Source organism: Trachurus japonicus, chromosome 3 (genome assembly GCF_045865225.1).
Source record: "Trachurus japonicus isolate A0001 chromosome 3, Traja_1.0".
Taxonomy (NCBI): Eukaryota; Metazoa; Chordata; class Actinopteri; order Carangiformes; family Carangidae; genus Trachurus; species Trachurus japonicus.
Genome location: NC_140909.1, coordinates 13,960,887 through 14,105,065, shown reverse-complemented (window position 1 = coordinate 14,105,065; position 144,179 = coordinate 13,960,887). Strand labels below are relative to the sequence as shown.

The 144,179-nt window shown below is 42.5% G+C and overlaps 3 protein-coding genes and 1 long non-coding RNA gene across 21 annotated transcripts in view; 1 reads left to right on the top strand and 3 right to left on the bottom strand.

Annotated features, from left to right (window-relative positions):
* LOC146989730 (uncharacterized) overlaps positions 1–976 on the bottom strand; it is a 2,538-nt gene extending 1,562 nt beyond the window's left edge. The window contains exon 1 of the long non-coding RNA XR_015035626.1: positions 551–976. This is a non-coding gene — a long non-coding RNA (uncharacterized LOC146989730). The remainder of the gene's footprint in view (positions 1–550) is intronic.
* A 36,845-nt stretch (positions 977–37,821) lies between these two features.
* Positions 37,822–51,727, bottom strand: immp1l (inner mitochondrial membrane peptidase subunit 1). The gene is made up of 6 exons (XM_085763241.1): positions 51,642–51,727; positions 44,406–44,516; positions 44,219–44,307; positions 43,830–43,956; positions 38,548–38,658; positions 37,822–37,976 (listed from the first exon to the last, which is right to left on the bottom strand). The coding sequence occupies exons 2-6, from the start codon at positions 44,508–44,510 to the stop codon at positions 37,890–37,892; spliced, it is 519 nt and encodes a 172-aa protein (XP_085619367.1). The 5' UTR covers positions 44,511–44,516; positions 51,642–51,727; the 3' UTR covers positions 37,822–37,889.
* Positions 51,728–51,810: 83 nt separating this feature from the next.
* On the top strand, positions 51,811–103,133 carry elp4 (elongator acetyltransferase complex subunit 4). Of its 2 annotated transcripts, XM_085763232.1 has the most exons (11): positions 51,933–52,004; positions 53,260–53,295; positions 55,588–56,056; positions 57,205–57,326; positions 58,770–58,904; positions 60,306–60,442; positions 63,312–63,396; positions 66,086–66,274; positions 70,258–70,366; positions 72,670–72,776; positions 102,295–103,133. In XM_085763232.1, the coding sequence occupies exons 3-11, from the start codon at positions 56,026–56,028 to the stop codon at positions 102,421–102,423; spliced, it is 1,044 nt and encodes a 347-aa protein (XP_085619358.1). In that variant the 5' UTR covers positions 51,933–52,004; positions 53,260–53,295; positions 55,588–56,025; the 3' UTR covers positions 102,424–103,133. The 2 variants fall into 2 exon arrangements, with proteins under 2 accessions (XP_085619347.1, XP_085619358.1); XM_085763221.1 differs by lacking the exon at positions 55,588–56,056 and having other exon boundaries at positions 51,811–52,004.
* Positions 103,134–106,071: 2,938 nt separating this feature from the next.
* pax6b (paired box 6b) lies at positions 106,072–141,134 on the bottom strand. 17 transcript variants are annotated; one of them, XM_085763160.1, is made up of 15 exons: positions 141,098–141,134; positions 138,946–139,432; positions 122,111–122,303; positions 119,315–119,388; positions 119,005–119,058; positions 115,330–115,460; positions 114,942–114,977; positions 114,641–114,856; positions 114,098–114,263; positions 110,416–110,574; positions 110,094–110,176; positions 109,829–109,979; positions 109,008–109,120; positions 108,596–108,737; positions 106,072–107,851 (listed from the first exon to the last, which is right to left on the bottom strand). In XM_085763160.1, the coding sequence occupies exons 5-15, from the start codon at positions 119,015–119,017 to the stop codon at positions 107,766–107,768; spliced, it is 1,296 nt and encodes a 431-aa protein (XP_085619286.1). In that variant the 5' UTR covers positions 119,018–119,058; positions 119,315–119,388; positions 122,111–122,303; positions 138,946–139,432; positions 141,098–141,134; the 3' UTR covers positions 106,072–107,765. The 17 variants fall into 17 exon arrangements, with proteins under 17 accessions (XP_085619286.1, XP_085619313.1, XP_085619197.1 ...); XM_085763187.1 differs by lacking the exon at positions 114,942–114,977; XM_085763071.1 differs by lacking the exons at positions 119,315–119,388; positions 141,098–141,134 and adding an exon at positions 118,036–118,059.
* Positions 141,135–144,179: the final 3,045 nt, after the last annotated feature.

Genomic DNA, 144,179 nt, shown 5'->3' with positions numbered 1-144,179 from the left:
TGTGTTTACATGCACACATTTGGGTGTGTGAAATGCCAGTGAGCATATAGGTTCTGCTTCACTGAGCTCGGCTGGCTACTGGAGCACAATTGGGGGTCTTCCTGTGCAAAAGAGGTCAAAACACACACACACACACACACATGTGGAGAGGGACAAACACAAATAAGGAAGTTTGGCTGAATACTCAAGACTCCGATAATCAAACAGTATGTAAATGAGCAAGTTCCTTCTTCTATGCAGAGACTATTCCCACATGAGCGTCCAGGTTAGAATAAAGCACACTGTGGATGCTATTGAAATTCATATCACTTACATATTACAGCATTGTTGCATTAGTTTGTATATTTCTTGACATTTAAATTCAAGCCACCTGAGTTCACCAGTTCTAAAATTATGTAAGTCTGGATGCAATATGTTCTTTTTTCCTCTCCCCGCTGATCTTAATTACTGTAGGTCTGATCTCAGGGCAGCGGGGTTTTACATGGGTTAATAAAGTTGCTGCTAGAAGAAGGTCAAGTTGGAGTGGTAGACAGAGAGAGGACAGGAATACCCAGGGCTGAAGACATGAAGGGGTAACTGCAGGCAGGGGGCCCGGTCTCCATCTTCTTAATTACAAGGAGCTTCCGGTGTCGACCCTGAGGACGAACACAAGCCAATACCGTGCGTGTCGCTCGATACGTGCTCTATTACATGCTTCGTGCAGCTCAGACTCCTTGAGGGAATAACAGGCCTCAGGCTGGTTCAAAAGGAAAACTCATCACTAAGGAGTCTGCCAACAGTAGCCATATATATTATATGCCTCTATGTCTCCTGCCATGAAAGTGTGTGTGGGGTTCAATGTGACCATGTGCCTGTTTTCACTCGTCTAGTGTGTAAACAAATGTTTTGTCCCAGTTAACTAGGTCCCAGTCGGAATAAACCTATTTGGCACTGGCCCGCTGAAGCTGGTGTGCATGTGTTTGGGTTGTAGCAATATATATATACAGTATATCTATGTGGGAATATGTGTGCGTTGTGAATGTGGCAGCTAGGGGATAGCATGCTGCTGCTGCTGCTGCTGCTGCTGCTGCTGCTGCTGACACTGGGCCTGTCTGCCTGGTGTGCCCCTTTCTGCACCAGTAGAGCTGGCACTGCCTCCTGCCTCTGCCCAGCCGATTCACTGTGCGCCAGCTGGGCGCTACCAGGAGAGGCCCTGCAGAGAGAGGAGGCAGGTCAGCCGTGACAGAGGGACAGAGAGACAGAGAGAGGTGGAGTAAAGTGCCGAGGTTTAGATACAATAAAGGAATACAGACATGGTCACAAAGGCAACTTCTAAGGGACTCGACTCAAAGGAAAGAAAAATTGTGTGAAAGTTAAAAAAACGGGGGGAAGCACTCTCAAGAAAACCCAATGATATAAAGTTCTGATTTTTACAACATCAGCTGGTATCATCATGAGGACCACATCAGTTTTTGCAGGCTATTTTTTTGCACTCATTGTTTTCTCTGACCTTTCATATCCCAAAGTAGTGATAGTGCTGTATTGCAGATGTAGTCGTCCCAGCTGAGGCTCTTTAAAACATTTATGATATCATTTGTTATTTCTAAAGTGTCTGCACTGTGACTGTTACTGTTTTGGGTGAAATCCCAGATTAAACTGCAGAACATTTATATACATCCAGGTTGTTTTGTTTTGATTATTTCTGCTACCAACTCTCATCACCTCGAAAACTCATCCATATTCAAATGATAATAAATGATAATATACTTAATTTAATACTATACCACAAACAAAATTAATTAATCAAATGTAAAGAAATTTGGAGTAAAGGTTTCAATAATGAGTTTTTCTAAAACATTATTTGAAGACAATGTTAACAATGTAAAACTGTAATGTTCACATATATAAAGTATGCTTCTAATAATGGACTAAGCTGCCTTTCTAAGTGTATCTATCTAACTAAATCACATTGTACATGGAGGCTGCGGGTAAATGAGCATAAACTGTGCTGAATTAGCTCCCTGCTAAAAATGTCTTGTACTGTGGGAAAACAACTCTCCCCCTTTTAACAGGTTTATTCCACTTCTATTATTCAATTAGACCAATTTCACGTCACCGCTCCTGTTTGCATATTTGCCGTCTCCTTGCAGCCTGCAGCGAGGTGGGACAAATGAGTTGTCATCTTTTTAACAGCTGATGTAAACCACTGCCTCTCAAGGACTCCCCGGTTTGCAAAGATGTTAAGATTTGAATTTTTTAAACTGAAGCCATGAAGAAATTATGAAAGCTACTGCTTCATTCTGGCATTTTCAAATTATTAAAAAAACAAAATAACAAAAAAACCATGAGCATGTGTGAACATCTCGAGAGGAGTCAGGCACTGTTTCTCTTGGTTTGCTCATCCATGTGTAAATAACACTTTTTTTTTTTAAATGTACAGTGATTAGGGGAATTAGAGACCTGCTTAAGGAAATCACGGTGTGCTCAGCCACCAAGAAGTAAGGTTGCAACGTACAATGTCAGACATCGACTCGGCTCGGCTATGTGACTTTTTCACATGGTGAGAGATGCACACTGCTGCTCGGAGGAAGAGAGCAAGACCCTTTCTTGCGTCTTTCTTACCAGCTTCTTCAATTTTATTAATTATTTCATTTTCAATAATCAATTAAACAAATGTCAAAAAAGTCCTGATAAATTCAGTAGAGACTAAAGTCTTACAGATGACAACTTGCATGTGCTTTTGTAAAGAGGAGCAAGCGAAGCTCCATTTGTTTATCAAAGGTTTTGACCAAAGGCTGCAAGATGCAGTTCAGTCACACAACAAGCTCCTCCAGGATGGTGAGCCCAGCAGTCACACATTCTTCTGCTCTCCCTGGAATCTCAGCCGGTGCAACACAAACATACTTCACTGAATTAGTGTAGTGTGTACTGTACTCCAATCACGCAAGGACCCCCACAGTCAAAATGAAAATGTTTGCAATAGAGCCACATACAGTTTTGTGAGATTAGCAAATTACTCATAACTACATGAATATTATACTTCTCAATCATGAGAGTGTAGTTCCCACTGGTTAAATCATTTTCACATTTATTACATTTAGATAAGAACTTTAGAAAAGATTTGACAGACATTTATTTGACTAAATTTAAATTTTAAAAAAAGAGTTTCATATGAGTAATTATCCTTTTTACAGTTTTTCAAAGTTCCTTCCTTGTGTCAGGTGTCATCCACAATGCAAATTAGAGTATAATTTCCTATGTGATTGTGAGTACTGTATACTGCTACTGCCACTCAACTGTTTCATGGGTCAAGTAACGAAATGACTTAAAAGTGGAAGAAGATACTGTTTGTTAAAGTTTGCAACAAGTATCAAAGAGGGATGAAAGAGGGAAAGTGATCAGGAGGAGAGTGTAGTTTAATGACCCCTGTCAGGATTTAGACACCAGCGCTTCTGTCCCTCTCGTCAGTTTGCAAACTAATGAGTTCAACGAGGTGACAAACGACAGCAGAGGCATGTTGAAGGTCTGTGACCCTTTCACTTGAGTCTTTAAGTCTTAATCTGTGAAATTTGCAGAGGACTCAAAAGACCGAAATCCTGCTGAGCTTCTGCATAACACAGCACAAAGCAGAGTCCGCAAGACAGTGACAGAACAAAGAATAAATGATTCTCTGGATTTAAAGAATAAATGTCTTGCACAAACTAAGTGTAAGGAGGAGACACTTTGGACTGAGAAAAGAAAAGAGACAACAAGGAAAGAACAACATACAATATATATATATATATATATATACACACATATATATACACATATTTACTACATACACACACACACATATGACTTAAAGGATAACAGCTGGTCCCTTACACCTCTGTCACATCTGCATTTCATCCATCCTGTGGCTTAAAGCTCCACTGTGCTGGCTTTGACATGACGGAGCCATAGGGCCGTCCCTTCAGCAACAGAATCAATGGAGAAGTCATTACACCAGTAAGAGCAAAGGCCCCTAACCACCTCACCTCCTCTCTCCTTCCACCCTCACCCTCCTGCCCCACCACAGACTCTCTGTGTGAACACCCCGGCCCAGCCCGCGCCTTCCTCCCAACGCAGCCTCTCTCCCGCCCCCTTCTCCGCGGGCCCTGGGTCTCTGGCTGGGGCAGGCTGGCACAGCTGCGCCGGGAGCCGTGCTGTCACAAGCGGTTAGGGTGACAGCCACTCACACTTCATAATGTCCCTCTCACAGGTCACCGAGCGACAAGCTGGGTCACCTCGCTCCAGCAGGCAGCCCCAGGGGAAGCAGAGTGCCCCCCCAACACCACCACCACCACCGCCGCCGCCGCTGCCGCCACTACCGCCACTACCGCCACTACCTCGCCCATCCCTCCCTCACCCACCACCTCTCCATCAAGCCCCCCCACCACCACCACCACCACTACCTCCACCTCCACCACCACATCCGTCCTATTGCCCAGGAAAATAGAGATTTTTCCGGGCTACAAGAAGCTCTCAACGCCAGAGACTACACCAGGGTCACAACAAGGGTGGGCACGCCACTGTTAGCCCCTCTGATACAGATGAGGCTGGCAGTGAGGCTTGGAGTCAGCATGAGCTGCTTAGCTGCTAATTGTAGACCTCAGAGGAATATGGAGATGCCCTGCTACTGTTGATACTGCTGGCCTTTAGGAAACGATGTGGACTGCAACAAAAACACAATCACAGTCTCAATGCGGCTACAATAAGACTAAATTGCATCACATGTAATGAAAAGTTGTCTTATTTAGACATTGCAGGAACAGTTGTTTGTGTGTTGTTGTATTTTTTAGGATCTTTTCTAAATATTTGAGTAAAGACTTTCTGATTCTGATTTCTAAACCGCAATACTTGATAATGGATTTGACTTTCTTGTCGTGCTCCATATGGGTGAAGGGATGCTAAGAAGTTGGTAATGGCCATCAGAGAACACCATATGTTCCTGATGTCTGCCATCCAACTGTCATTAATGTGCATTACCTCTGCTCTCAGCCTCATTGTGAAGTCTAATCTGATAGCAATACAAGGCTGAACAGACAACATTAAGATCCACATTAATGGGCTCACACTGTCTTTCTAATTGGTTTGCCACTTTCAACTAATGCACAGCTTTCAGGTCATCACTATTAAAACTGTCTAGCTGGATACGTCACTTGAATTAAGTGGCTGGCCCTTAATGATTCTTACAATATCAAATCAACTTTTAATGAACTAGTTACTTGTCTTTGGAAGATGTGAACAGAGATTTAGATGTAAGAGCTGAGAGAGGTGTATGCATGACAACGGGACGCAGAACCCCGGGAACAACAACTGTACGCAACGTGTTGTTCACGAAAATGTTTTCCTTCTTTACGCACTAACAAACGGCAAGTTAAGCATGTGAATTCGGGGGCCAGATAAGCTAATTGGATGCAATGCCTGCAGTTGGCTTCAGCTGTGAGTGAGAGGCCTCATACCTAATTCCCGTTATTCAAACAGTCACACCCTGAGAGCGGTTAATTCACTGAAGGTGCGCACACACCCACTGAACAATGTGTAGCAATTAATTTCGCTCTCCCTCCCACATCTGGCGCTTCGGTGTGACCCTGCCTCTGCTGTGCCGTGTCGCTCAGGCTAGGCAAGCCTCCGCAATTTCACACGTAAAGGACCCCAATGAAACGTGAAAAGAATATGTGGCATTGTTAAATTGCATTAAAGAGTTTAAAACAGTAGATCTGCCCCCTCCTCCTCCCACTCCCACTCCCCCACTCACAAGAAACAAAAGCAGTAACTGAACTCAAATGCTCGCTGATGAGATGTGACATCATGTAATATGTACTCCGGATGCATTTTCACAAAGGGGGGAATTTCATCGTGAGGGCCCTCGATCCACTCGTGACAAACACCTCTGGAAAGAGAGATGAACTTCACGCCACTGTGTGTCACGCCACAGGGACTGTTGGACCTCGCCAGATCATGCACCAATATGTCTCCATTTGTTTTGAATTTACTATGTTTGAGTGCTGAAAAGTTAAAAAAAGAAAAAAGAAAATAAGCCAGGAGAGCAACTGCTAAATTTATAGACCAAGTGCAATTTTTTTTATCACTTACAAGACAGAAAGCTGCTTATCAAACAAATACACACAATATACAAATGTGGGTGTTTGCTGTGTTTTACATTTTGGATTGATGGACAAAACTTCAGCGCCCTGCGGAGCAAAACAGTGACATGATTTCATGAGTGGTTCTTCTCTGTGCATGTACACGAGGACACCAGGGATCTCATGAGAGGAAATGCACCAAGTTGATGCCATATTCTGAAAATGTGAAGATGAAGACGTTTTTACTGTCCAATAGGCACCAAAGGTGCTGTAGGTGTCAGAGGTGAGATGAGGGCTATAGGGCATTATCACAAACACTAAGCTGGAAAAAAAAAACAGCAACAGTAATCAATAACATCAATATGCAAACTAGAAGCAGCAAGTGCAAGTGCGGCGACTCGTATCCCACAACTTGGAGAGAAAAATATGTCAGTCTGGCTAGAAAGAGAGAAATTTTGTGTTTGATGTAAGGGAAAATCCTGAAGGACAACCAGAAGCCAACCGTACAAACGGTATCACTGTGTATTTCAAATGCAAGTAGCAAACACCTCAAACTTAATCTAAGCAGCTAAAAGACAGACAGAAGTACCATGCATCAAATTTAGCATTAAGGGGGAACTATGCAAGTCCAGTCACTTTTCCTCTGTTTTGCTAAACCTCCTCCTGGCCATGTGCATTTGTTTACAACGAAGCCGGTGAGACATAACGTTATGATGTTATGACATGTATATTTGCGTTGTCTTATCTGTCATAAACAAGCGATTACGGGTTACGTTTGTGTTGCGGTGCTGCAGAGATGAGAGCTGGGACACCGGGGCGGCATCGAGTATGCCTTTGTGTTAGGGCAGAGGAAAGGAAACACACCTGCAAGGAGCAATGTCATCAAATGCACAGAGAGAACACACATAGACAATGTAAACCCACCCGACACCTGTAAAAGTGTCTAAGACTGAGTGTGGGTTGCTTCAATCATTAATTGTGTGTTTTTAAAGCTTATTTCAGGGTTTTTTTCTTTGTTACTTAATTTCTGTTTCATTTGTTACTTGATAACAATTACAGGAGGACGCATGCTACAGTATACACACTCGTTTCACAAGCGTGGCGGTTGATAATGGTAAAGCAACAAAGTTAAACACCTTTAACTTGGGGCTAGGAGTTGGACTGCAATGGGCATTTTGAAGTGAGTGTTTAATTCAAAAAACAAAATCATGGAAACAATATTCAAGACCCACAAATGCAAACATAACCTTCTAGCCAGCACAGGCCCCCTCAGTAACAGACAGCTCAAGTGCAGATTTTTTAAACTGCATTTGCTTTTCTTATTTCCTGCTTTGCCTCTGCCCTGAACACACCATCTCCTCCTCTACTCCCCCACTGCACCACCTCTGTCTCTGTGCCACTGTGCCAGTCACCCTGCTCTAGGGCTCTGGAGATATTTCAAACATATCTGAGAAATCAATCTTACAGCAAACTGAAGGAAAACATCGAATGTCATTGAGCAATAAGTATGAAGCCTGTCAGAGGTGGAGCTGAGAGCTGGGCCTGCGGCAAGTTAGGCCTGCCAGTGTCCCATTGAGAGGCCTCGTCAGCTGGGCCCCCTGCTTCACACATGCACGTACACACACACAAGCAAGCATGCATGTGCGCACACACACAGTTTGTTGAGAGAAAATTAGAGTATAGTTTAAGCTGTTATAGCATTTTCAGTTTACACTGCTCCCACCTCCTCTGTTTACTCTCCTATATATATTACCTATAGGCTACATACCGACCCGAATTATGTATAGATTTCTCATACATATGCTATTCCCCCCTCATTTTTAAAATGAATTACATTCAAAAATAAACTTGCAGGGCATTTTTTAAAGGTTATACAGTAAACGTAAAGGCTAAATATGAAAAAATACAGACAGGTGATGGGTTGTACAGCATTTCAGTTCAGGCTGCAGTTAACAATTATTGCCATTAATGGTCAATGTGCTATTTCTTTTCTAGATTCATTAATTAATTTTTAATGATATAACATTTACCATTACAGAACACTATGAAACCAGCAAATATTAACATAAAAGAAGCTGGAACCTTAATTATTTAATTAACTGTTAATGAACTATTTGATTAATAAATTACTGCTTTTTGAATTAGGGCCATTCCAACTTTACCGAATGTTATTGTCTAATCAATTTAACAGGCAGTAAGTACTAAATTCTTTGTACAAATTATTGCCGTATTGCAAACATCATCAACAAAACTTAATGAAATTAAATTAGTAACATTTGTTTTTCATATGTACAGTATTGTCCTAAGAAAAAAATAGTGGAATATAGTTGATTAAATGTAATTTTGCACACAAAAAATAGATACAGTACAGGTGCAATACTGACACAGCTACTGCTGTGAAAACATCTATTACTGACATGATACAGATTTCAGCCATGTTGCTGAGCCTCTGATGAATATGGATGTCCTCCAGTGCATGGGTCAGTGTTATCCTTTACATCTAGCCAAGGCACACAGGCAGTTACAGAGAGACAGAAATGGAAAACATAAGAGAGGAAGATGGATTTCAGCAGGCAGGAGGGGAAAAGGGCAAGAGAAAGGGAGAGACCGGGCCAGGACAGACAAGTGAAGGGAAGCAGAAGTTGATGAAACAAGATGTCACCATTGATGGGTCATTACACCCAAGTAAGCATGGGACACTAGCTGTGCTTACACTGACCCCCCCCTCTTCTCTCTTTTGTGCTCCTCTCTGACAAGGAACTACAAAATGTGCTATTGCCGTATAGTTTCTCACTATTACTTTTGAGGCTCTTTGGCAATTATCCACACGGTACAATAAACCACTACAGTTGAGTGTCGCAGTCCTCCTAATTGGCCCTCTTATATCCACATACACGTGTTTACATCTCCAGGTCAATTGAATTAGGTCTTATAATGAGCCTGGGTGCTGAATATCTAACACGGTGGAGCACATTGGGGCATAAACCGGCACAAATCAGGTGAATCCAGTTAAGAGTGTTTACACTTAACAGCACATGCATCCAGTTCCAGTATTTGTTTCATAGTGCCTTTTACTGCACCCATCCTGTTGCTCATTATCATGACTCCGAGTCTGCATGAAGATCAGAGCAACGGCATCCATGATGCCACATCAACGGGTCGAGGACATGAGATCAAAAAGCGACACTAATCTACAAATCCCTAGTGTGAGAGTTTAATAGTAAAGCTCAACCATTATTGTTGGTTTTAAAGCTTACTCATTATTTAGTGACTGTGCACACAATGTCCATATCACACAGCCACTGACCACATCTCAGAGATGGCCCAATTAGGACTTGGAGATGGAGAAAGATGAGATGTTAATGTTAGGAGGAACTTTTTATGCTATTATTCAAAAATGTGTCCGGACTCGAGTGTGTGAAGGATGAATTGGTGTGAATGTGCCAGTGATTTAGAGCAATAACGAAAGGTTTGCTTCCGTTGATGAACAGGAGAGGCCGTGGAAGTGCTGTGATGTGAATATGACAGAGTAGGATAACAATTTGATGGTCCTAAGGCTGTTCAGTGGCAGGGAACAGAGAGGTCATCGTTTAAGTAACAGCACTGGAACAGATAGAGAGTCGCTCGACTGTGAAATGTAAGGTTTTATGTGTGTTCACTGTCCCACATCAGTTGATCAGCTACGATTATTATTTTATACTATAAAATAAACAGAGTATTGACTAGTACAAAAGTTAATTTAAAGCTTTTATTTACTTACTTACCTATGCAATTAGTTTGCTGACTGCATCATGTCAAAAATGTGTCAATAGTAGATTCAGATCCATTATAATCTCTAGGCTAAGTGTTTGTGTGTTTTCTGTATTATACACGAGCCAACAAGCATTATTTTGACCACAAGTGCATGCAAATCCAAAAATTTCTCTCTCGCCACCTCAATCAATAAAATAAAAAATGCCAAACTAATGAAGTCAGTGTCAGATAAGAGTTTGAGTTTTTCACACATGAAGAATGGCGGGGCCCAGAGGGACCTCACATCAGTCGTGTGTGCCTTTAGACTAGTGAGTGGAACTAAAACCTGGCCCGTGAACCAACACGCCTTAGCTCCATTGGGACACACATAAGCGACAATAACAACCAAATTAACCATGCACATTGCAGGCGTCAGCGTGTTGAACTGATATTGGTGAGCCGTGGGCTCAGTCAGCGGCCCCGGGTCCACTCTGGTCCACTGATTCGAGGGACTACGACGACCCATCATACAGCCAGGATTCTGTACTGTGAAATTAGACTGGGGTGTGAAAGTGGAAAAACCAAATAAGCATGAGGTTGAAACTCTGTATCACGCTCTCTCGCCTGTCTCACTCACGCGCCGCCACGCTGTCAAACACTGTCAGGAAAATTGTCCACAATCAGAAGTGTCTCGGGTCCTCTGTTGTGACTAATTCGCCATCTTTGGCTCTTGCGTGTTGCAATACTGTCTCCTATAACTCTTAACCTGAATTATTAATCCGTGCACATATCACATATCAACCAAGATATACTTGGAGGGGAATGATTCAGTAGTTGAAAAAGCAACAACAAAACAGACACATAGTTATTTTCTAACTTTTTTGTCACCATTTTCTGTTACTTCAGAGCAACAAAGGTCAAAAGAGAGCAGCTACTGAAACAAGTAACAACCTCCTGCAGCAGTAGTGTAAGATTTAACTTTATAACATCCTCTATTTAACTATGCAGTGATTTTCTCTTCATAACTGTGAGTTACTCTTACACTAACTTCAACAAATTACAACTGAGGATCCCTTCACTATATGTGCTTCTTTTCTTTTTTTTATGTCCAACAGAAATCCTGCCTCTTGACCCTCACCAGGCTGCTGCCTTCATGCTGGCAGCTCTAATAGCATCCTATCCACAGAGACCACACTAGCACTGCTTGATCCACACAGTTCGTATACAAGCACCCGCCATACACAACTCTCCACTGAGACCGAGTTGAAACCTGACTGTTGGGCCTAATAACAGAGACAACTGATTTCTGTGCTCCCCATCTCAGGCAGCATGCAGATCATACCAGATGCATGGAAGTGATATTTGCACAGGCATGCAGAGGTCACAGCCAGGTAAATTAATGAGCAAATCTCACAGAGAGAGAGAGAGAGAGAGAGAGAGAGAGAGAGAGAGAGAGAGAGAGAGAGAGAGAGAGAGAGAGAGACACTCCCTGTTACCTGAGTCGGGTGGGAACTCCAGTTTTAGTATCCATGATGCCATCTACTCACAAACAAACACACACATACACACACAGAGTCAACAGTCAGTCAACATGGGCTGGCAGGGAGCTGGTCTGCAGCACTCTCACCACACCAGGCCTAGTTATACTCTCCGTGTTTGAGGTACACTGATTACTGATATTACGCACACACACACACACACACACACACACGCACTCTACCTTCACTGCAGGGTATGTGTAAACTCACCATGCAGAAGCAGGTCGCTGCATTAAACACAAGCATATGCTAGCAAGGAGTCTTACTATGATCTTGCACACAGCACTCCAGTAGACTGGGCTTCAGCAGCACGCTACACTAGTCCGTATTCCACTGCGTTGCTTTGTGGGCAAGAAGAGCAGCAGGCTAATGCTAATGCTGAAGCACTGCCACAGCCTGTCAAGTGCAGGGCCTTCTGCTAGCAGGATGCTAGGCTAGGCTAAAGCATATCAAGGCCTCCTGCAGTCACTGGTGTGAGAGCCCATTTTCACAGTTCACACCCGACCTGCTAATGGCTCATCATTCATTCACGCTCTCTGTTGATTGTGCAGGCAGGGGGTTGGCCAATCGTACAGTTCGCTAATGTACCGTACATAGTGAGGATAATCGGTGAGAGCAATAAGCATACTAATGTTCTGTTGGCCATGAAAACTGTAGTCTGGTAATCTGTGGGAATACTTGAGAGCAGAGCGGGAGCGGGACCGTCCACCGAGTTGAGCTTTTGGGGGGGCTGGAGCTGCAGGTTCAGACCACTAAGTTAGACACTAGACACTCACATCAAGACAAAGTTTAACCATTCAGTCAGTGTGAAGCAGTTAAGTGGAGTCTAGGGATGCACTTGCACTGGATTGAAAAGTGAACATTTCCACAGTCACTGGCAATTCAGATGAAAGAGAAAGAACAATAATGATTTAAAGGTCAAGAAAACTTTTTTTTTTTTAAAGACTGTGAAAAAGAACATTTCCTTTGAATATTCCACAGGACTTGCAGGAAGTTAGATTCTTTTGGAGAATCCTATTGGACTTTTTGGACTCATGAACTTACATGTTAGAAAATAAGCATAGTAAAAACATTTTTAAAAGCCTAGAAAAATTCCTCATGATCAATAAAATATCTATCTATCTATCTATCTATCTATCTATCTATCTTGGAGGTTAAGCTATAGGCTAATTTGAAGGTTAAAGGTCACACTTTTGTCTGTAAGACAACCAGAAGATAAAATTCTAGCGTGACATTTCCATCACACAGTTTTGTCCAGCCAAGTAGGCTACCGGTAGGCATTTATTGCTGTAATGTGCAGGTAGGCTACAAGCAGTTTATTATGTGTGTACCTATTATGTGTATGACACACACGCAAAGTGAAAAGAAGAACAACATTGTAACGCTTGTTGCAATCACAAATTATCTTTTATGTTGTCATGTCAGTGTCAGTTCGTTAAAGGCCCAGCAGTCACAAATACATTGTCTCTCAGCATCTCTCTCTCCTCTGCACTGTGTCAGGCGAATGAACAACCACGGCGGGAAGAGAGTGCTGATGTTTTTAATTCAAACACTACAGATTAGCATAACTTAAAGCGGAAGTGATGAGTGAAATCAGCTAACGTAGTGTAGTGAAAACTCACAGACTCTCTCCTCTCTATGGAGCAGATTAGTTTGAGTCATATCATCTCAATTATGTAGGCCCAAAGTTACACAGTTCACACTGAACAGAGTCACATTTTGGGGATCTTCTTCACTTCACATCTATTTTTGTCTCATATTAATTGTTTTCATGAACTAAACCTCATCTGTGTCATCACTACGATTATGTTTCCGAGGTGAGGTATTTAATTGGAGTGTAATTTCTCTGATACAGAGGGTTTTTTTTTTGACCTGTCAAATGTCTTTATTGCAAATTAGTTACTCAGATTTTTGCATAGTTTGAAGAACGAAGCTCTTTCTACTGTGACAGACACTGGGTCTAATCTATGATAGTTAGTAAACTGATTATGTTACTAATTAGTGAACAGAGGAACTAAGTCTAAAGGAAGCGAGAACCCTCACAAATAAAACCCTTTATATATTAAGGCAGCTCGCCTCAGGCGGTATGGGGCGGTTAACAGTAAAAAGCACATTTCGCTCCCTGTAATTAACGTCAGTATATACAGAGACATACTGCTCACATTATACAGAGTTCTCTCGCTCTCACTGTATTTAGAAATTGTAATTGACATTAAGCCTGTATCAGTTTAGCATTTTCTGTGTCAGTAAAGAGCTGTGAGGCGTGCTGATGTGAAACATGTTGCATCTGCCTCCCTCACAGGTTTTTCACAGTGAATTAGGAGAACCTTGTAGAAACAGTCTTTGAGATCACACCGCATTTTCTGTGCGACTTCACATCCTTACCCTGTGGATGAGTTTGACTTTGCTACCCTGTCCATCTGGATATCCCAGCTCATCCCAGAAAGTCCAGTTCTGCCAAACATGACAAACTTCCTCAACAAGATTGGATTATAGCACGAGAGAGGGAGTGTGCAGCCACGGCCTCAGACTTAAATACTCTCCAGGCTAAAAAGGGAGTGATAGAGTTAGTGCCAAGGAAGCATAATTAATGTTCTTAATTGGGCCTTTCCTTACAGTGGCGACTGATAGTCCACTCATAGCCAGCCATGGCTTCGGGGGCCACTGCCATCCACTGTTAATGGCGTGTGTCCTGTGCTTGTCTGATCTCATACAGTTGCCGGCCTTTTGTAGCAAGAATACGTCTCTGACAACATCCAGCTGTGGTCATACTACCAGACACAAACATCATCGATGTGCTGGAGAGCAGCGCTTTGCTTCTGATTAGATAGATCATATTCTTCATTCTTCTCAAGCATCACAGTCCCATTATGTCTTAAGATGATCTATTTGAATGAAGAACGGAGCTGGAACAAGTCCCCTCTGTGTCTCCTCTGATTGAGCCTTTGTCCACTACAAGATGGATTTAACCTCCTGAACCTGCTCTCCCCCAGAGGTCTTACTTACAAGCACTCTCCTCCTCCTCTCTGACCCATGCCTTAGTGACACTGGATGGGCAACGGGGTGTAAATCCATTGCTCTTACAGACCCCTGCCACAGTTAAGTCAGGTGTGACACAAATGCCTGGTTGGCAGAGAAAATATACAGTATATCCATTTGCACTCACAGAGCGCATGGACAAAGTGGTGCAAAGATTTGTTTTGATGTGTCAAGCATTGTAAGGGTTTAAAGATTAAATAAATTTAACTCGGGGCATTCTGGTTTCCCTAGTGGAGAAGCTTAACTGAATATCCCTGGTTTGATTCCAGCTATAGAGCTTTGTAACATTTCATACCATGCTCTTTCCATGTGTTGCCTTTCTGCAACAATACTGTAATTTATCCACTAAGGATATAATAACAAACTAAAATGTATGATTTATACAAGATAAATTCCACAGAAAGTTACCATACCTTTTTAACTTTCAACTGTCTACTTGGAAACAATTGATTTATACACACAGGGAGACACTTTGTTTTACGTCATAGCACAGTACACATGTAGTGGATAAGTCTGGATAAGCTCTTGGAAAATCACAAAGAACAGCAAGAAATATGAAATGAAGGAAAAAGAATGAAGTCGACTGAATAGTTCACTGGACCATTTCTTTTGGGAAGCATCATACCAGCAGGGGTCAGTAGTGCACTGCTATCAAAGGCTGTTATCGCCAGCTGAAGGGGCTTCCTCTAACAAACCAGCTGCACCAAGCTTATACATAGGCTGCTCTAATTATTTAGGATAATTATTAAGAATAAATTAAATATCAAAATCCCACATATTTGATTTAATCTAAATCCTGTGGACAGTGGTACTATGTGTTGACCAAAAATGAGTTGGAATGTTGCAAAACAAATAAGAAACAAATAATTAAAAATAATTATTTTCATGCTTACAGTTCCCATTAAAAATGTGGATGAGGGTCAGTAGCTCATGGACGACCGTGGAGTGGAGGGCTCTTATTTTTAAATCATAATGAACTCAGGTTACACATCACTGATGCACAAAGGTAGAGACAGACGTTACCTTGTAATTGTTAAATTTAATCAGTATTTATAATATTCACCTCAGTGATTTCAGATATCTCATGACATTGTGGCCTAAATTTAAATTCACTTTACTTCTATGTCTAATTAGAGACCATTAGAGTCGATGTCTAACTTCCTTTTTCTTTTTTGCTCTGTGTGTCTGTGCAGTTTGCAGAGTGACAATAAAGAGAGAAAATGTTATAGATAGATAAAACTGAGGTAATGAACTTTAGATGATCCTTTCCTAAGTAAATAAAGAGCATATAACTGCATCTACACATAATCAGTGTGTTGACATGCTATGTTTCTTGGCCTCTGTGGTCAGAGGGATGGGGTGGCAGCTTAGTGTCCAACACGGGGAGAGACTGACACACTTTCTCTCTGTGTTTTCACCCTCAGGCAGAGAGCTAATTAAGGAGAGACTCTGGTTTTATTTACTGTCAGCTCCTGGCCCCGGGTGTGTGTGTTAGTGTGTGCGTGTGTGTGTGAGAGAGAGAGAGAGAGAGAGAGAGCTGGACTGATTTTTTCCTATCTGAGACCGTTCTCAGTCACACCAGTTTAGCTGGGCCTTGCCATTTTGCCTACATTCAGCCAGCGGCACTATGATTGTGGTAATGCTGACCGTTATCCATTAGCTAAAGCTTCTCTTAGAAGGGTATCTCCAGTCCACGGCCATGCAGGGAGGTGCTGGGCACGGAAGCCACTGCTGCAGGGACAAGTGTAATTACTATGTCCTCAATATGATACAGATATCACAAATATATCATGGATGTGATAGAGAGCTTCTCTGTGCATCAGGGGAATCCCACTAGGACCTGAGAGTAATCATTACATCATCTTATATCATAATTCACAAATATGCAGTACATGATATAAGGTGCATTTTATAAATATTTAAAATAATCTTCTTTTAAAAATCCATCTTCTCTTCACAAGCCACACTTTGTTTTTAATTATTAAACCATATTTAATATCCACTCCTCTTTGTCTGTATCACATTATGTATCATTTATACTTTTACCATAATTGGGGAAATTGGTGAGTTAAAATGTCCTTATCAGCCTCATCAGTAGACCTCTTGAAGTGTGCCTAATATGATTTTAAGTCAGCGCATGTCTAAAGTACTTTATCGTCATGAGCACATATTTTTAGAATATGTTGTATTTTCGATTCAGATTTTTCAACTGTCCTTAATACACTTTAAAGCCATTGCATATTTCATATTATCATGAGTGCACATGAGTCAACTATCAGCTCCTTTGGGATACAGTAATGACAAAAGAATGGCAGACATGTTATGGATCTAATACTGACAACAAAATTAACTTAAATCCCCCTTGACTCAAGGATGTTTGGCTTATTCTCAGTGGATGTCCGAGCATCACTGTGAAGAATTATAAATGTGCAGGGGTTGGCACTAAGACTGTTGAAGGGGAAAAGCAACTCTGGGCTCACCTTAACTTTATTAAGTTTACAGAAAAGCAGAAAAAAGCTCAGAGTTTATGAGTAGGAGTTTGTTAAATTGAAATAGTTAAATTGGAAGCTAATCGTGATCCATAATGACCTGAAGACTATTCTGAAAATGGATTTTAAAGTGAAGTAGAGAACATGAGCAGAGGCAGGAGAGAAGGATTTGAGAAGCTGTAATGGATTTAATTTAGTTAATATTTTTTGTAGAAAAACTACATCAAATGCAAAATATTACAAAATAGAAAGTTTTTTTAAACATGGTGGGTGACTTCTGATAACTCTAAGGGTAAGACTCTGATCAACGTTGGCCTCCTGCAGGCCAAAGGAGGATGGTTGCTCTGTCTTGGGGAGAGACTGAAGTATCCTCTACACAATCTTGGATTAGAGAGATGGCAATGTGTGTTACATTAGACAAGCTAACCTATGTAATTAGGAGTAAAGTACAAGAATTTGAGAGGTGTGGGTACCCTTAATGGACTTTCTAAATAATAATGTAATATAAATTATATCTATCTGTAGGGCAATTGAGTGTGACAATTTTATTTTATTTATTTATTATTGTTATCATTATTTTATGTGTGTATGTATATATGTGTATATATATTTATACTTGTGTGGTATGTGGTGATGTGTTTTGTATGTTCTTATTGAAAATCAATAAAAAAAATTAAAAAAAACATTGTTCAAAAAAACATGGTGGGTGACTTAAATTGTCAGATCATCTTCCCTAGGTGGGTTTTATTCTCACATTCAACTAGAATCTGATGCAGTTGTCATTGCAATGTTCGTAAAACCTGTGATGTTCTTATAAGCAGCTGCCATTCTCTTGAACCTGGCCTTAATATGCCGCCGCCACTCCTGACAAATACCCACTGTCTGTGTTGACTGTAGATGGTCATTTGTAGTTAAGCTGGCAGTGGACATCCTCCCAACATCCACTGATGTTGATCAAACAGAACCTGCAGTCCCCCACTGGCCCCAAGCTGATTCAAACAGTACCTCAGCAGGACGCTCTTTACAGGGTTCCACTACAGCTCCATTTGTTGGTGACAGCGCTGCTGTAGAGGTGACACACCACAGTGACAGGGGCAGCCCCCTCCCTACTCCACCCTCTCCACCACCATCCACTCACCCAGCGGTGGTGCCCCAGTGAGCCCTGTACCTCGCCCACGTCAGTCAATAAACCGCAGGCGGCCCCACACACGTATACACACACACACACACACACACACACAGGTCATCGACAACCTGGAAACATTGAGGGGAATGACATGACGGAGAGGGAAAGTAAGTGAAAGAAAGGAAGTGATAGATAGATGGATGGAAGGAGGAAGTGTTTCACTGGTGTCTGAGCGGCGAGCGCAGTGAGGAGAACTCTCATTATGTGCTGTTGTGTCTGACAGCGACGGTGCTGTAGCTGTTATAGGGAGTTGATGACCCAAGTGACCCGGAAAGCAAGGCGTGGCCCACACAGCTGTGGTCACCGTGGTGATCTCACACAGTGTAATTAATGCACACAATCAGAGGTGTCTGTGTGTGTGTGTGTGTGTGTGTGTGTGTGTGTGTGTGTGTGTGTGTGTGTGTGTGTGTGTGTGTGTGTGTGTGTGTGTGTGTGTGTGTCTGTGTGTGACTGAACACGCATGCAGGGGTTTGCCTGCTTATTACAACCAAACAGTGAGTTACAATCTGACAACAGAGAGCTCTGGGTAATTTCCCATCATGCCTCATCAGGAACAGCGGGGGGCCAAGAGCCTCGCCACATCAGCTCACACTCGGACCTGGGTAGAAAATTACCATCATTAAACAGCAATGTGTGAGAGAGAGAAAGAGGGAGCCAAAAAAAAGAGAGCCCATGATAGACAATGGGATAGTCGGAGACAGGGAGGATGGAAGATAGATACTTGATACAAAATAAATCACATGAAAGAGGAGAAGGAGATTGGCACAGTCGGACTACAGTAAATGCCAAAATCATGATGCGATATGGATCAGGGAAAACTGCAGGTCTCAGTATGTGTAGTCCTCAAAAGACAAATCTATAATACATCCCCAGACAGAACAGAGCTTTACCAGTTTTCTTGTCTCTCTTTCTCTCCCTCTCATTAGTGAGTAGCTGTGATTGTATTGGATTGAACAGTGACTCTGTATCGATCTGGGCAGCCCTCTGAGGACTAATGTAATCAGTGCCCTCTGCCGTGCAGACAGAGAGGCAGGTGGTGGAGGGTGAGATTAGCCATGAGACAGGTGGGAGAATAGGCAGGAGTCAACCACTGTGATCAAATATATTTACAGTTTGTACGTGGCAATTCGCAAGGTGGGGACGTGAAGGACAACGGCCGCTTTCCCCATGAAAATATGAAGAAAATTCACATTCTTTTCATTTTTGTGAGAGGTTAAAACAGAGTGAAAGCACTGCTTGAAGCAAACAGAGGCAGTCTCATGCTTGTAAATTTCAATCATTGTTTTCATGACTGAAAAGCTCACAATGTGATAGATAAAAGCTCTGCAGCAAGGCAGGCAGGGCTCTGAGCTGAATCCCAGTTTGTGATGTCACATCTCAAGTCTGCTTTAAGTGACGGTGATGAATAAATATGTGAGAGGGATCTATGAGGGGACATTAAAAAGTGGTGTACTACTTAAAGATATATCTGTAAAATCACAACCACACTGTCAGCTGAAACGAGTTCTGGTTGTTCTGGGAGGGACACAATGTTTCCTGACAGTCTACAGTCCCACAGCTCCCTGGCCGTCTTGACAGCTCTACTAACGCCCATGGCTCTTCTTAACTCCCTCTGTCTTCCTATCTTTTTCTCAGCCCAGTGCTGAAAGTGTTTACCCTCCTATCCTCCGCCATTACCTTCAGTGTCCCTGCACATATGTCTGCAGCTTGCTGTTACCACCTTGACTCCCTCTTGCTGTTTCCCCCCCTGCTTTCCAATCGCACAGTGCTCTTTTATTTCCCTCCTCTGTCTCTCTTCTCTTCCTATAGTTGAAAATCGCAAAAACTAAAAAAAAAAAAAATGCATCACTCGATCACTTGAGTGAGTGCTCACCTGGTTGCTCTGCTGGCTAGAGATGAGAGGAAGGAAGAGATAAAAAACAAAACAAATGAGATGGAAAATAAACAGAGAGAAGAGAGAGACCCAGGAGGAGAGGTGGACATATGCAGAACAGAATTTATGTTTTGTTGAGGAGCATGTCGTACTTCACCCAGCACCCCCAGCCCTTCCATAACACATACTGTATCTTAACTAAAAGCACACACATACACAATCACAGACCCACACATTCCCCATGTAAAGGCCTACACAGATGCGCTCTTGGTGAGGAGGAGAGAGAGAGAGAGAGAGAGGGAGTCGTTGCATGGATGACCCAGTTGGGCTTGTGCCAGTTCTGAAAGAGCCTGGAGCCAAAGTGTAGACCACACACACACGCACACATGCGCGCACGCACACACACACACACACACACACACACACACACACACCATCTGGTCCCGTGCCTTTTAATAACTGAAACAAGGCACAAGATGTAGGCAGCATGGTGCATGGTTTCCCATCAGCCTGGCAGCAAGAGAGCAGTAAGTAACAATAGCAACAATAGCCCTGAGAGCAGTAAATACGTGGAGCATTACAGGTGTAGATGGAAACACATGGCAGTGGGTAAGGCGGCGGATGAGGCCTTTGTTTGCAGAAAATTGGAGAATTTGTTGAAGGAGCGTGCAGGGCTTTGTGGGCTTCAAAACGCAGGATGTTCAGAAAGATGCAGCCATACCCATCATAAATTCTTTCTCCTCCTTTGCTCTCTCTCCCTCTCTTTTCTTCCTCTCTGTCTTTCTCCCCTGCTGCGTACAGGAGTCAGTCTGACTTTTGATCCTGACATCTGCGTCTTGCAGGAATGTCTGTGTGCTCTCTCTGCCCTCTGATGTAGCTCCAGGAACTAATGGAATGTGAAAGAGACAGACGGGCTTCTCGTCTGAAAAACACTGCCCTCTCCGTGTGCGTTTATGTGTGTCCATGTGTGTGTGTTTGAGTTGAGAGGGCATTCTTGCTCCCACACATATCTACTGTCTGCTTAAATCCAGACTTTGCCATAGCATCATCCCACTCAAATAAAAGAAGAAAAAAAAAAGAAATGAAAAAGGGTGAGACGGGGGAGAAAAGCAGATGATAAACGAGTTGAACACCTCAATTCATGTTTTCGCACATGGCAATATGGAGCGTGGTTTTAGATCAGCTAACCTTTGAGCTGTAGTGTACGGGTTAATCCCACAACTCTTTCACTTTCTCTCCCTCTCTCACTCTCCCTCATTCTGCGGAGAGAGTCTGAAGGTCTAAAAGGGTGTTTACAATTCACTAATCTGACTTCAAAACCAGCTTAACTCTGGGAGACATCAAAGGTGCGCGCGTGATGGCCCCACTGATCCCAGTAAGGGGGGGATGTATGATAGACTGGAAACCTAGTGAGACGGGGTGGGGGGAGAAAAAGGAACAAGAGGAAACTAGATATTTCTGAGATCTTGTGATGACTGTCTCTCTTGATCCCCCCCCCCCCCCCAAAAAAAGTGTTCCAGACTTATGATAAGGCTTATAAATTAAAAACACTTCATCAGGCTGATTGGCTTTGGCTTTCAATCATTCCAACAAAACAATCAATAGAATGACATTAGTTCATTAAAAAAAAAGTGACTGTAAGCTTTGTGGTTCACCTTTCAAAGTCAAGCTTTAAATTGTTTGTAGTCCAATAATGAACGCATCCATCTGGGTTCATCATCTCTATCAAAATCACTCATTATGAAAGGGCAGCTAAAATATTAGCCTCCTGCTTTCCATAAACATATTCATTAAGAATTGATAGCCAGGTTTTCAAATACAGTTCCAGGAAGTGGACAGGGAAGTCTTTGTCCTGGTGAGGCTAACTAATGATGAACAGCTCATTTAAAAAAGAGTTGCATGAATATCCGCACAGGAGAAAATGCAGGCAAGGTAAAATTAGCCAGTAATAAATGAACATCGTGGAGATACATCTGGCATTAATTGTCATCCAAAGGTCACGGTTCATTAAATTACCATTAAAGAGTTTGACAAAATATATTTGGTGCTCACTGAAGTATGCTGGCTTTGTGAAGTAAAATGTATAAATAACTGTAATAACTATAGCTGTGTTTCTAAGACCTATTAATATAAGATGGAGAGGAGAAGCCCATTCTGCAGGAACATTATCAAGGGATTCGCACTATTAACAGATGTATTTTTCCTCCTCTTTGAACACGTAGAAATAATGCAAATTATAATAAATTGTCATGTAATGAATAGTCGGGCCCAAAATGAGGACAGTATGATTTGATGGAGATGAACTGATCGCAGTCCTATTAGTGTATGTGTGCTGAATACATCTCAATGCAAAGTTCTTTTGTGATTTCAAGTTTGTCCCACATTTCTATTGAGCTATCAGGGACGGACATGCGAAACTGCCCCGAGCAAACATCTGCTCGCACATGTACACATATGTATAAACATACACAGGCTGACATACATGCCCACGCTGGACCCGTTAGAGGCCAGACACTTAGACAAAAAAAAAAGAGGGGGGTGAGGGGTTTTAAAAAATGCAACAAAGAGTGTACAGTATTTGATTAAGATAAGAAGGAATAAAAAAGAGAGAGGAAAGAGAAAGAGAGAGAATATGTGTGTGCATGTATGTGTGTGTGTGTGTGTGTGTGTTAGGGAGAGAGGCAGCGCAACATGAGACAGAGAGACTCGGGTGGACAGACACTGATTCCCCCAGGTGCATGTTGGGTAAGTCTTCAATAATGTGGAGTGACAAGGAACAGAAGGAGCCGATTTCTCCTCATGTCATATCCTCTTTCTCTTCTCGCTTCCTGCTTCTTGTCAACAGGACTTTAAACTGGTGTTTGTTAAATTGGATGTCAGGGTCAACAGAGGACTTTGTTACATCGAATGCTTGTCTGTTTGTGTGCATGTGTTAGCCTGCGTGTGCATGAATGTGTGTGCGTGTTCAATGCCATCGTTTAAATGTGGTAACATGTTGTCTCTTGGTATTAGACGGTCTGGGTCAGACAATGAAACCCTGCTGAAATACCTTTACTTGAGAAATTCCCAAACCAAACTTTGATATGTGAAACTGCAATATAACACCACGTGCAATTCAATTACAGAAGCCTCCATCACTCTGATTCACTGAGTTCACAACCACAGCAGAATCCCCACTGTATTGGATGGCAAAGCCCCGGAGCCTCCGCTGATCAGCCATGACACTGTAGCAGGTCTATCCTGCCTTTCCAGGAAGCCTCAGATGAGTAGGAAGCCCCTGGACATCTCTGCTAATCACTCATCCCTAAACAAGCACTTTCTAAATGACCTTAGAGAGAAAGAAACAAGAGACAGACAAACCACGCAGCCAAACAAGGCCCCCAGGCCTCTAACCAATTTAAATCCCAATTAGATTTTTCAGATGGTCTCAAGAGGTGAGTGTGTGTCCGTGTATGTTTCTGTGTATGTGTGTGTGTGTGTGTGTGTGTGTGCACTGTAAGACAACCAGCTCCTCTGTATAAACAACAAAGGTCATTCCCTGTCTGAGTCGGTGTATGTTATTGTTCCGATTAGTGTGTGTGATTTTGTTTTGACTGTTATTGTTACAATCATGGAAGCAGCTGACCTTTGACTGTAAAAAATAGGGGATCAAATTATTGTCATTGTCAGAGGATTTCCAAAATTTCTCATCTTGCTATAGAAAGTCAGTGCCGAAAAACAAAAAAGTGTACTTAATGACGATATCTAGAAATATGTATAGGTCTGATGTTACATGCACACACACACAAACATGTTATCTACTGTGGATCTCCACATCTGCGGTCAGGATATTACCTAAATGCAAATGACATTCAGAATAAATAGCTACGCCACATTTGCTGTGATACACAGTGTCAAGCAAGGTTGCATAAAATAATATGAGGTAAAAGAGGCAAACTCATCAGCTTTTCTTTCCGTCCGCGCTCCCTTGTTTACATTCTGCCTGCCGAAACACTTCACAGCCTTCGGCTCCCATCACAGAAGAGATGAAATTGGTTTCAGTTTTGCAGAATTTTATCTCTCTAAATATACAGAAAAAGAGGATGATTCAAATCACAAGCTGCATATATTGTGGAGTCGGTTTTACATACTGCATTTCCCTTTATCGAGGGAGTTACTTGTATTAAAAGACACATCAAATATAATGGAAACGGGAAATGCAGATTTCTGAATTTGCTGTTCAGTGTGGTTTGTGTAATATTTCATGTTCTGCATTGATGAAAGCAAATGTCCACATTGCAAACAGCAACACATTCAGTTGTTTATGATGTTTTCATGTTGCTCATGGTAACAGCTGCTGGAAAAATCCAATGGCCTATTAATACCTTCAGACACATAAACAAAAGTGCACACATACACTGACAAACACACACCAGATGGCCACTCCCCCCCCTCACCTCTCACATTAGTGTCCCCGTGGCAACAGGTCAAAACAGGTCCCACCTGAACGGGGCATTTGTGGTTCACAGGTGAGCCCTCTCTCTTCCTCTGCTTCGTCTTTTCTTTATAGTCATGTCCCGCGTCTCTGCCTCTCTGACAGAAAATGAGAGCAGGTCAGCATGTGCTGAGGTACTTCTGCAGGCCAGATGGGATTCAATAGAGATGACATTCAGTGGATGACCCACCTGATGTAACCACAATGCAGCCAGAGATGCCTCCTTCTTTCCTTTTGATAACCACAACAGAGAGGTGAACACATGTATGTACACCAGTGCACATATGCATATAGCATTAATACTGTGGAAAGGAAGCAGCTTGTGTATTTAGCAGAGCACTGGCCTTTTGTCAACAACTGTGAACCAAATGAACAAGGTTTCAGAAAGAAAAAAAAAAAGTGCACTCCTGCCTGGCTCCTCCCCACGCCTCTAGGTGGCAGTATTGTCATTTCAACCTCTTACATCAGTCTGCCTGTGCTTCAGCTTTCACAACTCCACACACGCGCGCACACACACACACACACAAACTCAACTTCTCCTCCACAGTACAATACTATGCCACTAAAAGCTGATCATCTCCCCTTCACTCTTTCAAGGCTGCACAAAATATTCACCACTACATCAAATATTCCATCTCCCAGAAGTTGCCACAGAGCCATTCTGTGAGCATTTGATCCTGCATAAAAGCTGATGTTGTTTCATTTCTTTAGAAAAAAAAAATCTCTATTTACACAAAATCCACAACTTAACATCCACCCAACTGCACATTTACAGACTTTTTTGTTTTGTTTTGTTTTACCATAGTTAAACAGATTTATTACCAATTAGTGTTTGAACAAATCACGCAGCTTTCAATTCAATTTAAATGTAAAAATATTCTTCCATTTCTCAACTGGACACAGTATTTACTGTATGTGACACAAAGATTAAAAGATGAAGTCACCACTGTGCTGTAGGCAATAAAAGCAGCAGCATCACAACAGTGAAGTCATGTACATTGGTAGCCTATATTTGTGTCAGGCGTTAGCGCCATGTATGGACAGCTCTCTGTCTCTCTCTGTCTCTCTCTCTCTCTCATGTGTATGGAGGAAGGTGTTATGGTTTGGGGTTGGTGGGAGCATTGCGTGCAGAGCAGCGCTTGTTCCAACACTGAGAGTCAGCTAGAAAGAGAGGCAATAACAGCCGCATGATGTGTACAAGCGAGCAACACACAATTAGACTCATTATTGTATCCTGGAGATGAGAGAAGTGCAACGTGGGCACTCCCCTGCTGTGACTTGGCACCCCTTGGAGACAGTGAATCATGTACACATGTACACATTTCTCACAACAATACACAAGAAGCATTTCAGATAGCCTGCCCCATTCATACACTCTCCATCCAACCGTGCACACAGTTTACATTTGTCAGTCATCATCGGCAAATGGCATTTAAGCATCTGGCCAACTTACCTATTCACACAGATACAGGGTTCTTAACTGCAGGCCACATTCCCATCCTGTGTTGTGAGCAGCATATCCTGCATCAGTCTGGAACACTCTTGGTTTAAATTCTCCAAAAGGATCTCTCTCCATGTTTACAGGCCTTAGTAACATGGACATGGTTGACAGTGTAGTATATACAAAGAAACTGCCGCTTAAACTGACAGTCACTTTAAATACTGTAGTTTGGGTATTTATACACACAGGCTGCATGACACCTCCTTGTGCCCCTGGTTTTCCCTCCTTCCTTGGCTGCAGGATCGTGGGTGCACCTGGACTCCCCAGCAGAGTGCTGGTCTGACAGCTAACACTGCACTATGTCACGGTGTGCACTGATTGTCTTATCTGCCCATTTATCACAGTTGAATTGGAACCAGCCTTGCCTGAAACCTGCTTTCAGACTTTGTTCGGGTGACTTGGGATGCATGATGCTGCAATTGTTGCGCTTTCAGAAATGGGGGTTCCATTGCAAATGTATTCGAGGTTATTTTAACATACCAAGATCCTTCGTGTGTTTCATGATTGTATTTCACTGGCCTGAGATAATAATGACAATTAGCCTGCCACTAAGACATGGTGGGAAACTGTTATACACATTAGGCTGCTTGCACAATGTCTCATGCTCCTGCTGTTTTCAGCAAACTGACACAAAATAACTTCCTGAAAAGTGTAAGTTTCTCCCACTTCAAATGGGATGATTGTAAAGCCTAAAAAATGCATCAGTGTGCGAGAAGTGGCTGGCTCCACAAGGCTGTCCACACAAGCTGTTTGCACACAAACCAGCACTGATGTCTTCTGTCAGCCCTCATTTTGGTAAACACTGATGTCTACATGAAGAAACGGAGTGACAGGTGCATGATTGAGGTACTTAAAAGCAGACACTCTCAGCGACTCTCCTCCTCTCTCCTGATCTCCCAGGGTTACTGTGATTCTGCTCATGCATTTCTCTTTTAACATTATATGCAACAGCTCTCTTTCATCTCCTGCCATGTTTTTTTCCCCCGGTCCCATTTAATTGAGGTAATGCACCTTTTTCAAGCTTTAGCGTTAATTGTAAGACGGTTATAACAGTTCATAATAGTCACCTCAATATCATTCACAGAGGCAGAATTTCCTTCTTCATTAAAAAGAAGAGTATTGCTTCTTAGGAAACTGGGATAAACTTGTTTGATTCTGTTAGGCAGGCACTGGCTTCACAAGGACTTTGCCACCTTTTCAAAGACTTTGCTTTACGAACAGGTCCGCTTAAGCGAGATCTGTAAAAGATAAACATTAAATATGCATCCAGATCTTCTGCTTGGGCGAGTGGACTGAATCTGTATGAATGGCTAATGTGTTGCTGTGACGGCAAGCAACTAGATTGATCACTCATTACGATATCTGCTCCATTGGCCATTAACACCCGCAAGGAGACTAACCATGGGCCCCATCACACACCAGGGTTAAATTGAGAGTGAAGAAGTGAAGTGTGCCTGTGCCTGTGTGTGTGTGTGTGTGTGTGTGGCAGGGGGACGTAGGAAGATTTGCTGTTGCATGATCCAAATATGGTCAGCTATAGGCTGGGAGCCGCAATGACAGCGTAGGTGAGTGGGTTCAGGTGTCCTGGCATACATAAGAAGTACAATACATCTCTATAGGGACACTGTTGCCTGTATTTATCACACTCACTAACCACATTTGGCCACAATGCTGCAGATAAAAGCGTAACCATCTACCCAGATGGCTCTTCAATGGAGGAAAATCATATGTGTACTAATATTAGACATGGACTTCAAACTGCAGGCGTCTGTGCTCACATGTGGCTTGCCTGAGACTTTCCCTCCTGACGGCCTGCTCACTGCTGATCCAAGAGTAAAGAAAGAACAACACATGTAAATTCAAGAGCAAATGAAGAGGCCGTCCACACCCACCGCTGCAGGGATGTTGTCAGAGGAACAAAATTTAATAAATCTGTCCATGACACCTACACACGCACTTTTTCTCTCTCTCCCTGTCTCTTGTGTTTTCTCTTTCCCTCGATCACACACACCTGCCTAAGAGAAGGATTTACGTGTATTACGCACAGTACATTGAACATGCCAATCACCCAACAGTGCAGCTGTCTGTGTGTTGTCTGCGAGCTGTCTGCATTCCTTTAGAAATTAACCGTGCACCTCAAATACTCTTAGACACGCAGCTTTAAATGCTAAAGTGGGGACAAATGTCGTGACAAGCTGTTCCATCAGTAACATGTCAGAATCACTCAAATACTTTTTAATTACCATAACTGAATGACTAATGCTCAGCATTTTTTCAATAATATATTTATAGTTCGATGATTAATTCAGTACACACATGAACACTGAGCTGCTCTGCAATAGTGAAGTCTCACACCCTCTAACCACACTTTAATTCCAAGATTAATTTCAAGATGTCAGACCTTGTAGTGACAGACAGCTGATGTAATTTATGTCTACGAACTTCAGTTAACAGTGAGGGCTCTCAAAAATCTACAGGTAGAGAAAATGGAACAGACACTTAGAACTCAAAGCCCAACATATTTGTCACATCTATGCGTCCTCTTCAAAATATCAAATACTTATAAAGAAGGGAGCACGATTTAGATGGATCCTTCTTCCACAGACCCCACATCACAGACAAGATCCTCAAATGGACCAGCTTGAAGCCAGTCTATTGAAGGGCCAGTAGTTGCTCTGAGGTGATGTGTTTTTTACGGAGATGTCGGGGATGCTGGTGTTGACATGAAGCCTGTTTACTCCACTGTGCTCCCTCTGTAAAGATTCTGTCCACAGGGACCTCATACGGGGTGAGGGGACCCCTATTCATCTCCTCCCAAATAGGATAGCATCCTCCAGGGGAGAGGGGTGACATAGCCGCTGCCAAGGCGATGGGGAAATCCTTCTGCTGATAATAGCAGTCGACGGGGGGAACAACCTCAGCAGGCACCAGGCCAGACAACTGCCAATCAAAGTACCTCTCCTCTTTTTCCACTTTTGGTTTCTACTGCCCCTCCTCTCTATGTATCTCTCTTTCCTCCTCCATCCTGCCTCCTCTCCTCCGTGAAAGCTGGAGAGTGCACACTTGATGTTCAGACAAGGAATGGTCGGGGCATCGATGGAGACAAACACCAATTATAAATGTGTACTTGTGGATAATAAGGCATTTTAATGGGTCAGCTAATTATGTATTGCAGGGACAACAACTAAGCTGAAGTAGAAAACAAACCTCGAAACGCTCCATCCAACTATTTTTCATCTCTTCTTAGTGCGTTAGATAATAAATAACAATCAACAATTGTGGATCCCTTTTACCTAATTACTAATTACCACAATGATAATTACACAACTGTGCAATGGCATGAAACAAATTGTTATGAGAATAAAGTGCAGTCCCCTCTCAATTTGTTTAATTTGTAACTTTGAGTCTAAATCATCCATCCATCAACGCTAAAAAACAAAAACAAAATAAGCTGCCTGGAAGAAAGCAGAAGAAGAAGAAGAAGAAGAAGAAGAAGAAGAAGAAGGAATTAATAGAAAACTCTGGGACTTATGTTCAGAACAAACTGAAACACCCCTGCAGCCACAAAGTCGGATCACAGTCTCAGAAAAACAACAACTCCTGGTCAGAGACATAATGTTCCTGAAATTATGGTGCCACCGTTTTCATTCATTCCATTAAAAAAAAGCAAATTTATTTCTCTTTGTTCAAAGTACAATTTAAACACATTATCTTATCTGTGTTGTTTTATAGTTTTATCACATGGACCCTAAATTATATTTCAGCTTTGTAACTGTTTTGTTGTCTCTTCATTGTGTTTGTGTTTTTATTCTGTATTACAGAGAAAGGATTTTCTTCTTGTTGTCTCTGAATTTAAACATAAAACTATGTTGACTAATACATTCAATTATCTTACATGGGATCAGTTGAAAGGTTTGATAATCACTGTCATATATTTTGTGATTATGAAATAACAAAACAGAATCACTCTATCACTGCCTCTTTTCTCTTAAATCCCTTGTAGTCTCCTATTGGGAGTATTCTTGCTGAAAAGCTTCATTCTGCTGATTTAATGCTGAATTTACTGCAACATTGAGGCCGTTAAGGTGTGAGAGTGATGTAACAAAATGAAAATGAGTTAGAGTTTTTGTATAGTAGAGTGTGATAGTTTAATTCCCCTGACTGATGACAACTTGATATAAAGTCACTTACTGATGTGTGTGCTATACTCTAATATGTAAAATAGAAATAATACTTTATTCAGCCCTGAAACTGTTATATTTGGCAGCACTGTAACACAAACCTTCTGACTTATTTCACATCCAATGTGAATGTGTCTCAACAACGGACAAAAACCCTGACGTATTGATAAAAGCAGAACTGTCACCATGGGCCTGTTGAAGTGGGAGAGGTAACGCCATGCTTTTGCTCCAAGCCCTCTATTAATGAGACATCACTCCATCAGAGATGGCCTGTTATGACAACTACCAGGGGCATTTGTGTGCAGTGTGTGTGTGTGTGTATTTGGACCATCATGTGCCAAAACAAACACTGTATGAAGCAAATTTCTAGGATTTTTTTTACAGACTTATTGTGAAGGGCATGAAACAAGATAATAATAATTATATCTTTTATGACAGATACAAATATCATCAGAAAGACTGAATGTACTGTTGACTCCTATCACCCCAAGAGAAACATTTGAAAAACATAGGGCTCCTACTCTTCGTCTGTACACAGGCCTGGGAGGAATAACAGCATTAACACATAACATAAAATTATTTTGGTAACGTGGGGATTAATAATTACACTTGCGTGAGTTGCTATAACTGTGCATTACCGGATGAATCAGTCTTATTTAGGTGGACCGTTTAAAGCAAGACTTTTACATTTACAAGTCACTGCGTGTGTATGTGTGTGTCTTACCAGCTGTATGTATATCAGGTATTTGCGTGTCTAAGAGTGGTATGGTATAAAAAGAAACCCCACGACTCATAAAATATATAACACAGCCCATCTTGCAGATTTTCCGATTGGAAACATTGGCACACATACACACACACACTCGACACGCACCCCACACGCTAGTATGCTATCATATCCTTAAGCTGAACCTTTAGGAAATAGTCCTACATCATGTCTGTTGAATCTGTTCTCTCTGTGACATGACATGGCTCATTCATCCCTGTGCTAAGACCCATTATTGACACTATTATTGCATGTGATACAGAACCTTGAAGCCAATGAAAAAAAAACCTCACATATATTATACACTATAGTATTTTTTCAGTTGTCTTCAATACAAATTCAGTCAAATTAGTTTTACTGTACAAACCTATTTGTTTAGGATTTTCATTTTGACATAAAAACCATTTGCTCAAAATATGTTTTTGTATTTTATTCCACTGTTAGTTTTATCTTCTCTGAATGTGACTTTGACTTAGGTGCTTGCTCAGGAAGTCAGTGACTTGTTTACTTGTTTCTCTACAGTATGTAGGACTGTGAAATGTCAATACCACAATATTTAGTTTGAGCAATGAATACACATTGTAGCGACTGGAGCCGGTGGTCGCTATGACTACTACAGTTACAAACGCAAGGACTTGTGGGGGTTTGAGTTTTATGATGTTCTAAAATCAGCTGATATACATGTTGATGGCTTTGGTAGTATTACTCTGACTGCAATGTCTGTCTCAAAAATCAGTTTAAGCCTGGTGGATGCTGGACGCTTTTTGACAAAGTCTCCTTTACATCTCTCACTCTCTCTCTTTCCCCCTCCCTCTCTCTCTCTCTCTGTCCGAAGTTCAGAGGCTGGACCGTTTGCTCTCTCACAGCATTTCAAGCTGACATGACCGAGGACTCATTTCACGAGCCTAGCAAAGTGCCTGGCATCAACAGAACCAACACATCACCCCCTCTTACACAATGGATTCCCCCCGAACTCACCAAACTCCCATAATGACCAAGTCCTTCAATCCATGGCTGTGGTTGATGTTTGGCTTGCACTGTTGCTGATATTGCCCCCTCCTCCTGCTCTCTCCTTTCAAGTCCACCCATTTGACAAAGTGAAAACAGCAACAAAAACACAAACAAAAACCTCCCCCAAGCACAAGCACGCACAGCCAAACCTGACAGTCTAATTAGTTTTAAAAGTAATTGCTCGAAATGATTAGTTGAGTTGGGCCACTTTCCCCTGTGACCTCTGAATTGGAAATATAATTGCGGCGGACAGTAATTGGCTAGCCATAGACTGTTGGTTATTGTAGTCTGTTGTGGCCGGCTGCATCATTACCAAGGCTTGGACGCGGTTCAGCTTTTGAACTACAGTGACTGAAGAGGAACACAAACACACACGCACGCAATGCTCTGCTTCTCCATGCCAGCTCTCCATCACCACTCGGGCCCATCATGCCCCGCTCTGAGGATCTAAGTTGTTTTCCATCCTGACCTCTCTTTCATTCTCTCCTCCCTTTCTTTGCCCCTGCCTTCCCGTACCTTAGGGGCAAATAGGCTGCTCGTCGACAGAAAGAGGCGCTGCGAGCTCTAAGAGAGAGCGGAGAGTCTTCCACCTATAGTCATAGAAAGTGGGGGCAGCATAGAAAATGACTGAAAAGAAGCAAGAGACATGAAGCACTTAGACGGTGGGAGTGTTGGGGAATTTCCTGAAACCAATCAATCCAAATCAATCAAGATACAACAGCATAAAAAGATAGAAGCTCCATCAATCAATCAGATCTGAGCTTTCATTTACATCCACATAATATGTAAAAATCCATTCCCCTTCATGTGTGGGAAAAACTGTGAGCACATCTACATGTGTGCATGTGTGTCACTGTCTGTGTTTGTGTGTGTGTCTTTGTGTATGCTCTCTCTGTTATTGCCTGGATCAGTCTGTGTCTGTTTATGTTTGTTGTGCAGAGTTTCCTTTGCTAAATTGTCTGGAAGCCGAACAGCCCCCATCAGTAAACCAGGCAGAAAGGGCGACGTATCCCGCTACAGGATCCAGGACATGCCAGGGGGACCACACACACACACACACGCACACAGAGGCACGTAAACACACACACTCACACAATGTGTACCTTATTCTCTTTGACTCACAAGAGCATACTGACTTAGCTGACTAATTGACAGACCATCAAAGGGAAAGACGCACACACACACACACACACACACACACACTCACTTCAGATGTTTTTCGGCGATGCAGCCATGAGAGGTTCGATCACGCTAACGACACAATTCGTGACGATCTTGAGACGAGGATTGTCTCATTAACTTGAGGTGACAAACAAGTTGACAAAACAAACTGAGGAGATGAGGCAAACTCCACACACACACACACACACACACACACACACACACACTCCTGCTCTATATCAAGTACAGAAAACACGTGTGTATCTGCCAATTACTATCTCCCTCTCTCTATTAAGCAAACAGGGGGGGATATAGGTCAGGCCTGTCAGACTAAGGCCTCCGTCATCCCCCCTTCCCTCCCCACCCTCCCCCTTTCTGCATCACTCCTTGCCTGAGGACAGAGGTCCCATAGCTTTCCATTAGGACCCTCATTGAGTGTACTGTATGTACAGCAGAGGCCCCACACCACATACATACACACAATCCCACCCACCCACCCACACCATTAGAGGGAAGAAGCACTAATAGTGTTGACTGCCGTTTGGAGGGGAGGGGGGCACCAAGCCAAGGCCAAAGGCAAGTTAATGTTGCTGTGAAACCCTCAGCCTCACTGTCCTATCGACTCTTCATTCACACACTATATTAACACAAGCAGACACAATCCAAGAGTTACTTTGGGTGTTTGGAAGTTTGTAGTCTTACTTCTTTAATGAAATCTAAAAATTTGACTTCTAAACAGTCTTTGTGTTGTTGTGTGTGTGTGTTTTTTTTTCCTCCATTGCTCTTTGATAAGTGGACTGTGGGTATTGACAGCCTGGTGTGTGTGATCATCACAACAAACTGACAGTAGGGAGCTCGATAGCCGTCCTACACAGCCTCCAATACCATCTGTCTAGTATAGATCTCTGGAGGTTGACGCCTGTTGGCTTGGGAGATGTACACACCACAAGCCTCAAGGGCTGGCAGAACAGAGTTGGAGGAGGTGTATCTGCCCCAATTGAAGCTGTTCAGTCATCTTCACACACAGAACAGGCGCTGGTAGAGGATCCCCACTCTTTCTCATGCTCTCTTTCTCTGTCTTCCTCCCTCCCTGTCTCCCTCTCCCTCTCTTTCGCATAGACACAGAGAAAAGCAGGAGTGATCAAACAGGACTGTGATGTCTTAATTAAGAAGTACTAACAGGCTTGATTAAAAGGAGGGAATGAAAGGATCCGTCAATGAAAGGAGCAATTCCCTGATCAGCTAACGGCAACACAAGTGGATGGGAGAGGAGGGCGAGTGAAGGAAAAAAGTGAAAGAAGAAAACAGGATGCAACAACAGAAAAGAAATATGCAAAGAGAGAAGGAGAGGAACCGAAGCGTGGCTGATTTCGCGCAGTGTGATTGATATGGCTTCAACTTAGTTGAAGTATCTGATGAGCAAAAGTTCAGTGTGATAAAGGCAACACAGGTTTTCATTAGTGACCTCCTGTGTAGTGGTGTTTTGTCCTAAGGAGGGAGATATTTTTGTTTGCAGACAGCACTAAGAGAGACATTTGGCTGTCAGAGTAATGCTGCAGCATCTGACCTAAGTTTACTTTTGGGTCACGTTCTCTACCATGGATATGAAAATAAACAAACCAGGCCATTACCAGTGACGGGCGGTTCTCTCACTCTCTTTACCCATACTTCCCGTGCTCCTGTTTCACGTGTCTCTGCACTTTTAAAGGATTCAATTAACCTGAAATGAACCAAGGAATCAAGCAAACAGATATTGTCTGTCTTCTTGTCTCTGCGATGTGTTCAGCTATTCCACATTCCCGTTCCTTCTTGTTCTGTCAACTTTCTCCTCCTGCAACAGTTTTAGGAAACATATAGCAATTGCAAATAATAATAATAGTAATAATAACCACTGTTGGGGTTCTTAGCGAACATATGAAACAAGCCCAAGACAATAGTCACTGTTCATTAACTTCATAATAAGCGCTCCATCAGGGTAATTTGCTGTGCTAATTTTGTCACTTCGTGCAATGGGATGATTACAGTAGTTTAAAGAAACCCTTGTCTTTAAAGGCTCATGCACACAATGTGGCAGAGCAGCAACAAAAGAATTAATTTGTAATGATTGGCTTGATTTGGCCACCAAGAAGGCTCAGTCATGAATGTAGCAACAGAAGCTATATTCAGAAACAAAATCATTCTGAAGTGCCAAATGTGAAAAAGTCTTGTGCAAATTAATTAATTAAAATTAGAATCAAAAGAAATATACCGATATAAATCGAATGTAATGATTCTGTTGCAAAAACTGTATATATGAATAAAGTTTCTTATTTTTTAAGGCTCTGGGGGGAGTTGATGAATTCCCTGAAGAGATGTCACTTTATTCAGTGTCTGGAGCTGAGGACTACCAGTCTGAGTTTATCAGAAACTCTACATGTTGCTCTTTATCCCTGAGGCTGAAAGCTCATGGCTACATTATCGACTAGCATACACCTGGGTTACTTTGCTGCATTAACTGTGACTTTCCAAACACAAACAAACCTACAATATTTCACCTGAAATGATACAGAAAACTGAGCCCGTCATACCAGCACTCACTCATATTTAATACTTGACTTTTGGACGCCAGAAATTGAGCACGACAAATAGGCTACATGCAGCTATATTCCACAGCAACATGACGACAACACACCTCTCTTTTGCTCTGCCCTCCCTCTTCTCTTTACAGAAGCAGCAGACGCACCTCGGCCCTGTTGACAGCCCACAGCCTGTCTCTGTGCTGCTGCATAGCTCAGCACAGCTGTCTGTTGTCCGTTTCTTCTGATCTCGATCTCTTCCTGCCTCACTTCCAGCCTTGTGCCCACTCAGCATGATAGTGATATACACCTCTGCCCCGTCATCTCTTTGAAACTCTGGTCTCCTGGCACAACTCAAACTATGACAACTAAGCGGCACTTCAAGTAAAATGAGGCTCAACTCAACTGTAGGCACCGGATCAGTCTAATTTAAACGGCAGTCTTTAAATAAAAATTCACCTCAGTCAGGACAGTAACAGGGATTCATATACCAGTACACCTAATGTGGTGTGAATCCACAATCTTAAGTATGTTAACATTACTAACCTTTGTTTTAATCATGTACACACAGTAAATGTTTCCAACCACCAGGCCTAGAGTTACATTAGTAAACAGTCAGAGCTCCCTCTATGGGGCAGTATCTTTAAAGGAGCATGCTAAGATTACTTGTCAGCATTTCAGCTGAACACTGGCACCATGTTGACACGCAGCAGATGAATATTAAACCTTGAGAAACAAAGATGTGCTTCAAGCAAGACCCTGCAGAAAAATCTTCCACACACACATGCACATGCACACACACACACTTACGCAGTCTTGAGCGTCCCTCCCAGCAGGCACAGTCACACTCAGGCAGATAATTTAGTGTCACAGGGAGCCTTGTCTGTGACCCTCTGGCCCCCTCCAGACAGAGGAAGCAGCTGGACAGGGACCCACGGCTGCCTAGAACTCACTTCCCCTGGGGAACTCTAAGGAGAAGAGTCCCTCTCTGCCTTGGAGAATGACCAGCTGAGCTTCCACTGCTCAGTATGTGTATATGTGCTGACGTCTCTGTGTCCAGAAAGGTCTGAACAGGAGGAACATGCCTTGGAAAACATAAGAGAGGTTTCTGTGAGTGTCAGCGGGAACATGACAAAAAATATGAAATCACAACTAGTTTAGTTTCTGCCTCTGGTCAGATTTCTGTTAAATTCCCACTTTCATGACATCACTACACTCTGCTCAGGGTCATCTTTCCTGTGTGAGCGCTTGGGTTTTGAATTTCATCTGCTGTTCAGAGGTGGAAATTGCATCACTTGAGGCTGACTTATATTTGCACCCGTCTTTTACTTTTTTTAAAATTCTGGATTGAATCTTTTTAGGTATTACAAACGATGACATGTGACTAATGCTCGCTTTTCATCCGTCCACATTACTACGACTTAACTTCCCCTCTTGAGTCTTTGTCATGCACACACACTCCTGTAACAACCCTGTTAGAAACCTTGTTAAATGTATACCACGTTTGGACTCTCTCTCTCACACGCACACACACACTGACACACACACACACACACACACACACACACACATACACATACACACAATGCATTCAGTGGTGAGCATGGCCCTTAGTAAGTGCTTATTAATATTGTATGGTTAAATGGGAAATGTTGACATTTTTTCAATTGCCCTGGCAGCATGATGAAATATTGAACATTGAGAGAGCCTTTGTTTTGCCATATTACTAAGAAAGCATAAACAGGAAATTAATAACATCTTAAGGGAACGAGACATGTTTTGCTGAGGTCATAGTTTGTAGATGTAGACGTATCACTGTTTTAAGTAGCCTACATGTACAATCATCCCATAAATACCGGTATGTGGTTTAGGTGCATTTCAGAACCCATTAAATTGAACAGTAAATTCAGCTACAAGTCGCTATCCCAATGCACTTTATGTACTGTTAGTGTTAGATATAATTTGATCTTTAATTCTGATTTGAAAATTATTTGTTTGTGTTATTACTGAATGAGCGCAATCCCCAAAGTACACCTTACATCTCATCTTCCTTCTGCATGCTCTCTGCCATTAGCAGTTCCACAGAGACACAGCTTTGCTCGCTCCTCACGCATTGCTGTTCCTACAGCACTTCATAGCCACAGTCAGCACACGGTGAGCTTCAAATAACAGGACACTGTCAGTTGTGGAAGGATAAAATGATGATGTCACAGGCCTGTATAACTGAAAAGTGTTTTATTCCAAAATGACGGGAAGAAAAGTTGCGTACAATATAAACAAAGTGTGTACATGAGTCAATCTGAGTCTGAGTCACTCTGAGTTTTTATGATCCGTCTGGTGGGGCTTTCACCGAGGGTCCCAAAACTATGCAGTGGCCAGAGCTGTGTATATGGAGAAAGGGCACAAAGAAACAATGGGTTAAAACAGAGATGAAACTGATGGCATGACGAGAAAAAAAACAAACACTCCCAACCATTATGTACAACACATTATCTCACTTCTTGGACACATTTGCTAATATGGCTTTTAATGATGCATTTGACTTCCTAGAAGATCTTGTTATTTCATCAGCTGTCGTAATAGGGCCTCCAGTGGAGTGTCGCCGTCCAATCAGATGGGCAGAAGGTTGGCTGACCTGTTTCCAGGGTCGTGGTTGCTATGACATCCCGTGACATGACAACACAGCAGAATGGAAAGCTAGACAATATGTTGTCCAGGCTTTGGTCAATCAGACACACTTGCTTTGAACTTCCAACTGACTCACATCTCTGCACTGTGCTTATAATGGCCATACTGGACTGATTAAAAAAAACAAAAAAACAACAACAAATGGCTTGGCCACCTAACAGTCGGAAATCCCTTCATGAGAGACGTCATCAAAACTACTGTCCTGATTTTCTAAATACTGATTTGAATACTTGAAAGCACATATACAGCACACCTCCCCGTTACCTTTAAGCAAACACGCCCTCGGATGAGGGCATAGGGAACTGGGCCATAACTCCTCGAGTCAGATGAATTCCTAAGGTTATCCCCTTCTAGCCATACATGGCCTTTTGGAACCTAAAAAACATCACCAAACACAAACAGGGGGGGGAAATGATTAAGATATAGTAGACTGCTTTACCACAAAACAAAGGAATCAAAGAGAAAGTGACACTGCAGAGATTGCAGCACTACTAGAACGTAACTTTCAGTGAGTTGATCTATTATGCAGTGAGAATGTACCTTAACCCCACCCCCTACTCCCAACGAGCTGCCTCAGCCATACCTCCCTCCTCAGCCTATCTTAACGTCAACCTGCCTGTCCCTCTTTAACCCCACACCGTCTTAGGAGAAGGGTCATGGGTAACGGGCAGGGTCGGGAGGGATTTAGAAGAACTTCAAACGGGGTCATTAGGCTGTTGGCTGAGATCTGCGCCCCTCTTACCCAGGGAGGGCAAAGCTAGAGAGGGGCCTGAGATAGCTGGGCAGAGAGAGAGAGAGAGAGAGAGAGAGAGAGAGAGAGAGAGGGAAAGAGGGAGAAAAAGAGGGCTAAGCTGCGGCTAACAGCAGTGTCCAAGGGTCTCCACCGCGGTCCGACCTGCCAGTGGGGCAGTCATCCAAGCGGGCTCTAATTCACAGTGACACCAATTATGATTAATCTCATCACTTTAGAAGAGTAGGCTTGTCAAGGCCCTAATTAAGTGCGCTGTCCCCCCTATATGTGCAGACAGGATCAACAACACATTATATTGTCATAATGGGCATCACAATCCGCGAGTCTATTTTTGTGTTGCCTAACTTTTTAACGGCAAAAGTCCTATGGAGGAAAGAGAATAACATGAATAAAGAAACAGAATATTGTCCACACTGACTGAGGTGACGTCACATCTTCGCCTCGGCTCGTTCTCCTTATTCCCATCACCCGGCTCTCTGATTAGAGTTTTCAGTCCTACTGTGGGACGCTGCGTTTCATTTCATATTCGATAATTGAGACAGATGATGTGACATAATCATGAGCCAGTGACATGTTGACCTAACATGAGGTAAACAACTCACTAAATAACGACGACACAAATGAATATCATTAAAGGAGTCATCTGAGAACCATATGTCAGCATGCTGGATTCCCACCATTACACCTCATTAACATGGTAACATATGCTGGCTCCCAAGCACAGGAAAAGGAAACACCACCGTTTGTCATCTGTCAAACCAGAATCCTGTTTCTCCTCATCTTCCCTTAAAAAAGAATCATATTATCATCCTAAAGACATAGAGGCTTAATTAAGAAATTTCAGGTGTTAGTCCAGAATATTCAAAAAACACTTAATTTCCTGAATATAGGATGCTTTTTTACAGCCACTGACATCATGAGCTCTGTCACAATCCAGTCTGAGTGGAATCAATCGAGAAGTCAATCAATCCAATCAGCAATTGAAAAGGTGGGACTTTAAAATAAACAGAAGAACCCAATCAAAAAAAACAAGACTACTTTTCAAGACTAAAATGAGAAGATGAAGGTGTCTGAAACCTGAATTGTTTAAGATAAAAGCGTATGGAAACCCTGCAAGTCACAGGTGTGTGAGCAAGCAAAAAAAACCAAAAAAAAACACAGTAAGTTCAAGCAAACCTCTGAATAATAACGATTATGATTATGATTATGATTACGATTACGAAAACATTATTATCCACTAAGTGGAAATTCCTCTTTGGTTTCACCATAGACATGTCTCACAACAACAGAACACATAGTGACACAATAAAAAACATTTCAAGGATAGAAAAATATAAAATAGCCTAACTGTACTTCACACATCACCCATTCAAGTACATAATTTCATAAAAGCACACCACAGTACGAATCAAGTTTACAATTGTAGGTCTAAGACCTGCCTTATTCAGAGAACCTGCTGTGCAGGGAAACCCTCCGCAAAGGAAAAAACAGGAGTAAACAGGGTAATAAGACCGCATTCTGGTCTTATTTATTGCGTTGACAGCGTCTGGGACAGAGGACTAACCACAGCTGTGTAACCAGGTAAACCACCACTCTTGGAAACTTGTTTTTGCTGTTTAAGAGGTTTCTTTGTGGTGAGTAAATACCTAAGCATTTCATTACTTCAGCACGTGAACAGTATTTACATAGGCCTAGTCTTTACAACGTCTCATTTTGACAGTGCGACAGATAATGTTTCCAACCACACACACCTCTGAAGATCCACGTAGGCCCTACACACAAGTTGTAGTATCTCGATATGGAGTTACTTTAATCTGCCCTGCCGGCAGCATCTCCTCTGATGAATGGCAGAGATCCTGTGGATGTGTGGGCTGGGTCAACGCAAGGCATTGTGTACCTGTCAGAGATGTGTCAAGATGAGCTGAAACCAGAGCTCTCCTCACTGCGGAGGTGTGTTGTTTAACAGCCACACTATTACAGTGCTCATTATGTTAACATGATTGAGGTGGTGAATTATGTTCGGCTTAAATACATGCAGGCTTATAGGATTCATCTTTTACCACACTGCTCTGTCCATATTAACAGCAAAAACATCTCTCTTTCTGTCGCTTTCTCCCTCCCGCTTTGCTATAATATTAGGGATCAAGTGTCATTGTTTTGACACAATAGCTCAGACACAGAAATGATTCCTAAAAGGTGACAGGGCAATTAGTCTTCTGTTGGATCTCTGAGGGTAGATAGGACCTGTCTGTCTGTCAGAACAAAAAAGGAGGTGTTGACAGGCTCTAACACTGCCTTCCAAAATTCATCTTTACAGGTCCACCCCTATTGCCTCACACCATCCTAATAGTCACACAAAAACACATACATTCTCTTGGAGGGATAGTGGGGTGGGGTGGGGTGGTGGGGTGTCCCTAAGGGAACCCAAACATTTATGTGAACAGCGGGTATTTTCTCAGTTATCTAAAATGCTGTTACATAAAGCCAGGGATTTTGCCCTGGGGTGCAAAGAAATTAGCACAAATTAAAAAGAATGCTTTGTGACAATCAGCTTTGTGAAGACTAGCTCAACAGTTATTTCAAGCTCGCACCTTCTTTATCTGTGAAGATGATGACTGGAACAGCTTAGAGAGGCAAGAAAATCCAATATTTCGATCCCAAGTTCACTTCAACATGGAGCCAATTGTCCCTCTCTCAGTTGTCTTCACACCCTATTCATAAACACATCAATATATGCACAATAAACCTGAATGAAACACATTTGTTACACTAGCAATTGGAAGCATACTGTGCACATTTTTAGCTTTTAGCTTTGCACTGAGTTTGGAAACAATCATTCAGTCTGTTAAAAAGAATGGAACAAAGTGTTGTTGTAACCACTTACAAAAATACATGGCTGAATTGAACACATTATCAATGTCAGGAATCCCTACTTGACAAATTAAGTCTTATTTTAAAAAAAAACAAAAAAAAAACAATAAACAAAAACTGAGATGATTAACCAATTAATCAATTAGTTGTCTGACAGAAAATTAATCAGTAACAAATTTTGATAATTAACTGAGAGTGCCTTTTGTTTAATCAAGCAGTTTTGTTTTTGTTTTTTTCTTGCCAGTGTGCTTTGGATATTTTTGTGTATGGGTGTGTTGGTGAGATAAAACAGGAATCACACTGTCAAAGTCAGACCATAAAAATCAGCCAGGCTGAAGACTGAACTGCTGATTCACAAATCTCCATCCTTATCACCGATGAAATAGATCTGACATTGGATACCACACAGGTCTTTTTAAACTCAGAGGGGGCCCAGGGCCGCTTGGCAGTGCCTGACTCCGTGTTACTCACAGCAAATTGAAAAGAGGGAGATACGCTAAAACCACTTTTGTACAAAGTTGTAAACGTGTTTATTTCTGCTGTAAAGTTGGGTATTTTTACATGTCTGTGGGATTAACTTGCATTTGGAGACAGCATCAAGCTGCCATTCAAGTATCTGCAGTTATTGGTACTAATGTGATGGTTTGACTTTGCAGCACTGGTTTGATGGGGACACAGATCCCCATCAATCCGACTGAGAGTAACTGACTGTAGGAAACTTATGAAAGATTTACTGGAAGAAGTGAGAGGAACACAATAGTGCATGCCACCAATATGTCACCATGGATCGACTGGGATATAAATAAATTAAAGAAAAGGAGTGTCAAAAACAAACGGGAAGTCAATAAGCTTTATCCTACACGCCGATACATAGCAGCTCTCCGCCTAGTGGCCAGTTTAGAAATGACTTGTGCTGACTCCAGAATCTGTGATTACATCCTGGGATCAAGCAATAGCAATGCAACAACATCACCTATTACAAGTTCAGTCCTCTGTATGTGGAGGTGAAGCTAACAGAATAGGAAACCTCTTTATTTCCCATTTCATTTGTTGAATGACACTTACAGTCTTGGCCCTATACTATGTTTCACTGAACCCATTCAACAGTCTGCCCGCAGTCTATAAAATACACAATAAATTCAAAAACATGCAACATAAACGCAAACTCTGGGTTGCAGACATATGTACACACTCTTTCTCTTTCCCCCTGTCTTTCTCTCTCTCTCTCTCTCTCACACACACACGCACACACACACCTCCGCCCACCCATCAGTCTGTCCATTCGGCTGGCACTAACTCTAACAGGCTTCAGAGAGATTGCAGGCCTGAGCTGTGGGCGTTGGGGAGAGTAGTAATAGAAAAGCAATGACAGTGGTTTCAGCGGCAGAACCCCTGCTCACTCTCTGGTTTTATCACTGTTCTGAGGAAATATAGGTGTTGTCAAAAGCTGATATTTTGACCAATGACACAAAATGGATGTGTGCGGTCTAAAATGTAAACAACTGTGATGGTCTATATAGACTGTGGTACAAACACAAAGAAAACCAAAGACAAACGGTGAAAGAGTTTTGCATTATGCATAGAGATTCTGTTTGTCATTTTAGGGTGAGACAAACTATCAAGTCTTTTGCTGTAAACGCATTATTCATTCATACTTTATTTCACTATGTCTTTCTAACCTATTTTCTTCCATAGAGTCTCTGTGAGTTACAGTTGTAGGAATCAAAACACTAGAACTGCCAACGGGAACTTTACTTGGTAAAAAAAAAAAAAGAAAGGTAATCACAGGTAGATAGGCTACACATGTTGCCCAGTTGGAATAATTTTTCTTCTTTCTTCTCATGAAATGATTGTGACAACTGAAAAGCATTAGGACATTCATAAAATATGATGGGTAGACTATGTATGATGTAAACATACTTACATATTGGTGGACCTTGAACAAATCTGCTGGCGAACTTGTGCAGACTTTGTCTCCCTCCAACCCAATTACTCTTTTACAGATGTTCATATTTGGGTCAAATGGACTCTTTGCAATGACTACATCACCCCTGAAAATAAAGTATAAACAAGAGCATTTAACTCACTCACAGAAAATGCAAAATATCTTGAATTATCAAAAATGCATTGTGTTTGTAGGAAATTGCTGACATCCTTTACTTGTTTGAAAAAAGACAAAGTAAAGAATTCAATAACAAACCATATATAATCAAAAATATAAATTATAAAATGTTACACATACAGTATATATCATATATTCCAACATTGTTAGCGTATTCTCATTTTACAATGAATCCACTGACTGGTACTCACTTTTGTATTTTGCAAAGATGACGACTCATCCGTTCAGAGAAGACAATATCATAGTTAACAATGGTAGGTTCCATGGATGGACCAGAGCACTGAAGAAAACAATTCACAAAAAAATCTCAATCATATTAAAAAAACAAACAAAAAAAACCCAGTTATTAATTAATTCTGTAATAACACTAATACCAACCACCACAAATTCTCCAATGTATTCAAAGGCACAATGTGCAATGCAGCCATATTGGACTGTGTAGCCCACAAACCCCAACGTCTTCCCCAGCGCTCGGCGGAACATCTCCACCTACAGCAGAAAACACAAACCAAAAGGTATGGCATCATTAAAATGTATATTGCTATTATAAATGTTTTAGTCATACAGTGGTGAGGAAATGATTTGGTGTCTGATACATTTCTGGTAGGCTTACGTCCTTCACAGGATTTCTAAAAACAAAAGCTGTTTGGGGTTTAATTTTTAAAGGTGTGGACAAGGTTGTCACAGTTGGCCTACTGCTAAAATGGCACATTCCCTGGTGTTTCATTCTCAGAGGCTGAGCAGCCAGTTCACACCAGAAAACTGCCCTGAACTTTGATCCAGTGTAGGATGGACCAATCAACACCTTGTGCTGAGGTGATGGACAAACACAGAAGCTGTGACACATCCAGCCAAGCAGCTCCACGCCGTCTGCAGCGAGGCCCTGACACTGTGCTGCCTCCACTACCACCACAATCATTAGAACAGTTATCAACTTCTGTCAGCACCATAGAAACACAAAGACAACCCAGCGCCCAACCTCCCGCCCTGCAAACACTCTGTCACACACACACACAAGGACTATCCATGTGTCTTCTGAGCAAACATCCCAGCTACACTCAGGTTATTGACTTTTACTCAACCTGCAACCTGTTGGATGGACCGAAGAAAGTAAGTCAATCTTTACACACAGTCACTCAGTGCGTACGCAGGTGCACACACACACACACACACACGCAAACAGAGCTGTATGTTTAGAAAAGAATACACACAACTTGGCTTAGAGGTTAGTCAGTACTTCAAACATTTTTGGTTCAGAGCGCTGTCCTGCCAGTCCACCACAGGGTAAAGAAATCTTTTTCTCTGTCTCCCCCCCATTCCTTCTGTCTCTTTCCCTATTTCTCTCTCCATGTCTTCTCTCCCTCCCAGGGTATTATTAACCAAAGCAAGCAGAGCGGAAACCAAAGCCCCAAATCCTCAGAGCTCTGGGAATGACTTCCCAAAGATGGACATGGATTAGACCCCCAATTTCTCCCTTGCCCCCTCCTTTCTCCCTTGGTCCCCAACAGACCGGGTGTCAGGTGGCTCTCCCAAGCCCTGCCAAAGGTGTTACCCCTAATCCCATTACCCCCCTCCACTCTTCTCACACACACACACCCACACACACACACAAACAGACACACAATGCTCTCTCATTCATGCCAACTATATTCCACCTATTAAACCCCTCTATCTATTCTTTCATCCCTAGCATGGTTTGTCTCTTTGCCCCATTCGACATCCTCTCTGATCCAAAAAAGACCAACTCTATCCTTTCGCCTCCCTGTGTGCTGCTACTCCGCTCTTCCCTCTGTTCCATGATCACCCCTGACAACCTTCATGTTTTTTTTTGCTGCCACTGCGAATGACAGCGCTTGAGCAGGTGAAGGGGGACGTAGTATATATACTCTCAGCACAGCGCCCAAATGAAAGTGCCCCCTTTCCCGTTGCAGCCTGCTCCGGTCTCTTGTTCTGCTGCACGGGAACTACAAACTCAATCCTCCCTCAGCTGGTACAGTAACACCTCTGGCCCTATAATACCTCTGTTGGGAAGCAAGTGGTCTAAAGGTTAATGCGAATCTCAGGTCGGTACTATGGCAATATATTCTATTTGCCGTGCTCTCCACCAGCAACTCTGTCAGTGCGTTACTGTAATGCACTCTCAGACATGATCTCACATGTGCTCTTCCTTCTGCTAGGCTGGGGATCAGGAATCTTTGCTAGCACTCATTCGCAAAGCACAGTGGACAGCCTCCCATACAGCTGCCCTCATATCTCTGTTTCAGCCCCCCCACCCACCCACCCACCCCCCATTCCAGTGCGCATTCATCATAGGTAGGGATTAAGGGACTTTGCATAACAAGATCACACGGCCAGTGACTGATATCAAGAGAGTCCATATGCAGCCGCCTGGTTTTCTGAGGCACCCTCTGTCATTGATAGTGTGTCTGTGTGTGTGCATGTGGTGTGAATGTGCACAGACAATAGCATTACCTATGTGTTTCATAAAAAAAGGGCATATGTGTGCTGCAGTGACTCTCCCCTGGGATCCAGAATGAGGTGGACATCCACAGAGACCTCTGATTGGATCTCTATTACCTCTAATTCTCCCGACCAAAGAGTCAGGCAACCCACACAATCTCTTGGCCCTAATACCCAGCACATGTGTGTGTGTTGGGGGTTACCACCAGCATTAATTGAATGCTGTATTACAGCTGTAAATTAACACAAAGTCCCCTCAGTTAATCCAGGATTACACGCTAAACATGTTCATGGGAAAACAAAGAAAGTCAGAGTAGCCCTTTCTGCAGAACCATCTGTGGCCACCAGCCTCCTGTGGTCACAGCGCAGGGCTACAGTGGCGAAAAGAGGGGATTTCAAATGGATAGCTGCCGATGGGAACACCTCATTGTGTGTTTAACTCTACGATCCTCTTACTGGAGGGAGCTCCTCCCACACAGAGCAGAGCAATCACAACTAAATGAATGAAAAGAAAACAAACATTTTTTTTCCTCTTTTCTTTTTTTTTCTTCTCTTTTTCAAATATCAAGTATGAGCTTAAAGTGCAGCCGTACTGGAGATGCGTATCATCGTGTCCACCCAGCTGTCAAAAGCGTTTTTGAGTGAACAATCTGCGACCCTGTAACAATAAAACGTGAAGGAGGTGTAATTCTGTCCTCTGCACTGACATAAATGAAGAGGCTTCCTGAACATCGCAATGACTGACACGAGAAAGCACTGAGAAGCATTTGGCAAATTGTTATTGTTCTTTCATAGAAGTAAAAGTCTTGTCTCTTCAGGGTAAAAACAATGAAACGACCTTGGCAGTATTCTTAGAGTCAAGTTGTCTTATAATTAAAGACTGATGGCAAATACATCAACTCAATGACATTTCTTAAAGGTTGCTGTTTAAAGGTAACGACTGCATCATTAAGATCACTGATTCAATGAAAAATATTTCACCAAAATTGAAATACTGCACACAGTCTCACAGTCAAATGAATACAAATAATAAAGCAAAGTAAACATGGCAATCCAAGCTGATACCTAACTAAATAGACATTATTGAAGCCATAAGGAAATAGTCAAAAAGGAGTTACTGCCACTGTCCTCAAGGGATTTGAACCTGCCATTGGCTGAGTAGTGTTAATTGATATACATGGCCAGTCTATTAGAACCACAAAGAGAATTTCAATCCAAACAGCACACAAGGGCCTTGCAGTGGACTCCTTACACCAACTAAATTAGGAAAACATGGGCTGAGAGAGAGCTAGGCAACAGGGGGGCTAAGAGGCTTACAAGTCCCCTGTCAGATATTCTTCTTCTCCCTAAGGATCCCAGATGGAAGGGAGTCTGGAGGAGCAGGCAGCACCAGAGAGGGGACGAATCCCACCTCTGATGTCTTCCTCTGAGCAGCAGAAGGCAGAGAAGGGTGGGGCATTATTCCTGTTGCGCAGAGCTTGATTTGATCTTAATGTGAGCTATAAAGAGGAGGAGGTTTGGCAACCAGGGGGGGTCTGTTTCAACTATCAGTGCAATCAGAGATAATCCTGCTGATTTAGACACAGACACCTGGCTGGATGGAGAGTGACAGATGCAAAAGTCTCAGTCACAGAGTCCTACGTCCAGCCCCCATCTCTTCTATAAGTCTGCCTTATATCAGGGGCTTAATTGAAGAGACTGATCTCCATATTGCTCTTTTCATTGTTGCTAACGGCAACACAGCCGTGAAACAGCTGAGCAAGGTTACTATTTGAGGGGCTGAAGGTTTAAACCTACAATCAATGGGTCAGCCAATGCAAATAATAGCCAAGTGATATGAATACAACTGCTATGAATTGAAAGGAAGTGTGGGTTGACACAGTCCCCAGCCAATTATACTGAATGGAAAAAACAGCGACTAAGTCTTATTGTATTGACCACAAGCGAATGCGTGTTGCCGGCCCGGTGCTGAAAGAACTGAGAGATCTTATCTGGTGTTGTATCATATTCACAAAGGAGTTGGTGTTCTGCCCTGACCAGCTCACGACAAAGCCTGATATTCACCTCAGCAGAAAAGCAGACGTACGATTTTTAAGAATGTGATTTCCTTCAATTCTGAATGAGCACGCTTTTTGTAATGATCACAGTCTATTTTCTCCTATACCATAGGTCAAGATAAATATAGCTTGTTGTATTTAATCTGCAAAAAATCGCAGGAAACCCAAATAAAGCTATTCAAACAATATTAAACGATGAATCAGGGGGAAAAAGTCAAATCCTTGGACAAAATTAGCTGTGTACAAAACCCATCCTCTGCTTATTGTGCTTATATTACTTTCCTTTCAACACTAAGAAAACAAATACAGTGCACGTGATGATAATCTTGCCTCCTCCAGACACAAGTGGTCAACTGCCTCGCACAGTTCTTCCCCGATGGCAGAATTAGACTGAAGGAACCAAAACAGTCTGACCAGGAAAGATCTGACATGTTATGACTGCTGCCATTATATAGCTCAATCAGATATACAGCGAGTGAAAGAACTGACAAAAACACTGCAAGAAAAACACACATGAACAGATGACATGTTGAAAATGGAGAAAATTATGTTATTTTTGTACAATTAGGCTGCTGTGTTTACACTGCTACACACTGTATTGTGCTACAGAACAGAGCCCAAGGGTTCAATTGGGATTTACAAGCATAAGGTATCAGGTGACTGGCACTGTGCCGGGGAGTTTCCACATCAATGTATGGGCATCCTGCACATTACATTGCTGAACTAGGCTCTCCTCCTCCTGAGATGCAGGTCAGACAGTGCATCTTATTTGTCTCATATAGGCTTTCTTCAATGCCCAGTGTTGTCAGTCATGATATATTCCCTTGGTCTCCTGTCAGCACATATAAATCTCAACAGTGCTGTCAAAACAGCAGGACTGCCTCTGCTAAGAGCATTTGTAAAGTGAGCAGTTGGGCGATTGCTTCCTCTGGAGCCTAACAGTATCCTGTGATCTTGTGCTGCCTCTGGCCTCTCTCTGCCACACAAAGCTTTTTTCACAGCCGTCTTAAGGATTACACTGATCACTCATCAGTCTACCAGTATTAATAGTGGACATTACACGATACACAAGAAACTGACCTTTCCCTAACCAGTAGTTTAACTACTAAAACATTCAGACCTCTCGAATATGTACGTCAACAGGACTTTTGCATTTGCAGAGATTTTGACTCGTCAAAACACTTTTAATGTGACATTTAAGTGTCCCATCATGTGACAGTGAGCCATCATCCACAATACAAAGACGCCGTAACCGCAGCAGCTTAATGGAATTCATCCATCATGAATTTTATTATTAACACCTGTGCTTCTCCTTGCGTGACATGTCAATGTAGAAAGTGAAAAAGGTCCATTAACTGCAGAGCCCAGTGCTACATTACATTTCACATTTTAGTCCTGGATTTTATGTAGGAGCTCTTTTAGTTTTGGTTAATGTTGGAGACTTCAGTCTGAAGAGAGGCAATTGCAGTGTGCTCAGTTATTTTGAAGTGATTCTGCTGTTAAAATGCAGTGTAATAGAGTGTTGTAAAATAGACTATAAGTGTATTTGAATGTCAGTTTGATATTAAAGATAGTTTCAAAAAAAGATTTGCTCGATATAAAGTGTGAATTCTGCTGAGCTAAAAAAAAATATCAAAAAATTATATAAAAATATCATTAGGCCTACTGCCCTTATACGTATCTTAATGATAGTAAAATAAAATAAAAACATATAGCCTACAGTAAAAAATAAATGTACATGCGTATATTGAGCCTCAAATGTTCAGGTTTACCTCTATGTTTCAGTAAATCTTTGTATTTCAAATTAAGACAATACTCTTATAGACTCACTCAGCTGGATTGGTGTACAGGAAGGTATTAACAGGAACAGTCTGTGTTGGTATTATCAGCTTTAAGAGTTGTGCTCATTGGTCTGTGACCATTACTAAAAACATTAAAGTGTGAGTGACATTCAGAAGAAGCTTATGCTCAACACGTCTATCTGCCCGCAGCTATCCTTGAGCTGCAGTGGTTGCTCTCTGTATGCCTCTAATGCTCTGCACATTCCTCCCTCACCTTTACACCTGCTGAGCCCTGTGACTGGGGAAGTGGTGCACAGGGATCTGCAGTGACACTCACTGTCAGCTTAAAATGACTACAGTGCTTTATAGACTTGGGGCAATATCCAAAATGTAATAGGCTACCTCAATACAGTCCAACAGTGATGCCACCAAACAACAGTTGAGAGTTTTATTTGTCATATTCCAGGGTGACAATGTACAGTAAGGAAAACAATGAAACTATACTTAACTATGGAGTAAGACAACTTCCAAAAAGATGTGTCCATGATTCTAACCATTCGTATTCGTAATGATACTGTATAATAAAAATAGCACATTAAAATCTCAAAATATTTAAAATCATCAAGGTCAATTCATTACATAGTACGTTCAACCATAACCCAATGACATAAGTTAGAAGATAGAGTATTGGTTAAGTCTTTAGGTTATACTTGTTATAGGTTCTTGCAGCAGTTCTTTGTTTATAGATAGACTGCAGCCAACAAATGTAGGCTAGATATAGCCTACATAGACTAAGTGAATCCTAAAACATAAAACAAATAGGCTATTCCTAAAATAACAGTTCAGTTTATGGTAGTTACAGTTGCTTATTACAAATAGGAGTGAGATGCTGTACACGGCTGCTTGTTACACAACAGTTCCAATCAGTTATTGAAAATCCAGTGACACATACAGGATTTTACACTATGGACCAATTTAGTTGAGGTTGTTGCTTGTTGTTCATATAGGCTACTACTATGTTCTCAGACAACTACTACAGTAGCCTACACTAGAATAGAAAAGAATAAAAATATTGAGCATACAGCTTGATTTATCGTGTTATTCAAGTAGCATAGAGATAATTTTGTCAGATAATATTATGTTATGTTATGCAATGAAATAACAAGGTCAGAGCCGCAGCAGAATGATTCACAACAAGTCTTAGTTTTTTTTAATAGCTTCTGGTTTACACCACACACAGACAGTTATACGTTTCACGTACAAAGCACAGAAACACGACATATAACAGCAGCTTATAGCGGCGAAGCTGTACTCACCTATGAATGTCTGCTTCAGTGCTCCGACCATGCAATTCACACACCAAATTGAACTTCCCCTTTGAAAGCCTCCGTAAGCCGCGCCGTAACAATCTGCGCCCTGATTGGTCGAGCCCTAACAAAGTCTCTCCTGATTGGACGACACGTTCCAAAACATTCCCCGGCGTCACCACATTGCTAGCAGTATGGCAGCCCCCGTGAGCGGTGTGGGTAAACTCTCATCTGAGCGTCCAGCGTTCAATACGACGAGTTTTCAGAAGAGAACGAGGGGGAAGTTAATCTCCATACCTGGCACCAGACCCTCGGTTCAAAACGGACAGCTCTTAGTTTCCACCGGTGTCACCTCACTGGACTTTCTGCTCGGTCAGTCTTGCTGTTGAGGTTTAACGGTAGCGCTAGCTACACAGCTAACTGTACAATGTGTAATGTACCATGAGCTAAATACACTGAAAATTAGTGTGGAGTCTATTGGTGTAATTACTTTCTCCCAAGGCGAATCTATTAACCATACAGGAGAGCAGATTATACCACTGCCAGGGCTGGGAAAAACTGAAAGTAAATATTAGCATCATTGACATCCTTCAGATTTCAGGCACACTCATCACATTATATTAACGCTTCATTTTGATATTGCGTGTCTGTTCATGTTTAATGTTAATGTTCATGCAGCAGCAGCCTTTAAAAATATCACTTATTAGAACTGGCACAAAATTCAATTTTATTGACACCTAAAGACCCCTTTCCTCCAGTTGTTATAACATTGCATTTAAATGATTAATAACATTGTCTATGAAATATTTGGTATGCTATGGGCACAAACAAGAGCATGATGAAAGTAGGCACTGGACATTTTATAATGTATAAATGCACCAATATCCTGTCTTAGCAGAGTATTTTTGATGTGAGATATTAATGTTACCCTTTACAATGCAGAAACCATTGTTACATGCTGACCCTCATATATTTTCATACACAGTTACTCATACTTAGTCTCGCTCGCCAGACCCTGCTCCAGAGAAGAAGGTTCTAAAACAATAAACTATGGCATCATTTAATCCTAAATACATATAGAATCACTGGTTGGGTTACTTAGACAGTGATTTTTTTGTTACTACTCTCTTCTTGCTATGCACAGACAAGTAGATAAAGAGAAAAAAAAAATTTGACTGAAGACTTATCTGATTCGTGTTTTTTTTCTCTATATTATGATTGTGTTGTATGGTGTATCCCAGTAAATGTATAGGTGTGGCCACTGCTGAGTTGTCATTTTTCACGTTTTCTCATCTTTAACATCTTTTTATGTTAAAAACCACTTTATTCTCATCAGACATATCCAGTCCTCTTAGGCATACAGGACATAGGTCTGGACAGAATCCTAGAACATTGTGGATTAAATAAAACAACAATAACTACAATAGTCTGTGTTTAAATTAGATTTGATAAGGCAGAATAATTAACTTTTGGTCAGAAATAACCAGCTGCACAGCAGTGGAGTTGAGAAGAGAGACTCAAGGATGAAGCAGTTGGATAAAGCAAGTCTTCAAGTGGTTTACAATGATTCAGAGCAAGTCCGTAACATGTGATTGATCTTATTATTTTTTCTTTTCTCCACAAACAGGTGGTGGGTTAGCAGTTGGAACAGTACTTCTCGTAGGTGAGCTCCCCACTTTTCAAATCAACTATGATTTAAAGGTCCTTTGGTAGGTATCATTATACCAGGTATCATTATTTCAATGGAAGAAGAGTCGTAGATGATGAACCACTGTCAGTGCATTGGTGTTTATAAAGATAGATCAAATGTAATATTAGACGCTTGAAACTGGGTAGGGGCAAATAATATGTCGCTCTTTTCTGAAACAATATAGCTTTCAGCTTCTCAGTCAATGCAAATGCATACACTAGATTTTAAATGACACTGGATTAATTTATCAGAGAAATGTAGCTTTAGCTTACTATTCACACATTCTTGTATGGCCAAAAATCGAATATATTCCCAACACTAGACTGAGTATCACTTTGGTGTGGCTCAGCTAATACCATCTGTCTGTGCTTAGGCTCTTAGCTTTTTCTTTCCTTGCTTAGCACATTACTGTCTATGGCAAATAGACTGATGACCTGAAGGTCGCTAGTTAGAATCCCAGGTGTTCACACTCCTACTGTGATACTTAATTAATATGCTCATCTGCAGATGTGTTATCGAAGTTTTTGGAATTACATTCAAAGCAAGTGGGTTTTCTAGGGACATAAATGTCTTCCACTGTATTATTATTATTATTATCATTCATCATAGGCTAGGCTATATGCACTGGTAGACAGTAAGGTTAAGGTAGTCTTGTTTCCCCTTGAAGCTGTAATTTGTGTGTAGCCAAGGCCTATACCAACTGATGATATTGCTTTGCCCTTTAATTCATCCCCCCAATCGATGCAGGAGTCAGTGATTACACACTAATGCGTTCTTCCCTTCCATTTTGTGAATCAATGTACGGTTGGTTTCATCTGGTAATGAGAGACACAGTAAAGGTGAAATGCGTGTGTGCGCTCTCTTCTGTTTGTCTCTGAAAGAGTGGTGTGTGTGTGCTGGTGTGTGTGTGTGCGTATGCGAGCGCACTTTGTGCTGTCTGTGTGTCTGTTTTGTTATGTGGGTGGGTGGGATTGGGGGAGTTTGGAGTGTGTGTTTGTTTGTGTTTGTTTCAGGCAGTCGTCTCCTACAGTCTGCCCCTTTAGCCGTGATGGCCTGTTTGTGAGACACACATAAAATTATCAGACTGGTCGTTGTCTGCCTTTGAAGTGTCTTGAGCTGTCCATCCTGATTTGTCAACCAGAGGGGGATCAGCCCAGTATGGCTTCTGTCTGAAGATCTCTCATCTCTTGTGTTTTTGTTAGGAACAAAGCTTCCCAGCTCTTATTATGTTGACCATGTATGGTTTCTTTCCATTCGTTAGTTTAAGAGAATGCATTTTTCTTTCAGTGCACCCATAATAGTTACAACTAAAGGTGGACTAATTGTTTTACATTTTAATATTTCACAGATTTGAGGTGTACTTTGAATTGAGTAAGAAATATGAGTTTTGAGCACAGTTTTAATGGTGATGTGGAAGACGAACAAGTATTTTTGAAGTTCTCCCTATAATTATTTCACTGACAAATTCGAACTGGAAAATTAGAGGATAAAACATATTTAACCTTAAGTAAAACTACAAGATATAATACAGTGGAAGTATACATTCAGGGTACATGCAAAATAATTTCAATATGCAATTAAAAAGTACATTAATGTGATACATATTTTCAAACACAGCCATATAGGTAGATTATATTAAGTTGTGTACCAGTTACTTGTGTTGTGATCAGATACTGCCCTACTGTTGGGGAAGTGCTGTAGGCTGTAAAGTAGCAAAAATGCACAAACAAGTAAAAACACAATAAGACGACTAAAGAGTTGGCACTATTAAGAACAGAGTTATAGTGTAAAGTAAGAAAAGCCGTAACTGTAAAATAAGTTTATTGGAGATTTTTCTTCAGCTGTAGAAGAGCTTTTGAAATGCAAAGTCACACACATGTGAGAGAGGTGATATTATACACCTAATAGAGACCAACGGAGCTCCAAAGAGGCAAAGATATTGGTCTACAAATAACAGGCACCTCGGCAAATACAAAATAATATAAGGTACAGCATGTAGTCACTCAAGTGAAAGGCTCAGAGATATGACAGACATATGCTGTAAATGGGGGTTAACAAATGTCGCTAGTTGACAGTTAAACTGATAAAGCCACCCTTTTTTTAAATCAGTGTTTATTATATAAATTATTTTGATTATGTGATTATTTGTTTACCTGCTGTACGGCCACTGAGCTGCTCAGTATAAAGATTAGTACCTCATAGACCAAAGACTCATACGAGGGAGAAAACACTCTGACCTAGATATTTTGCCTCCTCCCCCTGCAGCTTTAGCAGATATGATTCAGGACTCCTGCACTCCCACTCCTCTGTTTAGAGGCAAATGAAACGGAGGTGTTTCCCCACTTTGCTGAACCCACCTCGGAATAAACAAAACAAAACAAAACAAAAAACGGAGAGGAAAATCATCACGTGACTGTCCAGAGTGACTGATCTATCTCAAAGATATGACCGTCCCCCACCCCCTGTTGCTCCTATACCCCGACACCTCCTGCCCCCTCCCCTTACCCCCCGCCTCAACAGCCTAATGACTCCTGGAGGTTCCATTTGTAAGGCTCCCATAGAAACACAACCACAATAGGCCCCATCTTGAGAGGGCCCATCTGGGAGTCTTTGTGGGGCCTGCTGAAAGCCACAAAGGCCTGCTGACCTAGAAACCCATCAATAAGAGAACAGGGAGCCCCACCGACAACAAATTGAAGAGCCATGGAATTTCCTGGCCATCCTAAGTCCGTAGGTGAGGACATAGACTGGGAACGTGGGAGGGGGAAATTCTCCGCATGTTCGAGGATGACACGTCAGGATGTCATTCCCAAGCTGTCAGCTGTATGCCCATTACCTTAAACTGTCACTGCTGCCTTTGTCCTTGTGCCCACTGTTTGTCATTGTGTGGAGAGGCCTATGAAATCTTTACAAAATGGTGATTGTGACAGGAAGCAGCAGTAGCATGCTGGGTAGAGTTATGTGCCCTGCTCGGGGGGGTGTCATGGTGATGATGCAGGCTTTTTTTTGTGGATTTTAGGGTGTGGTGGCTGCTTTGTGTGCACTGAGAAAAGGCTACCTTTGGGGAATTATGTTCGATGTTTACAATTAGCTGCCAGTCTGTCCAATGCCTGAGACACCCCTGTAGATGAGGCTGTAATGTCATCACTCCGTCCTGAAAACCACTCTCTTCACTCATCCGTCTGATAACTTTTATATGCCTTTTACCTACTTTTATGATCATAAATACACCTGATGTTACTGACACAGGTAGAGAACAATGAAAGGATGCCATTGCCAACAGAGTTCGCACAAAATACAGATGTTAAAGTGAGCTAAATGTAAGAAAGCAGTTTGAGGACAGGCACGAATCTTATCCTGCTTCTGCCTCCTCCTGTCGTTTGTCCAGACAGCAGGGGTACCTTTGCGTTCAAGGGCACAGGGGAGTGCTTGAGACAGGTGTCTCCCTCTCACCTCCATAGCTGGTTGGGGAAATGATAGGTGTATGTAGACAAGAGTACAGTTACGACCCTAACAAGGAAGCTGAAGATGTCATCTCCATTTTGATAGTCGGATCACACGGGAACACCTATGTTTCTGTGCCATGTCAAATGCTGTTCATCCCTTACTACAAAAAGGTAGCCTGAGTGCAGTCCTTATATCAATTACAGTCAGCAGCTGTGATGTGGTCAGAAAGTGCTGGATCTGTCTGTGGTGTCTGAATGAACGGTCAGAAGGTGACAAGATCTACTGATAGACTTTAGGTTGGTATATCTTTTATAGGGAGAATTTGTTTACCTGCATCATTATGGCACTGAATGACAGCTTCTGTGTCTGTTTATTTTTGCATTTACATTCAAACACTAACCGCTGTTTTCTTTTGTTCCTTGTTTTTTTTTTTAGAGGAGGACCGTTATGATAGCTACTCTCGTATGATCTTGAAGTACTTCCTGGCAGAAGGAGTGGTGTGTCGACATGAACTTTTTGTGGCGGCGGCTCAAGATAACCCTGATGACATCCTACAGGTATGAGAGGAGGTGTCATCTATTCCCTAAAATCTTAGGCAGGAATTCTGTTATAATCTAAGGTATGTTTTTTTTTCATCCTACAAGTCTTGACAAACCATCCACAAAGGAGCCAAGATGGCCTCAATGTGTCTAGTGCAGCACCAACCCTATACAATTGCTCTACCGTCAAAAAGACATAAGTGAAAACTCTTGTTTACTCCTTTGTCTTTAAAATATCTTGGAAAAGATCATCCTACTTTTCAAGGTAGTTTTTTGTCACAGTATATTAATCACCTACCACTGTACAGTATTCGGCCCGGTTCACACTGACTGATCGGACCATGATGTGGGCGTCCAGGTCTGCCAGAGATGTATCGGGGTCAGTGAGGGTATCTGAAAAGGTCGAGGGTGGCATGGTTGTCGCATTGTTGAAACGTTTCCCGACGCATCACTCTGTGAAGAGGGCTGTAGCCCCAGAAGCTGACTGCCACCCAGCATACAGGAGGGAGGGCCTCTCTCCCACTGATTGATAGTGGGAGGGGTCACAGCCTCACCCTCTCTTTACATATCAAAGGCTTATTAAGAGACGGGGGCTCCCAATGGGGATATATCACATCATTTAGTGTTTTCACAGCTACATTCACAGTATGCTAATCTTCCGATGCTAAGGTTGTACTTAATGCATTACAATAACATGCACAGGAGAAACCAGCTTACTTGCAGAAATCAAGTTAAAGCAGGAAATTGGAGGAGGCGTTCACATGCACCACAACAGCTCTCAGACTTTAAAATTCGTGTTTACTTCCTTCAGCTAATCAATCAGATTTCCCACTCAATTCTGCCATGTTTCGAACCAAAGGCTGGAAGGATTCTTTTGTTATGTTTTGTTAGACACTTGTAGAAACTCTCGGTGCTGGTTGCACAATGAAAAAAACAGGCTCCCTAATTAGAGAGTTTTTTGAGTCTCAGTTTTACAAATAGTTTACAGTTCTGTTTAGAAACTCTGATTTACTCGTTTCAGTTTTAGTCTCATCGGATGTAATTATTTTTGATACAGGGACGCACCACTTCAAGTATCATTTATGCCTTTGTACTGATGCCACAACAATTCATTTCCTGTTTCAGCTCTTTGTCATGCATGTGTGCTCTTGTAAAAAAAAAACTCCATTAGAAACTCAGTTAAGTTTAAACATGGACACATAATCAAGATTTTCTAGGAAACATCTCTTGTGTTAATTGTTTTGCCACAATCAAGAAACCAAGGTTTGGTTTCATTTACATGATTTTTAGGAAAAGACAAAGCCAACATTAGAGTGCACCTAAAAGGATGGGCAAGGCTGTCTTGCAAAGCTATGACAGCTTCAATGGTGAAATTATACAACAATTAAAAAAAAAATAGATGTCTGTCAGTTAAATTGAGCATATTTTGACATCTTGTGTTTACTTAATGTTTATGTGCAGGAACTCCCGGCTCCCATCTTGGACGATGTCGCCATCCACAAGCCGGCAGAGCAGCCCAGACTATCTTGTGAACCTCAGGACAGTTTGGATGCAATGAAGATTGCTTGGCGTTATCAGAATCTTCCAAAAGTACAGGTAATCAGCTGATTAGATATTGTCCGTCGCTTATTATAATATCAGTGTATTTTAATTTTAATATATGTCAGGATATCAAATCAAGCACACGTCTTTCCTAATGATGGTATGAGAAAGAACAGCACTGGCTCTCTGGTTATAGTGGTTTGGCAATTGTCTCCACTGCTCCACTAAATCCATCAGCTTCTAAACTCCTTTGTGGAGTGAATAAGGCCTCAGCCTCTCCTTTCAGAGCTAGACCAGATTACTCACACTTAGCTGGCAATAGGTAGGCTTTTCACTGGACCCCAACCCACATATACACACATACACACACGCGTGCACCCCTGCTTAGCCTGGGAAACAAGAGTACTTTGCAGCTTCTGCATTGACATGTCTGCTCGCTCAACCCTATGACCCAGACCTGCTCCTCTGTCTTTCCCCAAATCCCTGCCTTTCCCCCTGCTAGGGTCGGCAGCTCTACACTCTTTCTTCCGCTTTGAGGAGAGGTGACCCTCCCCTTCTACTTCTCTGCAGTCTCCCCCCTTCGGTCTATAATCCATATCGCTATGTGGATTAACAGCACACAGTGTGTCCCTGGGGATCCTCTCCCTCTTTCTCTCTCCCTGGAAACTTCTTTATATCTGTCTCCTTTCCTCACCTCTCCCCCTTCCTCTGTAAAATCGTCTTTACAAACCACTAGTAAGCCCCGCCAGAGGATTTGCATCTCAAATTCACCCCCAGAGTCAACGCTTACTTTCCCCTTACACACACCTCTCCTGGCACAGCCCACTGTGTCGCTCTCTCGATGAAGACATCAGATCAAAGGTGAGGCCGTCAGGGCGAGGATGGAACGCTAAGCGGGTTGCCAGGCTCACAAAGAGAAGATGAGCCCCTGACCCCCCTGCCCTGCTGACCCCCTCGTCCCGCCAGGAGAGGGACACACCGGGGGCCCTAATCCAGATTAGGAGTAGATTAAGGGCCCCTCTAACAATGGAATCCCTGGTTTCACTGAGAGAGAAGAGCTAAAACTCTCTCTTTCAGCTGCAGGAAAACATCCGCCTTCCCCTGCGTCCCTGACACGTTTGCTTTCACAGTCAGAAGTGGACATTTATGTGAAGAAATGATTAAGAGCGTGGTCGTAGTGGTTATTTAACTTCTCTTCTGTAGAAATGTTGAGGAATGACCCATAAACAATGCAATTGCATTACCATAGTATTGTGGAGCACACTCATTTAACATGTTAGAAACACAAATAAGATTATTTTTCTCATGAATTGCTCCGTTGTTATTCGAAATAAGTTAAATGCACACACACCGGAAGCAGGCAGTTGTGTCAAATCTAATTTAAACTCTACTATCATGAAAGGGCTTTCGTCTACATCCTCTTTACCAGTGTGTTTCACTTGTTGACCTCTTCAGAGCGCCCTGGCATCCTCCTCCCGGTTCGGGCACTACTATGACGTGTCCAAGACGATGGAGCCAGAAATTCGCCAGGCAGCCAAGTGCCACCGCTTCTACCTTCCTGAACATCCCACCCAGTCATCACCCACACACAGGTAAAACGACAAGACATCATCCACAGAACGCTTGGAAACCAATGAGACACCATCCGCAGAACACTGGCACACAAACACGACATCATCCACAAAACACAGTTACACAAATAAGACATCATCCACAGAACACTGGTAAGCAAACATGGCATCGTTCACAGAATACAGGTGAGCCAACAATGCAGACAGACAACATAATTTAAAGAGCACATGCTATACAAGCCTTGTGACCAGCATTTGCGTTAGAAAAAAAGTTGACCTTCCCCCCAATACACAGTTGTAAGAACTGAATAAACTATGGAGCTGCAACAATATTGTTTTCATTATTAATTCATATTTTCTCTTTTCTTTTTTCTTTTACCCATAAAATGTCCAAACATTGCAAAAAAAATACCCAGCACAGGAGAACCAAGTCACATTATTTAAATGTTCAGTCCAAGAACTAGAAGTGACTTACTGTGATTTAATATAGCAAATACTCACATTTAAGATGAAGCAAGGTTATTTAATTATTATTTATTTATATTTACTTATTAATTATTTTTCTATCAGTATCCTAACTAATCGATTAATACATACATTGAAGATCTGTGTGACCATGATTCATTGAATTACTTCAAAATATAAAAATGTAAAAAGCTGTCATCATGCCATATTTTCATTTAACATTTGCCATACCTGCTCCAGAGCTTCAGGCGTTCTCATATTCATATTCATGTGGAATATTGGATTTTAACAAAATTATTTGTATGAATGTAACACTGTGAATCATTTTAGTATTACTGTCCTTTAAACAACAGATACAAGTCATTTAAAATCAGGCGGGTCACATCCCAATTCTGAACAGTGTCCCAATGGCCTAAGTCATTCACCCTTTGAGGTTACATACACAATTCAAGGTTGTGTACGTCTATTCAAATAAAAGCCTTATTTGCTCAGCGTTTGTTTGATTTCTCCTGTGTTGAGTGTACTTAGGGTTCAGAGGTCATGCAGGCTCTTTACTCAGAGAGTGCTGCTGAGCACACAAGGGCACACGAAGGCACACTCGCACACACTGGGTAAATACAGCAATCTGGAGCGCAGAGGATGTGGAGGGGGCTTTATACAATCCCTTTCCTTTATTTCAGCAAACAGAGGCTCTTTAATGGAGCACCCATGCAAACACATTAAATGTTGTGGATATTCACTTAAAAATATACATTTTTACAAGTGTGCACCATGAAGTGTGCAACATTCACTATTTTGCTGAGTATCACAGTTCACAAATTGATGATTTTTATTAATATACTACAAATAAAATAACAAAATATCTTCTCCATGGATGTTTGGTGTTTTGTGGCCGTCTAGTGAGTAAGAGTGACAGTGTTGTGCCGATGTGGCATCTGAATAGGTCATAGACCTCACAGACATTTTGACAGCTGGAAACTACACCTGCACTGCACCATTGTGCCCCCAGCCCCGCCTCAAGACTCACACACACACACACACACACACACACACACACACACACACACACACACACAGCACATTACAAACGCACATGTACCCCACAAACTCCTAAGCAGGCTACTCCCCCTTGCACGTGTCCACAGCCCCATGTTGATACCCTGGCTGTTAAATTGCTCCGTTTCACTTGAAGGCATAATTGGCACAAATTGCTCTCTAGGTGATACAGATCCTGTTGTTTAAGACCAAGCATCCTCCTTCTCTCCTCCTTTCTTCCGTCGCTGAAAGAGGAACGCCGAGATAAAGAAGCCTCCCTGTGTATGATCCTAATTAGCCAACACACTAGCCCCTGTAGCTAAGCACCTAGACCTTTTTAGTACCTGAATAAGGGGTGCTCTGTAGGGGTAGCTAAAAAACACAATGCTGTTGTATACAATAACTGCCAACCAAAGGCAGCCTTCTGCTCAACTACTTGTCAAACCATCCCAGCCCCCCTACCTCAGATAAGGGGCATGGGCAGAGAGGCCAAGGAGGGTAGGTGTCCCTCTTTCACCAAACCAGCTCTATCATTAGCCTCAGCGGGGTCAGGAGGCACCATTGTTGGGTTGAATAACTGAAATAGAGTACATGGATATACTTGGCGCAAGTGTAATCAACACAAGTGTGTATAACTGTTCTTTATGCAGGGCTAGTGGCGTGTGACCAATCTATGTGTATCAGATTTGTAGCCTGCAGGTCGAATTGACAACTGACATAGCAGCCCACTGTGACTCACTGCAGAGTGGTCATTACAATGGTCGGGCATTCTTAAGTGGAGGGTCCTGTGTAAAAAGATGGGGGTTAACATTCCTATTGGCCATCCTATAGGCGCATGGTGGGCTCAACAGCAGAGCCTCCGTCGACTGTTGCTGCTGAACGTTGCTCCGATGGCACTGTGAGGCCTTTGTCAGTGGTGCACATCTTACCCCTGATTAAACACCAAAATGCTGCTCCCTGTTAATTTCAGATATCAGCCCATTAATCCCCCGCGCCACCCCCCCTCCTTCTCACTTATCATCTTTGTTGTGTGTATGTTTGTGCATACGCACATCTCATCTGTCTGTCTATCTGTCTGTCTGTCTCGGCACAATCAGTTCCTCAGGGAGCTGACAGAGAACCAGTCATGTTGTAATTTAATCAACCAAATAAATTAATTGGATCTCTTGATATGGATCATCTGTCTGCTTCAGTGGCTCCAGAAAAGCACAGTCAGGAGGAACATGCTGCAGTCATAGAGGATTAAGCTACTGAGATGATAGGCTTGGCCCAATTTTATCAAAATGGTTTCATTTACAGTTTACACCCCTGATGTAACCCTCCTGTGCTCTCTTTCTGGTTGTCTTCTTCACAATGTCCCCCCCTTTCCTCTGTCCTGTGCTCTCTGCAGCCCAATGCTCGAGTCCTACTCTTCGTTGTTGAAGTCACTTCAAGAGGTCGTACACAGAGAGGGCTTTGAAGTAGCAGCCCCCATGGTAAGAAGTAGAATTCAATCACTGTATTGCATTTGCTTTTTGCCTTAATTGAGAAGTTTTTTTTGCAACTATGATTGTAGTTGCATTGCCAATTATTAACAAATAGTCATTATAACATAAATCTGTGTGTATGGATTTGTGGCAAAACAGCAACTGAGTGATGAGTGAGTGGTTTTGTCCACTTTAGGCCACCACACCCTTCATGTTAAATTTTATAATCTCTCATCCAATAGAGTCGAAGTGGAGTGTTACAAGTGTTCTGTTTATTTAATTTATTCTATATCAGTAACAAAATGTTCTTATCAGCTCAACCCAATGTACTATTTGTCAATCAAACTTCCTCTCAACATGAAGGGATTTGTTTGTGGTTTTGACAAAAAAAAATCTGCTGAACTGAAGCAGGCATGTTGTAAGCTGCTGCTTGCTGTGATGCAACACAAAACACAGTGTTCTTCATTCACTAAGTGTCGTTAAGGGTGAACTCATTGACATGCTGCCTAGAGCCTCACTTAGTACACTTAGCCCAAACATATATAATATGTAAATTTTAGCTATAATGTGTGATATACATCAAAGGAGCTTTAAAAAAAAAAAAAAAACAGGGTTGATACTAGACTTTATCTACATCTGTGACCTGACACAATCACAGCTTCTCTCAAGCCTGTTTACCTCTCTGTCACCTGCTTGGGTTTGGCCTCACCTGTGTGTGTCCCAGCTGTGTGTGTCTTGCCTCTGACATATATCTTCTTAATAATCATCAGTCGTTTACAGTATGCCAGCAACATCCATGGCCCCGTCTGTCTCTTCTTGGCTTTTCCTATTTATGTTTTCCACAGGACCAAGTGTACTTCTGTTAACACTGCGGTATGCCTGCATATATGTGTGTACATTGGTGTGTGTGTTCACCTACATTCGGTGACCCCTCTGCTCGTCACCTGGAGCCACCTCTCCCCCTGTCACTCACACACAGGATTTACCTCCAGTACCCCCTACCCTCCCTCCCCAAGCGCTGTCACTCACACACCAGATTAACTGCTGACATCATTAAAGCAGTGTGGCCGCCTGACATGCTGTTGGCACAGTCCAGGAATGCAGACCGGCACAGAGCGACATGGGCACTGGCACAAGAATGCTCAGTATGGGTGATTGTCAGTGTGTGCGCGTTTATTTGTTAATCTGCCATCAAGGATCGTTAACAAGATGCTGATGGTACATAAATATGAAATGTGTTAGGTAAATAACAGACAAGACGAGCGAGGATTCGTCTTTCCCGAGCACACTTGTCTTTTGAGATGAGTGAGACAGAAGTGGCAGCAGGACAGTGAGCCTCCGCTGAGACTGGCTGGTGATTAGGTTGTGGTCCCAGGCTGGCTGTAGTCTATATGGCTGGCCTCTGGTCCTTGGCTTAAGTCTACTGGCACCGTTCCCTTCTTTTTCTATAGGCTAAAACTATAGGAGTTAAGTTTGGCCTCTTTTCCTGATGTTGCCACAGCAACAGTCATGTTACCACAGTTCCCCCCTGCTGGGATGCACACATAAAAAAAAAACAGATTTCTAATTTGGTTACTGTATATAGGCAAAGTCTGCCAAACAAAGAAAAGTCAAAAATGACACACACACACACACATGGACTGCGGTAATATTCAAGTAGCCTATACTAAGGTATAGTAATGCAGCACTGATGATGTACTGTATGTAGAGGAGGATGAACCTGGAGTGTGTGTTGTGAGAGTCCTCCCTCGGGAAACTATGAGCCAACTGTGAAAAACTCCCAGAAACAATGGGGTTTATTTTTCTTAGATGCTTGTGATTCTGATTCAGATCCAAACGAAGCTTAGGTCATACTGTTGGGAGAGGAAGCGATGGGGAGTTGGGCGGAGGAGATTTTGGGAGGGTCGAGATAATGGAGGGGGAGGGATAAAGGAGCATGGAGAAGAAAAAAAAAGGGAGAAGTGAGCAGATTTTAGGCCAAGCTTTGTTAATCACTCTTGGCTCTCACCTCAGTAAACAGGAGCCATCCCGAAGAAAAACCCAAATAAAAGGCAATTGTACTAAAGGTTAAAAACCTCTCACAGTTTGGACAGGCTCCTCCATTCTCTGTGTTTCAGTGATATATATCCCACCACTGTTTGGCCACTTTCTCTCTGTCTTCATGAGAGTGGGTTACCGTTGATCTCTTGTGGTGGGGTGGGGTGGTGGGGTGGTGGGGGGTTTCAAGGGAAGGCACTCCACCCTTACCCAGGCCCCCTTGGCTGCAGAGCATCGCTGTGGTGCCAAGAATGTGTTGGGGTTTCTGGGTGGCAGCCATATTGGAAGCCTGTCTGACAGGTCCATTGTGCGTGTGTCAGATGGCCTCTGTGATTGGGCAGTTGTGTCCAGTCACGTTTGGGCACTGTGTTCCGATCGTCTGTGCTGGTGAGCAGACTGTCCAGTCGCTCTCCCCCAGAGTTTGAGAATACGACCCAAGACAGCAGCACCTTTTTCTGAAACACTTCAAATAGCTGTTTTCTTTTCATCTTCAAACGCCCTCTCCGAACTTTAAGTTTTAAGTTTAATCAAACTGTTATTGCATTAGTTTGATGTTGTGGCTCTGCTTCAGGAGAACACTGCTCATGTCCAAGACTCTTTAACACATTTTAAGTTTTCCTCAATCCCCCCCTCCCCCCTGCTCTTGTTTTTTTTCTTGTAGTCAAAGTCACGCAACATCCTGCGCATTGGGCTTCACTCTCTTGGCTCAGCTCTTTGGGGTGATGACCTGAGTTGCCATGACAACCCTAGACACCGCCACGCCCTCACTACCTTTCTCTACGGACTGCGCGCTCTGCTGAGGTCATCGCTGTCAGTGGCGGTGGTTACTGTACCTTCGCATCTCATCCAGGTAAGGCGTCTGACACGTGATAACGACTCGACGGAGTTTGTGAGCATCAGCAATCTCTCAGAATACAGTTTATCTGATCGGTGACAGCCGGCCGGCTTAATACACATAATGATGTGCACGGCTCCTGTGCACTTACCTTGAGGGGTAGATAAAGCGCTAAACTTGAATTGAGCTGAATTTGCCAGTGATGGTCACTTGAGATTTCTTTGCACGTGAGTTCATTTTTCATCCTTGTAGTTTTTGCGTGGCCTTGTTCATTATTGGGGCACGAAGATCGAAGTCTTTTGTGGCGGGGCCTCCTCTTGACCCTGTGGTTCAGTGTCACCCTGGTCTGGCTCCGGCCCGCGAGGGGCCTCTTCCTCCACGCATCACTCCCCCAACAGACCCAGTCGAGTGCACACTTCATTCAAAGGGCTCTAAATCTATGTTTGTTTATTTGGACTTTAATTACTTGAAAGCTGTACACAATGAGAGTGTGTGTCTGTGTGTGCATTATATTCTCTTACAAAACTCCCTCCTTGCAGTCATGTGTGTGTGTGTGTGTGTGTGTGTGTGTGTGTGTGTGTGGGTGAGGGTGAGGGTGAATGTGAGGGTGGTTCGGAGGGGTGGGGGTGGGGGGTACGAGTCCGCGTGCATGCGTCTGTGTCCAGTCTGGCCTCTCAGTGTGAAGGTGGAGTCATCTGCTGAGGCATATGGCAAACCACAGCCCTCCCCCCAAACACTCAACCATAGAGGCACACTCACCAGAAAAGCCATCTGAGACTTTCGACTAAAATGTTTTATCTCGGGCCGCGCTTCAAACACACCCACTTCCTCATAGTCCTCGTTCTCGGGAGCATCGAAGCTGCGAGTTTTCTGCGATGCCTTTTTATACAAAGATATAGGTCGATGCTTAACTTTCAGAACAGCTGTGTTGTCACAACATGCTCTGGCTCCAGGCCTATATGCTGAGTGCACAGCGGCCTTGGCCTAGTCAAAAAAGGTAAAGTGGCTAACTAGCAGATGTCAGCTGTGGTGGGAGCGGTCCCCCTGTCCCTCTCTGGCCTGGGTTCCAAACCCTTAATCTGTCTCCTCCCCCTTCTCCACCCTGGGGAGAGAAGTGAATGAGCGGGGGAAGAGGAGGAGAGGGGGGAAACTTTGGATTGAATCAGGTGTTGGGTAACTAAGCCAACATGGAGGTAATGAGAGGCTGTTAAGATGGCCATCTATGAAATGATTAGTAACACTGTGAATCTCACTTGATGATGTTGTCATGAGAAAAGCGATCATCTGAGGTTGTCGGCGTGTGAAAGCTGCTCGATTTAAGTTAGTGACATCGTCATGTTTGGTGTGTTAATTCAATTGAAAGGTTAGCAGAGCATCTCTCTGCCTCTGCTTGGCTAGTAGCTTAGTTAACAGTGTGGCCTTTGGAAGACTGTCTAGACTAGTAGCAGTGGGCTAGCTGGCTGAGACCACACTGGACTTTTATATTCATTATTGAGCAGCTTGGGAAGCTGAGCAACTCGCTGAAAGCCTCCTCACAGCAGCCCAGTGCCACAGTCCATCTGAAACATTAATTAGGCTTGTCCTAGCCCGGGCCACCTCCATCATACTATCTCCCGCTACCACACCCATCCACACGAGTAAACACACAAACACGAAAACGCACAGTCCTCCATAAAATGCATCCATGTACACCTCACCTGCTGCTCAGACTAAGTGGTGTCCTGACCTATGCAAATATTTTGACTCAGTGTTTGGACTGGTCAAGCACAGCTGTTTAGTGCCACAGCCCTGTGTGGTGGTGGTGGGGCTGTATACTATATACTTCACATCAGTATTCACTTGATCTATTTTGGTTACATTTGGTCATTCAAAGTTTACTCTTAAATCCCTCTACATTGTTAAGTTTAGCTAAAGATTTCCTTATGGTAATGAAAAAGCAGTACCTGAAGTCTGATTGTTTATGTTTATAAGTTTACTGAGCAATACAGCAACATCATCCTATACTGTATAGTAGTGTGTGAGTCTATAGCTTCTACAGGAAACACATACATCGTATTTATTGCCAATTTGTATGATTTTATTTTTAAGTTTTTGGAATTCTGTAATTCATTTCATGCAGTTATCATTTGTGTAGTAATATTGCTGTTTCTTATGTTACTCAATGAGTTTTAAATGTGCATTTTCAACATTAATTTTCAAATTTTGTCCAATTTTTAATTGTATTTTTTGAAATATACATATGTCAGATCGATGATATAATATAACATGTGATAGATTAATTAGATAATAATAATTATAATCATAATGTAATGTGATTTTTACATCTTTAATGGGGTGTACTGTCTATTCTTGCATATGAATTCACATGTTAGGGAAAAAGCACTGTTAATATTTGTAAGCTTGGGAGGGATGCAGATTTATTTTGTCTCATACTGTGTATAGATTCCCTGCCTCCCTGAGCGATGTATTGAATTTTGCGTTGAACTGGGCGGATTGTCTAAGTGTAGAATAACACATCTGCAGCCTAATGTTTGAACACATGTGTGTACACAGTGACATGTCTGATGAACCAGTACACCGCTGAGCCAAACAACTGCGGGAAAAATGAAATGGGGTTAATCAGTAACTGGGTGAGCCCTGTCAAGTCATGAGCTACCCACTTGCCTAGTCAGGGTAAGATAAATGCTGGGCCCTCCCTTTGACATGTCAGTGGTCGTCAGCTGAGGCTCAGGGTGTTCACGGGATTTACACTGATGGAATCTGAGCTAATTGAGCCGGCATTGACTTTCCGTACAGAACTGGACCGTCTCTTGTTTCAGGCCCTTATCAAGTATGAATACATGTGCAGAAAAACAAAAAAAAACAAGCTCTGGTGTAAGGTGAGCTTTTCCCTGATCACCTCCTTGAACTTGAAAGGAGCTGTGGAGCCATGTGCATGTCTTCCTGACCTCATTCTGCCCTGCTGCCACAACACTGAATAGCCCTGTGTGGACACTCTGGACGCCTCTGTCTTTGAAACTTTTCCTCTTTTCCACGGAGCCATATCTGTTTATCTGTTAGTACACAAAGGGGGAGTTATTATGACTAGAACAGACTGGCACAGATAAAGTTTTAAATGGCTGTTTCTCACACAGACACTACCGGCAATATTGTACCATTGATGTTTTTGAATAATTTGTCATATTCAAACTCTTACACTGGCTTTAATTGCTCCTTGTGAGTGACCTCAGGTACCCTGTAAGTGCCGGTGGTACTGACTGGTGGTATATGCCTACTTTAAAAGTAGGACAAAAATGAAAAGGAAGAAAGAGTGGGGAAAAGACATGAAGGCATGAAAACTGCATTAGGCGGTGGCAGCCAACACAGAGAGAAGGATGTGAATGATTCAAGAGGCAAAAGGATTAATAATGCAGGACTCCCTCTCTCCCTCCATCCCAGTGTCCCTCCTTCTCCCTCCCCTCCACTCCCTTTGCCCTCTGCCTCCATCCTTTTGTATATTTCTCATTCATTCTCCACATCCACTGTATTCACCCCTGATTTATCCTCCCTCTTTGTCAAGTCACTGACCTAACCAGTAGGGGGAGCTCTCATCATCAAGCCTCTCTTGCTTCTCCCACTTCTCAGTCCTCCCCTGCTGTGTGTGCAGGTTTGAGCGTCTGCACCAAGTACAACAGTTTGAGTGTGTTGCTCATTGACTGTTCCCCATGCCTCTTTTTGCAGATGGGTGCTCGATGTAAGGTGTGTGTCCACGTGTCTCCCCCCAACATCACCTGTGTCACCTCTGTCAGTGCTCTTTCTCCTCCATACCTCATCACCCTCACCTAAGCCATGGGCAGAAATGACCTGGCCGTGGGAAATGATGACCTAATTTAATTGCAACACTGATGGCCCGTCAGGAGGCTTTTAATTACCTGCTCATGTTTCTCTCTCTCTCCCTCTCTCTCTCTCTCCATCTCTCTCTCCCTCACCCTCTCCCCCTCTCTCCCTTGATCCTACAGGACAGAGCTCTAATGGGCAGCATTACCAGGCTATGTGACAATGCCATAGCACTGGAATCATTCAAAGGCTCTGAGAGAGAGACCAACCCACTCTACAAAGATTACCATGGTAAGAACACACACACTCGCTTATCTTTCTGTCTCTTTTCCATCAAATACGCACACACACACACACACACACACGCGTGTGCGCACATACACACACACACAGGCAGTGCATTAAGGCTGGGGCTGGGCTGTGGATGGAGGCAGGGCAGCCCCCTTGCAGGCCAGGCTGTCAGTGCGTGTTAGTGTGCTGCTGCTCAATCAGACGTGCTCCTCAGTAGACAGGCCGGGGGGGATTCAGCTGCCACGCTGTACCCCCTCTCCCTCGCACCCTCACCTCCCCACCATCCCTGCCTCTCTCTCCCCCCCACCCCCCCTCCAGCAGAGCCTCTCTCCCTCTCGCCTCGCCCCCTCTCCATCCCTAGTCCCATCCCTTGTCCCATACCCCTGAGGCTCTGGAGCAGAGCAGACCAACACTGGGGAATCGATATTCTCACCATCACTCTCTCTTCCTCTCTGCCTCTATCTCTCTGTCCCTCGCTCAATGTCTCCATGGCCAGCATGCTCTGCTAATAAATGGAGGGCAAGGCTTTCAGTAGGGGAAGAGGACACTGGTTAAGGGACAAATGGAGAGAAGGGGATGAAGAAAAGAGGAAAGCAGGGCACTGTTGTTTGCCTCCCTCTACTCTCCCAGTCCTCACCGTCACTTTTTCTGTTCAGTTTTATCATTTCTTCCTCCTCCCTCTTGTTTCCTTCTTTTCTATCACTCTATCACACTCTCCACGCATAAAGGTCAGTTTAAGCGAGTGGGGTATTTTTAGCTGTGCCTCTCGAACTCTCCCACTCACTCTTGCACTATTCCTCTCATTTCCCCACTCCCTCCCCTCCATGGGTTAGACAGCCCTGGTTGTGACAGATGAAGAGATGAGGAGTAAAAACACTCAATGGCAGGTTTTGGTTTCATCCAACAGAATGTTTTATTTAGATAACATGTCCCATAGTGATCGCATTCCTCTGCATTGAAAAGCAAGGTGGCTTGTAAACATATGCGTGTTTTAGCGAATAATTTGGTTTTTATTGTATGAATGAATTACAAAAATGTCCTTTGGAATTCGCAATTAATGTCATTTGAATGTGTTGTTCAAAATATATTTGCCCTGTGTTTAACCAGCCAGTGAAATTCTGGTTGGGTTATGAAATACATTTATGTGTATGACTGTTTTGATGTGTGTTCATGAGTGCAAACGCATCTGGTACGAGTGTGAGAGAGCGTGCGGATGCGCGTGCGTGCGTGTTTGCGGCACAGTTCAGGGCTGCTCAAAGCATGCTGGGAAGCCTGTCACTGCAAATCAGGCAAGGGGAAATCACCCAAGTGCACAGAGGAGAGAACCCACCATCCCCCACTTTCTCTGTCTGTCTCCCTTTCTCCATTACTCCCTCGATCTCTTCTTTTCTCTCTCTCACGCTCATTTATACCACTCCACTTCTCCAGTATTTTTCCAGTTTTATGAAAATGTAACTTTATGGTCAAAGGAAAATCTGAAACAAAGTATTCTGGGGACCCTAAAGCAAAGGCCCCCATTTCTATTTGTCCCCTGTCCTTCATTGTTCTAATGTGTCTCTAATAGTTGGAAATTTTCCTTAACAGTCACCCATGCTCCAGCAAATAGGGAAAAAATAAGAGAATAGGACTTAAGATATAGACATTTTCATAGACTGTAAGTGTGATGTTTGATGCAAACACTGTCATCTGTAAATACCAGTTTGTTAACTCCTTTGTCCTAATTTTATTACTAAACCAACTTTCTAGTCACTCATGTAGATGAGTTTCCTTCAAATCACAATTTTCACAAATGCACTTTATAATGGTGGATCTCTGAAAGCTTTCTTTTAAGACGCTAACTGTGAAACTTGCTTCAAGGGAAAACATGTTTCTGTAGACAAAGAAAAAAATGGCTACCTTTAGTTACCATAAAACTTATTTGAAGGTTTTATCATTCATAACTTTTTGCAGTTACTACAGTTAAACAGAAATATCTTGTTGCATTTAAAACTAATTAAGCCATCTGTTTAATGTGTTTAACAAAACAGTTCATTAGTATATGAAATCAGAGTGAGATAATAGGTTTACTGAGTAAAAAACTAATTTCCCCCAGGGGACAATAAATAAAATGAACTGAACAAAAAAATTCTTAGTTGTATTAAGTTGTGATTCATGGCACACTCTGCATGTGTGCCATGAAATCTGGGAGAGGAATACAGCTCTTACATATTTTACAATTCACACTCAGCAAAAAGTTATTTGTCATTTATTTGTTGTATTTGTAAGAACTTCCAGCTTCAGTCTGCCCTCTCTGTCCTTCACAGGCCTGCTACATGTACGCCAGGTACCTCACTTGAACTGTCTGGCGAGTCAGCTCCCTGACCACAAGGACCTGGCCTTTAAGCTCAAGAGAAAACAGTTCAGCATTGAGGTAGGTTGTCTGGGTCACTTAGCATCCCCAGGGTTTACTCTATAAACAAAACATAGGTGTTCACTGGTCCACCCCTGTTGTTGTATTTTAAGTGCTGTTTGTCAGTTATATATTTTTGTTTTGTTGCCCCAATTCTACTTCTCTAATGTATTTTTGAAGCTTGCCATGTAACCATTAACCTAAAACAAGAGCTGAATTTAGGCGCAGCAATTATTTATTAAGAAAGCCATTACATTTGTTCCATTCATCTTGTTCATAGCGGTGTTGAAATTAAGTGCTGATGATAGTCTCTCACGTAAGCCAAGTTCTGTCAACCTGCGTTACCTTTTATCTGTTATTGGGTGGCAAAATCAAAGGTGAAGCTATTGATTATACACTGTTGCTGCCACACTTTCTCCAGGAGGCAACCGAGTGTGAAAGATTTCTATCTATATGCTTGAATATGCAATGGAAAAAATACTGGTGGCAGCTAAGTTGAAAGTTAGTTCTGGTATTCTACAGTATTTTGAAGTATTTTGAAATAACTAGTGATGACAGATCACAGCCATTTACTATGCTGGACAGAAAGTAAGCAGCTGCAATAAGCCGCAGTATCTCTCAAATCAACAACACAATGCACATTAGATGCTGCCCATTCTTTCTAGAGAGAGACTTTATTGTCTTTGCATATTTCTATGCAACGAAATTAGGTTTGGCATCAATATACACTACTTACTACTACTACTACAGCATCACAAAATTCTAGCAGCTCATTCACTTCCTAGCCTGGAACAGCAGTGACCTGTTGGAACAGATACGCAGCAGGTGTATTTTAAACTGTCTATAAGCTAATTTGTATCTGCATTCAGTCATTTCCAAATTATTTTCTGAGATGCCTTGGAGTGAGGTTTGAAGACTTAATCTGTTGGTGTTTTATTGTTTTCTTTAGAGATGATTGTTAATTTTTTTATTTAGATTTTTTTGCATCATAGCTTGAAATCTGATGATAGGCGTGACCTTTTTAGACTCATGTAGAATAGAGGCCTTTACACTTCTTCATCCATTTTTGATTTATGATTATTCAGCCTCTTCCTGTCAAAGATACTTCCATTTTGCATGTGTCACATGATTACTCTCACTCTGAGCAATCAATCTGTCACTGAACTACCACTCTAGAGACAAATTAAGGGGCCCTCCTCTTAGCTCAGGCTCATGATTGGTCCTCATTACATTATCATTACCTTATCACACCCTCTGGTCCTTGGCTCTTAGTGAGTTCTATTGTCTCAGGCAGGAGGTGAAAGGGACAAGAGGAATGCCAACCCCCACCATACCTCACCACATTCGACGGTCATCCCCTTCTCATTTTCTGCCAGCCCTGCACCATCCCTCTCACTCTTTCTCCTGTCTGCATCGCCTCCACCTACCCCCTTTCTCTGACCCCCCAAATAGGCCACTCCAGTATAGATTTATAAGGTCCATAAAAGTCAAGGTGGTTATCCTCAATGGTCTTTTAATTAGGCCTCTGTATTGAGCAGGCCAGGGGGGCACAGCCTACAGAATCCTTGAAGCCCTTAGCGGCCTGGATACCATGTCATATATCCAGGCAGCACACTGTTAAGACCAGGCTTTGTCTGTCTTCCTTGTTTAAAGAGCTTTACTGGAGTTTTTTTTTGTTGAATGCGGTCCATGCTCCTGTGATGCCCTCAGAACATAGCATGATAAGAAAATTTCACAATTTTGATTGTTGACACAAGAGAGCAATAATATGAAATGTCAATCACGCTCCTTGGTCGTGACACATGGGTTATGTAGCAGGGAGTTTCCCAGAGAACATTGTATCATGTCATCAGTTATGCACTAAATCAATCAAAACATATATTAGTCATTATTCATTTTAATGCACTATTATGTTCTCATGTTGTCTTCTCTGGGACTGCAATTGGCTGTCATTAAGGGTTAAATCACCCGAGATGGAGATGTCACAAAGGTATGAGTGCATTGTTGGCGTCACCCATAGCTGCAGAGCCATAGCTGCAGAGCCATAGCTGCAGAGCCATAGCTGGGTTTTTAGATCACATACAGGACCACCGTTGTGCTCCGACTATGTGACTCATCGTATACCGTGTTTGACCTGTTGGTCAACTGCCTCGGTGGGCCTTTGATTGACAAATGACACGCTGATTGGAGTCTAAGCCCAGTGTCTGACATGTGACAGCCCACACCATCCCTGCTAATCACCTCATTTACTCAAGCTACAGGACTCCTCTGCCTGAAGCCACATAATACAACACTCTCTGACTGAGTTTGTTCTGCAGTGCTCAGTCTGGCCTCCTTCGCACATCCATCACGGTGGAGGTAAAGCACTTCTCCTGCTGCTATATTCTTCTCAACTTTTGACTCCTTTTTAACGTTTGAAAAGCAGGAAATTTACCCTCTCTTTGCATATCATCTATCTGGATTAATTTGTGATACGATGATTGTTAATGACAGGTGATTGACAGCACTAGGTGCTCACCAGCTGGGTCAGGCAGCTACATGTCATCCCAACTGCACATGGAGTCATGTTGACGACTAATTTCTTAACTGCTGTTTGACTCACACCTCGATCACCTAGCACACCAGGAACGCGGAAAAATACTTGTTTGGCATCGCGCAGATTGCAGCTTTTGTTTCTCATGAATGTAGTTAATTGTAATAATATTTTTTTTCATAATTTGATCATTTTTTGATATTACTTCCCAACCTGAAACTCACCACCATTATCAAGGCTCTGACGGCTCCTTGATAAGGTTGCCATGGTATCGGTTTGACATTTCCGAGAGTTCAAGCTGCGGTTGATGAGCAGTTATTAGCCATGAGGCCCGAGGCCAGAGTTAACCCATGGCCCTGTCTGAGCAGGTAGGGGGAGTGTTAGGTGTTTAGACAAGATTAACACATACTCATAGACACATACACAAACAATTTTCGCTCCCACACATGAAGATATTTACATTCGTGAGCACATACTGATTGAGAAACGCAAGCACGCACCACCTGTGACATAAACTTTCTTAAACATGCATATGTGTGGGAATTTTTTCCCTCTCACTCATATTAAGCCGACACCAGGCTTCTGTGAGTAGTTTCACAATTCGAGATGCTTTGAGGATGAAGTTCTGAAGAATGCAGATGGTACGCAATTACATTGTCCTTACCTCTGTCTGACCCTTTAAACTGACAGGCAATGTGCCTGTGGGGTGCTGGGGTGCTGGAGGCAGGTCACAGGGTCAAATACAGTATAAGACGGGGATTTGTGTCAAATTAGTCTTGTCTTAGAGGAGCTTTTTGGAGGTGTTTGTTGCACTGACAAACTATGTCACCGTGGCTCTGAAGTCTGAGGAGGCAAAACTTTGTAGCCTTTGAGAACTTTCAGTTCTATGTTAAAGCAGAAGTAGGCGGAATGTTTGTGTTAATATAAGTCTTAAATAGTTATATCTTCCGACGGCAGTCACTTATATAGAGTGTTTGGTCCGAAACACGGGTCTGTCAGTCACTCTGCTCTGCTGTAAGCCGAGGAGAAAACTTTCCTTGTATCCTGCAACCTTTATCCAATGAGGAGAGAGAACGGCATAAAGGGGCGGTCCTCTCTGTGTGTGCACGCCAAGGGATGCGCGTGCATGTGGTGCGGGGACTGCTAACTCCATCGGCTGACAGAAAGTTGGCCAAAACAACCAGATCGCTTACTTCTGCTTTAATGTTTTTTTGTTTGGTTTTGGTTTTTGGTATTTTGAAGTCAGTATAGTCAAGTCAAGAAGTTTATTATCACAATACTGCTTCACAATACACATAAATAGATTTTTTTTAAAAACAAACAGTAAATAAATAACAATACTAAAACCTATCTAAAAGGTTTAAAAGGAAGTTAAAGGAGTCCAGACCAGCTTACAAGGCCGCAACGAGAGTTCATAAGAAAGATGGAAGAGAGGAGGATTGCATATAATGATGTTTCCAGGGTTACTGCAGTTCACAGTTTCTGACAGTAAATCCAGTTCACACCAGCATCTGAGCTGGAATCACAAACTTCTGTATATCTGGCTTCACATTGAATAAGACAAACCAACCTTAGCCTCCTCCTTCATTCATCACAAAGAGGCACAGCAGGGTCCAAACACAGAGGGCACTGGCCAAAAAAAAAGTTGGATCATCTGGCAAAACCATTCAACCTGGCTGAAACACAGTGCAGTGTAGCTCATCCGTCAATACACTGTGGTAGCCTTTCAAATACATGAACATTCCCAGTAGATCACTCATTAACGAGAACAGCTCTCGTGGTGTTTATCCTGCAGTCACTGCAAGGAAAGATGAATAATTGCTGCAGTGACTTTGCCATTGTGAATTGTAAAAACGGCTTTTGTTCACTGCGTTGTTTTGGCGTGTGATTGACAATGAGACTCATGGATATGTCAGTCAAGCTACACTTCCTGGATTGAATTTTATCGACTCAGGCTTCCACTCAGGCAGCCCAGTGCCACAAAAAGCAAACAAACATGGCTGCTTTGTGTTTCTTTATTAGATACAGTGTTAGACTGACTATACAATGCATTTTTGTGAGCCTCACATTAAAAACTCTGCAACTTGTGTCCAATGACCTTCCATCTCACATAACATGAACTTGGCGTTAGGCAATTGAGTAAACCCTCTAGTTGAGAGGAGGGGAAGCAAATAGGGAGTAGAACAAGGGAATAAAGATGACAATTGTGCGGAGTAGAAGAAGTCTTTAGGAGAAGAGGAAGGCAAACCGAAAGAGTCCGAGGGAGGTGTATGGAGTAGGTTAATGTTTCTTGGCATGTCCTCAAAACGTCTTTAAGACAACGCCTGTGTCTGCCCCCTGTTGAAGCCTGTGGGTGCCGAGGGAAGGGTGTTAATGGACCTATGTGAGGAACAGAGCGAAGGCTTGGAGAGGAGGGGGGAGGCGTAAGCGGAGAGGAGCAGTTAAGTGATTCTCAGGTCAGGTCTAATTAAAATGAGGGCTTTTCCTTAGAGGCACCAAACCGTCTTATTGAGAGAGAAATAAAAAGGGAGGGAAAGAAAGAATTGTAGAAAGCAGAGCGAATTAGACAGAGACCCGGGCCTCAGGGCTTGTCTGTGTATTTGTTTATATGTTTGTTTGTATTCCATGCCTGGTCGTATATCTCGTTCCCCGAGTCTCAAATAATACTTGGTACCAAAGATCAGAGAAAAGCCAATAGTGAAAAGAACTCATAGGAGAAACAACTAACCTGACTCATTCAATACAGTGTAAATAAAACATGGATGTTTTGGCCTGACTTTCAGGCATTTGGGGTCGATGTCTTTCCATCTTCGGTTCTCTAACACTTGTTGGGAAGCTTTTATTGCACTTAACGTAACGACAACCTGTCTCTCCTCTGCTCTGTGTTTCTGGGAGGAGCTACACAGACGCAAACACAGTGAAAGGAGAGAAATCTGACAGTGAATAAGAGTAAATTGCAGCAGAGACTCTCATGCTGAGCTGAATGAAATGAGTGTGCTTAAATTGGGTTAATAAGAAATACAAAAATGTTTTTGTTTGGTTTTTTTGGTCGCAATAAGTTGCCCCTATACCCCCCCCAAGGCACTGAAAAGCAATGCAATATGTACATTGAGAAGTGGATCTCAATGGCTTAATATACACAACAATCTTACTGAATGTCCTGAACCTATTAGTTGCATGCAGAAGAACTGAACTGTGATTCCTACGTCTGCCTTGGGAATCATGATCAGATGGGAATGGACCTTTTTGGAATAATATTCCACTTGAATAATTTATACTTCCTCCATTGGTGCACACCAGCCTCTGTCGCATTTTGGAATGAGGTGTGCTTATGGTTTGTGCATATATGAGAACCAGAGTGAGAGCTCGGTGCGGGCCAGTTAGTGGCACGCGATCGTACCCCTCAGCCGAACAATATTCACAACATACATCAGAGTTACATTTATTATTTAACAGGGATTTTATCTATTCTGCAAATGTGCATGTGTGTTTGAAAAGGCCCAGCTTGTTAGGTCTCAGTGCTGAGTCTCGGGTTTGTCGGGGGTGGGGGGGGTGCACTGCAAACATGCAAGTTTTTGGGAGGGGGGTTTGTCTGACATGGCGTCAAGGTAGCCCTGCACATACAAGATATGTTTCTTCTCTAAGGTCAAGGTTCAGAAATAATTAAAGAAGCTGCTAAAACAATCCAGTGTGCTTTTTATTGTCAAATGCCCAGGGAGAAAAAGCAGTAGCAGTTGTGTTTTCTATGGTCGAGTCAAAGCTCAGTAAAGAGAATATCTGGGAGTTTGCCAAATGTGCTGCCCTCTGTACTGAATTATCACAACGCCGAAACATTTCTTGCAAACGGACAGTGTTAAAGCAAAACAAAACAGGGCATATGTGCTCCTCCTGCCAGGCTGAGTAAGAGTGTGGTCTGCCTGAACTCGCCCTGGAAGTGAAGCTGTTTCATCAGTGAGCAGTGAACCCTTAACATAGTCCATGCACCACTCAGCCCCCATCAGACTAGACTGGCCACACTGGACTCAGACCTGATTAAAGTAGTCCTAGTTGTCTTCAGCTCCCATTAGAGAGAGGAGGGGAAAGAGGCTAGAACTTGCATGCCACCCTCCATCCATGGGGTCTTGTGGTACTATAGGGTATGCATAAGTGCATTCAGAAAGGGCTCTCCATTAGCATAATGGTAGTGACTGGGGAACCACAGGCCCCCTGGTGCTTATAAACTGGGTCTTCGCTGTATCTTTGGCTTGTGAATCATTTCATTGTTATTTCCTTTTGGAAAATAGTGTCTAATTTTGCCTCAGGTGCATGCACTTTTGTCCTCATCATAAAAAGTGTTGGCAAGAGTGGCAAATGTGTTCACTGTAAATCCTGTGCTAAAACTTTACTACTTTCAGAGGTTTGGGGTCGATATCTGTAATTCAGGATTCCTAATTTCTTCTCGTCCTTGGTTATGTAGACCTAATACTTAGGCTACATCCACACTGCTATTTTTTTTAGTTTAATTTACTTTAATTTACATCACTTTTGCTGCATTCATGCCTGGCATCCATACTCCATTTAACCCTAAAACAGAGACTTTTGGAAACACCGCAGGCCTTGTTTTACTTTGAAAACTCCGGGGTTGAAAGAGAGACCATAGACTTATAAACAATGATGCAGACACCCAGCTTGTCTCCTGAATGGGTCTTATTCGTCACGACTACCAGTAGTGCATGCAACACTGATAACAAATTACAAGCTTTGCAGACCTTGTTGTCTTTCCTACCAGCTGTTGTGCAGTTCAACTCTGCTTTTGCTGCTCCTTGTTTGCAACAAATCAACTGCAGGGAAAACAATCTGTTCCCTGTTTTATGCTACATAATATGAATGGTCATGACATACACAGTTTCAGACATAATGTGTCATGTAAACATAATAGTGTGGACACTGTGGTAAGAATGTTGGTTAATGCATTTTCAACCAGTAATCAAGTGGATCTTAGGATTTGCAGTGATGCATATATTTTAATGAAGCCACATGTTTAAGTCAAAACACTCAGAGGTCGATAGATTAGCAATCTAAACAATGTCCATTCTGAAATCGCACCTGAAACATTGTTGTGCTGTCGTTTCTGTGACTCCGCTACTTGGTGGTAAAAGGCAGTGATTGTCCCGTTTAAAATGAAGCAGTGGCTTCACAGCTGTTGGTCCACAGAGAAAGTTAAAATTGCCATCATGGAGCACAAACAGCTCCATGGTCGGAGTGGTTCAAAGGTGGAATGTTGATCCGGAGCAGGAGCATCAAACTCAGGAAGGCTCTCTGCTTGGGTCCTAAAAATAACTTTCCCACACTCTCACCGCACAGTGTCCTGGGGGGGTCAGGAGGAGGAGTGTGTGTGTATGCATTTCTCTGTGTGTTGGCTCAGTGTTTATGTATCTTATGCTGTTGTGATGTGAACACATTTGAAAACACAGATAATATTTTAAATGTGCTGCTGTCTGAACACATATTCAGATAGTTTTACCACAAGCTTTTTTTTTTTCTAGAATAGTCAAGTCTCTTCTTCCTCCTCATCAATAGTTTGACGTAAAACAAATTGTGCATTTTATCATCGTTTCATGAAGTTGAAAGAATAGAAGATTTTTTATGAAACCAGATTAGCTACTTGGTTTAAGGGAGGTAAAACTTTGCCATTGTCTGAGACCACCTATTGTTGACAAATGTTTTTGTGTAGAATGTGTGTGTAAAATTGCTCAGTCAAAAGAAAATTTGCTGACATTAATAACATGGCTGCAGCATATAGACCCCTGATTTAAAATAAATAACATTTAGACTTGCCTGTAAAATGAGATAAGCTATTTTCACATACAGCACGGCTCCCTAACAGTACGACTTTATGTCGCCATAGTTGAAGGGTGACAATGAAAATGTCAACATTTTTTAAAGCTTGTTTTTCCCGTTCACAACACACAGTGTCTTGATGTCTTCAGAAAGCCTGTCTGCAGTTTTATTGTTAGGAGTTCATAATTTCTAGACTCCTCACAACTGAATCTGTTTGCTTACCTCATTCATTTGTTTGCAACACAAAAAAGGTAGGCTTAGAGATGCCTGATCGGTTGGACACTTGGCCTTTTTCTTAATGCTTTCTCTGTGAGCAATCCCTCAATGACTCCTTGCTTGACGAAAACAAATTGGGTCTCTTGATCCTCTTTCTTTCTCTTTATCTCCAAGCACACCATAAAGGCATTTGTCTCAGCTAATCATGGGAGCTACTTAACCCCTGCTACTGTGAATATGGTTGTATTTAAAAAGGATTCACCCAACAGTCAACACAGAGTTGTTTAAAAGCGGTGTTGGCCATTGAAAGAAGCCGGCCTGCCGCTGAATGTAACAGTGCTCATGAATTTTATGAGGGCAAGTGTCCCTGTCCTTCAGAGTTCACAGGTGGCTATTGAAAAGCCTGGCCAGATGATGGAGCATAGTAAGGACACATATAGAGCCCTGAATAGACTTTAATTACACTCAGCAGATGAGTCAAAGAGGCCATTGGAAGGACAAGCCTGCACTTCAAAAGGCAAGTTAGAGGGCAAGGTGATGGCGCCTTATCGAAACGTTTGTGACCCCATCCATGAATCAGGGCACGTGTGTGAGTCAGTGGTCTTGTGTTTATGCTGCAAAAATAGAACAATTTTCTTTGTGCCTTGTGTTCGTGCATGAGTGTGTGTGTGTGTGTGTGTGTATGTGTGTGCATGCGCGCGCACTACGTAACACACATACATGAATGTGTGAAGGTGGGGGAGGCACTGGGTGGGAGAATACTCCAGTGTGTGGCTTAACCAAACTTTCCTTTTGTCCCTAACAATGATGAGTGATGATGAGTGACAGGGGTGTTAGGAGTGGGATCTGGGGAACAGAATGCACCTAAGCAGTGTTCACCCAAACCCACACAAAAGGCAGCAAAAGGTCAAATCTGAGGCAAGCTTCTTATCCACTGGCGTATAATACCGCACCATTTTTATCTGCCACAAAATAATCGAAAACGCTAACTATTTATTATTTTAATGCAGTTTCTGCGCTATCCTAGATAATTTTTCGAAAAGGATTTTGCAATCCTTTTGAAGAATACAAACACCGTCAGTTATCGATTAGACCAAAGTGTTTCAACCATGACTCGTATCACATGAAAAATAAAATACCCATTGCCTTTCCTTTGTCTTCTTTTTAAACTTTAATAACAAGAGTCGAGGCAAGATGCTCACTCAGAGTATAACTTACTTGTGTTAGCCTTACCAACTCTGCATATCAGTTTGTCTCCTCTCCGTGAAGCGAGTAAGAAAACATACACTGTTGTTCTTTTGTTACGCAAAATCCATACATTCTGCTTACACAGCCCGACAACGCACACATACACACGCTTCCTCTTACCTCCACATACACATTATGCCCCACTGCTAGACTGGGATGAGGACGACTTGCGTGCAAGTATTTCCCAGGAGGCAGTTGTAGACCGAGGGGTTTGAGGCCCGGGGATGGCTCTAGATGGCGGTTAGCGAGGAACCAGTATTTTTTTTTTTTTTGCCTGCACTCCTCCTTCCCCTCCCCCTTTCTGAGCTCAGGCAGTGATCGTAATGGGGGGTGACAGCTCACCTCTCCCTAGCGTGCCTACGGTCTTAGGAGCGTTAGACCCCCCCGTGTAACCCCACCACCACCCCCCAAGTCCCAGAAGGCCACAAAGGTTACTCCATATGTTAGTCTGAGGATTCTTATGATTTTTTTTTTTTTTTTTTTGTCAGACAAGTATATTTTTTCATTTAGTTTTGTCTAAATCAAATTGAATCCTATATTTATGTTGCATCCCCTCATCATATATTATAAAAATTACATTTGCTGAGTGTAAGTTTTTAGCTGCTGTATTTTCAATCATCCTCTGCCTTCTGTTTTTCTGTGTGAATTGTAACTCAGTGGTGTGAAAAGATTCAGGGACTGGTGTTTCACATCTATTAAAGGTCTCATGTTTGAAGAGGCAAGTGATCTGATAGCCTGATGTTGTACGCTCACTTACACATACTGTTTGTATGGGGACGTCATGTCCGTTTGCTTCATCACCCACTAAGAATGTGTGCGAGCGTGTGTGCATGTGTGTGTGCTGCATGTGCATTTAGTCCTGACAATGTATCTTTACCTCCCCTTTGTAATTTTTTTAACCAAGGGTTTGTTTTTATGTCTTCTAAACATTTTTCTAATTTCTTCACTTTGACAAATACAATCGGTAAGTTAAAAAAAGTTTCAAGAAATTGAACATTGTTTTTTCACTCAGAGGCATTATGGGAATATTCTAAGTCTCGGTGGTAAGACATCCAAAGTTTTCACTTACTGAGCGACTTGGTTTACTCATTTTAAAAGCAACTTTCTCACCTCAATAAGAGAAAAGATCCCAGTGAGCGTCCCTCTCCAAATAATTCTCACAGGACGTGAAAGTTAACAGCCCCCTTTGATGCACGTCCTTAAACACACTCTGACATTCAGCAGTCCTCATTTGAGGTTTCTGCATCAACAGAAGTGCGAGGAGACAGGAGTTGTAATGCACAAAATTATAATTAAATCAGTACAGTGAATTTCTTGCACCCCTCAATAGATTGCACATCTTGGTGTTTGTGTGTGTGTGTGTGTCTTTGGATCTTAGCAAGAGTGTTAATGCCTGTGCAAGTCTTGAATAAATGGCTAGTGAAATTGTATAATGAGGAGTGTGTGCACTGAGAGGAGGGTTTGCGTGCTTAGATGGGTGAGGAATAGCGCACAAAAGCATGTGTAGTGGTGAATATTAGAGTAGGCTGAGTGTTAGCAAGGTCACTCCATGTACAGAAAGAAGTGCTTTCCCATCTCAAACTCACTTGCTCTCCCTCTGTCTATCTCCCTCTCACTCTGTCTCTTTTGTCGGAGGCCTCCTCCCTCCTCTCCTGTTTTTTTAATCATAGTCATCTTTTTAAAAGTGTTGCTTTCTCTACGTTTCAAACGCCTCCTTCCGGCTTAGCTGCGCCTCCACATTTACCCTTCTCACCTCATTTGCTACCAGACACAAAAAAGTCAGCTTGGCAACTTATTAGCTGCTGTCTGTTTTTTGTTTTTTTAAAGGTTGTAATCATGGTGAACCTTCAAGTTAAATTGAAAAAAAAAAAAAAAAAAACAGACGGGCAATCTCATTTGGACGGATGTTTCGGGACAGAAGTTCACAGCGGTGTTGTGGGAATCAGCCTGAGATTAGAATATGCAAGATAAGTGCCAAAAGAGGTGTGTATGTCTTCATCAAACACGCTGCAGGCTAAAGTGCAATCCAAGCCACGTTCCACGTGTTGCCCCACGTGATGTTTGGGGATGCATTGGCCTCCCAACCCCGGACATGCACATGATATGAGCCTTCTTTCTTTTCTCAATCTACATAAGTGCATTACCCCCTTTGGCCTTAATGGCAGCCTACATATCACAGACTATGCACTGGCCTGGTGTAATCTGACTTGTCTTAATTACAGACACTATCCAGTAATAGGCTGCTTCCGTAGATATCAGCCATTAGAGCAGTGTCTCTGACGGGAGAGGCCTGATTGGCTACGAGGTAGGTGATAAAGAAGCCATGCCTCATTTACCTCCAATTTTTTGTTCACACATCCCTGTATTAAAGTCAAGCGTGAAGATGGCAAAGGCCTGTGTTAAACTGATTTATGTGCTCTCCTGTGTGGTGGTGGCTAATCTTCTCCTCCTGATTGCATTGTCAGCAATTGGCACTGCTCTACAAGTAAATGATTTCACTGGGAGGAAGTTGTTTCAGCAAAGTTAGAAGTTTTCATTAAACAGTCTCATTTCTGAACTCATTAAAATTAATATTAGTGTGGCATTCTTCCTTCTCTGTACTGAGTTTATAAAAGGAGTCTACTCGGGCCTTGGGCTTGTCTGTGTGGTTTCGCTTCCAAAACCTCAAACCAACTGCTCTTGTCTGCTAATTGAGCGAACCCACAACAAGCGTCCACAAAAAGTCTTTACAAACTTGAACAAGATGTAGCTCTTTGAGCAGACTTTTACTGTTTCCTCTCCACTATCTATATACTTGTACAACTTTCCTTCCTCCCCACAAGTATATACACACACACTCTCTCTCTCTGTGACTCACTGCGTAGTTTCCTGGAGCGAGGGCTTAGATGTTATGATTTACATTGATATAAATGATGACCAGTAGGATATTGATGATAGAGCCACAATCCTGCAATCTCAACCATTCGCTTTGCCTTTGTTAGCGCCAGAGCAGCATGTGATCTCATGACATGATATGTTTGAGTAATTCCACAGACGGCTTCACCATCCATTTCAAATGCCATAAAAACAAAGTCAAACCATTAAAGATAATATACCCATTATTAGTATGGAAATTAGAAACAGAATGCCATAGAGTACTGAAAGCTTGTCACTTGAGTGACAGTTAAAGAAACTCCTGGTTCAGTGCACTGTATTTAAGATATGTTTGATGTTTTTCAAACTCCATATTTGGCACATTATCCTCGGGTGGCAGCTCACACCTTGTTGGTATTTAAGACAGATTTTGACGAATATTACTGGATCGTGGCGGCGGTTGCATTTAAGGGTGCAGCTCCCTCATAACAGGGAGGTGTTGTCTGCTGACAGATCACTGTCTGGATGAGAGAGCACAGCAGCATCCCACCTCATTACCGTAGCAACACACTAACCGAGGGACCGACACACTGCTCGCTGTGATTAAGATGTAAATTTCCTCTAATTGGAATGTAAATTCATACATTTATATGAAGACGTCAGCTGTCAGATTGCAATATTGTGTCCTTTTTTCTCCCTCTCCCCTGTTCCCCAGGCAGGGACTAGGTGGCTGTAATCTGTATCATACTCCCGCAGCCCATCCTGGGATTTGCCGTTTGTTTAATGGCGGGCCCATTGTCCCGCTTCCAGGCCCGTCATTGTAATGCTTCCCATTCATGTTTCTATGTTTTGTTGCGGTCTGATTTGCTCTTGCTACCTGTGTTTGTTCCTCCATGCATGGCTGAGCCGTCAGGGCTTTGGGGATGGGGAGGGACTTTGAGACGGGGCTGGGGTCATTGGGTGGCCGTATTTTGTGTGTGCATCGATTACTTCTGCTGAATGTTCCTCAATGCAAATAAGTCTGCCACTTTGAGAGGAAGCACATGTATCTGAAGTAATTAATTTTACCCTTGAATGCCAGCTGTGGTGTTGGTTTGATATGTTCCAAATTGAGCTTTCTCACCAAAAAGGTGTTAATTTAGGGATTTGGCAGATGAAGTGAGTGTGTTTGCCAATGTATACTGGGATGCATTGTTTTTGTCCTGCTAATTCTGAGATTCTGCCTTAATGGTGGATTGTGATCGTGAGATTACATTGTGAAATGACACATTAAGACCCAGTCACCTTTAAACTGACACCACATAAAAAATTTTTCCACTCAAATGTTACAATGAGTCTTGTTACAGCCCTCGTACCGAAGTCCGCACAATCGTCTTGCCTAATAAATCCTGACTCATTCAGAAGGGATCCCTTGGTGCCTCTATAACTTGTGTTAATGATCCGAAAAATATATATCTCAAAAATCTAACTGAGTCTTGTAAGTACTGTTATACAAGAACCTTTTAAAGTTACCTTTTCCCATGTGCATATTTTCCATGTAACTGTTTTAAGCGATCCCTCCTACTCATCGGGAGACAAAACACTAAGACGATTGTATTTGTATAGTTAAGTGCTTACATGTAAGGTGCTCTATTTTCATGAACGCTGACAGTTCAAACACTTAAGACTTCAGATACGATACTAATCCTGTTTTCACTCAACAAGCTTTACTAACACCTGTCTGAACAGGTCATGTTCCTGATCATCCTGCACATGCGCAAAGGAACAATAACAAAATGTGACACCTGGCATGTTCATACTGAAGTAAACTAAACATCATTTACATCAGGAAGTGGAAGAGGGGACATATTGTGTTCCACTTGTCGCCATTAGCGTCACTTATTTTATCAACATCAGACTTCCAGCGGATAATCTCGACTAGGGATGTAAAGAATTGTACATGACATCATTTGCATTGCGAAATAATTTACCTGGATTGTTTCCTTGCACGGATTTGATTGGTGGCTGATGCACCATTGTGCTGAAGTAAAAAAAAACTGGAGGTTCAACTTTTTTGCTAAATAGCCATGCTTTTTGCTAATACTGTTAAAAGTGTCCTATATAAAAAGCATGTACGTACTCAGTATTGTAAGTTACAAGTTCCTTTGACACTGCCTGTTGAGGACAGAAGTCTTGTACCTTTGTTCCGGCCTGCCATTCTGTACAGGAGGCATGAAGGTGGAAAGGTGGGGTACTTGTGTTTGACCTTTTCGCCCACCAGAGGAAGTGGCGACAGAGCCAAGTTGACACCTGTAAGAGGGAAAGCCGGCATTTTGGGCCAGGGTGTGACGTTATAATGATGTGCCAAGTGTGCGATCCGCCACCAGGGGATATAGAAAAGTGACAGAAGAAGAAGTTAGCGGCAACCTAACCAACACATTGTATATGATGATGCACAATGTCACACACTGGGGTCTTTGTTTGGTTGAGTGTAAACAGGGAAAGGCAGCATATTGAAGTCGTTTCATTACCAATACAGCTGGATTTCTTCATTAAGAAGTCACAGGCTGAACAATGCAACTAAGAGATACAGTACATTTTGTACATGTGCAGTATTTAAAAATATTAAATGATATTGACCTGAAGCCTCATTGACCTGAAAGCTAAAAGAACAATCCTCAGAAAGTGAAAGAATGTTTAAAACCACATGTCACCCGAGGTTGTCAATGTCAGTTGATTGTGAGTAAATTAAATCATTCCTGTTTGTCATGTAAAAAAAGACAGAACATCCTGACATGTCAGATCCTGCTAGCTGGATGTGTTGTGATGACTTACCCTAAACAAAAGCAGAATGATTTCCGTTTGTTTGTATATTAGTCAGATTGTACAAATCAGCAGGCGTCTCTGGGTGTGAACTAGAAGTCCCTACATATCTCCTGTACATTCCTCTCAGGCACAGCTAGTGTGTGAAATCTCGCAGGTCACGCAAACCTTTCGATGAGTGAGGTTCAGCTGTTGGAGTTCGTTGCTGGCATTGTTTGCAGTTCCTCCATTCTTCACACGCTTTCTGAGAAAACATTGGGGCTGATGTATTAAAGAGTGTGTGTGTGTGTGTCCCTGTGTGTGCGTGTGTGTGCCTACAACTTTAATCAAATAAAAGAAGAAATGCCAACCTTAAAGACAGTGTGATGTGTTGACAATTGTGTGTGTGTGTGTGTGTGTGTGTGTGTGTGTGTGTGTGTGTGTGTGTGAGAGAGAAAGGGAATGGTGCTGCAGGGTTTGACAACAGCATGTGTAGGTGTTGTAGGGTGCAGGTAATTAGAAAAAACTTGAAACTCCCAGGAGGAACCTCCAGGCAACTTCAAGCGGAGGAAGAAGAAGGGAGAAAGGGTGAGGGGGGCTCTTCTATATTTAGGTCCAGCTGCAGGTCATACTAGCTGGAAAGACACAATGGTTGGTAAAATGCCAGTAGGTCTTCACAGGCCTTTTTTTTTCATTGTTGTTGTTGTCATCTTGTGTGTGACAGAGCCCAGGTTTCCCATGCAGTCTGATTGAGGGTTGAGCTATACACCAAGAATCCTGACAATGCTGCCACAGCATGTTGACACTACTCCACCCACCTGTGGCACCAGACACACGCAGCGTTCCCTCCCTCAATTATCCTTCCGTCAGGAAGGAATCCTAATAAACCTGCTCCTTTCACTTCCATTCCATCCATCACCTTCTGTTTATTACACCGAATCAACGGCGTGGAAGGCTGACACGTTCCCAGCCGTTGTTTCTGCTAACCAGGAATCTGCCTCTGGTCAGGTGAACCGACCGGCTCTGGTCATGTGGCTTATTTTCAAGTTCGGGATGTGCTCGTGCATCCTGGTAGAGCAGCCTATCAGCGATCACATCCTGATTGCACCTCCTCCTTTCGTATTACCCTCAGTGACCTACAGTTCCACCCATCACCTGACTGTTCAGGTGTCAGATGAGGAAATGAATCATCATTTTCCCCTTGAGGTGATTGAGAGGTGTTGATTGACATCCAAAAAATTATACATGGTGTTTTTTTTAATATTTTAAAGCCTTTTTAAAACATTATTAATGATGATATTTTTTTTTATAGAGTCTGTCACTTCATGCTTTTTAGCCCTTTGGCTTTCTTACCACACAGTACCATACAAATGCCCACCACAGCCACAGCACAGGCGTACAAGAGAAGGGGTAGGCAGGAACTGGGGCAGAGAGAGAGAGACAGACAGACAGAGCAAGAGAGAGAGAGAGAGAGACACAATTTTGTCCCCCAGGTATGACAGAGTCACTCATGCAGAAAGATCCCACATGGAGGGAGGTGGGAAAGTGGGCAGAGTGAGGAGGGGAGGGCCATGAAGAAACTCTTGGCTTCCTCTCTCGTCTGTACCCCCCCCCCCACACCCTGAAAACACATCTGTCTTCTTTCCTCTGCCACACACCTTCGCCGCATCCTTTTGCTCACCTTCTCACTCGAGACGTTTTTTTCACTTTTAGCAGCTTAAATTGTTTTCTCGTATTTTGCGCGGCTTCCGAGTGTTTTTTTTTTTTCTCGTCACATTTCGTGCCACCTGTCATTATTTTGTCAAACTTTTCGCGGGATGGAGCTCTTTGGCTGCTGGTTCGTTCTCTTTGTAGGCGGCATACTTTGGCCTTCACACACACACACACACTGCTGTTACCGTTACCCCAAGCGGTCCGTCTTACATGCAAATATGTGTCTGCTCTTCAGTGATCACCATTATAGTCCGTGGCAGAGCTATCTCATGGCTGCATGCATTAAAACAATTAAACTTTGCCCCTCCCCCGTCACAACAATCATTTGCGGATGTGTTGGGTGAAATTTAGCAAGAAATTATCATTTTCTGAATCACTTCACTCTGCTTGCTTGGTGTTTGTTTCATTCTTTCTCTTTCTCCGTTTCGTCTTTGAGCCCATAAAAGACTTGGAGCCCCCTGCATGTTCTTCTTTTTTTGCTTCTTTTCTCTGTACTTTTTTTTCATCATTATCCAACAGCACTTTTCTGTGCCTGCAAATGCTTTCTGAACGGCGTCCTTTCTTCCCTTTCAGGCTGGATGTCATTGTTGCTGCCTGTGGGCTGGGTGTATTTATTTAGGGGTAATTGGTGTGTGGATGAGTGAGGTAATGAGGTGCATCCACACTTGGCTGCTCCCCTCCCTGAGAGCCGGAGACAGACGTAGCCTAGCTGGGCTCCGGCTTGAGCTGTACCACCACTGCTGTCTCCTGCACACAGGCCAGAATGGCTCTTTCATACCCAGGTGGACAAACACAATCACTGGAGCTGATACCTCAATGAGCCGTCTGCAGTTTGAAGTGGTGTTTGTGTGTGTGTACGCGTGCGTGAGTACGTATCCTTGTGTGTGTTCATGTGCATGTATTTGTGGGTGGAGAGAGGGGAAAAACAGCGCTTGGTTGTTTGCCTGTCTCTGTCTTGAGTCCTTGTTTGTCTTGCGGCTTGTGTTTGTATAAGTGATTTTCCCTGTGTGTTTGTAAGTGCATGTATATCAGGCTGAGTGGGTGTTCAATGGAGCTCAAGGAGGACCTTTGGCTCTCGTAGCCCCCTGCCAACCTCAAACTGCCCCTGATGTCCTGCAGAGTTACCTAATGATTTCACTTACACCTCCCTTATCTGTCTGGCCCGTGTGGCAGCAACCGTCTGACGCTTCAGCCTTTACATGCCATTTGCTGCCTCATATCGTGTGAAATTCAATTGCACAGCTCCAACTGTAGCCAGAGTAGGGGGATCTCCCTTGCTCCCTCTCTCTCCTCTCTCTCTCTCTCTCTCTCTCTCTCTCTCTCCCTCCCTCCCTCCATCTCTCTCTCACACACTCTCTGCTCCTCAATGCGTCATCTCCCTCTATTTTGTAAATACAAACATAAACAGTTCCACCATCACATTTTTTTTTTTTTAAACATATTATCTGAGGGTAAACCTTGCGTTTTAGTGTTTTAGCACTCTAAAGTTAACACTTGATTTCTCTGCAGCGTGTCGGTGCCAGACTTTGAATGAGCTGTTGAAGTTTTAAACAGGAACGCTGGGATGTTTGAGGCTGCCCACAGGTGTTCGTTCGGCAAATAATATTATGCATAGATTGTTTTGTTGTTATCAGGGTAATTGGTGTAGACCTGCCAGCCTTTGATAGACACACAATTACTGTATGTGATGCGTAAGTGGACTCATTTTAGGGCAGGATTTGGAGTTGCTAATGGTGCATTATTCAGCTTTTGGTCTGTCCCCAAAAGTGCCGGGCCAAATCAAACACACCGCTCCAGGGTAATTGAGGCCCACTCCGCACCCCCTGCAGTGAGCAAGGCAGAACTGTAATCCCCTGACAACTCTGACTTGGCCCCAATCTGGCAGGCCGCCCATTTCCCAGCAAAACGCCTAACTCGGCATCGGGGGAGAATGAAGAAGCTGATAGTCACATTTGGACCGCTTTCCAATTTTGTTATTCCTTTCAACTCAACAGCAGTCTGTATCAACCTTTGTACTTAGCCTTACTTTTTTATTTAAACTCTACGTCACAGAACATGATTACGGACTAATTATACATGTCAAAATAATATTCTTACTCATCAGTCTCCTCAGGCTTTTGTGATATTTTTCTGATGATAGGTTTTTGAGAAATAAATTTAACCACACCAACCACAGAACTGCTTTTACTTTTCTTTTAAAAACTATGTTGCGCCCTGCAAGTTTCGTGGAACTCGTCCGCAAAATGAAGGAGGTCATCACATTTTCCCCAAATTTTACTGTTGAAGTTGGATTTAAATTGATGTACTTTGTTTATTTTTTCAACTGTAGTTTTGTTGCAAGAATAGGAAAAGAACATTATGATTATTGGAACCAACCAAACTGTTCCCTCAGCATGCTATTGCTGCAGAGACTGTATCTACTACACAATATATTGACCAGAGCTCCGGATCTTTGGAGCTCTATGTAATTGTATTTATGGTATTTGGGGTGTAGAGCTATAGCTAGATACAGCTAGAATAAATGTGTTCTTACTTCAGCAGCAGTAGGCTCCAAAATCAGATTTTTTTCATTATCTATCACAAATGCAAGGTCTCATTTAAAATATCACAGTTGTTGCTCCTTCATAAGAGGCACAACTCCAACCTTTACACAATCCTTTAACAGTGTCTGAACTTGTTTGGTGTTTTCTGGTTTAACTTAATCTTGATCCAGCTTCTTGTTCTGTGTCAGGACTGTCTCTTGTTTTCCAAACAGAACTGCTATGATGTTATAATCACATAGGTACATAGTGTGCTTTCAAATGATGTCCCACATTTAATGTGATCAGTAGAACCAAATAAATGTGATTAGTGATGCTAAACATAGAGCAGTCCTTGGTATGAAAAGTCCATTGTTTTCTTTGATTGATGGTCTGTTGCAGATAATAATTTTACAAATGAGCTATGAATGTTATTCATCGTAACGACACAAAATATTCATTGAGAAAAATAACAGTTTTTATTTTGATTGTTTTGAAATGCAGACATCCTCTGCAGTGCCTCCTCCTAAAGGGGTCATTTGCAGAGAGGGTATCACATGCATTTAGCACTGTCTCTCTGATTTTAAGCGTTAGCATGCATTCTCCCCGGGCCCTGGCTCACTGTTTTAATGGCTTTAGTAATGCTTCACAATTAACACTCAGCCACCGCTCTAGGTTAGGTAATGGCTGGTGTGTTTCAGGCTAAATTAGAAAACGCAAAACAAGAATTTCCCATCACCCACGGTGCTTCGAGGACCTAGAGGTTGTTGGGGAAATGGAAGGTGGTGAATTTTTTGACAGGGCAGCAGAGGTGATGTCTCATTCCCTCTGACATCTTGAACACCCTAAAGGTGGCTTTGCCAACAGTCTACCCAGGAAGCACCTCACCTAGCTGTGGCTAAATTTACACAACCACCTGCCCACAGGGAGTGTACTGGAGAGGTGGAGGTGGAGGCGGGGTGCAGGTGGAGGGCAAATAGACAGCAGTGAGGGTAGGGGACTGAGGTGTGTTTGTGGGTCAGTGAGTGCAATGCATAATATGTTTAAATATACATAAATTTCTATTTGAATATAAGATTGAAATCTAGGATTTTTTTTTTTTTTAGTTTCGCATTTTCAACATTTTACATGTTGTTCATGTCTTATTCATGACATATTTTGCCTCTCTTGTCTCCTTATTGTCCCGTCTGCAGGTTTGCTCTGTAGTACTGTAAGTTTGAGATGGAGAGTGGGTCAGGTTTGGGTTTTGCAGAGTGCCGCTAGGAGTTCAGTGGATTAGTGAAACGAAGCATTTCAGCCCCCAGCAATCCCAGTACAAGTCCCCTGAGAGCGCTTCAGCTTTTCTCTCATACCATTCCACTGTGTAACTGTGAAAGAGGTGACCCTCATTTCAGACTGTCACAAATGACTGTGGTATAGTGGGTCGATGAGTGGACAGGAAGGAATTCCTGAATATTGCCATGTCAAAGCCTGATATAGTCTGCTGCACTAATCACTCACCCCATAAGAACGTGTCTTACCACAATTTTGTTTTTGTTCTGGTCTTAAGTGAATGTTTCTTAGAAAATGTTTGAAAGCAAAAAGTGATGGTTTGTCTGTCTGCAGTCTCACTAACACTTACTTCTCAGCTCTTTGCTCCCCATGTGTAATTTCAGCACCAGAATTTCCTGCGTGTCTCATCTTACTTTTTCGATGTCACACATTCTTGGGTTTGTTTATTACTCAAAATATGGAGACAGCTGTTGAGATTACAGACCATCTTGAGGATGACATTGAATCAGTTGCTTCCATAGATATATTTTATATCGCTGCATAAATTGCAAGCTATTTAACAATTCTATGAATGACCAAAGACTCCAGCCTTGCCCTTAAAAACTGTATGTTGCTGCTTTTAGTAGATTTACTCAAAGGCTGCATATATTGAAGCTCTCAAGACAGACAGTCAAATTGAATGGTAACAATTCTAGATGCTCCCCAGTGGCAGAGTTCAGGCTGTTTGCCTGTGGGCTGATGTGGAGTGAATGGCCTTAGAGGCTCTAGGCTGGTCTATGTGTGGCCCGGCTGGTCCAAGTCAGCAGTAATGACTGGCTTTGGCCAGCATGCCTGTTAATGTGAATGGGGTTACTCTGGGCAACACCTTTTCAGCTGGGTCCTATGAAGTCCCCAGTATGGTGGTCTTTGTCCACACAAGGGCTGTCCTCTCAGCAAAAAGGGCTCCTTTTTTGTGAGGACTATCAACTGGTGATGGATTATACCCACCCCCCTTTATTCATCCGGGCAGACTAACAGACACGGATGCATGCAAACATACACACACTCTTGCACATATGTACAACCACAAAGACATCAAAAGTTCTGCAAACTCAATCTTACTCAGTTGTGTCAGAAATGGTTAAAATCGTAGGTAAGTGGACCTTTCTCAGGTGTTAACAGTTAACATCACATGCTTTCATGCTCTTAATGTATTGCCCCCTTCACACCCCATAGTCATATGGGTGAATAGTCTTCACTCCCTTTCTTCATTTACAGTTTTACCACCAGTCAACGTTTCTCTGTTGATATCCATGTATCTACTTCCTGTATGTATCTACTTAATCACAGGTAGGTTTTTGCAGGATCATAGTTGTCTGTATCATCCATCCAGTTACTCTGGCAGACTTTAAGCAAACCTGAAGCAGTGGAGGAAAACCTGCAATGCCTGGCGATCTATGGTCCATCTCTTTTACTGAGGAGGATGGCGTATGCGTCTTTATTGGGCTGCTTTTTGTGTCACCAGAGCAGAGACAGCTGTGTCATACATGTCCTCTGGCTTGCAATGCAGTAATATTATGTGCCGGACAAGTGGAAGTAAGCAGGTGGTGGTAGGATAGGAGGTAGGGTGTGTGCCAACATGTGGTAAGAGTTTGAACATTATCATGTATGACACTGAAAATATTTTGAATGGAAGATAATATGCTGTCATCTTCTGTCATAATCTTCCTGCCTGTGATGTGCCTCATTCGGTGCTGGTCTTTAGCGAGCACAACAACAGACTATTCCTCTGTGAGAGTAAATGCCCCCACCCCTCTCAAGGGGTCAGCCACTTACCCAGGCTGACACAGTAACCCCCAGACGACCTTTCGCTTTGCCAAATGTTATGCCTGTAAACTGCGTGAACTCCATCACGGCACAAACGATGAGGGAGAAACAGGGCTTTCTGTCGGAGGGAAGGATGGGTTAGAAAAACCCTAGTTGTTCTCGACGGCTTTGTGTGCTCATGTTGTAAATACCTCTGTGTGACACATGCATAGGCAAGTGGCAGTGTGTATCCGTCCGTCTTTTTGTACATGGCTGTGTGCACTTGTAGACTGAGTGCAACACAGGAAAAAAACATGAATAATACATGACAAAATATCCTTGGTAATTCTCTGGGCTTTTTATTTTTTGGTCAGCCGGGGGCGGGGGGGGGATCTTAAAGGAATAGTGCAAAATTTTGGAAAATGGGCTTATCGATTCTTTCACTTCTCATTACCACAAGGTCACCAGGAATTCATTGGAGACATTTGAGAAACATTGAAGACTTCAGGAAGTTGTAGCCAAAAAACAACACCTGATAAAACCCACAGTTTATGGTTTTCACTTTCTTGTACAGATTAGACAAAATAGATATAATATCTCATAGGCTTAATCATTGCTAGCAGATTGATTCTTGTTACCTCACAGAGCCAGGTAAAGTATTTCATCCTTGTTTCCAGTCTTCATGGTGCGCTAAGTTAGATGGCCACTTGCCCCAGCTTTCTATAGAAAGGAGAGATGTGAGCAGTGTCCAGTTTTGCATGTAACTCAAAGCTGCTTGTCTGTAGTATGGTTCCTTAAAAATGTAAACACAAAATATGACCTAACAATTTTATTATAAAGAAGATAACTTCTACCTATGGACAAGCTAAAGCTTTAACCTCTAGCTGTCGTTCAGCTCTGTGCTGTTTTTTAAAGATTCAAAAATGAACGTTTGTAAATTCAAGTGTGATTATCAGAACAGGCGCATCTGTACCGCTGGAAAACCTGCTCTTACCACAAGTGTCAGTGTTTTTTCTAACCTGAGGACGTTTATATCAGAGTCATGGTTTGAGGGGTAAAATGTGTGTTTGAAGGGTGGAGGGCACAAGAGGTCCCCCAGATATGCTGTCATAACCCATGCAGCCGCACTTTTTGCTATGGGCCTATCGGTAGTGAAGGCAGCACTTAGACATGTTTGTACTCTACGCCCTCTATCCCTCTCCCCTTTTCCCCAGGCACCATGTCACTCCGGGGGCAAACCAGCACTCCCTGGCTGTGCCCAAGTCCATAACACCAACTAACCCCCCTCTCTTACTACCCAGCACCACTGGGGTCAATGTGCCCGCGCCCCCTCACTCTACAACGCCCACGGTCCATACCAACACTGCCCTCCAAAGAGAAACAAAACCGAACTGAAAAGAGACAAAATGGCCCCACGCTGCTTCCCCTGTCAAAGCTCTTGACAGGCCCAAGCAGAGGCCCCCAGAGGAGGGTTGAGTTGAAGATGATGACGACGGAGATAACAAGTCAAGTTGTTGTGTTACAGCACAGTTACACTTTGGCCCTGTTTGTCCATTTGGTTATTCAGAAGCATTGCGGAGCTAACTGATTCCCATGCATGTCATGTTTAGTAACATGACATACTATCAAATGCTGTTTTACATCGGTCTGTGGAGCGTGAAGGGTAAGTGAGGAGCTGGTGATTCAAGAGAACAGGAATAAACATTCCATTAGGTATTAAAAAAAAACTTGAAATAATGTCAGCTAATCAATTTCCTGTTCGGACATGCTCACTTTTAATGAAATTCAGTCAGTTATTAGTCCCTTCCCATTCTTCCAGTGTTTGGGAATATAATTACTCTCAAAATGCTTACTCATCTCTCTGCCTGCCTGCTGCCTACTCTGTCAGATGCATTAGCCGTGAAGCAGAAGAGATGAGGAGCCTGTGTCTGTATCTGTCTATCTGTCAGTCTGCCTGGCTGTGTGCACGGCTGCCTCTCAGATTATCCTGGATCAGGCAGCAGGTGACATGACGAGCAGGTGACCATCACCCAATTACCAGGGAGAAACTCGAGATCAGCCCAGTGTAGTTGGCATTTTGTTTATGTCTACTACTGGGTCCGTTTAATGCCACGCTTTTACTTTAAAAGCATTTTTGTTTGATACTATTTACAGACACCACACACATCCGCGTAGAGCTGTAAAATGCACCCATGCATTCTTACGTGAAAGTTTAGATTCTACAATCACCATTATAAGAAACCAAAAGTGAGGAATGTCCAGGCAGAAAATATATATATTGGCATTTGTTTTACACAACAACAACAAAATAAATCACGATGAGGAGACAGCTGTTTAGATACCATTTTTTTTAAACTTTAAAAATGACAAACGCTGGATGGAAACTTCCCCAGTCAACAGGTTATTCTAAGGGCACGGCCAGGGATCGTGTTGCACTCTTTGTTACCACAAAAGAAGAGGAAGGTAGAGCTTCTTCTGGCCTTTGTTAGGTGCAGGTGGGCTAGAATTACAAAAGTGATGGGATTTATGCTGGGTTGTTTCTGCTTTTTTTTTTTTTTTCAGGCAAGGTAGCGGAAGTATTCTCTGAAATTACCAGAGTAAATGTGATGATAGTTTGCTTCTCCAATAGAAAAGCACATCACCTCATTATGGGGGTTTTGGTGTGCTGAAGTTAACACTAGTTCCTATAGGTTCAGCAAATGATTTCCCACACAATGCGGTGTAACTTTAGAGCTGTGTGGGATTACGACACTGGGAGGTGATTTAGCTTGGTTTAGTGACTGGATAGACCGACGAGTCTGGGAAATTTCTACCAATTTCGTTCTGCTACCATTTTGACCCTTGGCTGGTTGTAGAAATGGGACTGGAAATGGAGGACATTGACCTGTTGTCATGGACAGACGTCCACATTAGTTTACAGTGGCTGCACTGCAGCTGTGCCGCTCAGGGAAATGGAATTGCAAAAGGTAGCACCTCTAATGTGACCACTGTCCATGAACACTGGACGTGTGCTGTATGAATCCATTCAAACTATATGTTTCAAAATTATATTATTGAGATGTTCTGCATCAATACAATAACAGGAATTTCACATTCATGCCTGACAGCATATAGCCGGATTGCTTAGTCGTCATTTCTTCTGCGATTGTAATGACTTCAGCTTAGTTATACAATGCTGAGTTTTCTCTCATTTCACTGACTTAATAGAGATTATTATATGCTGGACAAATTACAATGATTGTGTTAAGTAGGTGTTTATGGTAAATATCGTGTCACTTCCATGAGCATATTCCTACATCGGCTAATCTGATTGGAACAGCCAGACCGGTCGTCATGTGTTCCAACAAGGTGTTGGGTTTCCCATAGTTCTAAGCTGTACAGTGACACGGGCCATTTGAAAGTGTGGCTAAAACTCTATGGAAGAAATGACTCGTTAAATTAGCACCTAATACTCCAGTCATTAGCAAGCCGTTACCCCCAGTGGAATGCCTTTGATGGCACTGCTTTGTGTGAGTGGGTCCCTTGTAAGCTCCAGTTGGGAAAATTTGTCCATCTGGATCTTGGATTATAACACACTTGCATAACATTGCAATACACACAATCAAAGCATAATAAAAACATTTTTTTTAAATGTTAAAACTGTGATTTGGTGTCTTTTCTGACCCATGAAATATTGGTATACAGTATGTGGAGCTGGGTAATGTCCAGTTGTAAAGAACATGAAACACTGTAGTCCTTAAGAACCAAGTCTTTGGGGTGTTTAGAAAGCTGAAGGGAATTGTCCATTGTGGAGTGATATTAGTAACCCTCTTAGGCAAAGCTAGTCTGTGGGCCGGCCCTGAGGGCTCATTTCAAGTGCTTAGCACTCGTTTGGAGCTTTGTCACCCCTCACCCTGTTGCCAGCATGGCCCCAGCCCCTCTGGCTGTGGAGCGGAGCTGAACCACAGACCTTTACCCCTGCCCACCACCGGGGAGGGAACACTGACATCACAAGTCTAACACACACATACACACACTTGCCCACACATACTCGCACTAACACTGTGGCACACATCCATTTTCACAATGTCCCCCCTCCACCACTGCACCCACCACAGCCAATGGTCTACTTTCCCGCCGTCTACTCCCATCCACCACACACCCCCCTTCTCTTATTTTTTCCCTCTTTCTCCACCCTCGTGAAGGTTGCCAGGCAGCAGAGAAAGACTTCACACACACATACACCCCACTATGCCTCTGAGGGTTTTCCGGATGTCCTTGTTTACATCATGGAGTGTGCAGGTCGTAGGGAAGTAGACTCAGAGCCTCCCTGACGATGTCTGTCTAAGTCCTCCACTGACCTCCATTCATCCTGTGTCAATGCAAATGTTCACAGCAGCTCCTCCGTTGGCCTATCACTGCTAAAAACAAGTGCACCGTGCTTAACTCATATTGCAGTGTACACGAGGTTAAACAGAAATCTAAATCTCTCTCATGGATTGGCCTCATCTAGTTCTCACGCATTGACATTGTTGTGTTGTTGTAGAGTGGGGCTGAATTAAAGCTAACTTCTTATAGCTGTGATCACCAATAGCCTGTTATCAGCTCTAACAGTTGCTGTCGCTGATGTGCGGTGTGGTTACTGACTGTTACTAGGCTGTCTTTTCCCTCTGTGCCAAAACCGATCGATTGGTTTTGTCTGCTCCTCCCTCCAACTTTGATGTTACCATTGATTGTTCTCATCTGCCCCTGAACTCAAAGGTTAGAGGAGCTGAGCTGCACTTCTGGATTGCTTTGACCTTCGCTCTGCACATGCTCAGTGGGTTCACAGAGCCCAGAGCCAAGCAAGGCACGGTGTAGCCAGGGCCGTGGGTGCGTGACAGCCAGACAACGGTGTGATGTCTTTTTTTTTTTCTTTTTCTTTTTTTTTACTCACCCACTGAGGATGATGTATATGTGATTGATTTTTCTCCTACCCCTCTCTCTACCGTGTTTCCGCTGCAGTGCACTAAGCAGGACTGAGTCCAGGCTTGATCAATGCATTGTTTTTCTTTTTCAATCACACTTGAGTGAGCTGAAGACACGAAAGGTTACACAGGTGAGGTTTGGCAGGGTTGGAAGCAGAGCAGAGCTTCTGGAAGCCCCCTCAAGGCCAATATAAGAGTTTGCATGGGTGTTGGTGTGTTTCTGCAAGAGAGAGTCAAAGACGGAGTTACATACAAAGAGAATGCAAATAACTTTATGTTTGTTTTATTTTAACAAACTCTTAGTAGTTAGTATAAACTCACTTGTCTTGTCTTGGGAGTGGGAATCTTTAGTCCTTGCCTGTGTAAGTCCTGTGTAACCTTACCTTTACCATCTTGCATTAAATTATAGGTCCCTGGCTGTGTCTCAGCGCTCACCTGCCCCGGATAATCTGCAGGGGCTGCATGAAGACTACTCCTCTTGTTTCCTCTACTTGCCTGACAAACAATCAGCTGACACACACACAAAGGCAACATGCTCAACACAAAAGAGAGACCACTTGAGCACGATGTGGCTCCGACCTGTTAGCCACAGTAGCGGGAGCACACGGCTTCAAATCAGGCCAGGGAAAATTAGCGATGTTAAAAAAAAAAACAAAAAAAAAAAAAACATTTTGCTGCTCAGACTCGGGTGTTTCAAATCCCCTGAAAACAGCATTAAGCAAAGGAAGGAAGCAGTCAGCCCTAGAGGGGTAAAGAGTGTCGCGTAGTCCTGAATGATCTCTTAGTAATGACGCCGTTAAACCCAATACCCAAACACCTAGTCATTAAGAAAAAGATAAGTATCTGTGGGAGTAGAGGGGCTCTCCCAAAGCTGGATGTCTGGAGGGGGTGAGGATGTGAGGCGGGTAGGGCCGTGGTTGGGTGGGGTGGAGTGGGAGCACAGGCTTTGACCAGTGGGTTTCAGATGTCATGGCAGATTCTTTCAAGGGCAAATTACAGGGTTTAACTCCTCTTGTACCCAGGATGCCTGTATTCTGATTTAACTTCCTCGATAGACACTCGAGCAACATGCCACTCAACACCATTGTCGGGCGCACACTTGACTCTGGAGACACTTCACCTCCTCTCACGCTCTCAGCACCTCTTCAAGACTTTGTTTTCGTGGAGTGCCACTGGCGGCCTTTTTCTTGCGGCTTCAGGAGAGAGCGGAGCTGAGTTGTAGCCCCCCTCTTAAGCTTTGTAGTAGTTAGCGTGTTGGTGTTAGGGGGCTTTACATGAGTGGCCCTTTGTGCTTTGAGTTGGCACAGGGCAGCTCCACAGATAAGCTTTACCGCGAAACAGCTAAAAGACTTGATTCTGTTGACTCTGGTATTAGCCGAACATAATCATCTGCGTTGCATACACAGTGAAGCAATCAACATCCACATTCACGCTCTGCATGCACGTTTGTGTCCGAACACACACTTTATCTTACCTTAACTCATAAAATGCATGCTGTTGTGTCCCATACACAACTGTTTGCACCCCTACCACTCTCTCTCTCTCTGTCACACACACACACACACACACACACATATTCCCTGTGAGCTGTAACAGACCTAAAGCTCTCTGAAGCATTTAGCAGCACGCTAGCAGGTTTACTCCACGCTGCCAGTGCTGAGGGGAGTGGTGAAGCATCTAATGCAATTTCAACCCAACATGGCTCTCTGTGAATAAACATCACTGAAGTGTAGCATCTACTGTATGTTGATCCACTGTAGTGCTTTCTTTTTTCTCCATACAGGCTGATCTAATACTCCCCCTCCCTCCCCCTCTCTCTTTCTCTCTCTCTCTTTCTCTCTCTCTCTCTGTAGAGACTGCATTTGCCCCCAGATTTATCGGAGACGGTGAGTCGTGTGAGCAGGGGGGAGCTGGCAGGAGGGGCCGCGGCGGCTTCAGGCTGTGGCTCCGGCTCTTCCGGCAACAAACACCTGGACTTCTAGAGCTCTCCCACTCAGTCGCCACGGGCAACCAACACCTGGACCGCTGCAGCGCGTTGTCCTCTTAACCACGGCGACCAGGTTGTTCCCTCACCCACATAATGTCAACCGCGATAACCCTGCCAGCCATTACCACCTGCCAACTGTCCGAGCCGGGGGTGAAGATCTAAACATCCACAGTCTCATAACGGACACATTTCATCCTTCGTTTGAAGTTCTTTTTTATATAAACCTCCAGTACACTCTATATGCTCCTTCTTACTTTGCACATTTTTAAACTACCGACAAGAAGTTCATTTTAACTTGGAAATAAAAAAAAGTGAGCACTATGGTATTTCAAAATGTTACATGGAGGTAGACACTTGGCAGGTCACATGTATGTAACCCAATTAAAATCCAAGAAGGAGGGATTGTTAAAGCCTTGCTACATTATTTTGATGTCTTTCTCTGGCTCTGGGGGGTTTGTTTACATGTAAAGTGTAATCTGGATTTTTTTTTTGTTTTTGTCATTACAGACTCTCAGTCTTGGCAGACGTTAAATTATTTACGAGCTTTCCCCCAAGCTCAGCACTTACTTTATGAAACAAGTGGCCTCTCCTGCTTAGCTCCACCTTGAACAATAGTCTCAACGTCTTTTTTTTTTTCTAGAATAATGTAATGAAGTATGATTGTGTTGAGTTAAATAAAAGAAAATAGATACACAGTGCGCAACATGTGTTCTTTACTCAGATTTTACTTGACTGCATCTCAACACCTTCTATAAAGGGAAAGTTCACTCCCCGCGAGTGTGCGTACACACGTGTTATGAATGACTGATCTGTGGTCTGCCTCACCGGTTTCAGGTTCGAATAGGGATGCCTCCGTCCGACCCCGAGTCTGTGCCGGTGAGTGACGTCTACCTCCAGTAAGCTGGAATGTGGGCAGAGGGTAGGAGCGCTGGATTTGGGTGCAGGCTTCACACCTCATCAGGCATGTTTGCTGGATGAGCTGCTTTGCCATGACAAGCCCAAAAGAACAAATTAGGTCAAATGGTGACATGGAGAAACACAGAAAAAAAAAAACAACATGAAAAATTTAATGTTTCATTTTTGTTTTCCTCAGTCTAGCTGCTGATGCCAGTTTGAATATTTTTGCCTGTAAAAAGTGGCAGTGTTGGTAAGCGTCTGCAACACGTGTTGGGAGATGGTGGTGTTATCTGACAGTTTCATGCATGAATGGAGTGATCTTATATTGGGTGTATGAGAAAGAGAGATGACATACACAGGTCACTTACACAGGTGAGCGAAAGCTTGTGTTGTCAAGATAAAAACTGTTCTCCGAGTTGTTGTTGTCGAAGAGCTGACGTATTTAGGGTACAATTTTAAGGTAGATTAAAATGGAACACATTCACTTTGGCATTTGTTTATGTTGCCGTACGACTTGTGCTTGTATGTTACGCTCTGCGTCACATAGCGCTGATTCACTTTTTGTTCAGTCGGTACAGAAAGTGAATTATTTTTGAAGTTTTATAATGTTTCACATTTGATTTGATTTGATATAATATATATATATATATTCACATATTTACATTTATAACTTAGTGATGTCTCAACATTCACATTTCAAACAAAGCTCACCATACATGTGGCTGTGCTGATTTTCAAAATTAAAACAACATATTAAATATGACTTCTTACTGGTCAGAAAACATTGATTGGATGTGGTTTGACAAAGCTGATTGGCCACTTACTCATATTATTAGTAGTATAGTAGGAATTAATAAGTAATCCAGTAATATGAATACAGTAATGTTTCTGGAGAAAGTGTTTTTTATTTTTTCTGCCCTCATAGGATTTTTTTTCTAAAAAAATGATCACATGTGGCTCTTCAGATGCCTTATTAGCCCTCATCTCACCCACAGTTAAGATGTTCCTTAGAACATCTCCTGAAAACTCATATGCAGTTGTTGTCTTTATATTTCTTGTTTTCCCAACCTAGCCAAAGCTCAGTAACTGTTTATGGCAATGTATATTTTGGGTTTAATGTGTTTGAATATGGCAGAAGAATATGGTGGTAGCACATTGAATTCTTTGCTGTTAAAAACTTGCTCTGAAACCTGTGAGACTAACACATAAGATGAACATCCACTGCTGTTGGCACATTTTACAGGCACCATTTACCTTAAAGTCTCACTTGGCCTGAAGCAAAACTGAGAGCAATTGGACAGAGTGGAGAGAATATGATTTTATAATTGTGTGTTTTGACAGTTGCTGCTTATGTCGTATATTGATTCTTCACCAAAGCCGTAGTTGTTTTCCTACAGTAGCTTTAGCTGAGGTCTTACAGGCTCTATTATTAAATGGCTGTCACATCACAGCGCTATTGACATAACAGTGTAAGGTAATATTTTCCCCCCTATGCAATTTTGATTTAATAAATCAGGCTGATCCTCAAACATGTTGTGTTACTGTCAAATGCAGTTTACAAAATATATTAATACTAGTATTTATTTACAAAAAGTTAGTTTGTGTTAAAGCACACATGCATAATACACCTAGACTTTTTACACTAAATAGGAGAGTATCAGCTTCTCTTTGCTGCTGTGGGAATTCAGATTCAGATTCCCAGGTCAGAATTAGTTTCCCATTGAACAACTGATCAAAGTGAACAAAGTTCTCAGGAACTTTTTCTTTTTTTTTCATATTGCCAAACTTTGTTCTGAGCCAGAATTACATTTAAACCTTTTTATCCCAAAGCTGTGTATTATTTAGACTTCCACTAATTGCACTCTTTCTTGCATTTTGAATTTCTCTTTCATTTTCTCTCTGTAATTATTAATGCTCCTGCTCCGTCTCGGCACGTTTGTCTAGCTCTTTCTCTCTTCTCCTCCCACTGCTCTCAGAATAGAATTCTTCTGTCTGTGTGATAAACTGGATTAAATGAATAGAGAAATTGCTTTAGCACCATTAAAAAAAAAAAATCTGATTAACCTCAGATCCTCAAAGTTCTGATTGGACTATTAAATATTGAGTGAGATGTTGTAAATTCAATTTATCAATTTAGCAAGATATTTGGTGCCGTTACATGCTGTGTGAATGTTACCTGACCTCACTCTCTACTGGACATCCTTTCCTTTTAGATAGCTCTCCCACTCACTCTGTCTTACACACCCCTTCAAATCCACACACACACACACACACATACACACATAACCCCCCTGCTGAGGCAGCAAGTGAAGCAAAATAACTCACTCTGCCACACAATCGCTCCTCTGCCTCGCTCTAGGCACTGGCTGCTTTATTCCATGACTTTTTTCCCCTCCTCTGCTCCCTCCTCGTCCTCATTGGTTCTGTATTTTTTCATACCATTGTAACTCTGCTAAAACAAGAGCCAGGGATGGTGAATTGCTTGACCTTTCTCGTTGTGCTGTGTGGTCTGAGTCGACTTGGTTCAGCCCCATACATCAAGAGAGGTTTGTTATTCTGGACACCAGAAGTGGAAGTGTTGTGTAAATACATATATATATATATTACAACCCTTTTTACTGGAATTTGTTAGTATTAGATTTACAGTAAAAGAAGATCAAATTTGCAGCAATGAAAGTTAAGCAGTGCTCCCACTTGCTGAGTAAAGACTTGACCGGACACAGCATTGAACAGGCAAAAAGGCTTTCTTTAAGACACAATTTTACTGTACAAAATGTTTTATAGTTTTCACAAAATACATTTAGAAAGCTCCATTTTAAATAAAATTAAATTGAAATATTTAAGAGACAGCGTGTAGACGTTTTATCTCAGAAGCATTGCTCAGACGTAAACCCAGTATGTGTCCATGTTCTACGTACACACTGAAATAAAAATGCAAAAACTCAAAAGAGCATGACAGATGATGCTAGAAAAACCCTCCCATGGTCTTCAATCATAAATAAGGACTGCGGGGTTCGACTGCAGTCTCACGAACTCGAAGCCAATGTAATCGAACAGAACGTGTTTACAAAATTTTGCAACACAAGACTAATATCTTTAAAAAAAACATTGTGTACTAGATGAGATACAAAGGCTTTGGTCTGTTTTACAATCAACAATGATTAAATCTGATATGTACTTGTAAACAACTGCCAAACACTTAAGTTTAAAACTCTGTCAAGCAATGTTTAATCATAATTATAGGAATTAAATATTTCTAGTTGCACAATTTTTTTTGACCATAGGACACTATAATACAACTATACCTAAGAGACAAATTGTACCTGACCCTAAAGTAATGTATTTTATGATGCATGGAACATTTATAGAATATTCTCGGGGATATAAATGAAATCAACTTTTATTGGAGAAATCTTTCTGGAAGATTTCTAGGGAAGACAAGTACTTTACATTTTGACATAAACAAACTGGATTATATCGAAGACGCAGTCTACCATTTACAGACTACAGGTTTTCTTTTACACCTGTTTTCCACATTTAATGTTCTTCGTGGTAATCTAGAGTCAATCCAACCACCGAAGCGAGAGGTCCAAGTTGCGTTGCATGCCGCACCGTCTTTGCGCACTTTGAGCTGCTGATAGTGATCCGTGCCTAATAAGCCAGCAAACGCGGGCCCATGTCAGAGGATGTCAAGACCACAGCCTCAGTGGATGGATCAAGTTTGAGTTTTCTCTGCTAAATATCCATTCGTAAGAAATAAGACCAATAAATATTTTTTTCTTTTTTTGACACAGTAAGAGTCTTCCCTCCAGCTTTTTCGTCTTTAATGATATGCAATAGCGTCCAGAGACCATGCAAAGGCTGGTAGAAAGTCTCGATATAAGCAGATTAAAAGATAGTCATGGCAGAATCTCTCAGGTTCTCCTCTCAAACAAACGCAAGACCAACATGGTTTTCTAGCAGTCCATCTATCAGTACTTGATCTTGGTTTTTCATATTAACATACAAATGGCCATTTACTAACACACCAGAGAAAAAAGGAAACAATGACTGAAGTTGGAAATAGAAAAAAAAACAGATAAGTTTTTGTTCCATAAAAATTTAACACCGGGCACTTTACAGAGGTCCATTTTTTTCTGTCTTTCCATTGTTGTTCTCTCTTCCAAGTCCTCATTTGAAATGTGCCTAGAGCTACAGAACAGCACACAGTCCCACTGGAAAAACAAAGCCCAGACGTCCCAAGGCTCTCCCAGAGTCTCTCTCTTCCTTTTCGTTCCTCCTCTCCCCCTCTCCTCTCCTCTCCTCCTCCTTCTCTCCTCTCCTCCGCCTCTTCTCAACCCTCTCTCGCCTTCTCTACTCTCCTGTGCCGTGTAAGTGTGAGGAGCACTGCCGGAGGGCGATGGTGGAGTGGGTGGTTACAGGGTGAAGTAGCTCTTCTCTCTACTGTAGTCTTGACCAGTACTGAGACATGTCAGGCTCGCTCCCTGGGACTTGGACAGGGACAGACACTCCAGGAGAGATGAGTCCTGCAGAGACAGACAGAGAGACACGTCAGCTCAAAGAATAAATAAATTAGAAAAAAAGAAATAATAAATAAATGAAGCCCCACATGTCGGCATGCTATGTTAGGATGAGTGGATGCACCATGCACAGTTAGTGTGTGTTAGCCATAGCGCTAGGTAGCCTTACAGCACAAAGCAATGTGGTTTAAAAGCCTGCAAATAAGGTGGACGAGCAATGAGTCACAAAGCTCTGCACATGGTCGCTCAGTAAAATGCTTGCAAGCTCAATAAATTGTGGCTTTGGCAATGGCATTTAAACAGAGAGAGTACAACAGCAAATGAATCAAATTAATTAGCAATTTAGCACAGAGGAAATGTGGTTATGCATGATTAACTCTTCATGACTATAACCAGTATATATGGCTCTCGGTAACAGCATCCTAATGGGGTGGAACTAAACTATGGGCTGAAGTAGTGGGATTGACATGATGGCACAGAGCAGCGATGGAAATGAGCTCCTTTCATGCAGCTTGCAGAGGGAAGATGATATGAAATGTAGAGATATTGACCCGCAGATGTTTAAACCATGAAGTTTCTCGAATAAGAGAGGAAGAAGGTAGAGCTGCCGCGGCGGATCATGAATCAAAGATGGCTATGTAGTACCCCCTTATTACAGGAAAGGTGGCAGATAGAGTGCACGCTTTGATCTCTCTCTTTTATTAATATTAATTCCCAAGCATGTTGGTAAACAATGAATTTTCTGCCTACCTGTTGAGGTGGTACCAGAAGTGGTCATTGATTGGCTGTTCATATGTGCCTGCATATGAGGGGGCGTGTATGTGTCGTAGCTCCGCCCGTTCACAGGCGGACTGGTAGGCAGCATGCAGGAATAAGAGGAGGTCTGGCTGGGCTATAGATGGGGGGAGAGAACGTAACATTAGCTTAGCCAACCATAATGTTCAGCTCAGTAGCCTGTTGACACTCTAAGCTTATCATAGGCACATCTGTCTAGATTGAATTTTATCCATTTTATTTTTAATTCTTTTGTAATTCTATTATTTCATTCAAAATAAGATTTAAAGGAACGTGCTTGGCCAGGACACATTATTTAAATCACTTATTATATAATATACACATCTGTAAACATGTGTTGACTTTTTTTTTCTTCTTTTTTACTTACTTGCATAGGTAGATTGTTTGCCATGGTGAAGCTGGGCATGGGGGGCAGCGCACTGTAGGTGTTTGTGAGTGCAGAGTCAGGTCTACCCAGCATTGACCCCGAGGTGAAAGACACTGTGAATGAAAAATGGAAAATGTGGTTAAAAGAAAAAAAAAAACACACACACACACACATTCGGGCACGCAAACGCACGCACGCACAAACGCGGGGTCCTGCGGAGTGAGAGAGCGTCTCATTAGCGTTAAGTAGTGCATGCGTGAGGTGACGCCTTATTTGACAGGCAGATAAGCCCGGACAGACACTGAGCAGCGTGTGCGTGTATGTGTGTGTGTGTGTGTGTGTGTGTGTGTGTGTGTGTGTGTGTGTGTGTGTGTGTGTCTCAGGTGATTGACTTGTGAGCGTGAGTGCGCGAGCTTCACTTCTGCCGGTGTGCCCTCGTGCCTGATTTGGTAATTACGCAGATAGTCAGCTGAGAAGTTTTGCTCAATCATCCATCAAAGGGAAAACCACCGGTGTTACTTCATGTGAAGCAGAGCGCACAGGCACCGAGGCCTCCGCTCTCCTCCTCTGTGACTCCGCAGGTTGCCCTATAATAATATTTACCTTTATTTCCCATGGATCCTGTCTGGCTTAAAATCGTGCACGTTTAAATAAGTCGTTTTTTTTTTGTTTTGTTTTTTGAGTGACCCCTGTGACCAAATCCACGCCTGGCTGTGCAAATAGTCGACTTAATCTATTTTTATATCTAACTCTTTTGTTTATATATATATATATATATTTATGTATAATTGGTGTGTGTTGGGTGTGAAGCGCGGGCCTACCTGGTGTAGTGGGCTGCGGGATGGCCTGGTAGACGCTGGTGCTGAAGCTGCTGCTGATGGGGATGTGACTGGAGGAGTTGTTGGCCTGCCGGCGCTGGTTCCGCAGCTTCTCCTCTCGCCTCCACTTTGCTCTTCTATTTGAAAACCATACCTGCGACCAGACACTCCATGTTAGTTCTCTTATCCCTCCATCCACCTCTCAATGTAAAGGAAAATATGATAGCTATTACAGGAATAAAAGAAAAAAAAGTTGCTGTTCACTTACTTGTATTCTTGCTTCGGGCAGGTCGATTTTCGCTGCTAGTCTCTCTCGTGCGAAAACATCTGGATAATGAGTTCTTTCAAATTCTGTAAAGCAGAAAAGTGTTGGTAAATAAACAGCAAAATAAATGGAGGTTTTACTGAATGTATGCCTCTCCAAGGCCCAGGGCCCCAAACTTCTATATACTAGCACCTCAATGATTACACTTATTTGCTCCGTGTAATAAACCATTAGATAGGTAGCTGTCGGGAGCGTTTTTTGTTTTTTTTACTGAGATAAATAACGACTTTTTCCGATAGAAATGATTGACTGCTTGTTGTTGCACCTTTTTCCAGAGCCTCGATCTGCTCCTGTGTGAAGGACGTGCGGTTTCTCTGTAGTTTCCTCTTGAGCTGCAGTCGCATCTGTGTCTCCTCCGAGTCCTCACCGTTCGAGCTGATGGAGTTTGTGTTTTCTCCTGCACCGTCTTGTTGTTGGCAGCCATCTGCAAAAAAAAAAAGAAAAAAAAGCATTTAATGGAAATAAGCATTCAATTAAGTTAATTGAATAATTAATTCTCGGGTCTGGTGTTGTATCAGCCTACAGCTAATTGTACAGACCGCGGTACAACATCATTAATTAAAAGCCACTATCATGGTTGATTTCATTCAAAATCAAATGAATTATTGAAACTTCTTCTTAATGTTTCCTGATTCCAGACGACTGCCCGCGTGAAAAGGAACATTATCAAAAAAAAAAAAAAAAAAAGAATGAATGAATGAATGAATGAAAAGAAAAGGACCTCGCAGTTAAAGTGTTTATAAAATATTGTGAGAAAACCAGGCTGGCTGAGGGGAAAGGGCTTCGCGTACTTATCGCGTCCCAACAATGGCGTGTGTTCTCAAAAGGTTAAGAGAAATGTGACAAGATGTGGTGAACTTCTTTTCAGAGCCTATGAAATGTATTAAAACCCCAAACTCACACTACCTCCCCCCTCCTCCTCGTTTTTTTTTTTTTTTTTTTAGGGCAGAGTAAGGCCTCAATGGTCGTTCCCATATGGGCGTTGGTATAGCCATTGAGGTGACCACCAACTTTTGAATAGGAGAAGACGCTTTTCAGAATGATACAATGCCTTCAGGAGTAAGGGAAACCATTAAACTATGGACACAGCCAGGGACGAGCAGTGAGCCCTCGGTGGGTGTAATATATGGGAGGGGTAGGGTAGTGGTGGTGGTGGTGAGAGGGGAGGGGTAGATGGAGGGGTGGGGGGGGCTATTGGAGGAGATGACAAAAGGATTCCCTCTCTCTGGAGGCGCACAGGCTGTAGTACTTTGGTATTGTGCGCACGAGGATCCCAGTCAACAGAGCTTTGAGTCCAGTGTGTTAACCCTTATCCACTACCATCATTAATCACGTCCCCCGGCCAGCTCCACGCCAGTCAGGATTTCTGTCTTCAATTGGAAACAAATGAGTGAGGAGAGAGCATGTAACCCCCTGAACAACCAAAATAAGGCCAATCTATTCACTGCTCCTGCTTGTCCGCGGTGGGCCCAAAGGCCCCTTCAGCTGCAGGGCGAGGCTTATCGACTAATGTCTGTCTTGTTGTTGGACATCATTATCACACCGAGAAGTTAATGCGAAATTAAGCAGGGGGTGCGTGGAGACACAGGCTGGTTTATGTAATATCTGTCAGAAGCCATGACTTGGACTCATCTCAGCTTTTTGTTTTTATTTTTTGTATTTTTTCATTATTATTTATGCAGATTATGTTTATGTGTTGATGATGGGCGTGAATAGGTCCTTGCTAGAGGACAGTAGGCTATTACCAGGGTGGAACAGGTGCACACACATGAACTACAAGTTTAAATTGTGTAAAAGTTGTCATGGGGTGTCAAAGATTTTGGCTGTTGGGGATGATTTTTTTTTTTTTTTTTTTTTAGTTTTTAGTTTTTAGTTTCATTCACAAGTTGCACATTTTCTGGTCTTTCCGCTAAAAGCAGAGCGATAAAGCTGCTAAAGGGCCGCAAACACAACTAGTGCGTCTATATGTGCAAGTGTTGGCTCAGTGGAGGAAACCTGATGCTACATGTTTCTTGACAATTTCCCCCTGCTGCAAAGTAGAGAGAAGTCTTCTTCTATAGGCCAATAGTTTGTATCCACGCTATTTGTTTCTTCACTCCGGCTAATCCATAAAAAGGAGTGAATGTGAAGCTATTATCCGTCTGCCAGACCCACTGACGCTAGGATGGGATTTGTTTTCTTTATAAAAGCGCTGGGAAATAAACTCATTCTTTAGTATCACGATGTCTCAGCCAGTGAGGCGGAAAAGCAGCAAAAAAAAAGAGAGAGAGAGGGAGAGAGAGCGAGAGATACCGAACCAATTGCGGCACCTTTCAGCTGCTGAGACCGGATCAAAACACTCTTGAGAAACCGCTTAGAACTGAAAGAGAAAGTGAGAGACTAAATCCTATAGACGGGATTTAGAGCCATATAGCCAGCGACTGAGAATGAGAAAGAGATAAAAGACCAAATCGGTGAGGAGTTTTATTCGTTCCTCTTTGGATAGAGTTGTCTTCTTTTGGGGCCCTGTCACTCTCCATGTCGCTATTATATCTGCTTACTCGGCTGTCGGATGGAAAACATATTTTCCTTCCCTTGAGACAACTGCTTTACCTAAATACTGAAGGCCTACTGAGGTGAACACAACCCAAAAAAGTCATCATCATTATCATTATTATAATTATTATAATTATTATTACTACTATTATTATTATTACTATTATTTTTTACAACTGCTACTACTACTGGTAAAAAATTATTTATATTTCTGAAAAATAATAATAAAATATTAAACAACCAATAATCAGTCTAATGTGTTATACCAACGGAAAGGTGAAACAAGATCCTACCTTTATTAATTAATAAGTACATAATAATAATAATAATAATAATAATAATAACATTAATAATTATAATAATGTTAACAATAAAAATAATAATAATGATAATAAATAGGCTAAATTAGTTATTGTGATTTGTTTCAGAATCATTTTAGCTGTTAATATGATCCTTTCCGCTTTACTGCTCGTTAACAGCCCCACGTGTCCAAATGGTGATCAAACAAATGCAAATGGTTATTTGCAAAGACTGAATTCCACCACTCTCACGTCCCCCTCTCTGCTTCATATAAATCAGGCACAGTGCTGAAACATTTGTTTAATCGGTGACTATTTAAGAAGCCAAGTCAAAGTTAAAACGAGAGAGAGACAGAGGAGGAGAGAGAGAAAAAAGAAAGGTGATGTTTCTTGTAAGAAAATGTGTGTCTCAGTGTTTGGCCTGCAGCAGGCCGACAGAGAAACCCTCTCAAGTGGAACATTTCCACAGCAGCCTTGCCATCTCCACACTCCTGCATGTTGCCATAATGAGAGACAAAGCCCTCTCTAATGAGCAATTACACGTAGTGCGGACCGTTCCCATAACCAATCATTGCGTGTGAAGGAAAACATTCCTTTGTACTAATATCCCCGCACACAGCTCCCCGGCTCTGCCTCCCCATCAGGAGGGGAGGAAAACGCAGGCTGTTGGATGGACACCTCCGCTGAAAGGACAAGCCGCTGTCACGCACATCCATGTCTGGGACAGTGGAGGCATTCAGACTGCATGCATGGCCTATGGTTTCCTCTAATCGACTAGTCTTAATTGGGGGTCTTGTTCAGGGCATCAAAGCATGCCAATACAATACCTTCCTGCAAAACAGAGAGCCGTGGACCGGAACCACTGGAGTAGTAGCTATATATGCTATAAAACTATTCATATCCATAGGCTACATGAACATTCCTGCTGACCTCTGTGGAGTTCACGTTCGTCCTCATGCAACACACAAAAGGTAAATGTATATTTCTGTGACGGAGTGAGTTTTCAGGCCCGACCCCGCACCGCCCGGTTGTATCCTATCCTCCCTTTCATACAACGGTGCCGGTGGGTGCGTCAAGGTGTCTTTATTGCCACGGTGTGATAATGAGGCTCACCTTGGTTGGGCTGCCCTGGCACTGATGTTCCGGGGTACCAGCCGGGCCGGGTCCCCCAAGTTCCTGTCTGACCGTTGAGCATTCTCAGCTTGTCATACATGCCATCTGCGCCCATCTGTTGCTTTTCACTAGCCAGGTTGCGGAGGACTCTGTTTATCGATGACACCTGAATGACAAATTACATATGATAAGTTGAAGGATTCTTATCAGCGCGTTTCTACAGGCGAGCTCAAGCATGCGTGTGTGTCTCTGTGTGTGTGTGTGTATGTGTGCAGCGTAGCCTACCACAAACACACACACCTTTTCTAATCATAATAAATGTGCACAGGAAGATGTTTACAAATGGTCAACGAGCTCCTTCTAATTGACTGTATGTTTGGGTGATCACATATGCAATAGGGTTGCTGCGCGCAGTGTGTTTAATAAGACTGAATGGTTGGATGCTCATCTCCTTTTCCTCCAGTGCATGAGAAAAAAAAAAAAAGTCATTTCATGTGGCAAATTAAATCATGCACATAACTTGCAGTCAATACATACACTTACACTTGGTATGTTGTCGTTGGTGCAGATCCCCTCCGACAGAAGTCTGTCACGGATCTCCCACGCAAAGATAGACGGACACTCCCGCTTGTACTGCGCGATTTTCGCGACCACCTCTGGAGTGGCGACCCTGGGCTTGCTGCCGCCTATTGCCCTCGGTCTTATGGAGCCAGTTTCATAGTATCTGCCCAGGATCTTGCTCACGCAGCCGTTGGACACCTGGATAGAAAACAAAAGACGCAATTCACATACATTATTTACGACTATTAACGGAATTTCTAAGATGGCGTCAAATAATTATCACCTTGTCACTGTCCAGCACTTGGACTTCATCATGGGTCTATAAACACAAAAAATATGCCTTGAATGGTATATTGGTAAATTAGGCATTTCTTACAAGAGATTTATTCTTTATAATAGCAGGCAGGTTATTCTTCTTTTTTGTCGTTTTTCCCCCTCAGTGAATTTAATAATGTAGCTAATAAATAATAATTCCACTGATTCAAAATGCAAAACTTTAGGCAACAGGAAAGACTGACTTCATGTGAAAACCATACCGTTACGTCTTTCAGAATTTTTTTTTTCTTGCTTGCTTCATGATTTCAATTGTAAAATCAGTTTGCATCCACTGAAAACAAATCCCTGGATTATTGTTGTTATTATTATTATTCAAAAAGGAGTGTGACTGTCACCTGCAGTATCCTGGAGATGTCGCAGGGTCGAGCACCACTGTGAGCAAGTTCAACTATTTTCTGCCTGGTGGAATCCGGCAGCGGTCTACCATTAACAAACACACCACCAAGCTGGTTTACGCCACTGTGACCTATACATGGAGACAAAAAGCATCGTATAGTCATCACATCATATGACAAGAGCAGAGAAAACAGCAGGTGATAAAGCAAATGAATTTCATTTTAGTGATGAGGAGAATGGATCTAATTTTCTCTTTTAGCGGAACCGGGATAATGGAATATGAGGAGGGCATACAGAGGTAGTTATTGCAGGTTACATCAAAAAATAAGTTAGACATGTTGATTTAAAATAATAATAATAATAATAGTAATAAAAATAATGTCTTGAATCGGAGTTTCACTGAAACAATCCTTTACAGAAACAGTTCCAACTCTCGGTGCGTTCCCCCTCTGCAGTCAAACATTGCGCAGTTATTCAGTAACACATGCACAACCTGGATCAAACGACAGCAGCGTCACAAACAGACTGAAGCAAAATATAAACCTCAATATGTATAATAATAATAATAATAATAATACACAAGCGACTCAATGTGTCGTTTTTTTGCTACCGATGACACTTAACCAACCTTTAATCAGCCCGGAAAACTTGGGTATGTAAAGACCGCATCCTGTATCCATCCCCCTACTGAAGCTACAGCTGCTCTGAGCCAACACCAGCACCTCACTCCTAAACTACATCCTCAACATGAATAAATACAAACCAAACATGCAATAACCCGCAACAGCCACAATTACACAAAACCAGCAGCATCCGTGATAATGTCTTAAATTCAAAAGCATCGCTTTCTTTGTTTGTTTGCGTTTAAGAAAGTGTCGTTAAATCGACAGCTCCAGTCCCTTCAAAACACAGTTACGCATGAACCAAACATGCACCACATAGGAAATACTAGCTCTAAAATAGCAATTTTCACGACTGGTTATTGTCTAAAAAAGAATTATTTTGGGGGGAAATTGTCTCTAAATTGTTATATGGCATCTCTGAAAAGCACAAAATAATCCCGCAAACCTGAAGCCAAATGGGAGAGCTGACTCCCCGGAGTGCCTGAGCTGCTCTCTGCTTCTCCGCTCCCTTCCCCTGCGCTGCCGCCCGGTACATTGACTCCGGGAGCAGAGGCTCCTTAGCAATAAATAAGCTCCAAATATAGAAGAGGGGGAAAATATGATGAGCCTGCCTGACATTTGTCTTTAAAATAAAGCTAGCTGCACGTCAAGTTTGAGCTTAATTTCTGGAAATAGGCGGAAGTCGCCTCGGATCATGCATGGGAGGCTAATTGAAAAGATCAGTTGGAGCACTTGTGGCAGGCATGTCACTTTATGACACCGCTCTGCTTTTGAAAATCGCATCGTCACGACAAATAGTAGCATGATAAAACGACCCTTTCTGTCTGCATTTGGATATCACTCAGACAAAATTGGACGCTACTCGTTTACCCTCCGAGGGAGACTTCGTTTTAAGGTGGCCAGGGGCTACGCGCGGTCACAGAAACGAGGGCGCGCCTGGATTCTTAACATATTAAAAGTGACATGCAGTTTTTTCCCCCCTTGTTTGTATTTGACAACAAATGCTCACAGCCACTGCAGTCCTGTTGTGAGCAATCGGTAGGCGTCTTTACTCTGAAATATGTCACAGGACTCTGCTTTAAACTGGAGACTGGATTTTTTTATAGGAATGATCAAAAGGCTGCGCTCAGACCTGAGTGAAAAATAAACCTGTTTAACTGAGTAACACGTCCCTTTTGGCCACAATGTGTAATAATCTTCCAGCGTGGATCTGATTGATAGTAAATCCATTATCATCCCTCCTGCTCTTTGGTAATTCCAGGATTAAGTGGAATTAATAGACTTCTCATGCTGAAATTGGCCTTACCCGCATTAAGCAGCCCTGCTCTGCGGGTTCTCCAGGGCTCCTCCATCATCTCTGATTTACAACTATCATATAAATCCTCCGGATCGATAAAACCGTCAGATAAGGACATCACATAAAAATCAAACTCTCCTAAGGTTAAGTCTTAATCATGGCACAATTCCCTCAAGTGCCCAGAGTCGATCTCGCCCCGCTGGCGCTGATTATGCGCCTTGTATTCTATTGCAAGTCGACTAATAGGAAAACATATGGTGTCAATTTGGACGCTCCCCACCATATACACCCAGGAGTTATTAGCACAAAAGCCAGCGAGGCCGTCGCGACCTTTAGACAACCCAAAGGGCCGGGCCCAATGATATCTCCTCGGCAATTCGCACCAGACATCACACGCCAAGCCAGGGGAGCATCCCATTAACATCAATCCGCAGCAAAGCAGGAGCGCAGGGCATTGTACACAGCTTTGATAAGGCCCCATCAGCTCAATAATGGACGATTGGCAAGCAAAAAAAAAAAAGAAGAAGAAGAGAAAAAAAATAAAGTCACAGCGCTGGGGCCTAATCAAATCAGACTCAAATGCCACCAGTTTACAAAAATAAAAATAGCTGATAATATTAATAATGTGTTTTCTTATGATTCACACCTCTACACATCAAACTACCCAACTGTCATGTGGTCCAACATTGAACTCATACATATTTAGACTATAATGCGCACAGATTACAGCACAGACACGTCATCAAGGTATATGGAGAATAATATAATAAAATTATTCCACACACCTTCATCACAGATGTCATACACCTCTTGTCCAGCAGCAAGAGAGAGAATGTTTCATGTTTATCCTTTTTTGTTTCAACACACACACACACACCACACATGGCATAAGACAAGATATTCAACTCATGATGGGTCCACTGCAAACACACAGGCCTGTACTGTAAAGCAACTTCATCATCTGTCATGTGTAGTTTTATTTTTATTTTATTATTTTTTTTGATTGGCACCCACGACAATATGGTTGTTAATATTTATCTTCCGCTGTGAGTTCAGCCTGCACCTAACAGTGTGGCCTGCGGTTATAATATGAGCATTTTCTTTCTAGTTCATGCTGTCTGTCCGTAAAGAATATGGACTAATCTACATAAGACATTATTGCTATTCCTCATGTTTCATGCAGGGCTCTTCTCTACGCAGCTAATCTTGTATGCAGCCTGGCAGCCAGCTCTAACGCTAATGCAGACGGCTGTGCAATTATTTAATACCAACTCAAGCAGAAACAAAAATCTCCCTCTCAACCCAACCCCCTCTATTCTCCCTCTCTCTCTCTCTCTCTCTCTCCCTGTCTCTCTCTAACTCTCTCTCTCTCTCCTCTCTCTGGAGCAGGACGATGTGTGATTAACTTGTTCAATAATAACTTGCCTACCTATCATTGCAAAAATAAAAAAATAAAAAAACATAAATTAACAGCAATGAAACGGCCATCAAATAACTGAGAATATTTCTCCCCTGCATCTCAAAGTCATGCAAATTTATGCCTGCACATACATTTTTCTTTTTTTCTCTCTCTCTCTCTCTCCTCCTTCTTCTCTGCCCCACTTTAAAGTGCCCTTATAAAGTTACTGCGCTATAACAACCAGTGCATAATGTCAGTGGGTGTTGCTTCCATGCAACCACATTACAACTTGCGGCTGTAATCAAAAGTTTTCATAGCAAAAACATGTACATATGAATATGTAAAAACAACTTACTGTTCTGCATCATTGAGGCTACTCCAGACTCCCACGTGGCTTGGTTGTGGTATTCTAAGCGTCACAAGGAAATAACAAAGGTGGTTAGCATCAAATCAGAAACCTGGGGTGTACAGATCTTTTTTTTTTTTTCTCCTTAAGTAAATTATTTGCAACATTTTATTTATTTATTTATTTATTTTTGTCATAAATTAACTTTCTCATCTCGTTCGATTTGAATTTCATTTGCGGATCTGGTGCTTAAAACATTATAGATGCATAATGAATTTTAAACATCCTGAGTGTATGTATGTATTTTAATTAAACTTGCCTGGAAACAGAGTTGACTGTCCACTCTATAACAATTTAGTCAATCATCTGCCGTTTTCACTACTTAATGTCTCCCTATAGGACAAAGCAAAACAATACATTAGCACAGCCACAGCTACACTGATGCACTTCAACCTACTGTATCTTCATTTGTGACTTACAGCTTCACAATTAACCTAAATCTTGCTGCCAAGCAAATAAATTCAAACTGACACGGGGCAATATTATTTCAACATCTATAACTGTGTTAGGCCTGAAAACAAATTCTAGCAGTGACATTGTGCCTAGAAGTCTTTTTTACAGTACTGGTCTTTCAAGGCTTTTTTTCTTTTAGTCCATGGGATTTTTTTTTCTTTTTTAAGTTCATAAAGAAATCAGCCCTCATCCTCCCAGCAAGAGGTTTCTATCATTTTCTAAACTTGATATCCCTCCTCTTGTGGAGTCTATCGTGGAAAGTGTACAGTGACACACGTTGTCTACCTCGCCTCAGTGCTCTGCAAAAGTCCAGACCAGGAGGGGGTACAAAGCTGGTGTACAAAGCCTGCTGGACTCTAACAATGCACCCCCTTCTCTGCCTCCATACACCTCAAACCCGGGGCGAAAACTCGGCCTCCGCGACTAGAAACACACAGCTTCTCCACTAAACACACCAACAAGTTCAGATTAATACAAAGAGCCGGAGGCATGCATCCACCCCCTCCGGGACCATTCACACACACACACACACACACACACACACACACACACTCTCTCTCTCTCTCTCTACACACACACACACGACCGTGACCCCGGTGCTGCTAGTGCGTGAATGTGGGTTTTGTTTCCCCTGCTTTTTTTTTTTTTTTTTTTTTTGGTGGAAAGAATTTTAAAAAGTAATTTCTTGTTATAAATATTTGGTGGTTATTTTGTGCTGCTGGTGCGAGTTGTAAAGCGGGTTTAAAGACACAACAGCGCAGTAGGGCGCTCAATTGGAAAAGACAAATGCATTAAAGAAGCTATTGAATGGGGAACAGATAAAAAGGGGGCCAGGGAGGGAGAAGTCTGAAGTTTTCATTTTCTCCCTCCATGCAAAGTTGTGTTGTGTGCAGAGGAAAATGGCATAATACCGACGTCTTAACAGGCCTGTGTTTAGTCCCTCAGTCTAGTTTGTGAGATGCACCTACAAGGGCCGCCATTGCATTTCTAGAGTGTAGCTTTTCTTTCATGTTTTTACAAATAGGGCTGCTCGGTCATTAATCAAACTCAGATTCCATCACACTGGCCCACATAGCCTCAGTTAGCCTATTTAGCATAACACTAAATGACCAAACACCAGCACTAAATTGTTCAGATATTATCACGAGTCCTGTATAATTTTTTTTTTTTTTTTGGCCTTGATGATCAAGATGCCGGAGTTAACATAGGAAAATAAACATTTTACAAAATAAAAATCTGTTAAATGTTGAGCAGCCTGGAAAAAAGAAAATAGACCGCAAAGTCAGTAGCTTTTAGGTCCAAAGTGGTTAATCATTTATTTAAGGTCGAAAGCTCAAACGTTGTTGTTCCAGAGGTTAACTACGATCTAATCTGCATTTCTTTTCCTTTAGTAATCCGTTACAACAATGTCTTAATTCAACATGCTTATTCTGGCCGCTGGATCCTGCGCTCACAACATTCATATGCAGAGGGAGTCCATGTAGGCCCTGGCTACAATGGCAACGGCTGCAGGTTGGAGGCTGACATAGAAAATACACAGATGAAGAAGACTCATGGCAAAATGTTACACTTTACACGACAGGCTCAGTGCATTAGTTATCAGCAGGAACAGATTTAATCTAAACTGAAATTAGTGCGTTTTATAATTTCTGAAGCTACAGGCCTGAAGTCCTTTGACTAATAGTATTTTTTTACATTTTATTAGATAAAAAAAATGATTTAGGATTAATTTAATTTTTAAAATTATAGCTTTTTTAAAATAAAAATGCATACTTCCAATGAATGAATGTAGGTCCTATGTGTTTTATTTTACTTTTTTTGTTTGTTTGTTTTGATTAAATAATTTCAAAGCAGCAGCAATTTGTATTCATGTGATTAGATTAGTTTTATCCTATTTATTGAGAATTATTGGAAACATTATTTTCAGTTTGGAGCCAACATGCCAGTGGAGATGGTTTCTGACTATACACTGAAATAATCTGGAGTGGTGAAACGTGAAAGTAGCTTCAGTTGAACTCGCTGTCATTAAGTCGCTGAAGCATCTTATGTGGGGAAAAAGGGGGTGAAAGTTGTATTTTCTCTGACACACAAACAAACACACCTTAAAAAAACGAGTCGCCTCCTCAAGTGATGCGCTTCACGGAGCCTCTCTCTCACTCTCTCTCTCTTTCTTTCTTTCTTTCTTTTTTTTTTTTGTAGAAGGCGCTTGGGTGACTCGCCTGCATGAATCAATCTGACACCTTTCCTCAACGGGTCATTGCGCCCCATTCTCCACGATGATCACTGTCCTGGCCCAACGTGACTTTTTACTCTTTGCTGTCATAAATAAGCGGTAAGCTATCCGTAGGGCCTAAACACAACAACACAATCGAGCAGATAAAACAGACAGAGACGCTAAAGGCTGTTCGCACTTCTCACAGAGTCCAGTCAGGAGACAGGCTGCACAGTCCAAACGATAAAACACCTACAACCTCACCACTGAGCCTCAACATACAGCTAATAATAATAGTGATAATAATAATTATTATAATAATAAAAAAAATAATTATTATTGCATTTTATAATTTAATAACACAGACAAAGTTTTGGTTCAGGATCTCACCTTTTTGGGGCATCCTGCTTCGTTGTCAAAGTCCTTGGCAAACTGCAGGCTACAGCCTAGTTCTCCACACCACAGAAAAAAAAATGTAAAAAAATAAAAATAAAAGGCTGACCAGGATCAGTCTCTCTCGGGAAGTTTTAGAAGAGGAAAAATTAGTTTCCAGTGGTCTTCGGCGGAGACGGAGGGGATATCCCTGCGAAGGAGACAGAGATTGACAGTGAACTCAGATGTCAGGACGCACGGAGTTCGGCGAGGATGTGCGCTGGCGTGTGAGAGAGCGAATGAGAGAGTCGGAAAGAGAGAGAGTGGGGAAGAGAGAGAGAGAAAGAGAGAGAGAGAGAGGGAGGGGAGGGGCAGAGTGGTGGTGGTGGTGGTGGTAGAAGGAGGTGGGGGTAAGAGAATGAGCACACCTATGCTGATTGGTGATGGAACAAGTGTATTAATGTATGTGTTCCTGGTCTGCTGTGTGCGCCTCGCCTCCCTCCGCCGCTCTTCACTGGCCCATTAGCGCGACCCGACCTCTGTCATCATCCCCCATATAAACACTTCCCCCTGCACCACAGCCAAAGCGGGAAACGGGGCCGAGCCACAGCGAGAGAGAGAGAGAGAGAAAGAGAGGGAGAGAGAGAAGGGGGGGTAGAGAGAGAGAGAGAGGGAGAGAGCTTCGTCTTCCCAACCCACTAATCAGCCCACGCATGCAAATACCCTGCGCTCACTTGCTGAATATTGCCCTATTGCAGAGCAACTGCCTCGGAAATGCCCCATTGGACGGGAAGCTCTATTCTTCCAGGCTTGAATTGGGTCCGCGCAGGGAATCTCAGGCATGTTCAGCAGCTCCAACCCGGGGCTAGAGCAGCAGCAGCAGCCCGGGCGGCCAGAGAGGCTGACGGAAAGTATAGCAGCGCTGCCTGCACGTGAACACTGGAGCTCCTAACATCAAATTAAAATTACAAAAGAGCTGCAGCCTTTTATGAAACAACCGAGGCTCTACAGATAGATAGCCTGCATGGCGTTAATGTGATGGAGTGGTACTGGTGGAAAAAAAAAAAGAAAAAAGTTTGGGGACATGGTGCACAATGTCACTTCTGTTTGTGTTTGTTTGTTTGTTTGTTTGTTTGTTTGTTTGTTTTTTTGGGGGGGTGGGGGTGGGGGGTTCTGCATCCACATGTCAGATGGAGACCTGCACTGATAGAGCTGGCGTAACACACTATGTTCAAATAACTTGCACCAGTTCAAAGCACAACTTCAACCATCTTAACAGATTAATTGAATCTTATTGCAGCAAAGTCATTAAGAATTATTACAATTGTATTCATGATTAAGAAAAAGTGGCTGTGGAGTACTATTGAGGATATAACTCCAGTGGATAGAAAGTTGGGGAAAGTTTTTAATATTATTATTTTGAGTTAAAAGCTCCAAATGGGAGCAAATAGACTTTTGAAAAAGCTTTTACATTTAAATGTGTCACGGCCTTTCCTCACTAACAACAACCTGAAACGTCCACCACGTGCTTTTGTTGATTCTTTTGGGTATCACCTTCCCCTGAATAGCCTTCTCCCTCCTGTCAACAAGAACACCATGCGTAAAGAGCGCAGCCTTTAGGGCAAGCTCGGCTGCTTTTTATGGACACATTTGCGAGGCACGGCGACGTCACTCCTGCGACCTGACAGCAAATAGCACGCGTAAATAAAGTAAAGCAAATGACTGTGTAGCCATGGCCACACGCTCCCAAACTGCGCTGGTTGAATGACTGGCTATTAACGCACACCTCAACGCACCCAAAAGCAACCCCTCTGCGCCCGCGTTTGAGCATACACCCGGACACTCTGGGCAGCACCAGCCTCAGCACTGAGGAGCCCCGCCGCTCGCTCCTAAAGGGAGGAGAACCGAGGGGAAGAGAATGAGGTTTGTATGGAAGTGGAAGCCAAACTAAAGCAGAAAAGGGGGTGCATGAAAGGGCAAAGAGAGGGAGGAGAGGAGAGGAGAGAGAGGGACAAGCATAAGCAGGGGGAGGGGAGAGAAATTACTTTTTTTTGGGAGGGAGGGGGGCATGAAATGAAGTCATGGAGGCCTACACTTGACTTTCTTTGACATGTGAAAAAGTAGGAGAAGTCAGAGCTCATCAATAAAACACTTCGGAGGTGAAAGAGGGCTCCCTAACAACCATCGCATTCCTGACTATGGGTTCAATGAGTAGACAAACGACGCTGCCAGAGAGGGAGAGGGAGAGAGAGAGAGGTGGGGAGGAAGAGGGGGAGAGAGAGAGAGAGGGAGAGGGAGCGAGAGGGACTGCCCTGCTTGAATGGGGCCCTCAGTGGGCCGGCGAGATAATGAGCTGAGAGGACCGGCTCAAACTGTCACCGAGGGTCCCGCGGTGAGGAACAACACTTTGGCCAATACTCCTTCATCAAACAACCCGTAAACTAAACGAGCACATTCATCTGTTTCTCCTTCCTGCATTGTTTCTACTCACTTAGACTGGTGGCTCAGCCTATACGCCTACCATGAATGGACACAGCTTATATCAGCTAAAGGGTGAGGGGGGGGGAGGGAGGAAGGAGTGAGAGGGGGGTTCCCCCAAACATTTTCACGTCAAGGACCCCTCTATTAGACATGCATTAGACCACAAACACCCCCCACCCCACCCCAACACCAAGTCACCCCACCCGGACAGGAGTTTTGCGCGATGAGGGAACCTGGTCATGTTTTTTTTTTTTTTTTTTTTAACTGCTGCACTTCATTGTTATGATTGTGTAAAAATCAACTTTATCAGAATCATGTCATTATTGGTTTAATCTGAAACTGAGCCGAAGTTGGGAGTCAAAGTGTAAACACAGAAGGCAACAACAGACCATGCGCGGACCCCGAAGAGGAGTCTGAACTTCTGCACTGTTTACTAAACTCGTGCGTCCTCGTGTCGGTCAGCCATAGTGAGCACATGGAGCTTGGACAGCTGCATGTTGTGACATCAGTTCAGGGCACAGCCACTGGGTTTCAGTCGCAAGTAATAGATTTTTTTTTTAATAATTCAAAGTTGGGATTTTAACACAATATCTAGACCGAAATAATATTTGATATGACCTCTGCTCTGGAGCTAAACCCTCACATACAAACTTTAACTATATATTTAAAATGCGTATTTCTGGAGTTTCTATAACCTGCCTTTGTAGTGCAAATGTTCTCACTTGTCACAGACTGCAGCTGTCAAAAATTCACACCACTAACCTGCCTTTCGCTGAAAGACAGATTCCCCGATGAGTGTGTCAAGTAGTTTTCTTTGGAAACAATACCTCCAGTAGGTTATTGATTTCTTTGGTTAAGCTGTAAATCCGCTCCAAGAGCTAATTCGTTGTCTCCACTCTCAAGAGATTTCTGGAGTTTTTTTTTTCCTCCTACAACCTTTACTCCCATGCCAAGTAGGCCTATACTGCATCAGCAGCAGCTCGCTGTCCACCAGGCTGCTGGACCTATATATTTCCTATACATTTTGTTGTTGTGCTTTTGTTTTGGTAGATAGCCTGGATTGCTGTAGAGGTCTGTGAAAAAAACGGGATATGCTCATGTTGGGAAAGCAATTAGCCCAATTCGGATTAGCAGCAACTAATGTCATAGGCCTTGAAAAGAAAAGCCTAATCTGGTCGCTATTTTCCCCTGAGCCTGAGGCAATGTGGTATTTGTACCCCTGTAGAAACTTTTAAATACAAAAAAGAAAGGAAGGAGGGAGCGAAGAGAAAACATAAGGGGAGGGAGCTGCAGTGAAAAACAGTGGCATTGTTTTTTTGGATAGGCAGAGGGGATGTAGTGGAGGGGAAACCCATCTAATTTATGGCTTTTACTTGGGATTACAGTTCACCCTTTACAGGCTGGGGGAAATCTCTATCAGATAAAAAGAAGAAATACAACTACTGGCAGTTTCAGTTAGTCATCATTTTCCCTGAAACGTTGTTCATATATTTTAAAAATTAATTAATTTTGTTGACCTCAACAAGTTAATTAATTAAAATGTATTGTTATTTTATTTATGAATTGTCTAGATGATGTGGTGCTCCCCAGTGGTGATAGTTGACTCACCCTTTATTTATCAAAACATTTTCAGAATTACTGGGAGACTATTGTTGTTGCATGATAAAAAATAAAAAATAAATATCCCTCTGATTTATTTAAAAAATATCTGAGCATATATTGATCTTTATAACTGATGAAGATACATCTTTTTTGTTGTTGTTTTTCTTTTCTTTGACAGAAGGCGTGCGTTACTTATTCCCCATCTTATATAATATACATTTGATAATAACAAATATTATTTTGATAATTATTTATAGTAAAATTAAAAGTTTTTTGATAATATTGTTGCCAATACTATGAAGATTATTAGAATTTTAAAAAAAATCTAATTGAGGTTCCAAAAATATATTTTTTAAATGTTTCATTTTGAGTTATCTTTTAAAAAGACAAATTGAAAATATGTAACCTTTTAATATAGTTATTGTTATTAATTATTATAAGATTATTAGGGCTGTGTGTTTATTTTGTGATCACAATGATCACCACAAACGTCGACCTACATGTTGACCTGTCATTCATCAAACAGCCTCGTTTGTCACCTCTTCTTTTATAGAGATTCATGAGGACATCGCTGGCTGTTGTACATAAATTATCAGCACTTTTACATTGTGTGATCACTTTTTAATCAACCGTAATTAAACAATCACATGTGCCTTAGACTTTTGTCACTAATGCGTTATTCATTTAAGGCGAGCTGCACATGGAGCGCGACCCGGAACAGAGGCTGTGTTAACGTGGAGACATTTCTTAGCACGTGAAGTGGATGTAAGGAAACATATAGCTCCATCATGACGGTGATAAATCCATGTTGTCTCTTCAACAGGGAAAGAATATGATGTTTGCAGATGGTGCTCAAGTCTGTTTGGTCCAAAGGCCTAACAGGCTCCAACCTGCTTTACAAAATAAAAGTCCATCAAAATAAAAACCCTATGAACTGCATTTTCAAATGAGCGATGCTGGAGCCTGCTCCACCTGAGCGAGGTGTAGGCTGTGTAGATGTAGTTTTGAATCGATTATAGCTCAACCCGGTGTTGGAAGTCAGTCTGGAGACCAGAAAAGGGGCTGAGGGTTTCTTAGGTGTGCAGCCCATCAGAAGCACTCTCCTGGCAAAAGGCTGAAGGCTGGGATAAACACCGGGGCTAATGGTGTCACAGCGCTGCTCGGCGAGCGTGACAGAGAGCAACACTGGATCCAAACATACAGGAGCCCGTATGAGGCACCCAGCGTCTCCCAGCCACTGATTGGAGGTCAGATTGATTCTGGGGATTTTTTTTTTTTTTTTTTTTTTTAGATTATCACAAAATACCCTAATAAAAACATAAAGACTTAAAATATACGAGTAAAACTACTAGGCCCAGGCCTTTTGACAGAGCAAAACTCATCTGAAAACCCTCAAGGCACGCATGTCATGTCCCATCCACGCTCAGTTAACAGCTACAGGAAAGTTTGACACACTCTAGTTTGGGCTACAACACGACCAATGACCCAATGGATTGAACATTTGAAACAATACAAGTTGTTTCTCCGGGAAAAAAATAATTTAACAAAATAAAATGTAAAAAAATCACACGTGAATGGGGACGCGCGGCTTGGTCAGTCCACTCACTGATGGACAGCGTCATTTCCAGCGCGCTGATGGATCGAGGTGAAGCCGGACAGATCCCATGCGCATTTAATTTACTGTACAGGTCTGAAGCCCTTAATTTCCCCTGCGTAAAGATCACAATAATAGGCGCTTTTAAGAGGTGTGACGTGCACTTAATTCCTCAGCGAAGATCGCTAATTACACGCTGTAGCCGATGTATATGTGAAAGTGTCTGTGTGTGTTTGTGTGTGATAGATGACAGCAGAAACAAAGTCAGCACCCCGTGTTCCAACTTCGTGTGGGTGAATAGGATACACCTCCTGGGAAAACGTTCAAACACTTCTGTAAATTTTCCCTGACTTTAACCAGTGCATCCGGTTTACAAAACAATCTGCACGCGCACTCAACTTTCTGCTTGAAAATGTCCTCGTGCACCTTTTAAGCGGTTGAGGACATTTGGCAAATGGTCGTTTTTAAATAATCTCAGATGAATGATTTCCAGAAAATCTGACTTTTAAAATATTAAAAAAGAGAGTGTTGTTAAAAATATATATATTATAGTCCGTCCAAACTCACCGAATGAAAGACAGCAGACGTGCGTGTGTGTGACCAGTATCCTGTGCGCATAAATTCGCTTCTTCCCTCCCTTGGATCGCTCCTCCGCGCCACGGCGACAGAAACTTATAGGTCCCGATTAAAATCTATCTACCTTTGGATCCGTCGTGGAGTTGAAATGTCAATGAGAGTCGGGGAAAAAAATCTGCGGCTCTTACCAGCAACTCTCCCTTCGGCATCAGCCTCAAGTTGGCAGTGATTGGCTGGAGCGACGGGCCGACGTCATACCTTGGACAGGACACGGCACAGAACTGGGAAGTGCACAAGGTAGCCTACATGTGGAGCGCACCGGCCTGTTTACTGTCCCAGTAAAGTGTGTCTGCTGTGTGCAGGGGCTGACAGCTAACAGCTCACTCTGCGGGAGACACCTCCTGCTTTGTTTTTACCTTTATTCTATCTGATTCTATTTGATTTTAAATCTTGACTATTTCATTTGATTTTGCTACTTTTTTTTTTTTCTTCATTCATATCTACTCCGCTGTCCCCTGACGCGTCGAACCGTCTCAAATTTCCACAGACGGACAACTTAGTTCTCCACTCCTGGATATTTTAGACTGAGTTAGTGTTTTTGCTTCGTTCATATTAATAGATTAAGGAGCTGCAGCTCTGCAGGAATTCAACGAATTAGCTCAAGAGCACTTCTACAAGAGATGCTTTTGGGGTTGGAGAGTTTGATTCCAAACAGCCAAACTCTTCAAATTAAAAGGACAATTTCCTTAAGGAAGAAAACATGTTCCAAGTGGGTTTCTAGAATAAAAGTCACGCATGTGAGGAGTTTCTCTGAGCTCATCCTAAAACTGAACCGAGTCTTACTGAAACACACATTTTATTTGATGTAAACAACACGCGCAAAGGACCATAGGCTATTGCCTGGTAGTTTTTTCTTCCAATATAGGCCTATCATATTAACATTTCCAAGATATTCTTCATCTAACTTCAAATGGGAAAAGACCATCACCAGCTTCAACAACAAGAAGGGATTCAGCCACAGAGGCATTGTGATACGAGCGGGTACAGTTGTTGTGTTTTTAAATTTGTGCGTGCTCGGCGTGCAACAGGTGTGCACAAACCAGGTGCAGGCAAGTCCCATTCAAAGGATATGAAAAATCGTTAGGGCTGTATAGGCCTGATCCCAGGTCCTGGTGTTGTACAGGACATTGTGGCACAGTTATTTTATGTATCATGGATTCAAAAATGTTGCCATGAACATGAATTCTATTTATAGACCTTTCACTGTTTGAGTCTGTGCTGGAAACGTTTTTTATTTCTACAGCCCTATAAAGTTGTCATCCGCTACTCGTAATGGGGCTTCAGCTTCCCTTTCACTGGTGCAGGCTAAAAGCCTCAAATCCTATTTCACAACCTCTGATGTTTGTGTCAATTTGAACAAGACGGTGAGTAAATGGGCAACCGCGCCGCCGCTTGTCTCCCAGGAAGAGACCGGGGCAGCGCAGGTACGGGCCAGTCAGGACTGGCTGTGTTTGGGCCATTATTTGGAGGAACAGCCATTAAGAGGCCTTGATACTGTGCAACGCAGCAGGGTGCTCGACATCCGCGCTGGAAACCGCACGGCTTGGGTCCCTGCTTATCAGGCTGTCAATAAAACGAGATGGGATACAGCGGTCGAGCCAGGTGCTCCCTTTCCCTTCCCACACAGCCCCACTCTCCAGAAACAGATCAGGCGTAAACGCAAATCTGTCCAGCCGGTTTTCCCTCTGCCGTCACCACGCTGCTGCTGCACAACGCCACCTCTCTCCCTCTCTCTCTACCCCCCCCCCCCCCCTCTCTCTCTCCCTCCCTAACACAGACTCTCTCTCTCTCACAGACTAAATCACACTGACACTTTCTGATTTTTCAAACTATTTTTGCAACTTTACAAATATCTGCCAACATTTGCATCTAATCCTACTCTTCACCGCTATTGCACATTTAGAGCCCCCACCCCACATGCATCTCAACATCTAGCATCTTGCATGCTGGTGTGGGTGTAAACAGGCCTGCGTGGACAACATGTGTTCAAACTTTTACATAGCTACAGGTCTATAGGAGAGCAGCCCCCTGCACTGCATACGAGGTCCCCTTTGGGGGGGTGGAGGGTAGTTGTGGGGGGTGGTGGGGGGGCGGTTGGTGGTGGTGCATGGTGGAAATGCCAATCTCTCGCTCCTCTCTGACTGATCAAATTTAAAACAAATTGTGTAATGATCGACCTCCCCTCTCTAGCCATGCAGAACATTATGCTGCCATAGCCTACGCCTCATGAGCTTATTGTTTACTGCCGCTGTAGCAGACAGAGAAAAATGTCCAGGGGACCGAGCACGTTACCAGAAAGCAGAGGGTGCACGCGGGGTTGACGCTGCGTTCACAGGCGGTTATTTCATCCATCTAAACTAGGATTAATTGCAAGGAAGACGCGGAGGTAAGTTCTCTCTGAAGTTCAAGTTTAGACGTGAAACAGGCCCGGTACTTTTGACTGAAACTTTTCAATGTGCATAAAGTTAATTGGTAATCGTTTTAATTGTACATTCAGAGCTATTGGAGGGAGCGTGAACAAAACCTGATGAGTTTAGATTCGTCTAAAATTATAAAGAGAGGCCAGAGTTTGTCAAATTGGAGGCTGATCTGTCAGGGAGGGGGTAAAATAGCCAGGCCTGCTCCTGCTGACTCTGCCACTCAAACAGCAGGCATGTAGTGAGCAGAAATGTTTAGATTGGTCATCTGATATTTTCAATTTAACATACAGTGTCCAAAGGTAATATAGCCTAATTACCCCTGCACACACACAACCCATGCTAAACGCGCCCGCGCGCACACACACACACGCACAGCAGACACACTCTCCTCGTCTCTCTCTCTCTCTCCCTCTCTCTCCCCCTGTGTGAAATGTTTTAATAAGCCCTACACGCTCTGTGTGCAGAGTTTGATTTGTTTTCTCTCCATGCTCCCCGGCCCTGGATCGAGACATTAGCCGAATTCCCCCGGGGTGATTGGATGCAATTTGTCCGGAGTAGACAGGCACGTCCTGGATGTTAGGAATTCACTTTGGCTCAACGTGACAAGTCTGACTTCGATCTACAATTGCATCTGAAAGTGCAGCGGGCGGAAAGATCCCATGCCATTAAGTGTTCTTCTCCCTTTCTTTGCAAAATAACAAGATCCTCCATTTGCGCACAAATATTCATAACTATTCAATTTGCGACACCTCTAATCTGCTGCGAGGCCAGAGCGCAGCACTAAATGGGGGCTGTAGCGGCTGTGGTGCACATGGTCAGTCCGGCGAGTCAGACAGCAGAGAGAAAAGTCCAAACGAGGGGATATTGTGCCCTAAATCTATGACCCTTAAAATTAGATTAAAGATTGACAGTGGGCTGGATTTAAAAAAAAAAAAAAAAAAAAAAAAGTAAGACTGACACCTGCCACGCAGGCTACGTCGTGATTGATTCTGATGCTTCGTGCTGGCAACAATAATGCTGCTGTTTTACGCAGGGCTGAGTAGGCGCATTTATCACTCACTTGCCAGGAGTGGCTGAAGTCAGTGTCCGTGTCGCGCTGTGAGCTGACAGGGGAAAATGGGAGCTAACGAGGTTGTCAGATGTCCTGACAAGACAAATGAGAGCTCGTCACTCCCTGCGCTTTAATAACGTTTAATGGAAACGTATTGCACCGTTCAAAATAAAGTGTTACACATACCGGGGTCTGGCGGCGACGCAGTTAATTACGCACGGCGAGGTAAATTACGCATCAGCTAAAGGGTGTTGGCCTGGATTCAGCAGCACCGAAAGAGGATTGTGTCTATGTAACACCTATGATTTGTAGTTCACAGACCAAGTCGACCTTGGACTTTGTGTTCTTACTTTTTAAACGAGTGATTAGGCTTAAGGTGACTAACAAACAATTAAAGTAAAACTGGCTTCTGTTGACTCCAGCGTGCCATGAGCCTGTAGGACTGTGAAGAGCAAATCTTAGCAACAGTTTGTTTGTTTTTTACTTCATCAGAATTAAACAAAAAAAATAGATAAGAAAAATAGACAATCATTTTAATGTTAACCTAATTGACTAACAGACAAAAGAGAGGTCTTCCACATGATCAGATAGATTTAATACAATTCATACTGGTGCTGAGATCTTCAGGAAGCAGTCATAAAAACATATTGGAGCATGTAAACCAGCAAACCAATGTAGCAGCTACTAAAATAATATTGTTTTCCTGACGACATTGGCCCCTGGTATCTAAACCTATGAGACGACGTCCTGCTCTGGGCTTCAGACATATTTTTAAGCACAGATTAACTAGAACTCCTCTCACCTGGCTCACATTGTAGGAGTGTTGTGCTCCCATTGCTCGTGTTTGGGCTGTGATCTTAATGATTTTTTTTCCTTTTTTTTTTTTTTTTTGCGAATCACGTTGAGCGCTGAGGTTGTGCATTCTTCTGTGTAATTCATGGTGTGCGATATAGCCAACACACGGTATGGTAGTTATGGTCATGATGATACATAATCCCCAGGGCAGGGCTGCTGCTTGGCTCAAACTGCACCGTGCTGCTTTAACGCTCCCTCACATTACAATAGAGATATTCTGCCCGCTTCATATCTATTTGATCCATTTCATGATGTCTCATTATTTGTCTAGCTATTTTAAGCAGCTGTGTTTTCCATCTGCTCTAACTTTCTGTTCTCTTTGTTTACCCACAATTGATTTCTCCGCGCCATTATCAGCTGACACATTGTCACCTGACTCGGTGATAGCCGCGTGGGTAAAGCATTACCTGAGCATCAGCTGAGGCAGTGTGTAGTCCACACTCCCCCCTCACTGTATTATGAATAAAACCACAATATATATTGAATGCCATCTCGAAAAGGTGAGTGGCGTGAATTCATTCAATCCAAAGGATGGCACCGACTCATTACTTTGCATAGGAAGCTCACCTCACCGCGGCGCCACAAAAGCATGGTGAGTGACAGGTGACGGGATGGCATTTGTACTATAAGATGTCATTCTGCCCCTGCTCCTTTCTCTCCAGATGGAGGGGGCGGGTATGCGTGCGCGTAAAATAAATAAATAAATATAGACATCATTTCACTAATGCCATCACCTGGCCTCTGGCACTTTGCTGCGCAGGGTCAGAGAGGCCGGAGCACCTGCTGCAGAGGAGCACAGAGAGATCTGAGGAGAGAGGTAATTATACTGCACACCGCTGCACACATGGCCACTAGATAGATAGATAGATAGATAGATAGATAGATAGATAGATAGATAGATAGATAGATAGATAGATAGATAGATAGATAGATAGATAGATAGATAGATAGATAGATAGATAGATAGATAGATAGATAGATAGATAGATAGATAGGACTTTTCTCGTGCGCAAAACTGCAAAAACATGTTAAAATGCCTGAATAAATGCGCATGTGATGCCAGTAAGAGGCGCAAGCCAGTGGGACCTTCTACAAACAAGCCTATAGCTCCAAGCAAAGAGAGGAGACGGGACATAAAACACCAAATGTGACAAACTCAACGCAGATCTGTGTGATATGTATAAATGGATGCAGCGGCACAAACGCTGTACGTGAACTCACACAGATAACTGGGCTATGTAAAACAACACACACTAAATCAGGCAATAACGACGACAAACCGTCTGGAAAATGGACGCACATAGTGCAGCAAGAAATCACTTCTTCCTCTCCCCTCCCTCCTTCTCTGTGTCTGGATGACAAATCCTATCCTGGAGTAAATATTTTGAGGATAATTGAACTGATTGTTATTTGCAAGTTTCTCTGTCTTGAATATAAAGGCGGCGGCGTGCCTGCTGCACTCATGACTTTCAGACCATTATTCCTAATGTGGCGAATCTTAAGTCGCTAATATGTCATTCTGCAGGATATGTCAGGATGCATTATTGATTTGGCTCTTTATGTGTGTTTGTCCCCCCTGCAAATATTCTTTTTAGCACAGAAAATGTGAGTTAGATTGGGACCCAGAGACTCTCAGAGGCCATCAAAGTGCTCGTCGTTAAAATGTGGCATAAGATAACCTCTTTGGCTGCTTTTAAGAGAACTCACTAAAAGCTCACCAAAACCTGTCGAACTCTAGAGGAAGGGCTTTAAAAAAAAACCAACAACAAAAAAAAACTGGGAAATATCCTGCAGACAGGGAAAGGAAAGCTGTGAAATTAGTGTTTGACAACATGTTTGCCACTGATTCCGGAGACACTTTGTTGTACCTTGAACATATAGATTATTGAGGACTTCTCTGAGAAAAATAAAGATAATTTTCGGGTCACTGCTTCACTATTGATCTTATTCACTCCATCCTTTATAGGCTGGTTATTCAGCAGCACCCCGCTGTGGATACACACTACATTTCGGCCTATACAGTGTTAAGCCCTCATACTGGCTACAGAAAGCCTCTGTATAGACCGCGAAACGTTTCTAAATCTAATCACAAACGAACCGTAATTAGACAAGTAATTACCGGCGTAATTAACAACCTCTTTCTGCTCGCTGTGCTTTGAAATGGACGGGCAGCGAGCTCTGCGCTTTATGGCGCACAGGCAGCAGCAGCGGCAGCGGATAAAGTCTTTATTATTATTGCTGGAAACCCATCTGGTTATAGTCTTGCCCGAGACCTCCTCCCCCCTAATCAAGGTTTTAATTAAAGACGGTTGAGGGCCATGGAGAACATGAAGGCCAGTAATTAAGACTAACATTGGACCCTAACAGATGCAACCCTCCTCCTGCGTTGCTGCAAAAAAAAAAAAAAAGAAAAGAAAAGAGGAAGCTCACAAATCAAACGCGTTCAGTATAGGTTATGCATATTTCAAATAATTCAATAAATAATCATGGTTGATTGGCTGCTGATCATTATACAAGACGTTTAAACAGGGCTCAGCCAGAACAATCTGTTCTTATGCAACTTGCACCATGGTTTAAATAACATATTTTTATGTCAGGCTATAAAAGGTAGTAAACTCTACACAGTCAGGTTAGATGGGTTTATAATTTCCACTCTGTAGGCTATGATACAGTATTTAACCCCTCATCTGAGATCAGACAGACATCCCTATTTACTGAAGGGAGTCGCGGCGGTCTGGGAGTTTGTTTTCATATTTCTGTGACATGTATTGATTTGAGGACAGCTGTGGGGTTTTGTCGCAGGAGAGAGCCCCCGGTCACCCTGCATTAGTGTGATGCCTGCGCACCAGCCCGGCATCTGATCTGAGGGTCCAAACAGGACGGGGGACTCGATGTGATCATCATACACGCACAAGAGTGAAGTTTAAACCGCGCGTAAAAGTTGGTATCGCTTATTTCTTATTCAGTGGCATGCGCGCTTGGCCATTATATCACATTAAAAAGAATTATATTCTTAAATGTTGTCCACTGATGTGTCTGCCTGGAGTGAGTTAACACAAGCTCTCAGGGCCAGTTAGAAATAAGAATAATCACATGAATGGCTCAAGGTAAAACAATCATATCATTAACAATAACAGTGGTGAAACCTTTTGAAATATATTTTTTTGCGCAAATGCTGTGCGTAAAAGTGCATCTGGAATAGGCTATCCTGACTGGAGCCTCTAGCTGCTTCTTATAATTCATATAAACCGATCACACGGACCACGTTATACAAAATACATCAAAACTGTGACATGTGCGGTTATGAATATTCATCGCATTTGCTTCAGTCAGTCCCCACTCATCCCCTCTCGCTGCTACGCACGCACGCACGCACGCCCACACATGCACGCACGCACGCAGCCCCAACGCACACGCGCGCTCACACACCTCCTCCATATAAGTTGCACGGTGAAAGTTAAGATTTTGCCCCTCTTCAGATGGGCAAGCAGATGGGCGGATTTTTAGCCAAAAACCCCCGCAAAGTTCCCTGCCTGCTCAGCCACCACTGGAGAGGGGCCTACAAGGAGGCTGCACTTTGGCTTCTCGACCTCGCCACATCTCCTTGAACAAATGGCAGAGCTGAAAGCGAGTCAAGATTCAGACCTGGGAGAGGCAGCCTTATAAACGACGGAGGGAGGATGTGATTATGAGGTGCCAAAATAAGAGTCAGCCACCACTCCACCTATCTCCTCCTATACGAGCGCGCCAACATGCACATCAGCTCCGCAGAACTAAATAGTTCTGATGCAGAGACTTTAAGTGCGTTAATTCCTTAAACTCCTGCAGTATAGCTTTGACCTATAGTTACCGGATTTAAGGTTATAACGTGCCGCTGTGTTATAGCTTCATATTGCTTACTTATATTGTTATTCATGATTCAACCTGAACCACAGAGTCATCTTTGCCTGCTTGGTGCGTGGGACAGGATTTTAATTAACAGGTCATCATGGATGACCTTTTATTGCGAACCTTCACAATAAAAGCAACAAAAAAGAGTTCAAATCAAGTACGGCTGAAGTTCTTGATGCAAAGCATAACCACAGCGTTACAAAACCATCTTCAGATGATAGGAAGCAGGAGAGAGAGGGGGAGTGAGTGAGAGAGAGGCGCTCCATCATCGCCACTTGTGGAGCTTTTCTGCCCCCTAGCGCCCAACTCAACTACTGATCAACCAAACAACCCTCACTAACGGTGTTAAGAGTTTAATATCAAATCGCGCTGCTGGGTTGATTCGCACTCTGCTCAACAAAATACTGAAAACTGTTTGAATCTGATGTTTTGCATAGAGATTGTCTCAGGGGTCTACCAAAGGCTTCAGTTCTGGTTTTAATTCCATAATAAAAGTAAATGAAAATATGAAGGTTTTGCTCTTTCATGTGCGTTTGGCATCATGTGAACGAGGGTGAGAAGGTGAAGTTTTATTGCCATCTGCATCTACTGTGATGTTGTCATATAGTTCCTAGAAATAAACTCCTCAACAAAAGGATCCTTTCACTGTTGACTCATTAAATTAATTGAGTTTCTAATCAAAGAAAAAACAAAAACAATTAACGATATCTCCTTATGAGAGATGTGGTTTTCATATTCACCATAAATCAGGACAAACAAGGTGTGACAACAAATGGCACTTTTCAAATACCACAACTGATCTGATCATATGATTTATCCAGTGTTCTCTGTGTTACACATTGGAGCTATCAAATAAAACGATTTTTATGAGATTATGCAAATATCAACATGTTAATAGCTCCTGACACTTATTGATGTTTTTACAGTCACGGTCACATATTGTTCATCGATGCAGTTAATGTATGTATGTATGTAGTTTCCTGGTATGTCAATAGAAATGACTTCCCATATCGCTGAGTTTATGTTGGCAGGCTACATCCATCCACTTATCATGCTTCTAATTTCCAATTATTGGTGATGTCTGACATATTATCATTAATATTAATACAATAAAACATGTAGATACTTAAATAAAACTTTTTTACAGTAATGAATCCATTATGGTTATTTTGAGCCTCATAGGAAAGAAAAAGAAGACAAACTTGTGTGTGTCAACAGTCTTTAACTACACTTAAAAACATTTCTGTGTTAGGCTTATCACCCAGCTAGTGAAATGTCTGAATCATTATTTTCATGATCCATGAAATAACAAACTCACTTTAGAGAACATTAATATATAACTAGTGTAAATAATAACTATTAGTCTTTAAATATAAATTTAAATACACATAAAGGTTGCCATTTTCAAAACAGGGCCAAAGCAAAACACAGAAAAAAGTTTTAGAGCATTAAGCCTTATCACTAAGTAAAGAGTCATTAAACAGACTGCAGTGTTTCAGTCAGAGACATAATGCAACAGAGCTTCTTATCTATTCTTACCATCTCTTAATACTTAATTCTTTACAATCTTAGATTACAAATTCCCATTTCTGCAAACATGTAATTGATTTCCCCTTTAATGTGTACGTTACATTTTGCCGCAGAGCTGTAACTAACCCACCTTTGCCTTTATATCACTGGTTACAGGAGAGCAGCTCTCTGAATCTCTCTGGTCCAGGTACACAAGGAGTAAACAGGCAATTATCCTTAATATCCCAGTAATGTTAAAAGAATGACGCTCAATTTTCCATTTGGTTGCTTGGAGAGAAATGTCAAAGGTATTGGATTGAGACCATTGTTTTAATCATTAAGGACGCACGGTGAAGGTTGATGAAGAAGTATTACAGCTTTGCTGCTCAATGCATAATTTAGCCTATTGATCAGGTGGGCCTGGAGCTCATATACAGCCAATATACGGGCTTCTTTGATAATTTTCCGACTCTTCCAGACATTTGAATACATATATATCATATAGTTCGACGTTTGATTATTGATATTTTAGCTTAGGAAATAACCGTGGCATCCATAATAGACGCACACACACAAATTCCCCTCAGTGTGCTGCAGTATTTTGTCTTGTAATGGAAATGTGTTTCCCTTAGAGGATCTCTGTCTCTCCCTCTCTCCCTCTCTCTCTCCCTTTCTCTCTCTTTCTCTATGCATGGAGGGTGGCTGGCATTTACTTGACAATTTCTGCCTTTAAGTGCAGGCTTTAAGTGCAGTGTTTTTATCTACACCTAAGATAGCTACGGACCAGGACAATTTAACAGGCAATTTAACTGACCGTGTGTTAGTGAAGCTGTCTGAGTCCCACTCTCTGCCAGAGCGCCATGGCATGATGGATGTAGGCAGTCTGGGCTAGGTGAAGAGACACACACACACACAGAGACACACACACAATCCCGTTGAATACACAGATATACGGGGGATACACAGACACACCGCCCTGCCATATTTTCCCAATACAAACGCATATGGGCCTATCCACAGCCAACCCCCTTCCATTAAGTCAACATCTTGTGCTGGCGGTTGGAACAGTGCGGGGCTGGAGTCAGGTCGTCCAAATCCGTCAGTAAGAGGAGGCAGAGGCGTTTGTCATCCTCCTCTCTGGGCACCATCCTCCTGGAAGAGAGACAGGGGGGACAGAGGGTGGTGGAGCTACGTAGCATCTGGCTCTGGTAGCTCCAGCTGCAGGGAGAGAAGGGGACAGGAGCCACTCTGCAGCCCAGGGGGAGACACTGTTTCCGCAGCCAAAACTGATCCACCATCTCCTGGATGGAGGAATGGAGAAGCAAGTCTGTAAAGAGTGTTTGTGGGCGTTATTGATAACCTAAAAGAGTAGGAGAGTAAGTTGTAGCGCGGAAAACACTAATATATAGTTGGTTTTTTTGTTTCTTCTGTTGCTGCGTTTCAATTATCATGCCAATTTCTCATAGAACTGACATTGATCTCTTGATGCTTTGCTCTGAGAAGAATTAGGGTCATTAGACTACAGAGATAAACCTCTTTACATCACATGGCATTAAGGTCTTTGTGGCAGCAGTACAAAAGAGTCCTCTGCCACAGAAAAACCCTGCAGCAACAGCACAAAGGCTGGAAACGGCATTCGTGGCGTACATGCACACACACTTGTGCGGGGCAGTCTCCCTCAAACATGCCACAATGCAGGGAAGGTGTAAAGAAAGTATTGTAATGCCAACTGACTACAATGTTGGACCAGAGGAAAATGTCACCCAAATGATGACCCATAAATCATGGGGCAGAGTCACGCAGCCAAGGCCTAGAGACAGAGTCTTTAGCATGGAGCGTCAGCACACAAAATGATGTTTAGCCAGTGGCAGACATTTAGCACCAGACTCCATCGCCTCTGAGGGAGCTTTGTCACAGATCTATGGATGATTCAGAGCCTGGGGACAGCGTTTAGTATTAGCACTTAATGTCCCGTTGTGTTCTGGGGTTTGTTCTCAGGCGATATAGTTATGCTGATTTAAGGAAGGAGATCAAATTAGATGTTTAGAGGGAGGGGACGAGAAGTCCTCACAGGGGTGAGACATGCATTGTTCTCCTATTGTGAAGTATGACCTTTATGGAGGGGAAGATCTAGGGGGCTGAGGAGCCCCTCTCCTCAATCTGAGATGTCCTCTAGGATTAATTAACCCCATTCTCCCATTAGGCCTCTGGGATTTGCATTTTAGATTGGGAGAAGTCCTGCAGAAGCCTACATGCACTGTTCTGTCTGAACTCTGCCAGGTGTGTCCAAGTCGTTCCTGGAGTGTTTTGGGAAATTTTTCTGCCTTTTATTAGAGGTCTTAGCTTTCAAAAGATGAAAGGAAATGAGGCGTGAAGGATGGGGAATGACGTTCACCAAAGGTCCTGACACTAAACAAAGGATGCTATGGTGCAGGGCCAGTATGTTAGCCGCTACGCAGCTTCATGTTACAATCCCACATCCCATAACTATTTTTTGAGCATCACTATATGATTGAATCCTCAATTTTACTGCCACTTATGACTTTCTATGCCTTATACGGTCAAGAATAATTGTGCGACCAACCACAAACATCTGAGGTAGAGAGAAAACACAAATACACACAGAACATAAACAAAATGATATGAAGACGCTGCTATGGTTAGTCTGAGAAGCTTATGAAATTAGTGGCACAGATCACAAGCATCTGTTTGATGCCACTAATGATGTGTTGAGGAGGCTGCGATGTGCTGTTGTTCTGATCGCCTATAGGTGCACGTCAGTAGCCTATAATGAGATAAATGTCATATTCAGAGAAGAGAAAATCAAATCTACCATTTCCCCCCCTAAAAGCGGACTATTAATGTCAATCATGTGGACGGCCACAGAAAGCCAGAGGCTGCCAGCTCACACAACAAGCACTGGTCCCCACAGTGTCATGATGACGGTCCCCAGACGGTCTACTCACCACAGCTCCAGCTAATCTTCTTTTCATGGTCTTCATTACGACCTGTCAGGACATAAATTGACAGTAAATTGCCATGTTTATTAACACAGCACTAAAAACAGCATCCTTAACCGTTCTGCCCCCCCCCTCCCCCTCATGAAACGTTAACGTTTAACAGTGACCAAGTGGATCAATTAAGCTGTGGCATAAAAGGATGCGGTGCCCAAACAAATCCTCTCGAACACACACACACACACACACACACACACACACACACACACACACACATACATATACACATGCACACAGGGCCTCATATTCACAATTCCACCTTAATATGCCTCCTCAAACATTATGTCCTCTGTTGATGACCCCCTTTGAAGACCTATTCAGACAGACACTTGCTCGCCACATATTTGCAGCTCGAGTAACGATGGGAAGGCCCATGCTTCACAGAGCACCGCATCAACAAAGTCTTGAGTCTGGGACTTGCTGCGGCCTTTGCCATATAACACAGTAATTACTAGATCAAATCTGTTCAAATTGAGGCAACGCTGTTCTGTGATCCCTCCTATACTAATCAGCACGCTGAGGTATGGCTGTGCGACTATAAATTGCTGACTTAATTAAAACCAGGACCTCTCTGTCATCTAATTACAGGGAGAAAAGGTTATTGCTTCAATGCAATTTTCCAAATATGATTCCTTCACAGTTATTAAAGGCTCAGGCGTCGTTTATTGTTTCAGATTTTTCAATATGGAAATGGCCCCGGTGACAGACGTAATGACTCGGGGAAAACGCTTCATCTCGATAGTGGCCTGGCACGGCCATTTGTCTAAGATAAGTGGAGCGGACAGGAACGGGGAAATGTCATGGGAGGCATCCCATGATTGCCTCCACTTTACAGTTGTCATTAAACAGAGCAAAGGTTTCTTTTCTCCTATGTGGCAGCAATGAGAAGTTTATTAATCTATCCAGAATAGTAGGAGCGGTGAGTTATTATAACTATGAAAATCCACCAGGGATGGGGGAAATTGTGGAGAGATTGTGTGATGAGAGACTCTATATTCCCTGTTATTGTTCAGTCTAATCAATATAAGCTCCTCCACTAACCAAAACCTCACAGTAAACTGTGTGAGAAAAGGTGACACAAAAATCATATGAAGAAAATCCCAAGAACACACTGCAACCCCAAACTATTTGTTACAAATGGAGGAAGGAAAAATAGTAGCAAGTGAAGTTTTTGGAACAGTAAATCAAAGACATGTTTTCATAGACATTGCAAAGGTTGTAACAAGAGTTAACGTCTTCACTCACACAAATCATCTTTGTAAATCTGTTCTGGTTGAATCAGAGAAGTTTGGATTCTGCTGTTATTGTCTGATTGATTATTTTGTTTCCTATTTAAGGTAGGCCTAACTGTTCAACAGCAATAAGTACCCTATAAAAACATGTTTTACGCAATTTTAAACACTTGTGCTGTCTATTAATCTGTCAGTTACATTCCTGATGGATCTATAAACTGACAGAAAACAGAGAAAACTACCTGTCATATTAATCAAATGATGTTTTATTGAACTCATGGTCCAAAACCGCATGATATGCAGCTAAGAAAGCTTCAAACCCTCACGCCTGAGAAGCTACAACTGAAACATTTTCAGTTTTTTCTAATAATGACCAACATGGTAGTTACTAATTAATTTTGTTAATCTATTAATCTATTTAACAACTAATAATGACAGCTCTGCTTGAATTTTAAATATCTTCAGTCAATGGCAGTTGTAAAAGTACTTTTTAAAAAAAAATCACAATCCTCATTTTTAGCATGATATGATTCAGTTGTGTTTCAAAATAATTGTCAACATAATAATAAGGTGAACACATGAGCTGCGCCTAGTCTTAGCAGGAGATTCTGTTTTTATCTTTAATGTCACCTTAAACAAAGACAAATGGGTTCAAATAAAAGTTTAAATAAACAACTTGACATGTGCATATGTTAATGCAACAACTGAATAAAAATGCTGGAGTAATATACCTTCACATGTACATGCACTAAAAAAATGTAAATAAGAGAAATACAATCTAGGGCAGGAAGAGGCCACAGCATAAGTGTATATTCTGGACACTAATGCTCTGTGTCTCCCACCATAGGGTTTTCTTAATTACATTAACCAAATGCCTTCTGCAGTGTGTGTAATCTCATGGTTAACTGAACACCCCTGTAGCTGCAGCCCCCTCCCATTTCGATTCCTCAGTAAAATATTCATGTTGAAAGCCACTATTTCCATCTAGTTTCTCTCTCCAGCATGTTAATGCCTGCTATAGTTGTAGTAGTAGCCATGCTCCCATTGTTTAGGATTAACCCTAACTTCTCAGTAACCTTCAACACAAAGGCTACACCTAAAAACCGCCAATATATTGATTTAAACACAACGGCAGAAATCCTTTTCCTGCTCAGATCAGTAGCACATCCAAAGTTTGAATATCCATAACAAAAAATAGTCCAAGATTTACATCTAATATCAGTAACTTTTAATACAATCCACACTTTATGAAGTTAAATTGATTTATACTTTTTTTTTTTTTTGTAAATTTATCTAAGTGGAAAAACACATTTGTATTTGTTCATGTCTGCACAACACACTGATTCAAATTGACCAGGCAGGACTAATTTAAATATATTAACTATTCATTAATTGAATAAAGAGGCTAGTTAGCCCCAGGGTCCCTTTATAATCATAAACTGGGGTGTACTATTTATGCAAAACAGCAAAGTGCCATGTGCTGGCTTATTATGCTAATGATGAATGGCAAAATACATGTTTCTCCTACCCACGAAGGAGGATTAGGCATGGCAGTGTCAGCAAGTTGTTTCCAGGGTACGGAGTCTGCTCCTCCACATTACAGCATGTTGAGATACAGCTCAGTAATGTGATTCTTCTAGTCTTCTTCATGAAATTATGACTGCACCGGCACCCCCTCCCCATGCAAAAGCTGCTCCTGTCTTTCTCAAAATGAGATACTGCAAGCAAATGCTTCCCAAACCCCCTCACCCAAACTCCTTCACACTCTGACACCAACTTTTCTGACAATGTCCCAAACA

Coding starts and splice junctions, on each gene's coding strand:
- elp4 (XM_085763221.1), top strand. CDS start 51,827: ATGGCAGCCCCCGTGAGCGGTGTGGGTAAACTCTCATCTGAGCGTCCA. Junction 63,397..66,085: donor TTGAAGTAGCAGCCCCCATG/GTAAGAAGTAGA, acceptor TTTTTCTTGTAG/TCAAAGTCACGCAACATCCT. Junction 72,777..102,294: donor GAAAACAGTTCAGCATTGAG/GTAGGTTGTCTG, acceptor CTCTCTCTGTAG/AGACTGCATTTGCCCCCAGA.
- immp1l (XM_085763241.1), bottom strand. CDS start 44,510: ATGTTCCGCCGAGCGCTGGGGAAGACGTTGGGGTTTGTGGGCTACACA. Junction 38,659..43,829: donor TGTTCAAGGTCCACCAATAT/GTAAGTATGTTT, acceptor GATGTTTTTTAG/GTTCCAAAAGGCCATGTATG. Junction 37,977..38,547: donor GAGGGCGTGTTTGCTTAAAG/GTAACGGGGAGG, acceptor CCATATACACAG/CTCTGGCCACTGCATAGTTT.
- pax6b (XM_085763071.1), bottom strand. Junction 114,857..114,941: donor AAGTGCTGGACAGTGACAAG/GTGATAATTATT, acceptor TTTTCTATCCAG/GTGTCCAACGGCTGCGTGAG. Junction 107,852..108,595: donor TTCTGGTACCACCTCAACAG/GTAGGCAGAAAA, acceptor CTGTCTCTGCAG/GACTCATCTCTCCTGGAGTG.